Source organism: Miniopterus natalensis, chromosome 15 (genome assembly GCF_054644295.1).
Source record: "Miniopterus natalensis isolate mMinNat1 chromosome 15, mMinNat1.hap1, whole genome shotgun sequence".
Taxonomy (NCBI): domain Eukaryota; kingdom Metazoa; phylum Chordata; class Mammalia; order Chiroptera; family Miniopteridae; genus Miniopterus; species Miniopterus natalensis.
The window spans coordinates 9,619,837-9,764,015 of record NC_142095.1 but is presented as its reverse complement, the minus strand read 5'-3'; the positions used below and the strand labels follow the sequence as shown (position 1 = coordinate 9,764,015).

At 43.7% G+C, this 144,179-nt stretch overlaps 1 protein-coding gene across 1 annotated transcript; it reads left to right on the top strand.

The window, feature by feature from the left end:
• Positions 1 to 39,235: 39,235 nt before the first annotated feature.
• ARPP21 (cAMP regulated phosphoprotein 21) lies at positions 39,236 to 131,387 on the top strand. Its single transcript, XM_087824877.1, has 20 exons — positions 39,236 to 39,504; positions 41,219 to 41,385; positions 42,236 to 42,277; positions 43,035 to 43,124; positions 47,053 to 47,197; positions 48,678 to 48,756; positions 49,412 to 49,471; positions 50,189 to 50,329; positions 61,926 to 62,034; positions 63,888 to 63,989; positions 68,600 to 68,637; positions 70,733 to 70,792; positions 75,018 to 75,250; positions 79,432 to 79,674; positions 87,003 to 87,157; positions 87,694 to 87,798; positions 88,717 to 88,977; positions 91,160 to 91,286; positions 129,360 to 129,508; positions 130,605 to 131,387. Exons 2-20 carry the CDS (start codon positions 41,257 to 41,259, stop codon positions 130,860 to 130,862), a joined length of 2,526 nt encoding a protein of 841 aa, XP_087681003.1. The 5' UTR covers positions 39,236 to 39,504; positions 41,219 to 41,256; the 3' UTR covers positions 130,863 to 131,387.
• Positions 131,388 to 144,179: the final 12,792 nt, after the last annotated feature.

Sequence of the window (144,179 nt, the reverse complement as noted above, 5' to 3'; positions counted from 1 at the left end):
ATTCTCAGAATAAAATCTGATTTGTTTTAGGGAGACACTGTTAAGAGCAAGCTGTTAAGTTTTCCTGTTAGTAGGTTACCCATCCATCCATTCAAGAGATGCTGATGTCTAGTCCCATCCAGAAGGAAAATCAAATACGCTGGCCCTCTTCCCATGCAGTCCCTATTGTGTGAATTTATGACACAGCACAACTTGGCACAACACTTTTCCCCAAAAAAGTAGGATTTTTCATGACTTGAGATACAGGAAAGGTAAGAGAACTAGAAATACTTTTTATTAATTTTCTCTTGAATTTCATATGGCTGGAAGGAGGGGGGAAATGCCTGTTAAAATGCTTTTGGAGAGGACTGAGTAGAAATAGATTGACATAAGGGTCTTGAATTCCTTAGGCTTCTTTTGCTAAAACCTCACACAGCAGATTCCTTCTTATTCCAGCAATAGCTGATCCCCAGGGAGACAATTTCTAATATTTGGAAAATATAGTAATTATCTATTCGTCAAGGACCAGTATATCTTTCTCTTTGTTTTTTCACCACCTTTTCTAGAACTACACATATTATCTCTTTGATATTTATAGTCAATATCTTAATGTATATGAACGTGGCCACAAGCGGTTGAAATTTTCATTTCTATAAAAGCTGGAAAGCACGTCCTTAATAAATCCGTTTATAATGTCTGTCGCTGGAAATGGATGTCAATAAATGAAACTAAAAGGACGTGGACTTTTTCATGATGTGGTTTACGCCAGTTATTTATTTGTTGTCTGTTCATGGGGTTACTAATTGCAGCTGGTAAAAGCTGAAGTTCCCCTCTTCAATTTATCGGGGAGTGAGTGGAGGGCTCACTGCACCAGATCCATAGTTTTTCAGCGTGTACATTTCGGAAGCCGGATTGCTGGAGACTGTCAGAATGAGCTTTGGCAATTCCATCCAGGCCTGTACAACTATAATTTGGCTTCACATTAATAACAACCTAGCAAAGAAGCCCAGAATCAAATGTCTTGCTCTCAGCTGGGGGCAGAAAGCCAGAGTGATATATCTTGGCTGGTGACTTATAATGTTGGGAAAGTAGGCGCTACAAGCACTCAGGATGGGTGGGTGGTATTCCGGAAATGTGTTCCCATTCCTGCACGATTCTTTTTTTTTTTTTTTTTCCTATGGTGTGTGCCTTGAGACAATGAAGGAAAAAAAAGAATTACAGATAATAAAAGTAGCACATCTCCGGAACAAATGGGAAACGCAGCGCTTTTGTTTCCTCGGATGTCAGCTCTGTCCCGGCCCCGCGCCCTGCCCGCCGCGCCCGCAGCGCCTCTGGTTCTAGACCAGCGCCCGGTGGGCAGCGGCGGGCGAGGCCCCGCGGGGAGTGCGCCCGGCGCCCGCACCGGACTTTCGGTCTCGCTCCAAGCCGCGCATCCCTGAGAGCTCCGAGGCCGCGGATTCCCGGGTGCAGTGAGGTGTCATCGTGGGATATTCTGCAGAGTTCGCCTGGAAAGTGAGCGCCGAGCGAGGGAGCCGGCGAGGCTTTGCCAAGTGTCCGGCCCGCGGTAGGCTGTGGGCGCGGGCGCGGGGCGGGGAGGCGCGCGGGGGCAGCGGGCAGCGTGCCAGCTTTCTCTCTGATTAATGACGCTCACGCCGCCGCGCGGCTCCTACGCTTTGTCTCCAGCCTTGGGGCTGGCGGAAAGCGGCCCGGGGAGCGGATGGCACCGCGCGCGCGCCAGGCGCGCCAGGCAGGTGCCCGCGCTGCGACTCGGCCAACTCTGGCCGCGCCCGGTGGCAGAGAGGCCGGGGCATCCGCAGGCGCCCAGCCGCGGCCATGTCCCGGGCGTGGCGGGTCAGGGGACTTAGAGGCTACAGCTCCAGCAGCTGCGGGGCCACATGGCGCGCGCGCTGCCTCCAGCCGGGCGGGGACCGGACGCGGCCGGGCTGCAGAGAGGAGCCGGGCACCGCCCCCCGCGGCGGTGCCAGCCGCGGGGGAGGGCAGAGTCGGGCCGGGCGCACGGGCAGACGACGGAGGCGGGGAGGCAGGGGACGCGGGACCGAGGGACGGACGGAGGCTGGCTGCTTGGAGTGGGACTGACAGTGACAGAGCCACGGACAGGTGCGGCAGTTAGACAGCTTGAGGCAGAGAGAGGGGAGAGAGAGAGGGAGAGAGAGAGAGAGGGGAGAGGGAGGGAGAGAGAGAGGGGAGAGGAGGGGAGGGAGGCAGGGAGGCGGGGAGGCAGGGAGCGCGCACTCGGCATCCGCGGGCTCCTTCCCTGCAGACGCCGCCTCTGTCCGGGGGAAGCGGCCGGCGCGGAGTCGGAGAGCGAGAGGCGGGCGCGGAAGACGGCCAGAGCGACCCTGCCTTGCTAGCGGGACGACAGACGCGCGGGGACGGGCGGACGGACGGACAGCGGGCGCGGCAGCTCCGAGCGCCGAGCGCAGGCGAGCCGGGATCCCGCGCGGCGCTGCCAGCGGAGCGACAGACAGCCGTGCGGAGGGACAGACTGCCGGCCGGAGGTGGGGGCGCGCTCATTCCCGGCAGCCTCCCCGGCGGAGAAGGCGGCGCGCCCCCCGAGCGCGTCCGGAGCGGCCGCCAGCCGCAGGGGCGGCGGGTCCCCGGCTGCGGCCGCCGGAGCGCATCCCAGCCCGGGCTGTAAAAACCTCCTTTTACTAGCAGTTCAATAAATCGACCAAAAAAAATTTTAAAAAAATAGCCAAGCCAAATCAAACGAATCCAGCCAAATCAATCATTGAGAAACAATATTATTAGTAAAAGCCAAAGCCTTAAATCAATCAAGGCACCAGGACGCTGGGGGGATATCCACTGTGCGGTCAAGGTAATAACCAAGGTCTTCCCGTGAACATTGCACGCCCTTTGTGACCCCCCCTTCTGCCATGTGTGTGCTCTTCTTCCTGATTGTCTGTGGTCTGTGTTTCTCGCTGTGTGTAGAAGGCTGTTGTTATGCATGGACAGGGTTGTGGTTGTCAGAGGAGGGGTAGCCCCCTCCCCGAAGGGGGCAGGCATGGGAAGCTGGGGGGCACCCGCAATGGAAAGGCCGTTCTTTCATCCGAGAAGCCTAAGGCGACTTTCGCAGGTATCAAGGTAGAAAGTTTGCAAGGCTCTGATTGCGTTTAGAAGAGCGCCCTACGGGGGGCCAAAGTTGTCCTCTGTGTGCTGTACTCAGGGGACTTGGGGTCTTGGCTCCCAGGGGGCTCATAGGGGAAAATAGACGTTCGGTTTTCTTTTTACATGTTTTAAACCGGTGTTTGACGGCCAACTCCAAACTAGATGTCTTCTGTGGCAGGCTGTAGGTGTAGTGGTAGAGCTGAGTTGAATTTAGACAGCTGTTTAGAAAGTTTCTTCCGAAGAGAGATTGACTCAGTGTCGATGCACGGAGCCGGGGAGAGTGGCGGCTGCCAGCTGCTCAGGTTCAGTGCTTGGTCACCTCCTCAAGACGCAGGGTAAGGTCAGCGTCCAAGCCTCCGAGGGAAAGCAGAGGGAATGGCAAGTTAAGGGATGGGGCGAGGGCACCCTGCAGGGCTGGGCGATAGCCGCTCTCACGGGAAGGGGCGCAGGGCGCAGGTGCCCACCGGATGTATGGTTTTTCAAGTCTCTGGGCATGGCACTTGCGCCTCTCGAAACAAGCCAGGCGTTCCCCCACGTCGAAGTGAATCTGTACCAGGTTTCGTTCAGGCGGTGACTAAATCCGAAGGATTCCTGCCTCCTCCTCACCCGCTTTGGAGATCACAATTGCTGTGATTGTTTTAAGAAAACAGAGAAATGGAGATGACAGGAAATCATTTTTCAGACGGTAAAAGTTAGAAAACCTTTGACACACACTTTGAAATAAATGCACCTGCTCCTTTGATCTTCTGTATTTGTGTCAGCACGGGGCTTGCGTGTCTTAATAGGATTGTAGCTAATGTCATTTTTCACAAAAGGCAGTCATTTGGAAGCCAAGAGCTCCAGCTATGTTTTGTTCAAATAGCCAAGTAATGTGCCACCTCGCCAATAATTGCTCCTGCTGCATTCCTAATGTGGGTCGCGTGTGAGAAACGATGGGTGCACTCTGTGCAGGTTTATATGGATGTTTAAGGTATGTATTTGTGTTCGAACCTATGTTTCCTTTTGTGTCGCTTTTTTTTTCTTTAACATCCTTTTATCACTTCAGCTACCAGAATATTTTTTAATTTTCTGGAGAGTTTAGTATATTCTTTAAGGAGTACACCTCCTCATCACAAAAGATACTAAAGACTAACCTATGACTGTCCTTGCTCATCAATGCAATTAATTGTTTTGAAATAATTTGGTTTAAGTGCAATTTTCAAGACATTGTAGACTGCTCTGCATACCTGTCTTAATTTACCCTGTCTGGACATGATCTTTGGTATTTCATAAATCATATAAAGTTGCTGTAGATAAACGCCTATTTAACAGGATATGTTGTTTAGGTGAGTCATCTTTAAAGACACTTCCACAAATTGACTTGCAGCTTCTCAGTGACTTAATTCCACTACACGCTGATGTATTTGGCAGGGCTCAGCTCAGACGGAGACAGGTTTGTGTGTGCTGTTAGATTTGCAAATTGCTGATCTCCCAGTGCCTTTCCCTCCCAGATCCCAGCTGAGCTGAGTTACCTTGAGCACTGTGGCATTAGCCCTGTTAGAGTAGGCTCCAGTGGGGAGTTCTGTGCAGTCTATTTTTAATGCTATTTAATGAAGGAGCAAGCGCCTCACTCAGCAATAAGAGAAGCAGGATGGAAGATAGCAGTGCGTGGTTATGGATACTGGAGACGGATATCTGGAAAGGTACAGACTGGCTGCTGGATATGGTAATTTTAATTAGTCCTAATATATTGCGCTAACAGGAATCAACTGATGTGCGTGAGAAATTTACCCATGAGTAGCTTGATATGTCTTCATAAACCTCTTCAGCGATTCTTAGAAAGAAGACCCAATAATTGGAGTGCCTTAAAACTTAAGGGAGATACCAACCAGGGAGTTCCTGCATGCATACTATTTTTAAGACGAGCTGTCAGGCTCTTGGGTGCTAAGAAGTGCAGAAATAATTTCAGATGCCTATAACATTGTTCTGGTGAAGGGTTTGGAGCTTGTAGAATATTTTGAGCATAAAGTAGCTAACATCCTTATAAGATATTATGATGACCTGAAGTTCTGCCTTGTGAATATTTTTTATTTTTTATTATTTTCTTTTGAAAACTTGGAGGCTAGGTCCAGAATTGTGGCAGCTAAGTGAGGCAGGAAGTTTTGATTGAACTTGATAGCATATTTGGGTTGTTTTCTCTCTTTACTTTGAAATAAGCACAACAGATTATCTTACTGAAGGTTAACTGCTTTAAAAATGTAGATTGCGGAGACAGCACTGATGGTTTTTTGGAATGTAATAACGAGGGGGGAGTAGCTTAATATTATGGTGCGTAAAACCTGAGAAGCCATCTGTCTGCAATGTTTGCATATTTGCAGAGCACTTGTCTTCAGATAGAACATGAGAATGTTCACTCAGAAGGGTCTCTGTTCCTTTTCAAATTAACCACATACCATAATCAGCTTATTTCTTTGTTCAGAGTGAAGCTGGTGACACAAATGCCTCAGTGGTTTGAAACTTAATAAACAGAAGAGAAAATGATGTTTTATTAAGTGGGAAAGTGAGCCACAATATTATTCAATCAAGCTGTTAGAGCGATGCACAGAGTTGTTCTGGATTTTGCCAATGTTTTTATGAAAAACCAAACCACTGAGGGAAATACATTGCAAGGAGTTACTGTAACTTGTCGTTGTTATTGTTTGTGCTCTGCACTTTGGCCTCCCGGAGGGGAAGGTCATCCACACTGGCCCTGGTATCTTCCTTCGTGGTCAGGCTGCTGGGACCGCAGCGCCGCTGTCTTTAAGATTCTCAAATCAGTGGACATTGTCGTCTGAACCCGGTGTGTGTGTTGTCTGTGAAGGAGATCCTGGTAAGCTGCATGAGTAGAGCGTGGATCGAGTCAGCCACCGAAGACACAATGCACGACGTAGCCAGAAGTCCAGGTGATTGAGAAGGCGCAGCCGTGTGGGCAGACGGTGTGAGGTCCTAAGGTTGGAAACTGCAAATGATCCGTTCGTGTAAGTTAGTTCAGGTCAGCCCTGCTTTGTGACAAGGTTGGTTAGGCAACCTTCAAAATGATGTCGACGCTGCAAGCCATTTCTTCCCGTGGTAAGTACTGGCATCGTTCTAACTGGCACCACACGGTGGTGGCGTGCTTGGGATTGCGTGACTCTCTAATCGGAAGGAACTGGCTGCCTCGAAAATGCGTATGTCGCCTGGAAAGTTCTGAACATATTTCAAGTCAGTGGTGATGAACTTATAATGCATATGCTTCCTCTCTTTAGACAAAGGATCTTCATTTTTTTAGGAAATCTGTGCTTCCAGAGGCTCTTCGTTTCTGCTGACTTTGCTTTCTTTTATTTTTCATTCTCTCATTTAAAGTTAAATATGATCAGTGATTTCCGGCTGTGATTTAAGTAAATACTGAAGGACTGTTGAAGGCAGAAAAGAATATTAGTGAGATGTACCTGTGACTAGATTTGTTTTTCTCAGGCTGTCTTTGCTTCTGAGTGTCAGTTTCCTTTAAGGTGGGTTTATGCCAAGTTCTAATAAACTGATATTTTTCACTGACTTGGAGTCTTATAATTTAAATTGATTTTGCTTATTTTGGATTAAACTGCTCGTGGATGTTCAAAGTATTTATTACTTGAATTTACATCATAACCATTTCATTTCTGTAAGGACTAGCTATGAACAGTTATAAAGTGTTAAATTGTATACATTAATATAATATGCTTGGTAAAGAATAAAGTGCTTAATTTAGGACAGAGTATATCATTCATTCAGCAAATTTTAGTGTTTAGTGACGTTGTTATCTGTGGTCTCAAAATCCTCTGAAGTCTGGTGATATTTTCTTGAGGCATAAAATGCCCATGTAACATTTTGAATGTACCTTTCTCTAAAATTACTGGGGCATATCTGTGCCCCAGGAAATAGCTATACAGGTAAACCAAAAAGTGAATTGAAATAATTATTTGGGACAGTCGAAAGGAAATGGAAAAACAAAAGGTTTGACTAGAATACACAAAATTGACTCTCTACTTTGAAATTGAATTCTTGGCCTTATGTCATGCTCTCCTTTTCTGGCTGCCAGCATAGATCTTAGTATTGCCAGGTAAAACGAATGTTAATCACTGTCTCTGGCCACAGAAAATCAATATTTTAAATTCCTCTCCATACTTTTCCCAAGGAATTTCTTCTGGCAATTTTTTATAAGCCCCGCTTAATAGACATGTCAATACCACAGGTTACATAAGATTTTTTATCAGGTGATAGCTATTAGCATAAAATAACAATTGTGACTTCCTAAAATGCCAAAAATTCAGTCCAAAATTATCTCATTCAAGGTACACACTCATAATTATTTTTCAGTCATAAATTTATGCAACATTTTTAACGGAATTTACTCTACAGCTGTTCCCTTTAACTAGCCACAGAAAATAATTTAATTTTCTCCAGGTAGAGGGGAGAGGGAGTCCACTAATAATCATCCTTTTGAAAGTCGGGCCTCTTGCCACATTCTCATGTTTCATGCAACTTCAAAATGCTACAGCAGTTCTTACATTGGGAATCCGTTGTGATTAACGCACAAAATATTAAGATTTTGTTAACAACGTCACTTCCTTATAAATAACATTGGCTTTAAGGTAAATAAAAATAAAACATGGTTTCCATTGAAAGGAAGGATTCAAGATTTTTAACAGAAAAACAATGACGTCACTTTTTATTTCAAATCTTTGGGCAAATTTTGTAGAGATTTATTTGGCATGCCATGGTTAATGTTTCTACGCAGAATTACATAACATGATGTACAGTCTTTTTTCTACAGGTTTTTTCATTGAGATGTATTCAGAAGGCTGATCTTCCTAGATCAACCCAGTAATCAATCCCTGATACCCACACAAGCTAAGAAATAAGTTCTTGTGATAGGAGCACGGACAAGAAGAGCACAGGGATTCTCAAGCAGGTTGAGTGCTGGCGTTCTTGTAGTGGACACGCATTCTCTCACATTCGCTGGGTGCTTCTTTATTACACACTGAAAATTTGAGATAACAAGGCCCATCTATAGGGAAAATGGAAACCAGGGAATGGTGCTCAGATATTTAGCGGGTTTTCTTCTAATTGCCAAGATACAATACTCACTTTAGAACATTCTAGTCCATAGAATCATACCTTAAAGGGGAAAAAAAAAAATGCATGTTAACATACTTTGATCTAGTCGAAATTGAGAATCAACACCACTAATTGAGGCAAAATATTTTAATATCTTCGGAGAACAAAACGGAACATTGATTTCTCAAAGTTTGATGGTCCTACAAGTCCAAGCATAATATCCCTTGGCAAGTAAATCAGAAGGCCCAGCTCTTATCTAATTGTTTAGTCATTTGAGCTGCTTTCGGATGATCTCATCACTGCTACAGAGATCTAGAAAAGTCAAGCCCTGGGTCAGCAGACAGCCAAGGAAGGGCATGGAAACTCACCAAAACCAGGGACCAAACATAATTGTGTAACTTTCATTTGCTCATGAACTCAAAACGAAAATAGAAAGCCGTTAAATTGTTTTTGCAACTTTTATCAAAAGTCATATACAGATGTTCCTAAAACCACGAGCTAAAATCCTCCCATAAAGTTCCCAATATTTATTGATGAGGAAATACCTATACTCTGCATTGACATGTTTTTCTTAGCACTTTGCTGATTAATATGTATGTGACTTTGGTAGAAATCCCAGCATTGCTGGCATTTGACTTAATTTAATCATCAAAAAGCTGTTGGACAGAAAATAAGTAGATCCCATCTGAGGATGTGACAGAACCAGGATTTCTGCAGCATTTACAACATTCGAATATGCATTGCTTTTTTAAAACACTATCTTTTAAAAAGTGAGAGTGTTAAAAACAAACCTCGTGATTGGAAATAGCGTACTTTATTTTCTCATTTTGGAGAAAGAAGATTAAGGTTCATATCTAATGATGACTCTTTAAGCCAGTGTAGCACATAGTTGTATTAAAATTGCTATGACTTCTGCCAAATTAATTCATTGTCAGGACTTCGCAGTCGTTTCTATGATCCTATTTATTTTTTCTGGCTCATGAGAATGATTGAGCTAACACTTATAAATTACATAATGTTATATTTGTTTATTTGAGATTTAATCAGATATGCTGGTATCGTAAGAATTTTAGGAAATTATCGAACATCTGGCACAGCATTAAAGATGAATTCGAAGATCCCACTGCACAACTAGCTGGCATTAATGAGTCTTCATCTTTTTTTCCACTCTGGTGCTGATTTAACTTTGGTCACAGCACATATTTCCTTTGTGAAGATTAAAATCTTACTCCGACCCTGAGATTTCCACATAATCACTAACAGAATTCTGGAAAAATTATATAATAGAGCATGCGGTCATGTGGCGTGTACATGCTGTTGCTATGAGCTTAAAGCACAATTAACCACATTAACAACTGGACTCTTTAATCTTTAATTATTATTACAATTACTGTCTTCATGGATGGCAGCTTTCAGTGTTTATTTTTTTTCCAGCATCAAGAGGTGAGAGAGCATACATAGTAAAACGTGACAAAATAGATATAGTTAAAAATGTATATATACTTTTTAGGGCAAGGATGTAAATATCCCATCAAGAGGGATATTATTTTATCACGCAAGCGATCGTAACGTCTGCACTGTTTGTCGGCTGGGGACAGATCTGCGGGCTGAGCGGAGCCCCGGCGGAGGTCGGGGTTGGAACTAAGGGCCCGGGCCCGCGGGCGTGGCGCGGCCTGAGGAGCAGGGCGCTCCGCCTGATGAAGGAGCACTTTCCGCCGGGTCACGTGGGCCTCCGTGGGATTTTTTGCAGGTTATAAAAATGTGCCAAATTTGGATTGAAAGAAAAGGTCTGGGGACACAAGGCCTATATAAGGTGGTGTATCCAAATCTCGCTTCCCCAAAACTTTCCTTCATAACTATGCAATGGGCCACCTGGCCCACCAGTCCCAGTGTTTGGCTTCTGGGCCTGAATAAATAACTAATAGTGTGACCATGGCCAGGACTCTAAACCTCTCTGCTTCACGGGTTCAGCAGGTTAAATTGTGGAGAAACACGAGTCCAGAATACTAGTTACATGACTTCAGCAATTTCGTTAACTCCTTAGTGCTTCAATGTCCTCACGACATAAACTAACCTTGTAGCGTGAAGCAGAGACCAAGTCCCTGGTGCATAGGTGTTATTCTTTATTATAAACAAACCATCACCTTTTCATTTGCAAACTTTAGAGAGGGACTGAACCTCATTGCGTAAATGAGACAAACCTCCCTTTAAGGATTTGTTTTAATTTTGAGCCTGCAACCAAGGTATGTGCCCTTAGCCTGAATCGAACCCAGAACCTTTCAGTCTGCGGGCCAAGGCTCTAACCACTTAGCAAACCGTCCAGGACTAATTAAAATGTTTAAAAAATAATTTAGTGTCCTTCTGTTTCCACCCCATAAAAATGTGGATGGTTAGAATTGGAGAGTAGCTTTTCTCTTTCTGTGCCTATGAAATTCCAAAGGCCAAGCCATGGCAGTAACTAATCTAGGAGGCGTGCACTGTGTAAGAATCACAGTGTTTAGTAAGGCCATCAACTCCTGTCAGTCTCTCGGGGAAGGGGTGGCCCCCTCCAGATTCGTCTAAATAATGAACAGATAGGTATTATTTCCCCCAAACATTTTAATTGTGTAATTTCTACCATTTAAAACGGGTGGCTGAAGAACCCACTAGAAGAGAGTTGGCATGGATCCATGGAGGAATGATGCTAAATCCTGCCCTTCTGGGTGAGAGCCAGTAAGCAGCAGATTTGGAGGGGATGGGAGATGGGAACAGTTTTCAACTCCCTCCCGGGCCTGAAAGCAAGGGGAGTTTTGGGCTTGCTGGCAGGCTCCCTGGGACCCCCACCGAAGGCTCTCATTTCCTGCCTCTGAGCACTGAGTGAGCTGTTCGGATGGGCAGCGGATCTGGCCTCTTATCCTGAAGTATCTGCACTTAGTTTTGCTGAAATGAACCATTTCTACGCCTGTGTGAACATGGCCAGAGGATGGGGAAATGTCCCTCATAATTGGGGTTTAATCAGCTGGTTCCCCCATCAGGAAATGGAGAACCACAACTAGTGTTCAGCGCAGCGGAAGGCGAGCCATGCAAAGCAGTAAACTCATTAGCTCATCTCACTTCATTTTTTAATTATTACTCGAGTATCAGCCATTCTTAGGGATAACACAATCAGAAAGTCATCCAACAAAACTTCCCTGAAGGGACCTGAACATAAATTTATAAATGTATAACCTTTGGCATTCTAATATTGGCTTAAAAACAAACAAAAAGATAAACAAGGAAAGAGCAGAAAAATTATAAATATAATTATATATACTATAGTATATAATATATATGTTCAGCATAAGACATGCTAAAGTACAAAAGTCACTTAAATAACTCACATTAAGCAAAAGAGTGATTTAGCCCCAAAGCACATTTCCCATACATTTTTCTTTATTGTCCTTAGCAGTTCTTGCTTACATGGGGCAGATATTTAATCAGAGTTTCCTGAATTAAAATTTGACCTTTATATTGTTGGTGGCATTTAATATTCAGGATTCAAAATCAACTCTAAGTAAAATTTTCATTGTATTTTTTCCTTAAAATTTCAGCTAAAGTGGGTTTGACATTCAACTTTCTGAAAAAGAAGACGAAGAGATGCCCTCATATTTAAATTGCAGCTGACCTGGGAAATATGTCGGCTCTTACAAAGGAGCTCCTGCCTCAGGTCTCAGGCAGTGAATACACAGGGCTTCTGCAGGCCGCTTCAGATGCATTCATGGGTGACTTGTCCATCTCCGTGGAGAGAACTGGGGCCAAGGCAGCTTCACAGACAATTCCCAGGCCACTGGTGCACAGAACTAGAGACAGTCTGTTCACTAGATGGCCTTTGGGGAGATGAACCATGGGGAAGGTGACCCAGGACGTGGGGAAAGAACTCCCTCCTCTGAAGGCCTGGGCAAGGAGGCAGCCTTGGATTAGAAGGCAGGGGTGAGGGAAGGAGGGGAGGAAAATACCCGCTAATTGGGGGACCCCAGGCCCCTCTTCCTGTCCTAAGCAGAACAGCTCTAACCAAGCTATGGGAGAGGGTCCCGGGAACAGCAATCGGGCTAACCACGGTTAAATGGCAAACCATTTAATCCACTCAGGATCTTGACAACTGGGTTCATGGTTCACCCCTTTCTATAAAAACAGCCTAGTCCAAAAGGAAGGGATCCCCTGATTCGGGGTGGAATGAGTTTGCTCTCTTTGTTTACCTCTTACATTTTAAGGTAAGAACCACATTAAGTGTGGTTCTTATCAAATGAACTTCTATTCATCCATCCACCTCCCAAAGAAAACCAAAACCCGGCACCTTAACTTAGATGAGAAGCACACTCCTTTTCTTCTCCGTGACTGTGGCAGGATTTGGGAATAAGTAGAAAGCGGTAGATGCGGGCACAGCTGGTCTTCCCATGGGGAAATCAGAAAACGTATCCTGGGCCACACTGTGTCAGAGTGGGGGCATGTCCACGCAAGCTGAACTGAGAACTGGGTTCTTGCGTGATGGTCTGCAAGACTTGTCTTTGCATCAGATATCATGGTTATTTATCCATTTGTTCACCCTTGGTTTTCGAATATTTATTGAGAATTTTCTGTGTGTCAGGTCTCATGCTAAATATTTGGGAAATTGGCTGTATAGGATTTTATAGGCATTGGAGAAAGAGAAATGCATTTTAACAGTTTGAACAATGAATTGAATGATTGAGAATGTGAGGGAAATCCAAAATGATAGATGGACAATATCTTGGATGGTAAAGCAATGTACATTTTGACAAATTAGAAAAAAACATTACTGGGAAAGTTAATTAGGAAAGTTCATAAGAGTTGTCTCAAGGGTAGAAACCACATTTTTTTCCAGAAAACAGACAAGGGAGAATGAGTGCTACTGGTGAGTTGCTGGGGAAAAGCTCTATTGATGGTTAGGCCGGAAACTGAAACTGCATTTGGAAAGCTCTCTACCAAGAGAAAGGAATCAGCTGGTCAAGAGGATGCGTATGGAGCTGGGATCAGGCACTGTATTCTTTTTTGATCTCATGAAATGGTGCATTAACAATATTGCTTACTAGAGTTGCAAGCAAAGGACTCACGTTGAATTGGGACTCTGAACTACAAAGTTCAAGTTCATATCAGATCATACCAACATATCTGTTTAGAATTAAAAAGGTTTTTCTAAAGGCCAATTATTCTTTGAATTTGTTTTGAGGTTCCACCTTTGAGAAAGGAAACTAAAATATGTTCCGAATATTATAAAAGTTCCTAGTAGATTAAAAATAGTGCCTGTAATGAGGAGATGGGATTACATATAGTGTCCTACGAAAACTTCAGCGGAGTAAAAGATTTGATTTATTGGATATCTAAAGGGTGATTTGTTGTTGTTGTTGTTTTAAAGGAGACAGTTCTTTTCATTGGCAGAGATAAATATTTAGGTTTTTGGAAGCAGAGAGAGATCTGGATACTTTGCCCCAGACATGGTTCATGTGCCAGTATCTTGCCCTGAAACCTTGAGAAAGAACCTGGCTTTAGAAGCAACTCATGAGGCACCAGGATTACCCCAGATGATGGCTGACATCTCTTCCAGTTTAATTTCTATGATTCAGTGGCTCTTTTTGTATAATACTCATGGGCCAGTTTTGTACTGCATTGTCTATAAATTTTGGTAATGCCTTTTGCTTTAGCCTCGAAAATAAGGACAAATACTACAAATTAAGAGTGAAATGATGGCGAAGGAAATCTTACGAAGAGCAGTTGGTTAAGGAAAGGGGACTTGGGGTCCCAGACCAGGGTTCAGAGCCTTCTGCAACTTCGTAAATGTCTAAAGCTTTCTAAACTTCCGCTTCCTCATTTCTAAAATGGGCTGGTTTTAAGAATTAAGACTGAAATGTTTAGTCCAGTGCTTAATATCATTTATTTATTTTTACCTGGTGCCCACATTTTTTTATTTGCTTGTGCTTTGTTTTGCCTTTATCACAACCTTTGCTTGATGCCATTGGTCTCACTTAAATAAAACATCCCCATAAGATCCCTCCCAACCCTGAGAATGTTTCCATGAGTGGCTGTCATCGTGAGTATTTTGTTCAGTCACAATTGGGGTCCATTTTCAACACAGACATACTGTACATGATAAGCGATTGATTCCAAGCCAAGGGTTCAGTGAGGACAGGCCACCTGTGCACACCTGAGGTCCAGACGACTTTCTAGAAGGTGCTGGTCTGCAGAGTAGGGTTCGACATTTTATAAGCTTGGATGGGCAGTAGGAGCCTTGGAAAAGAGAGTTGAGCGTGATGATTTGTTATTCCAAGTATGCACCAGATTCCACTTACTATTTTATCTACTAATGGTGTCTCACTGGGGTAAGGTGGTAGCTCCGATGCTTGTTTACAAAGAAAGTTAACTAGGCCTCTTAGATTTGTCTAGAAAAAGTGTAGTAAGTTTAATCTTAGCACCGTTCCAGGAACAATTTGGGACTTTAAGACCTAGAAATTATTTCAAATAAAGTTACTGCGGACTTGTGATTTGTACACTTTGCAGATAAAAGTGATAGCTAAGAAGGCCATTTGTATAATCAGAGATTCCAGAACCTATCTAGCAAGAATAGAAGGCTGTAAAATCAATTTTTCTAAAATCACCAGAAAACATCACCTCATTGTTTTGACCTGGCTGTAAAAAAATAGATTGGTTTTGATGTTTTAAGAAAGGATGAGCTGATCCCACGTGTGTCATCGTCTATAGATTAGATCCTCGGGTTAGGCAGTGACCAAATAATTTGCACTGTTAGTTAATAAATTGGTGACAGCGAAATAGACCCAGACCTGCAAATTTGAGGGGACTGATATGTTTTACTATGAGTCTTGGTGAACTTGCCTAATGTTTTGAATTGATAGACGGTCAACTTTGGGGTATTTCTGCTGAGGCACACAGATAAACGGTAACAAAAATCTAAATGAAAGGAATGTGATGCTTTTCTGAACTTTTTAAGGAAGCTACTGAGTGGCATGTGTGCAGGAAATCTGCATTTATTTCTGTATTGATTAGGTCATTAGTGTCATTTGTTGTGCTCTGCGGGAATTCTTTTACTTGGCAGGCTCCTTCTGCCCTCTGAATTACCTTGTCTCCCCAGGCGCAAATTCTTATCAGCAGGGAGAGCCAAGATTTGTGTGGCTCTACCTGTATCATTTGCTGAAGCCACAGGGACGGTGGTAAGGAAAAATCAGTATTCCTCTACTATTCTGAATTTACCTCTGGGTCATTTTAGATCATTGTTATTTTATCAGTTTTTGGGTTATTGTTATTTTGGAAAAATAATTTGTATTATTTTGCAGTGTAGATGTGAACTGATATTTATGAACTGCCTCTTTCTTGGTGTGGCCATGTGATGCCTTCATTGATCTGTTCTTGGTTGTGGTCACAGCCATGGCAAAATTTCTGTTGTAGCATACCTGGGGATTGCTGTCTAAGGAAAAGGGAAGGTGTGTGTTTCATCCTTTATTCTTTCTCAGTAACATGATTTGCACTGTAATATGTGAAAGCCATAGGAAACCCAGAGAACAAGTCTAATCTGGAGCTCAGGACCAGGAATTGAGAATCGGGACAGCAGAAGGGTATGTGGCGGGGCCATAGCAAAAAGGACATGGAAATTAACTGAAACTGGTTGAGAGTGGGCAGAAATGTGTCTGCATGCGTCTCAAATCTGTACTTGGGGCTCCCATTTGGGGCAAGGATAGGTTCTTAGCTCCTGACGTCACCTATCCTTGGGACACTCTTTCTCCTAGTGTCCTAGAAAGGCAGTAGGCTTGAGGTCAAGGTGACTTAAGTTCCAATTCCATTTCTGCCTCTCAGTGCCTTGGGCAAGTTCATTGTGAGCTTCAATTTCCTTCTTAGAATATGTGGGCAACAATACTCCCTTCCTGATATTGTATGTCAAACATTTGCCACATGTAGAAACGCTATCTCCTTCCTGCTTTCTCCTACAGGTCTCCTTATCTATTAAAACATTGACACCTACAAGGAAATGTGTAATGAAATCACTCGTATATCAATACTTGTTTTGAAAATGCTATGAAGTTATCATTTGAGTCACAAGTATTTTTATCGGTCCATGGATTAATGGAAAAAAAGAAGATAAAATGATATTGGGGGCCAGGATTCTTTCACATTGGCTTTTATAAAGTGTTAACAACACATATCGCATAGTTAAGGAAAGGAACAAAGGGGGAAAAACAAACTACAGCCCATCTGAACTGTATCTTTCCTCAGCGCCCAGCTTAGAGGCGGCGTTCCTGCCTTAGCAGCCCAGTAGTTCACGTAAGGGCAAACAGATAGCCAGGGATACGTGACTAAGGGGAAAATACTGATTAAAAGTTTTTTGAGTAAATTAATGAAAAAATGGCTTTGGAGATACCTCTCAAGCGATGAGTGGCTTTTAAAGAAAAATTGCCTTGCCTTTTTTCCTCCCTAATGAATTCATGGAGCTTGGGCTCAGTCATTTTGATGGGCCTCCCTTGTTTCTAGTTAAAGCATAGTGGCTTGCTCTTCACACGTGTGTCCTATTTCTTTAATTCCATTGTTGAGAGTCTTCCAGGTGCCCCCCCCTTCCGTCGTCCCCCAGGCTTTGGCCCAGGCTGTCCCCGAGGGGACCGCTCCCTAGTCCCTCGCGCTCTGCCTCTGCCCCGCGAGGAGGAGCTAAGCCGGGTAGGTAGAGCCAGCCGCCCACCTGCCACCGTGTTTATGCTGACGCGGGGACGAAGCTACCACTTTTCGAATGTTTCTCCCGGCGTGTTTTCCACGGAGCCTTAACTAGAGGCAGCCCACGTGGCGCCCTCCGCGGGCCGCTGGGCCTCGGCCTGTTTTCCACCCGCAGCCGGGCCACCTGGGGCCCAAGCCACCCCCTGCCTGTGCTCCCGGGGGTTTGGCACCCGACGGTTGCCTTGGGCAGATGTACAGGATCAAAGCGGCCTTTTGTCCTTGTACCCTCGGGGAGTCAGTTTCTCCAGTGGAGGAAGTGGCGGAGTTAACCGAAGTTTCACCTGCCCTGAAACGAAAGTTAAGTGCTGTGTGAAAATAAGCCTATTTATTAATTATTTGTCCAAGGGGGTGGCTTTGTTAAGATATTTGGACAAGAGTTTTAGGGACTGTGCTAATGAAATGTTATTTGTTAATTCCATTTTGTGACCTGAAGCAAACTAAAAAACCAAAATAATATTTCTTGTTTCTCCATTTAGCTAATCTGAAGAAATGGAAAATCTTAGAAATACTGTTTATTGGTAAACAGGAAGATTTATTTCATAGAACATATTGCTCTAAATTTCTTAACCTCTCTAATTCATTATATGAATTAACTAGGCAGGTTTACTTGGATAAATGGGATTAGCTATGATTTTATTGTTGGGAATATATATGCCAACTCTTTGATAAATATATGTGTGTATATATTCATATGTACATTTAGATACTCATACACATACAAACATATATATTATAGGCATTATACATATAGATTCACAATCTGGTCATATTATAAAAAGAGTAACCCCTGTAAGTATGAGATCAGTGACGGGGTGACCTAAGTTAGGTGCTTTACTACTTCACTTTCCCTCTGAATTCACTTCTTTCACTGCTAATGAACAATAGCTTACGACAGGGTTACAGAACAGAGTCAGTGAAGGGAGGAAACTTGTGTTTACCCCTGTCCTCTGCCCATCGTCACTGATAAAGTGGCAAGACGGAAACAGAGGGCAGGAAGATGAATTTGCTTCAGACGAGGAGTTAGGGATTTCTGTGTATTGCAGGTTTTGATTCCATAGCTCTGCTCCAGTGGCCAAAACGAACTAGACTGTCTGTCTTACAAATGTCAGTTGGTGACCTAGGCTCATTTTTAACACAGATGAGCCATCCTGTTCTTTAAGCGAATCCCACTGCAGAAGGAAGGAAGTGTGAGAGGGTGCGTCACCTCAGCGGGGAAGTTTCCGACTGTGACTTTCCAGCCTCTGTCCCACACAGGAGGGCCCATGCCTAAAGCAGCGGCTCATCACAAACCACCTGCAGGGGCTGCTGGACCCTCTGACTCAGAGTTTCTGATTCAGTGCAAATGGAGTGAGGCCAGGTATTTGCATTTCTAAGATTCCCAGGTGATGTCAATGCTGCTGATCCAGGGGACGCAATCTGAGAACCACGGGCCTAAAACATAAAACTCCTTGTCGGAATGTAGCATTTGCTTGAGTGATGTCTCCTCGTCTGAAACATTAAAGGAATGCTGTAAAATGGCAAAACAAACAAACCTCAGAATAAATTTTAATTTACTTTGATTTAAAAAATATTTTTAAAACATAACATCTTAGAAGAAGAGGTAAGGGTTGCAAATTCCACTAGATAGAAAGAAATTGAACAGGTCTGCCTGGCATAGTCCTTACCCCTGGCTCCTCTAGCTCCTCTCTCCTAGTTTCCCATTTGCCCTTTTTTTTTTAGAAGCCTTTTCTGTAAGTTGTGTCGCTTTCAAAATGAATTTTGGGGACAGGTGTGTTTTTCTCATTTCTACTAGCTGGAAAAGACAGACCACTCTGGGACTATCATCCAGATACCTTCCACACTGATGCATTAGCCTTCAGAAATGGCTCCATTCCTCAAAGAAACCTCCAAGCCTGAATCCCAGCATGGTGGTCAAGGTGAGACCTCATGAACCACACAAGCAGTCCTTCCTCCAAACGGGGTAACACTAGCCTGGACCAAAGGTCAAGCGCCCACCCGCTAGTAAACAGGGTCTCCTGCAGCTCCTTCACAGCTCAGTCTTAGGATTACTACAGAATCAAGTTTCGAATGTGGGTTTTTTGTTTGTTGGTTTTTTTGTATTTTAGTGGGACAGCCAAGGCAACTTTACTGATAAGAAATAATTGCATGTTTCTGGCTAGGGATTGCAGAAATGACACTCTCTTATGATTAGAAGATGTAGTTATTATGTGGTTTGGCATCTTTCTTGAATAAGTAGCCATGCTTGTAAATGCGGGTGTTGACTTCTCTGTGAACACCTGCCGAATGCATACACTGAACAACGTTACTGGAGGCAGTGGACAGAGCGTGGGCTTTTCAGACCAACATTTGAATAATATTAGGGCCATTTGACCTTTTGCAGGGGACCTGTCCTTTCTGGACCTCAGGTTTCTTTATACTACCTGTAAGGTGTTCTTTGTAGCATTTGTTGCATAATATGGTCTATGAAAACATGGTAGCTATTGTTTTTTTATAGTTTGGGTTTATGGAACTGTGTTTAAGTTGAATTAAACATGAGTGACTATGGGAATTTGTGATTATCGTTATCTGATTACCAATTTTGTGATTTACTTAAAAAAACTGATATGAAATATCAGTTTCCTTTGGCTACAATGGGTGCTCTCAAGGTTTTCTCTGGTGACATATCAATCAGTAAGTTTGGTGAGGAAATAGAGCAATTTAAATAGGAGTTTAATTCCAGCACAACTTAGAGGCAAATATGTGTCTATAAAATGCAGACCCGATGCCTTCAAGCAGCTGCCTGTTAGACAGGTTCTTTCTGAACCGACCCCACTCTGGCCCCCAGGCTCTGGTGTGTACGACTTGGCTTGCGCTGGGCTGAATTGCAAGAGCAAGTGTACAAATGTTGCACACAGTCAGCATGGGGAGAGACGGGGTGCAGACCAACCTCCTGCAGCTGGGAAGAGCAATTAGCTGCTTCATGAATGAGGGTCTTGTTTACACTGTTGTCCAAGATAATCATTTGTTTGCTTTAACTAAGATGCTCTGTCTTCATCAGAGACATCAATCCTCATGTTTAAATGATAAGGTCTTTGAATCTCATGAATAATGTTTGCATTTCACAGCAGGAACCCTGTCACCACCCTTATTTTCCCTCTTGCTGACTTTGGTAATCAGGACATGAGTTACATATATCTCTCAAATTATCCTTTGATCATTTATGAAAAAATTTTGTGATCTATTCCAGCAACTATTTTGACACAGACCCATTTTTAAAAGTACCTTTAATATACAGACATGTGCACAGACACATCCCACAAACGCTTGCACACACATATGTGAAGTAAAATTTTGCAAAATAAGGCGTAGCTGTACCAAGGGTAATATACTCTAATTTTTATCTAACTTTTACCTACTCTACCCTAGTCCATTTTATTCCACTCTATTTTGTGTTCTGTTTATTTCATTTTAAAAATCTAATTTATAGCCCATGATTTGCCTTCCTGACTTACTAACAGGTCGCAACCTAAAGTTTGAAAAACATGGGTCTACAAAGAAATTTACTTTGATTCTATCTTTTCCCCAGGATTTGTAGAAAGGGGTACATCTGGCATCACTGTGTCTTTCTGATCCTCAGCTATGTGTGATCTTAAAACGATGATCGAAATATATCAGTCTTCCCACTGGGTAAATGCCAGTTAGTGGTACCCTTTCAAGACAGTATGGCATTCAGTCGCTCAGTTAGCACTTATTGATGAGTCAGATTCAACTAGATCCAGTTTTCCCAGAAGAGGGACTTCTTGAAGAAGGCGGTCAGTGGGTTCCTGGGTACTGTTTGCTGATCTGAATTTTGTTCTTTATATCAACACAACACCCAAGGCCAGCGGTTTTTTTTACGGCGTAAGCCTTTTAAACACGTTCCAAAATAAGATAGCACTAAGAGAATATAAACAGTTGATATTTTAAATAATTGAAAAATTAGTACGCTTTTCCTGGGTAAGATGACTGGAAGACATTTGCCTGTTTAGAATCATTTGTTAACTTCCTGTTATTAGCCACCGCTATTCCTGGTGGTTCCTAGAGACCCAGAGGTAAGCAAGGCGCCGTCCCTGCCGTCGGGAACGTGGGGCCTGACCCTCAGGTAGCTGCAGGACCCTGTGGGGAGCGCTGGCAGGGACGCGTGAGCCCCTGCAGAGGTCAGCGTGGGCGCGGAGGAAGAAAGGACACGGCGTGGGGCGAGAGCCAGGGGCCTGTTGGGGAAGATGTGACTTTGACTCTCCCCTCCTTGGTTCAGAGCCGTGATCCCTCCCGTGCTGTGAAGCGCGCTTGCCCGGGAGAATGCTCTGGAGAGGGCGGTGGCCGGGGTGTGGGCTTTACCCCGAAGGCACCGCGCTGTCGGGGGCAGCCCAGCCAGGACACCATGCCGCCCGGGCGCGGGAAGGCTCGTGTCAGTCCTTGTGATAAACACATCAGAGAGCTGCTCTGTGACAAGTGTCACAGGTGTGCACTGCACCATCTGCTGGCGCAGGGAGAGCATGAGACACGGTGCCAAGGCCCGGATCAGTGTTCTAGCCCCGACTCGCCTTTCTGGCGTCCTTCGCAGGGGCTTTCAGGTTACGGACTTGGACTTTTCTTTCCCCTTTGGACCGGGTTCAGTGAAAGAGGTGGTTTAATAATCCTAAGCTGTCACTTCTAAATTACTGAAGATTCTTTGAAATGTTTACAATGAAGAAGTTCTTTTTCATTCCTCCGGGGGGACACGGGGACAGGTGTGTTCACACGCTGAGCAGTGAGCAGGACGGCATCTGTAAATAAGCGGTCCCAGCCCTGCTTGTCCCATCCCTGGAGAAAGGTCTGGAAAGAGAGAGCCATCCTTGGGCGCTCAGGCAGGGCGAGAGGAAGCTTTCCCCCAGCTTCAGCGTGTGTGACAACAGGCTAAGATAGTGAAAAACTTCATTTCTGACGTTCCCTTCTTGATGGGTAACTGTCAGGCACAGACGGAGGATTATTAGCTCTCAACTGAGGACTTTGAGTCAATATTTTCTTTCTTATTTGAATGGTACCACTCACTCTCTTCATCTTATTGGATGAGAGGGAATTTTCTTTGAATTATGAATTATCGAGTCTCACTTTTCCCCCTGGAAATGAGTGAACTACCCTATGAGGATGCATTTGGAAGTCACTGTGTAGCATACTTTCTGAGAAACAGAGAGGATGAGTTGTGGAAAGCTGAGCAACTCCTCATTTTTGGCAGATTGTAAGTGTCTGGAAGGCAAGTGCTGGACCACACCTGCCTGTGTCCCTCCCAGTTCCTAACAGAAGGCCTTGTCCCAGTCAGGCCTGAGGGACCCACTGTTCGTCGGCTCCACTGGCCTTCACAGGCCTGATTACACTTATGGCCGCACACACACGGGCTGTCTGGACAATGAAAGCCCAGCCCTCTAAGAGACCAGCTATTTTACTTTGACCACTTTAAATACGAATCTTCTCAGCCTTGTAAAACATCAAATGCCGAATGCAATTTCATATTCTCTCACTGATTCATTGTCATAGTAGGAAAATCAGTAGTTGAGCTCTGCCCATTAGAATAATTAATGATCCGTGCTGTTAAAACTTCAGGCTTGTCCACAAAGACAAAGGGTGAGCAATGACACATACAGAAGGAAGGAAAAAGGGACTCTTGAGTCCTTGCTGGGAAAGTTCATGGAATACTGCTCGGCATGTAGGAGCGCAATGTGTTAGTTGCTATGAAAATTGTTTAGGCTGCTCCTTGCTTAGAATATCTGACGTACTAATGCATGTGCTCTGCATGGAGTAGCACAGAAAATCAGAACACTGACAGATTTCTTCTGGCCAGCTATAAAATTTTAAAAATGGCATTCAATTCTAATTAACCTTATTATTTCCTGCCTATTCCTCAGGGGAGTAGTTTAGATAAACAACAATAATACATATTTCCTGGGGGGAAAGTGAGGTGTGATATGTGCCTTTTAACTTGCGTGATCTTTGGCTAGTTGCTTGGTCCCACTGAGCCTCAGTTATCCCATCTGTATAATGGAACCAGTGACCTCGAACTATTAGTCATTGCGAGGGAGTGAGATAATTTGTATAAACTGCTTAACATTTTATAGGCATTAACTGATACGTTATCGTGATATCTTGAATGCCTCCTGTGTCCTAGGCATGGTGTGAGCTACTGATGGTTTTGATGTTTCATTGAGGATATAACTTTCAGAGGAACCTATAAGTAGACATACATTAGGTTTGAATTCGAGGATTTTGTAGCCTAATCGTGGCCTCTGAGAGTAGGAGGTAAATGGTAGGATCAGGTTTCATGTAGAGGTGAGAGTTCAAAATTTTGGGAAGAAATCATGGATTTTTTTTTAATTGACCAGATTGAATATGTGATCCCATAAGAACCAGTACCTCAGAAAGGTGGAATGGCATACAAGTGCATATTGAATGCACAAGTTTGAACACCTTTATAAATATTGCAAGATGTGAATCAGTAATGAGGTGTCAGGTGATTTCACGGAGCTAGTAAGGGTCTTAAGGCAAGCAGTAATTTTTAGCCTGGGTTTTATTACCAGCACAATGTCATTTCTGCCTTCCAAAGGGATGTCCTTAGATGTCCCAGGTAGGGTTCTGGAAAGCAGATTCTAAAATAGGGTTGAGTGTGTGGGATGTTTACTAAGGAGCATTTTTAGCATCAATACCATGATGGGAGGGAAGGGAGCAGGAGTGGGCAGAGGGAGAAGGCCAGATACAGTTCAGGCCAAAGGACGAGAAGAGCCTTGGCCAACTCTGCAGGGGGCTCTGCAGCTAGAATGGCCTTCAGAGAGTCTTGCTAAGGTCCAAATGGCCAGGCCTCATGCTCCCACCTCCACCATTTAGACCTTCGGAAAGAGTGCCGCCCTGGGGACTCAGCCCTCTGCAGCTGAAAGAATTCCTCAAGAGACAACAGTCCTTCCTTGAAGAGGGATCTATGCCTACCAGAGAGGTAAAAACTTACTCCAAGATGTGCCCATGCCTATGTTGAATAAAAATTGCCGTGCGTCACTCTCGGGGAGAAAAGCCTTAAGTAGACACAGGTCAGTTTCTTTCAAAGACGCTGTGGCCTATAAGAGGTTTTCAAGCCTCCCCCATTTTCCCTGGAAACAGCAGCCCATCACCTACAAATCCCTGTGTCTCCCCTCTGGACTGCGGCCCAGTTTGGCTGCGTAGTCTTAGTAGCTGAAGATTATTTAATCCCAGAGAAAAGGTTATACAGTCATCTTATTATTGTGGAAATCTTCATAACACGCACAAATAGAGATGATTGCGGAGCAACCCCAGGGAAGCATCACGGAGTGTCTACACTGTGCCGATCTCTTTCCAGGGGACTGTTTACTGGCATAAGACACAGCGTCCCGTGTTGACTGAGGCAGGTCCGGCGGGGTGTGTCCTCAGAGCAGGGTGAGACTTCACAAGGTCTGAAGTCGGGACTGGCTCTTAATGGTGCTGACGTGAAGGCAGGAGAAGCTGGCAGAGCCGTGCTCCCGGCAATGGGCGTGCCTACCCCACGCACCCGCGGAACGTTGGATTTGAACCCGGACCATGTGCTGATGCCCAAGGCTCTCTCCTTGATCGATGGCAGCCAAGAAGGCCACGCCGTGAGCCACAGGCAAAGAGAGGTCAGGACACATACTTCGTTTTTGTAATGATGTCTTATCGAGGGGCCTCTTGGAAACTGGTGAACGTGGAATTGACCTGCCCTCTGCGCTCTCGGCAGTTTTTCAGCCCGGTGTAAAACCCAAATCAACATTTCTGTTTAGGCCTGGAGTATCTGAGGGACCTTCTGCAAAGACCATCTGAAGCGGTGGTGGGGATCTTAGTAGAACCCTCCCCGTCACTTGAACATATAAACCGTTTCTGAGCCCTTTGCAAGCCTGAGTGCCCACATGGGTCTGCCAAAGCGGCCAGGATGACATCCCAGCTCTGTCAGGCTCCGCCAGGCTCTGTCCTGAGCAAATCAGTCACGGCACGCCTGGGGGTGAATCAGCATCCACGCCACCCCCACCGCTCGGCTGGAGCAGGAATTTGTTGGTTGTTTGGCCTCAGAGCAGGTGGCGGTGGGGGTTGTGGCGGTTGCGCTTCCTCTTTGAGGTGGGGGCTCAGCTGTTTCCTTGGTCACACGCCCCTGGTAAGTGCCTGGAGGAGGCAGGAGGCCAAGAATACAGCTGAGACTTGAGCTGCAGCCAACTCCCAGCAGCTGCTGCTCTGTTCTCAGAGCTGGAACCAAGTCCAGGCTGCAGTGTGGCCTGATCTGGCGTTTGGGGAGGGGCCTGCGAGGAGTGTCACCTGCACATTCGGAGTGACTTAGCCCACCTGCTCTTTATGTGTGTGTTTGCGTGTATGTGGCCTAATTTAAGTGACACTTCTTGACATTCAAATTATGTGAAAATTTTCAGGTCAGTGAAAATAGTATTAGACTTTCACTCTTTAGGGATCAATAGATTTGAAGATCTTAACTGAATTAGTTTAAAAGATAAAGGTGAGGATACCATCCTAAATCACAATACATCTGTCTTTCTACATATGTAGAAAGTAGCTGGGAAAGGATATTGGATTAGGAGCAAGAAGGACTGAGTCCTTGTTGCCCTGTGGCCTTTACAAACATAGATGTGTGGTTGATTTTGGACATTACCATTGCCCTTGACCTAAGTTTTTTGGTTGTTTTTTTTTAATATGCCAACTGTAGATCCTACATTTGTCAGGTCAGATTATGGGAGCTTGTTTTTTGGAGAAATAAAGAAGTTAAAGCAAGTGGAAAGTTCTGGGCAAAATGCTATATTTGGACACTGTAAAAAAATCTACACAATCAAAATGTGTACTTAGATACACATCTATGCATCTGTTTCTACATAGCACTAGTTAATAGGTCCTTTAAAATGGCTTACCGAACAGTTGTTTTATGTAATGTAAACATATCCATTGGGAGGTAAGAGATCATTTTAAACATTCAGGATTCTATTAGGCCCTGTATTTGAGAAACAAACAAAAAATTCTCTGGGTGAACATTACATGAGTTCATGAAACTATCCTCTAATGTAAAAGCGCTGCTGTTGGTGATGAGCCATTTGATGAACTCCACTCAGTTCTTAGACTATACGACTTTCCCCTCAAGCCTGGGTCTTCCTAGAGAGAGGCACTGTATTTTGATTCTTTGTACCCCTGTTCCTACCAAGGAACTTAGTGAAAAGAACAAGTGAAAAGGCATTCATTGAATCCTGTTATTGATTGTGCTGTGTTTTTAAAAACACCCAGGTCATCACATCTGGTGGAGCAGCTCAGCTGGCCCTTGCCATCCTCTCAGACCCCTACCTCCAACCTTGCCCCCCAAAGCACAGTGGCTGCAGGCAGGAGCTATTTAAAAGCCACACACCTATAGGGGGCCTCTCAATAAAAGGGATTAGTAGGTAGTACATTTGAAGAATGCTATAAATGATTACAGATTTCACACAGCCACCCTTCCCTGAATCCCAACCTACTACGCAGAAGGGAATCACATTTCTTGTCATGAGGTTATAGGGTCTCCCCGCAAACTTAATTTTCCCTGAAACTTCAGTTGATTCGTTACAGAGAGAAGCAAGCTTAGAACACAATATTCAAGTCAGTGGCTCCATTAGAAAATACCCTTACATTCTTAAGACATTTTAGCCCAGTCTGATTGTTCTTGCCTTTGTTTTTAATATATTTGAGTTGTTTTGTTTTGACATTTATTCCAAGCATGAAACAAGCATATTGTATGATAATTTAAATATTTATGTAACTAGTCTTGCAACTGCTTTGGCATTACAAAATAGTTATTTTTTATTTTTATTAAATCATTTGGCTTGTACGCGGGGTGTTTTACTTTTGCTTCATCTTTGGCATTTATTTAAAATGTGCCTTTTCACAGACTTAATTCCTTTTATTGCACATTTGATTAGATGTACTTATTGTTTACTCTTGGTTTATTAACAGTTCTTGGCCTTGTCTTTACTTTCATGTTTTCTGATTAAGTGGGTAATTACATTGGAATCACAAATGTGTTTCACAGGGCAATTAACACTGCAAATAGCCAATTTGAATTCATTTATTATTTTTTGGTCTCGTCTCTGCGTTTACCTTTCCTGATTATGAAAGTAAAATCGGTTCATTTGGGAAGATTTAGGTACACTGGAGTAGCATGTACCCTCAGATGGCCCCCGTGGCCCCATGCCATGAATCGCCACTGGCATCAAGTTGGCATGCCTTTGTTATTTATGGCCGGGCGTGTGGTGACTCTTGTCCTGGCGCATGTCAAAGTGTTGTGGTTGAAGTTCAAGTCCTGGGACCAGGCTGTCAGAATCTGAACTCTGGCCCCACTCTTTTCTAGAGTGAAATGTTGGCTCTGCTACTTCATGCCCCTGTGACTCAGTTTCCTCCACTCTAAAAGAGGACATTGAAAGCCTGTGTGGCTCGGTTGGTTGAGCGTTGTCACATGCCCCAAGAGGTCACAGGTTGAATTCCCGGTCAGGGCACATGCCCGGGTTGCGGGCTCCATCCCCAGTAGGGGGCGTGCAGGAGGCAGCTGATCCGTGATGTTTCTTTCTCATCAGTGTTTCTCTCTCTCCCTCTCCCTTCCTCTCTCTTTAAAATCAATTTAAAAATATTAAAGATATATTTAAAATAGGGCATTTAAGGGTTAATCCTTCTAGCCTGTATTTTTTTTTAATCAACATAAAGTCAGGCACAGAGTGACTAGCCTCTAAATGTATTGGGATTGTTTTAAACTGGCCCCGTTTACATTAGCATTTAACTTTATTTTGTGTAACATCTCAGAGTGTATTATAGTAAAAGCAGTTTTATTTGCCAGCGTGATTGGTGGCGGTGATCATGATAATGAAGAAGTAATCGCCGGTTTGGAAGTGAGACCTCGGCGGTCTTGCCTATGAGTAGGCGCCATCATCTCATGACTTGCTAAATTTATATATTAATTCATTAAATGACCGCTTCCTCAAACCATTACTGAACACCATGTGTTTCATAAAATAAAAATGAGGCTAGCCCCTGTTTTTAAAGAACTTACAGGAGGAAGAGATAAGCAGTTTACAGACTCTCCCTGAAGAAGGGACAGTCTGTTTGCAAGGGCCGCCTCAAGCTGGGCTTCATCTGGGGCTCCGCTTCCTTCTAATGCGCTTTGGAGGGGCGCTGGACTGAAAGGGGACAGACACAATGGGAGGGTCTTTGCAGCTAATTAGGGGAAAATGTAATTTAGTCTGAAGGGGGACGTCACAATGCACGAAAACTTAATTCATAATGAAATTTTGAATGGTACGGATACAGCCACACTCCACAGTCACACACCCTGGGAGCTAGCAACGAAGCAGGCGTTTGGACAGCATCTCGCTTCTGGAACAGACCCTGGCTTTAAAGAGACAGACCTTGATATGCTGGGATTCTAGCAGTTGGGGACTACTAATGGTGACTGAAGCATCTCTGTATCATTTCTGATTTTGTTTTTACATTTTAGGCAAGGAGTAGGCCTAAATAGTGTTCATTTTTGCAGGAGCATCATCTCTACTAAAAAAAAAAATCTTTAAAGGGGAGGCCTAAAATCCTTTTGGGGGGAAAGCTCTGTATATCACTTCTAATAAATATTGTATTAATTGTGTCTTTGATATATATTCAGAGAGAGAGAGAGAATATGTATCTATAGAGAGGTTATATTAAGATGATTAGAGACTACACTTTATATAACTCTTGGGAATATAATAACATCAATAGCTTATTATTGTCTTTCAGAAAACAAATTTTTGCTCCAGTCTTTATTTCAAGGAAAGGTTGCAATTATCTTTCAAAATGATCTGCCCCCAAAATTCAGTTGTAATGTTTTAAGGAGAAAAGAAAATCAACAAACAGAATAAATTGACTGCTTATTTGCATATATAACTTGAAAAAAATAAAATATGGGAAAATGCTGCATCATCATACCCTTTAAGAGAAAGCTTCCTAAAGTTTCTAACCAGTTTTTGATAAAGTTACCAAGACACAAAATCTGTAATGAAGCCCAGACCCTTCAACCAGGTGGGCGGTGCCTAGAGAAAGGCAGGTCACAAGGAAGGTTTAGCTTATGACCAGAGCAGCTTTTTAAATAAAAATCTTCCATAATGGGCTGACTGAATTCATGCATGAGTGATATGGCACGCAGAGAGAATTTATATAGACAGTATTTTTTTAATTTTTTTTCGAGTCACCTTAAGTTTGGCATGTTGGTGAGCCCAGTGGATCCCCAGCTGAGGGAGGAAATAGCCTTGTTTTCTGCTCCTGTGTTAATCTCCCCACGCTCCTGCTGGAGTCTCCGAAGTTTAGAAAAACTGTGGGCTGACCTGAAATTGGCACCTGTGGGTATGCCAAGGCCCCCCCATAGGGATGGTCAGGCCACGGAGCTTTCCAATGCCCAGGATTGAACACCACCTGCCAGATGATAAGGTTAGTTTTAGACCACAGAGGATTTCAAAGACCTGGGATTGCACAAGTTATGCACATGTTTTTCTCTCTGCAGATAGATAGATAGGTATGTATATCTATATCTATCTTAATTCTTAATATTTAAATTACAATACTAACAATGCTTTGTGAGGCTAAAAGTAGCCATCCATGCTAACATGCTTAGAATTCTTTGGTACTTAGAGATTCAGACTACTTTTCTTACACATGACTTTTGAGAGACAATAGATCCCATCATGCTCTTTACTTTCCTTATATCTTCTTTTTTTCAGTGACTGTTTTTCCCTCCCTTCCTTCCTTTCTTCCTAAATGATCATTATGGGTATGAATTTTTCTCACTGTATGATTTCCCCCCATGTTTATGCCTTGGACTTTTCTATTAAGGAGACCATATTCAACAAAAGATTCCACTTCTGAGCGTGTCTTGCTGTATGTTATGAATGTAACTACTGACTTCTCCTTTCTTATCTATGTTTAAAATTTGAAAGTATCACAAATAAGCCAGCAGCTCAAAAGCTGACTATTGCATATTACATGAGATTGACAGATATTTCATTTCCGTGATCTGTCAAATCATAAATTTGATTCTTTCCCAGATAATTTCAGTCTGGCCATTTCCATATCTGTAGCCTAGGTTACACTCTTGCCAACTTTAATAACTGCATTTACCTATGTTCCCATCCTTTGACACACTACCAGACTCCCAGCCCCCACCCAGAGGTCAGGTTGTCCTACTTTGTTGCAGGGTTACTACATCCCATTTGATTTTTAAGTGCAACGTCACATATTTGACACATCAAAGTAGGTGTGCGTTAGCTTCATGTCTTTCTTCTTCTGACAATGTCAGTTTGCACTGGCTCCACCTGTACTTTTCTTTTCTTTTTGAAGTCTCTGAAAAGCAAGTGTGCTTCAAGACTGTTTTGTTCTAATCACACCACACATGTGCAAAGCTAGTATCAATTCCAGGCCCTCAATTTAAGATTATAGAATCCACGAATAAAATGACACCATCTCTTCAACTTCACCATCAGGAACCCCAGGAATTCTTACAATGTGGTAACCCCTTTCCTTCAACAGCAATGGCACCATTCAGCCCTGGAATCACAGGCCAACATTTCCCATCACCTAAGTAGAGACTGCCCATGTGTCTCCCGAATTTCATCAACAGTTTCTTTCAATTCCTTCATATAGAATGGTTTGAGAGCCTGTTTTTTACCTTTCTTCAGCACCTGGTATCTAGTAGGTTCTAAGAGCTCACAGATCTTACACCAGCTCATACTATTAAAAGATTATTTAAATGGATTTGATATTCAGAAATATAGAGAATTACAAAGCACAAACACCCATTTTCCTTGACTCGGGTTTCTCAGGATTAAAGGGTCTTGTTGGAAGCTTGGAACAGGGAACACCCAAGCAGGAAAGTCCATCAGAGCGAAGGCATTCACTTGCAAAATGCTTGTAGTCTTTTTTTTTTTCTTTTTTTTCTTTTTTTTAATAGCTAAATCTGGTTTTTATTTTATCCATTCAGAAATTCTATGGGTTTTTTATTGGAAAGTTTAATCCATTTACATTTAAAGCAATTATGAACAGCTAAGGACTTACGATTGCCACCTTGGGTTTTTCCCCCTTTAAATTTATTTATTTATTTATTTAATTTATTTTTATAATTTATTGAATTGCTTGTAGCCTTGAATGAAACTAACTCTTTAACTGTTCCTTCAAGCAAGAATGTTGTTTGTTTGCCTTCATGGAACTTTACATGAGGTCAGGGGCGTGGGGTGGATATCATTGTGCCTGGCCAGCCTTTTGAGGTAGAGAACAGTCATGTGATTCCAATTCTGACATTGAAGGCAGCAGGCCAGCCAACTTTAAACTGCAGCCTCTCTCTTTCAAATGACCAACCACATGCTCATTTTAGGTTACTTTCCAAGCAGGGCATCTGGGGTCCATTCAGCACTGCCACAGATGGCCCAGAGCTGAAGTAGTGCCCAACACAACCAGGCACACACCAAATTCATATGTCTTAAATTACCTTCTGGTTGAGCCCTGGACACTGCAAAGCACAGATTCCACTCCCCCAATGTGTTATAAGGCTCCTAAAAATGTTTTCCTCCCAAGAATGTACCCATTTCTCCTTTTAGCAAACCTGTTTGGATTTGTTCCTGCTGTGCAATGAGCACTATCAGTAGTCTGAGATAGACTGGCCCTCTGTCTAGAGAATTTAGAGACTAGTGCCCACCTTGGTCATCAGGAACATTTCCTTAGAACATTAATATTTAAAGCAGGATCCCAACACAAGCCTGAAGAAACTCACCTACATGTGTATTTTCAGCTCAAGGGTTCAGCAATCTCCTTTTGTCTTCAGTGAAAATGTCTTTCCCATTGTTCATTTTCTCTTGGTTACATCTACTAGTTCCCTTAAGGTGACTTTCAAAGTGAGCCTTTGAGAACACAAGACTTTAAGAAAACCCAAGTTGAAGGTGAGCAGGGATGTGTATTGTTTGTACACATGCTTTAGTCCTCTGATTGCTTTGTCCTCAAATCCCTTTGTTGAATTCTCTAGATTGGTTGCTCCTTCAGGGCAGGCACCATCTCTTTCTCTAGCATCCTACCCAGAAGGCCACACAATGGTCCACATAGTAGGTGCCCTTCGGTTCCTTGGCTTCCCTGGAAAACCTTTTGTTCTTGGGCTGTTGGGAGGTAGGGGGTGGGAAGCAGACCTCAGGTCATGGGTGGGTACTTTAAACTTCCACGTTGATTCCTTTTGGTTAGGTTTAGTAACAATGGCTAATAATAGTTCTGAGAAGGTAATATTAAGGCATGAAATATTCGTATGCTGTGGCACCAAATCCTAAACCCTGACATAAGAGTAAACAAAGACATCGTAGCAATGGAAACCTCTTATTTCCCTAGTTTATATACGGGGGGAAAAACTAAATTTTATCACCATTTCAAAAATCTGACAGAATAATAATTTATCAATTTATCTCCACTTTTATTCACTTCGTCTAGATGTCTCTTCCTTCCCTCTTTTCTGCAAGAAAGATCTGAATAACTCAGACATTTCTCTCCCACTCTCGAACCTATAACAGCAACGCGTTTGCTAAGTTTCATTGTTTTTGAAATGACAGATGCCTTTTTCAGTCCTTGCAGGAAGAAAGGAGAAAAGAGTTCATGTCAGATCTGCTGAATAAAATTAGTATCCCCCCCCTTTTCTGAAGTGCCTTTTCTCTTCGTGATGATTCTTTTACAATTTTTAATCCTTTAAGCAAGAGTTGAAAATGCACGTTTTGTGATAAGTAATAACAGAAAATAAATAATGGGTTCAAGTTTTGGTGTCTGCGCCAAGAGGAAAATTTAAAATATTGCTTGAACAGAACTGAATTGAATTTAAAATGTCTTAATTAGGGAGATTCATAATTGGGCTCAAGCAAAAGTATCATTTCAGTTGATCACCCCACCCATGCCTAAAATAGTCACAGAAGGCCACGTGCGGGGATGCTGAGGGCATGTTTACAATAAGCATGTAACTAGACATCTAACTATTTAGGAACGTTTTTGTTTCAACAAAATCCTATGGAATTATTTCCAACAAGATACCTGCAGTGTTATTGAAGTTCCTGGAAAACCTATTTTAGTTACAGCTGGAATGCCGGGGCAGCTCGGCATGTCTGAGATCCTGGCGTTTTGCTTGAAGATGAAGAGGGAACGTACATATCTACACGGTCCGTGTATTCGGGCACCGGCATAGACGCTAATCGTTCCACATGAACAGATGATAACGCCTTTCTGCACCCCCAGGGCCCTTGATCTGGGGCTCACGCGGAACTGAGTTCCCGGGGGCCCCTGGAAAGGGGCCCGTGAGTCCTGGAAGGGGAAGGAGGGAGTCCTCCTGTTGTTCCAGCTCATGGGCTTTCAGGGTTTGTCACGGGGGAGACCCAGCACAGTGCCTAGTAACCCAGATGCGCCCGTGTGATTTTAAAGATAAAACCAGAGAAGAAACACGCATCAGAAGGTGTGTGTGCGGTTTCTGCGCAGTGTTTGCTGGCTCGTGGCGGGGAAGGAAGGGAGTGGCCCAGTGAAAACCAACGTGTGGGGCTCTCTTGCAATATCCCGGGAACCAATTGCTTAGCTCAGGCGAACCTGGTCACATTTCTAATGGAGGACTTCATTGTATTAAAAAGAGCTCTGACACCCCCGCCGCCACCCCCATCAAAATGAAAGGCTTTGGCCCAGCTCTGTCCCTATATGGTTGTGGATCTTGTCCAACTGGCTGGATTTCATGTCAGCCACACTAGCTGATTTCAAGGTTCTTTGCAAAGCTGTGGTTCTCTGTGTACCTGCACTTTTGTGTGTGTGTGTTTTTTAAGTTTGCACAGGTCTTGAGATTAATGACACTACCCTGTGCATGGACAAATCATGCCTAGACTCTCAATAGAATGAGGGAGGAAATAGGAGGTGGTGATCAGCCTGCGTGGGTTATGAAAGTTGGGGCTATTTGAAAATCCTGGGGCTAGTCCCAGTGGTTACACAGTCGAACCAAAACCATCCTCAATGCTTTCTCAGATTATTTGACTTATTTTCTAACATGGCAGCAGGGCCACTGGCCTCGTGTTCTGTGGCATGGATTTTATTGCAGATTTTCCTCACCTGCAATAAAATAACATGCAAAAAAATGGGCCAGTGATGGGACGAAGCTGCTGATCGGCTGCTCTGTCACATCCAGTTCTCTCACCCAGATTATTGGCATCCTGATGTTTGTCGTGCAGCAAGACTGTACCCAGAGTAAGCTTTGGGCGTCGAAATTAGTAGCGTTGTCTTTTTCAGTCAGAAATGTGTCTGCTGCCTTTTGTTGATGAGAACACGGTGGCCGTACACACATTGAGTCTGGTAGAGGTGCAGTGGAAGGGTCTCTGGGCATCGCATGCTAACCTTTTTCTTCTTTCAGTGTCCACGTCGGATGATTCAATGTACAATTCAGTGACATTAAGTATATTCACAATGTTGTGTAACTATCACCACATCTATATCCATAACTTCTCTTAAATCATCCCCAACAAGAACTTTGTACCAGTTCAACAATAACTCTTTTCTCCCCTACTCCAGCCTCTGGTAACCTCTTTTGCTTTCTGTCCTTATGAATTTGCCTGTTCTAGGTACCTCCTCTGAGTGGACTCATATAACATTTGTTGTTCTGCTTCTGGATTCTTTTACTAAGCATACTGTTTTCAAAGTCCATCCATATTGTAGCATGTATCAGACTCCCATCCCTTTTTCATGGTTGAGTAATATTCCACTGTGCATGTATGCCATATTTTGTTTATCCATTCATCTGTTGATGGACAAATGGGTTGTTTTTCACCTTTTGGTCATTATGAATAATGCTGCTATAGACATTAGTACACAAACATCTGTTCCAGAGCTTTCAGTTATTTTGGATATGTATTTAAGGGTGGAATTCTGGGTCATATGGTAGTTTTATGTTTTAAAAAGTAGGTTCTTCCCCACCCCTAGTTTTAACTTTTGTAGCGACACCAAGCAAAGCCAACTTCTCTTTATCTGAATATGCTTTAAGCATTTGAAAACAGCTATTTTTGTCCTTCCTATCTTTTCTTTTGTCTAAGCTAAAAGTGATACAACTTTTTTGGGGAGGGAACCCAAAATTTAAGATCTTATATCAACCTGTTACACTTCACTTTATTACTTTCATCAGTTAGTTAATTCTATAGAGCTATACAAATATTTTTTCTGGGATCTAGTTCATTAGACACCTCTCCCAAGTTTGTCTTCCTCCCTTTGAAATGCACTGAGTAAACACTTAAGAGTTATAAAAGCAGAAGCCACCTTTATTTTCCAGTTCATGAATAATCCAAGAAAAAGGATGGTGAAGATAAAATTATTCAACCTATTTTCTCATGTGGACCCATTAGAAGTATTTAAATTTCATGTTGTTATTTTTTAGAAAAAAGAAGTATTTTTGAGATTGTTAGTTGACCCGAATATCCTGTCATACTGTAGAACATCCTTGCACAAAGTAGAGGTTCAGTAAAGACTTGTTATAAGAATGGAAACACTAGCCTTTCTCCTTCAGATGTTTGTTTTGGGATCAGATCTCTCGATTTTAGACACTAGTGATTATTGTAGGACGTTCTTATGCGCAAAGCTTTGGTATCAGTTGTTTCCATTACTGGGATTCTGCTGAAAGTAAATGTAGGTTATGTTTGTATCCAGTTTACTTTAATAGTTAATGAAGAAAAGGTGATATCCTAGGTATGTTTATAAATTGCTTAGCCATTCAAGCTCAGATAAGAATATTCACATAAAATATTTATATGCCCCTAAACCCTAAAATGAAAAATCCTTTTCTTAAATATCCTGCTAGGCCCTTCCTTCAAAGCAGTTGTCTGATAATTTTGGCATTTGCCTGGGTGACTCAATAACCTTACAGAATGCCTAGGCACTGGGGCGAGAGTTTAATTAAAGGGTAGAGCTCCTGGCTGATGCTTCCTGTACAGGTATTGAAGAGGAACATTTTCTTTGGGAAATTAAATTTATGGGAAAATTTCTTATTGATTTTTTTTTTTTTTTTTTTGTCACCTGGGGAAATTTTCAAACTTGCTGAAGATACTAGCTTGTACACTCTGTTCATAGTACAACTGCTCTCATTTCTGAAAGAATCGTATTCCAATTTTTTTCCCCTTTAACTTAAGCTTACACATTGATAATATTTAATTGAATAACTGTTTTGAGAACAGGATATGTCTTTGGTTTATAAGGTGTTGCAGCTCTTAGATATCATATGTAGCAAATTGACAAATCACTATTATCACCACAATTTGCAAGTGGTTTACATTTGCAGAACTGTGACCAGCTTAAAAAAAAGACTGAACAGTGCATAAGGGGGAAACATTTCAGTCATTCAAATAAGTAAGTCTTGGTTGTGTTGTTTCATCACAAAGTACCTCTACTGATTTGGAATAAGGTTAGTCATCCTGTGTTAATATTTAGTAAAAAGATTGTGAGGAAAATGACTAATAAAAGTGACCCTCCTAACATGCTAATAGAATTCAACTTTAATTTCCCATGTCAGCCATCCCCAGAGAACTAGGTTGCTGTTGGAACCTGAATCAAGTTTCATCTTTCTCTCCACATGACAGCCCCATGATTAATACATGCAATACACACACACGCACATGCACACACACACACATGCATGCACCCCCCCACACACACAGTTAGGACACATCTGTTTTGTTGGTGGGGATAAAAGACAGAATATTTGGCATTTGGCATTGTACTTTTCCCCTCTCTCCCTCTCTTTCCCATCCTCACAATCCCATAATTGCTATTTTCAGCTCTAAAGAAAGCTAAAGAAATAAGAAACAATAAAAATATAAGGTGAAGTGGTAATTATTTTACTTAGTTTCCTCACTGTAAAAAGCTGTGAGTATATTTGATCAATTGTTTTTGCAAGAAATTAGCCCCCTTTACTAAGAACTATCCTTTGAATCAGTGATTTTCAACCAGTGAGCCGCAAGAATGTTTAAAACACGCAATTCCTGACTAGTTAGTCAGGGGCACTGACCTCTTTTCCCTAAGACTGTCAAATAAAAAACTGACAACACCTAACACAACAGTAGCCATCTGGTATGAATGAATCAAAATTACACCTTTTTGGGGGGGGGGGGTCAGATTGGCAAAAAATAATGTATTTTTGGTGTGCCGCAGAATTTTAGTAATTAGTTTGTGTGTGCCATGAGATGAAGAGGGTTGAAAATCGCTGTTCTAAATTATGGTTTCAATATCTCCATTGAAAGAACTACAGTAACTTTTATTTTGTGCCTTTGTAGAGTCTCGCCTTTCTTCCTCCACCCCTCTAACTATAACACTTGAAACCTGGCCAGGACATCTATTAGCTAAATGTTGGATTAAAGGTATTTGTTAAAAATCACTTTGCTTCTTAGTAAAAATGGGAGGAATTGGAGCAGATTAAGATGAAATGGCACTGGAAGAGTTGGGTGAGTTTGGCGAACGGAGAGCTGGAGTAGTCGATTTCCTGGCACTGCCTTCTTAGCAAAGAGAACAATTTTAAGCAGCTACAAAAATATTTGTGATCCATATGCTCGCCGCTCCCGCCCACACGCCCGCACCCTCCGTCTGCGTGGATGTGACTGACTCAGGCCGCGGGCCGCTCCTGCTATTTCGGAGCGCGCCCCGGTGGCTGCGCCCAGCCGGCTGCGGGCTGTCCGCTCCCCGCTCCTCCGTCTCGGGGGCAGTAAATCTTGCACCCACCTACTGGCACCGGAACAACGCCGCCGGTTTAGATCAGAGAGCGGCGCTGCCGTTCACCTGTCGGGTTGCAGGCCGCCGGCCAAATGCGAGGGTCAGAGAAAGGAGGCAGAAGGGTCGCGGTGACCGGCGACGCCTCATTTCCCTTGGGAGAGGAAACCATTCAGAAGGCATTTGGTAATTCCAGCCATCGCTGGTGCCTATTCTAAGACATATTAGATAATGCCTGGTTACTTAAATAGATTCTCATTTTAAGCCGTGTCGACTTCTGTTTAATTTGAGTGTGAGTCATAGGAGCTGTGGGAAACTGGTCAAAATTGAAGGATTGGAATTACTGTTGATGCACGACTCATTTTTGTCGTAAACGCGTGTTTGCTTATCTCTCAATAGGCTATATAATTTCTAACAACCAAAGAAACATATTTCAAAGCCGAATTATCCGTTTTAATAAAACATGAATAAAGCTAGAAATGACTGAGTGCATAAGCGAAAGCACTTTCAAAAGTTGTTTTTCCCCCCGCACAGCACATGGCGCTGTAACCCAATATGCCGCTAACGTAGCCGTGGCCGTGGCAAAAGCCGGCGAGGAACCAGCTGTGCTCTTTTAAACCTGGGGGGGGGCGCGGGGGAGGGAGGCAGAGAGGGTTTCTGAACTTCAGACGACATGACTGAGATGCCCTGACTGTCCTCAAAGATGGCTATGGGCTGGGAGAGGGGTGCGCGCCCGGGGCTTAGCCGGCCAGCAGGAGTGGGGCTGCAGCTTGGGTTGGGCGAGTGTCCTTAGGGACCCGTCCCTCGTTTGCTTTCAGGCCTCTTTGCCTCTGCTGCTGTAGGAGTGGTGAGAAAAGGAAAGTGCACGTTAGAGCGGGGATTGTTTTCAGCAGGCTCAAAGTTTGCAAATCTGTCGGATCCCTCTGACAGCAGCAGGTCTTTGCTGTCAAACAGAAGGCCCCGCCGGCGGGGCAATCCTGCTGGGGAGGGAGGGGTCCGGGGAGGCTGTGCTCACGGTGCACTGAGCGTTAGGGCTCCAGGGAGAGGAAAGGGCTCTCTCAGCCAGGCCACCGTGAGCTCGCCTCTACCTTCGCCCGGGAGCCAATGGCTCATTAAATTGGAATCTTCACGTCCGCTTTGTTAGGGTAACTCTTATAAAGCAAGAGCCCCCGAAACGACATTAAGGTGTATCACGCGAATATGCAATTAAGACAAAGGCCTTGGTTTAAAAACGAGGCGAGACTTTTGCTCACCAGGTGATCTGGGTTCTCATTGAGGCAAACACACAAGCTTGTTGGTTTTTTTGTGGTGTTTTTTTTAACTATAAAGTGAGAGATTTCACTAAAAAAGGTTAAAATTGAAGTGAGTAATCTTCAGTGCATAATGCAATTGTTAATTTTAGCTCCTTGCGTGGGTGCCGTTCTGACTTGAACAGCCGGCTGCAGCCTTCATTAGAGAGAAGCCGGCAGCTTGGGACAGGTGGGGCTGGAGCAGGCCGTGAGCGGGCTCTCGCTGCAAGCTGGTCATTAGTGTTAGAAGCCCAGTCTTCTGTCTTTTGTCCTTCACTCTGCCATGGTTGGTGCAGTTCTTCTCATTGATTTTTCATCTTTTTTCAGGCTGACAATGTGTCAAACTGTGTAAGGGAACCGCATGGACATGGGCATTCCGAACTGTTAATGGGGACATGGGACTCCAGTTGCCTCTGATCTCCTGTGTGGATTTTCCCGGTGAAGGACGACAGAAGCCGCTAGTTAAGTCGCCGAGACCCACAACAGGAATTCTGCACAAAAGGTAAAAAGTCTCGCCTGGCTGTCATCTCATCTGTATTTTTTTTATTGTTACATAAGCGTGCCTGTTTGCATAGAGCAGTTCATCAAATGTAAACAGCACAGACAGGATCTGTATGAGGGTCTCAGCTGGCTTCTCAATTGTAAAATCAAACTCCATGTGCTCATTCCACTTTCCTTTTTAAATCTGGTCACAATCTGTGTTGGGTTTTTTGGTTTTTTTTATTGAAATGCTCTGGGGGAAAAAAGTTAGGGCCACAGAAGTCCCATCTCCTCCTCCTACCCAGTACATTGAGAGACAAGCTGTTTGCCACTGGGAAACAGAACTTTTTATTTTGTTAATTACATACATACCCAATTTCCCGGCAAGAAGAGAAATCTGTCACAATACACTGAAAACAGCTAAAAACCTCCCCATCCTAAAAGCACTGCTCACGAGTCACCCACAGACCCAAACCACCATTCTTTAGGAAAACTTTCCCCTTTCACTCCCACAGTCCTCTGCCAAACGAGCCTGCGTTTTTATAGATACCATTACATACCATCCGGCCGGTCATGGTGGATCTTAGCAAATTTGCAACAGAAATTGCTGCTGTGTTTTAGCTTTTTCTCATATTTCCTATATCCTGCTGGAAACCAAGATACTGAATTAGCAAATGGTAATTAAACACTCCCAAGGAAACATATCAAAACACTGATTTGTCCAATAATAATTACATCTGTAACAACTGGGAACAGAGCAGTCATTGCTTGGGAATGTTTGTGGGGGAAAAACACCAAAAAACTGACTTCCTAGGCTATGATGTCTTTTTCTCTCTTTCCTTCCTTCTTTTTTTCTCACATCTTAAAAAAAAAAAAAAGAAAGAAAGAAAGAAAGCGAGGAGAAAGTAAATGCTAAAGTATTCAGGAGCCTCCTTTGACCGCTGGCAGAAGGGGAAGTGTCAGGGGTCAGGGAGAAAAGTAAATAAACAAACGGGCTTGAACTTTGAAAAGCCACCTCTAGAGGCTGTGCAGTAGCCCACCGTGAGCCCGGGGCGGCGGCTTTCAGTGCCATAGCTTCCTTGGAGCTGCTGCCGGAGCCCCCTTTCCCGGGATCTGTGCAGCACCAGCTGGGGAGGGGGCTCATGCTTCCAGTCAAGTCGCTGTCAGTTTGCAGCCTGAATGTGTTGGCCCTTAAAGGTCTATTGCCCAATTTAGATCCTACATTTATACTGAATTTTACCTCTTCAATTGATTTTTGCCCCTAGAGTGCACTGTGTTCCTTATACCTAGAAAAGTATGTCTATGGTTAAAACTTGCAAATAATTTTTGAGTCATCCTGAAGGCGCTGCAGAACACCAGTACCACCTCCTGACTCAGAAGCGCAGGGTCCTATCTGTGCAAGAGGTGGAGAAATACTCTCTTGTTCCTTTGCTTCTACTTTGTAGTTGGGCACGGGAAGGTTAGACGTGTGCAAGTACGTGTGTCTGTTTATTTGTTTACCCGTTGTAATGGCCAGGTGTGTTCACAGGCGTATGTGTTCGTAGGGGTATGGATGGGGCAACCAAATCTGCCTCTTCTCTTTGCCGTGGGTACTTGGTGTGATTTTGTGGGCAGGGATGCCTGAGCTGCTCATTTGAATCTGCATATAAAAGGAGAAATTAAATATCTGGAAAATAATGGTAAATACTTTACCCGGCTCGGCTCTAACTTTGTTTTCTGACATTGTGACCTTGCAGGGCACCAAACCTTGCTATTTTAATTTGCGTCTGAGAGGATGTCTGAGCCAGGGGACCTGAATCAGGCCATAGTGGAGGAAGGCGGGACCGAGCAGGACAGGACCACTCCTGAGAATGGCATTGTCAAGTCGGAGAGTCTGGATGAAGAGGAGAAGCTGGAACTGCAGGTAAGCCTGGGGGACCCGTGTCTCCCACCATTGTGTGCATTTCCTCTTTTCATTTTTAGACTACTCTGAAGCTTTGTGTTCCTCTTTTTTTAAAAAAGAGTTTGACTAGTAGAATGACCAGGGAATCCATAAAGCTAATCCTCTCCTTTCCCAACTATTAGTCACTTTTTTCCCCCTGACTAAATCATGCTGGACAATGCCCTTTGAAATGGCTTTGCTATTCTGTGGAAAGAGGAAGACTCAGCTCCTGATAAACTAGGAAAAATCAAAGACATGCGCTCTGCCGACCTTCATGGGCAAGCTGAGGTTCGATTCTTATTAGCAAACAAACCCCAGCCCTGGAATTCCCAGCCAGAGACAGAGAGAGAGAGAAAGAGAGAGAAATACAAGGGGCGCACTGGCAGTGATTGAGGGTGATTGACAATACTAAAGAAGTGGCATAGTTAAATGCATCATGAGTTATGAGAAAAGAAGATTTAGTAGAGGAAAAACAACTGTACTTGCAAATAGCTTGTATGGATTTTCTTTGAACGGAACTACAAAAGTGTTAACTTTTTATTTACAGTGAGCAAAGGCAGATAACCACACAATGGCCCAAAGCCTTCAAGGTCGGCTTTTCTTCTCTAATAGCTGCTGAAGGAGAGAGAGCTGCAAGTTCAGTGGCCAAAAGTTTGGGGAACCAGGGGAGGAGAAGTCCTCCGGGCACTTAGAATACCTTTGTGGCTGTTACTGTTGATTTCTCCACTATAGTGACACATATTCTCTCCCCCTACCCCGCCCCCCCCCCCCCCCGATTGTTCATTTACTGTTTGTTCGTTTTATTTTGCTTTATTTCATTTCTAACATACAGAGGCGGCTGGCAGCTCAGAACCAAGAGAGAAGAAAGTCAAAGGTAGGGTTTGGAGATTCTCTGTAGACCTGATATCAGGATATCAGTTGCATCTTTTACATCTGAGTTAAAGGATTTGCCAGCAACTCAGATGGCTGTGTGGAGATACTGTGGCCGATTTTGGCTGTCCTGGTGCTGTCGGCTTTTCATGGGCTCATGTCCTCGTCTACCTGCCTTTGTCGCTCTGGCTCTGGATGCTTTTTCATGAGAGCACTTAGGGCTCCCAAAGCTGCGAATGTGCGCACTCGATCCCATGTTCACGCGTGCAGATTCCACTGTGCTTTACAAAGCAAGCAGCTGCTTGTTTTGTTTTCACTGTCAGTAAAATTTGGGGTGAATGGTGTCGTCTCCCAGTGGGCCCCTGCCTGGAAGTAAATAGGGGCTGGGATGTAGGACACATTCATCATCTTTTTCAACCATCCTCAGTTAAGTTGCTTCCAAACATTATTTTCTGTCGCCTTTTCCTTGTGGCATCTTCATGAAATGGCAGCAACTCATCCCTCGTGCGTTTCCAATGCGGCGGGCACGATCGGTCGCTGGAAGTGTTCCTTAAACCCGTCCATGCCACCCCCTCACTCTGTCCCTGTCGGCGCAGGGCTCTGATGCTTTGAGCCAACACAGACGGCGCTGAGCGCTGGCCTGAAGCTCAGTAGAAAGGCCTGGCTTGGGGTTGTCACGTGCAGGTGGACCTGATTTGACTGCCCCAGAATGTTTTCTGTTTGTTTTTTATTCTCTCCTCCCCTCTTCTTTCCCCTCCCAGTCAGGAGCAGGTAAAGGCAAACTGACTCGCAGTCTTGCCGTCTGTGAAGAATCCGCAGCCAGGCCCGGAGGGGAGAGTCTCCAGGATCAGGTATACCCCCTGTTACTATGGTTACTTGCACGCATGGGACCCACCTCTGTGTGCATGGGCATTAGTTTGGCATTAGACAGTGTTTTGGGGCAGAAGAAACATAATTGAAGAAAGAAATCGTTTTCTGGCTTCAGCCCCTGCTTATGAGATGTTTTAAACTAGTGTCACGGTTTGTCACAGAGTGTTACGTTTGTTTTTTTTCCAGACCCTCTGAAAACTGGAAATGGAAAGGAATTCAAAAGAATTTAGATTAAAACTTAAACAAGTAAGCCCAGTAGTGCTGAATTTCCTCAAAGGCTCTCTCTTGATAAGACTGAACCAAATATAGACCTAAGTGTCCCATCTCCTTCCTCATGGGAGGGTCTTACCTCTCACCTCCCCCAAATGCATTTGCCTATAAGAAACATAACCCCTGGCTACCATCAAACTCTAGACATAGTGAAAAGGGTGCACTGTGCTTTGGAGGAACACTTTTATGGCCTTTAGTGGAGATGTCTCAATACCGGAAAAATTATTCAGAAATGATTCTGAGCTGATGGTGAATTTAAGTTAATATTATTCATATATCGCTGCACATCCTTATAATTATTGTTGCTAACTTATACCAAGACTATTAGGCTCTAAACATTCAAACTCCAACAAAACCCTTTTGTGACAAAAATGGGAAACTTCACATCGTATTTATTTTTCTTTGCCTTGTAGGCATCATATTAGCTTTTATTAAAATGGTCTTGCTGCTGCTATTTCCCTTATTTTATCAGAGGCTGAGAGCAGTCAAGACAAAAGTAAAATGATTTATCTGAGCCCAGGAGAGGGAAAATTGATTTGAGATATCATTATTTTTGTTTGGTCTTGTTTTGCTTTTCTCTTTGTACTTTAATTGAAATACTCTAAATTCTCCTCATGGTTCCAGAGAGCACTGAGAGCACTCACTTTAAAAGGACCAAAAATAAATCCCTTAGAGATTTTGTCCTGAGAGTTTGGGTTTTTCCCCTGGCCGCATTTTCTCAACATGCCACTCCTGTCGTCGGGCATGGACAGGCTGCCTCTCAGTAGCCATCACTCTATTTCACCCACAAGCTTTCTTTTCCTTGGGTTCTGAGAAATGTGTGGCTTTTCTTCAGCATTTTCTTTGTGCTTCTATTTTTAATGGAGATTGAAAAGGGGGATCATGTGACTATCACGGCTTGTATTATTCAATGTCGATCGATGGCTTGCAATGTTCTGCACATGCTACGTGTTAACTCCGCAGAATGACAGACTCTGGGGGGAAGGAAGGCCCCAGTTGTCCCCTACCCCAAGGCAGGGCATTGGAGGACAGCCTTTAGAGACATAATCTGATTTTTTTTATCCCATTTGGCAAGGTACCAGGAGGACATTTTTTAAGAGATCACCTGTATCATAGTGCCCGGCCTGGACCTAAGTCCAAGCTTCTCCATACAATAAGATGTAAACGGTGCTTTGTTCCTGCTGGTTGTAAGCTCAGTGACCAAGACCAGCTTCCTAGGAGAGAGTTAGAGCTTGCGAGCTTCCCTTTGGACTGGCTGAGGGGCGGTGGGAGCAGGGGCTGCTAGACAAGACCCAGACACACATGGAAGCAAGTGGCCGAGCTAGCCCTTTAGACGAGAAAGAAGCAGACCTTTGAGCTTATTGCAATGCCTTCAGTAGCTACCACTGGCACTTACAAAGGGTGGGATCTGAATCCCAGAGAACGCTGGCAGATGTACACAGCGTATGGATTGTATCGCTTCCCCAATGTTTGTATATTCACAGTATTTGGAAAACTGCCTTCATTTTCCTGTGTGGAAAAAACTCTTGCTACCTGTATTACTTGATCTCAGACCCATAGTGGATGGTTCAGTCTGTCCTTAAAGGAGTTTTGCTTTTCTAATGTTTTACTCTTTATCAGTGTATTACTGCAACTTGAATTCATTCTTTTACTGTTGTTGGACATAAACTTTTCCTGTACCAATGTATTTATTAACACTTGTATTTTATTATGGAGCATATCAATAAAAATATTAAAAAATAACAGATTGTTTTTTACCAACTCTATAGCACTTTTGTGAGTTCTTTCAACACCATAATGTATATTTCTGTATAGAACAGATAGGTATTTTTCTGAGTATAGTCTTGTTCCACACATGGCATGAGTTTGTCCATTTTGGGTAAATAATGCCCATTAGCCTCTGCTCTTACATTTATATTGCCAAGCCTCTTTAATTTTTAGATTCAAACTTACGGAGGCTGGATGGTTCAGTTGGTTTTGAAGAAGCAATGAGACCACTTTCATGGCCTGGTACCCTTAGTTTCCCCACCTGATCAACTGTCAAATTGATTCTTTCCCACCCCTGCCCTGTCTTCTGAACTCAAAATGTTCCAGCTGCTTTCTTAGCAAGTAGAAACAAATCATAACCCTAAAATCTGCCTGAAGCTTTGCAGATTGACATTTCTATCCCAAATCAAGTGATAAAAGACCCTATCATCAAATTACACTCTGTTTTACATATTTCATATATGTTCATCTCCAGGATAAATATGTGACTGTCAGAAAATCAGCTAAGATAAATATGTATCATGAGAATGTATTTTAGTTTATCTTCTATTTCACACATCTTTCCAACCATGGGTGACTTTTTATTCCAGCCACGAATTCACAGTGGAGCCCCTCCCACTAAAGAAACTTGGCTTTGGAGGACTTTGATTTTATGCTTGTTAGATTAGACGAGTTAACCAAGAATCATTAAGAATCCCAGATTAGCTGCAATTTGAGAATATACAGCATCAATTTAGTCACATGTAGATGAGCATTAGTTTAGTTTTCAGTGAAAAACACGATTAGTCACTAGGAATATTTTTTTCCCTACATCATAAATTTTAATGTCACTGGTAAAAGAAAGCTTTCCCATCAAATGATCTCTTACATAAGAACACGTGGGCTTAATGTTGGCTAATTTGTCATAGTTTTAATCATAGCATGGGATTTTCATAAAACTGAAAAACCTAATTCGGTTCATTCTTCTTCAAAACAGTGAACATACTATCAACCAAATGGCTGATATACAAATTAATACAAAATGCTTCATTTTCAGTGCTAAATAAATAAATATAAAAGTGGGTTCAGCCCAAGTACTGTAAATGCTCAATCTTCTACCAAGCAACAATCCAAGAGAATCTTACATTTTTGGAAAGGAGTTAACTGATACTAAAATTAAAATAATATTAGGTATTTATATATAATTGATGGAAAATATGATTCTATTTTCTACTCTTTCTAAAAGGCAATGCTTATTGTAACTATATATTGTGATGATTTATTAACGGCATTTGTAAGCAGTGTATGTGTGACAATAATGCACACCTAAGATTCCTGCAATTATATAGCTTGGTTTTTTTAGTAGTAAAACATCATTGTTGATATAGTTGTAAAGTGGCCATTAGGGCCTTTATTTATGTCTGTTCTATCTGTAATTATGATTCGTAACATCTGTCTGTCTGTATTTGTGCCAGTTTCTCCTTACAGGGACTTATAGCAAAGAACTGTAGAGGCCTCTCCTTGTTTGAGACATCGCAGCGGCTGTGATGCAAGCTTACCGAGAAATAATTGTTCTAGGGGTTTAAAAATAAGCCTGTAGAGAAAATAAGAGTTGTGATCTACAGGAAAGTAACTCGCTTAAGCTTAATAATCGTGAGGCAAAGTTTTAGTACTAGATATTTTCCCCTGACCTCCCACTGACTTCTGAACTTTAATTCACCTACAAGGGCAATTATTTCTCTGACAGGTTTAATTTTTTTTACCATTTAAGAGAAAAAAAAAAAATCTGCACCTGGCTTTCATTTGCTTGTACTTGATAAGCTCTATGCAAAATGGAAACCAGACAGAAATTATTAAATCTGGCCCTAAATTATTATATTTTTTCCCCAACAGGAATCAATTCATTTACAGCTTTCCAGTTTTCCCAGCCTGCAAGAGGATGATAAATCTAGGAAAGATGACTCTGAAAGAGAAAAAGAACAGGATAAAAACAAAGATAAATCCTCTGAAAAACCCAAGATCAGAATGTTGTCAAAAGGTGAATGTGAAAATGTTTCCTTAACTTACTCAATTTGGAAAAGTGACGAGCTGCAGAATACATTCTAGGTTTTACTTGTATATTCACCTCCCACCAAACTCTGCATTTAAGTGTGTGTGTGTGTGTGTGTGTGTGTGTGTGTGTGTGTGTGTGTGTAAAATACGTGAACTTGATATTTTTTTTCTGTTCATGGTGTCATTATTTGTGTAGCCAGAAAGGTTATTTTTAGGATCACATTTTTTTGGGATCTTCTGTTTTCAAAGGTAAGTTTGTACGAGCAGTGAATAGAAATCTGCTCTTGTTTCAGTTTATTAGTCCCATTAGTTTGGATTGATGAACAGCAATGATTCCCAGTTTTATACCTTAACTTTCATGTCTATCCTAAAGGACAGGTAGTGGATTAGCAGTTCTTAGCACGTAAGCAATGCCCTCCCCAAAGCGCAGACGTGTGTGTCAGTGTCAGTGAAATGCACACTTAACATTTTGCCTGGCACGGATGAACTTGGTCTGTGCAGCCCATATACTGCCCCATAATATCTCAGTTAAAATATACACACTTCTACTTCAATAAAGTTTTCCACGAAAAAGTCATTCCTTCTAAACCTGCAAACCTACAATGCAGACTTTTCAAATTGTTGCCATATATGGAATTGTACAAAACTACAAGCAAACAAAAGACAAAACTAAGTTGAAGCGAACAGTGCCACGAATAAATAGCTTTGCAGTAGACTATTTTTTTAGTAACTGAGAAAGAGTAGGGCATCCGATCAGCCAAGGAATGACGACTGCTTCTAATATTATGCTCTGTAACCACTTATCTGCTTATAATAATTGTCTTCCCTGCTGAATATCTAAAACCCGAGGTGTATACAAGAGTAAAGAAGTCCAGGTTCCTAAAACAGTTTTAGAAATTAAGCTTTAGCTAGCATCAGAAGATTTAAAAGACTTAGAAATATTTAGTATCCTCCTGTATCTTGTACTGATTAATATTTAGATGGTCTTAGGGCTCGCTTTTATGCCTTCTCTTTTTAAGAGTTAAGAGGATTCCATGGGGTCTCGAACTCAGGGAGCTCTCTGTGGGTCGAGAGCACCTGTCGGGGGGAGGCCGTGCCCTTGCCGATTTAAAGCACAGAAGGAACACGTGATATCTGACTCCACCCCCCACTCACCCCCACCCCCTACCCCCCACCCCCCAGACTGCGCCTGCTTCCCCTCGGGTGATGGTTGGGCCTTTGCACACTCAGGGTCTAGTGGGTGCCCTCCATTCCTGAATCTAACTTTTACTCATGTTATGCCGCCAGATTGGTCATTTGGAAATACGTGTCTCTCATACCCTTAGCTTCACCTAGAATATGCCTGAGCAGGAGGGAGATGGGAAGGGCTGGGAGAGCCTTTTGGACCCCATCCCCCCACCCTCCCCCCCACCCCCACCCCCACCCCCACCCCACCCCTGACAACGCCGCCCTGCTGTCTGTTTCAGATTGCAGCCAAGAATACACGGATTCTACAGGCATAGACTTACATGAGTTTCTGATTAACACATTAAAGAATAATTCCAGGTAAATTCTTAAACAAACCTCTTATTGTTAGAAGGGTCAAGTGGACTATTACAATCAAAGTCATGAATCCAGATACTTCTAAGAGGGGACTTGTGAAGTGCAGGCGCCTTCTCTGATGTCTTCAACTATCTCTCGTATTTTCACTTTTCGGTGAATGGTTTGTATGCTTACTGTTGATAGGGAGTCTTAATTCCTGGGTGAATAAGTTATAGTTTACAAGTTCTGCTCTCCTTGTCACAGAGAGATATTGGATAAGGGGGAAAATAGAAGGAAAAAATCAATATCAGATAAACCAATTATGCTTCAATGCAGTTATAAAACCATCTACTTGGGCTTTGGTATGTTCTAGTTTCCAATTAATTTAAAATATACAATTTATTTATGTGTTTTATGGGCCTAATACCTTGCATATCCTAATTAATATTAAAACTGCACAAGTTTCAATATTACAAAATAGTTAACCAAGGAGATGGGAAATAATCGTGACTAGAATGAAATCCTATATATTGGACTGCGTAGTCCCGAGAAGGGTTAGACACAGGTCTGTAGCCACATACATTAAAACAATATTTTCCATACATCCAAAATGAACTTTTTAGGTCTTTAGCAATGGGAAATACATAAAACCCTTTTCATTTTCACATTTATTTTGCAGGGACAGGATGATACTCTTGAAAATGGAGCAGGAAATTATTGATTTCATTGGTGACAACAAGTATGTTAAATGGCAATGCTGGTTAATTTGTCTGATGTATCTTAATTTGATATTTGGCTTTAATTATTCATTCTGGAAAGAGTTAGGGATGGATAAAACGTTTAATACGCTTGCTGATTTGTTAAATGGAGATTCTATTGGAGCTATATGCTAATGGGAATTGTTGCTTGGACCATGTGTGCTCCTGCTTGTTAAATTCCTGACAAAATAGCTATGAACAGGGGGGCCACTGATTAGCATAGAGTAGCTGTAGCAAGAAGCGACCCTTTTCATTTTTATGATAGTTTTTTAATGGGCTCCAGCTGGCTGCAGTCAGTTATGCCTGGAAATAATTGTGCCGCTCGCTGTCACTGTAAACCGTGTAATGACACATCTCCAGATAGGCATCTGCACTCGTGTATTATGTCATATCATTTGTCCTGTGCCTGGCTCCATCGATAAGGTATCGTGGACCAAAACAGAGTACTTTCCAACAGACTTTATGATCTCTTTGGCCAGAGAAATGTGCAACTATGAAACAAAGATATTTATTGTAGCGTCATCGATAAATCTATAGTAAGTGGACAATTTGTCAAAATGGGGACGTGAAGTGATGCCAGAGATGGAGTGGTCTGGCGGAAAGAGATACGGTTGGGGATTTTGTGTGGGTACCTGTAAAACGTACTTCAGGCCAGAGGCAAAAATGCTGATTCCGCTCTTGTTGGAACTCTTTTGCAGTAATCATTATAAAAAGTTCCCTCAGATGTCATCCTACCAGAGGATGCTCGTCCATCGTGTGGCCGCTTACTTCGGGCTGGATCACAATGTGGATCAGACTGGAAAATCTGTCATCATCAACAAGACCAGCAGCACGAGAATGTAAGCCCCAGCCCTGCATTTATTTAGCACGGTCTTTTTCTCTCGTGGATTCATTTAAAGGAGCACGGTATAAAATTCGAAGCATGTGACATTTAAAATGTGCAGTGTTACTTATCTCTTGTTCTTATCAGCAATAGGGTGGTATTTGTCTGTAGAAGATTATCTGAGGACCAGGAAACTTTATAAAATTCAGGCAATGAAGTGAATTTATTCCCTGATCTTTAACAGAGCTCCTGAAATGTAATTTTTTTTCTTGCATCGGTACTGCCTGTGATTATAAACAAAACTGGGAAACATTTTATGTCAAAACGTAACTCCAGTTAAAAATAACAGACATTTTAAAACAACAACGACATGCGCGGGATAATTGTACTTTTCTTTCATTTTTCTCGCTTGTAGACTTCTATCTTATTGTGGCTTCTAAAATAACGAAAAGCAGCAACCCTGGAGGCAGAAATCCTGCCTCTAAGACCTAGCTCCTTACATACTGGCTGTGTGGCCTGAGCCAAGTCATTTTAAATCGGCCGTCTCAGTTTTTGTCACTTGTAAAAGGAGGGTGTTGGGCTAGATGGTATCTAAGTTCTAGCTAAAAGGGGGATGGTTGTTTTTTGATCCTTAAAAAATTGGTTTGCTTCTATTTTAATATGGTCCCAAGGTCCCACTGAGTCACCAAAAGCGTAAGATGAGTAGTTTTTTGCTTTGGAAACTTGGAGCTGTGTCTCTCGAACCCAGGTCTCCTTTGAGTACAGAGCAAGCCACTTTTATAAGCCAAATACAGATTAAAAGGAAACTCTGTCCTAAGTAAAGCATTCCCTGGAAACGCTGGCGTGCTATAATTCCGGGGTCTTTTCCAGGGTGCTTGGTAAACTGTGTGCCTGGCACGGTTTTTAGGAATGCTGTCACTGAAGTCACCTTTTGGGTCAAGCGAAGCAGCGCGGTTAAAGCCCTTTGCTCCCTGCCCGCCAGGCGCCGGGACAGGCAGGGGTGGGGGTGAGGCTCTTTCTCTGCAAGGCCCAGCCCGTGTCCCGCAGAACTAGGGTGCCGGTCATGGTGAGAAACAAACGGGAGGCCTGGGACTGAGCTCGGCCGTTACCTCAGGGACACTCAGCACTTCACTTCTCTGGGCTTCAAATTACTTACTTATCTGCAGCAGCGACTGAAGTAGCTAATGTTTGAGGGCCCCTGACGCCTCAGAATCACCGGGTCTCGCGGTTGTGTCCTACGTGGCTGGCAAAACACATCTTAGCGCTGACCAGCGTCCCGCGGGATTGTTGGCACAGGCGCCTCCTGTTGGTCTGAGCGGAGTGGGAATGGAAAGGTCACTGTCCTTTAACCCTTTACCTCTTCCCTCGCCATCCATCGGATACTCTGAGCGATTGCTGTCGTTGTTTTTCATGCTCCATTCTGGTTTTTCTGTGACTTGCAGATTCCACGGGGCGGGGAGGGACACACTGATTGCAAAACGGGCGAGTGAGCAACTGCTCCCGTGTCCTTTGTTTTCCCCTGTCTCCCTGTAAGCCCCAACAGAAAGGCCCACGGGCCAAGCAGACTGTCCCATGCTGTTTCAACTAGTACAGGGAGCGCATTTATTTTTTTTTATATGCACTGATTTTGCAATCACACAGCCATGAGTGCCCATGCTCGAGACCTGTTTTCTTATAGAACTTACTGCTTTCTGGTTGACCATGAACCGAGCTTTTGAGTTGACTTTCGCCATATTGTGTTTTTCAACTGTTAGTTCTAGCTCTCTTTCCCCAGTCTATTGCCAAAAGTATATTGGTTTCCCTCTCTGGCACGTTTAAGTGTTTTCTGTGGGAATTCTTTGTTAACCATCAGATTAGGTGTCGACACCAAATGAGCCTCTTGGAAACCTGGGTGGGAGGAATTAGGCTCTGTGCTGTTTTGGTACCACAAATGGTGTTTCTAATGCATGCACTCTCTGTAATGTTCCTTTTTTGATATTCAAGATTGAGGCTAAAAATGTGAACAGCGGTTTTATCAATAATATTTAGATGCTACAGTTAGAAGAGTCTGTTTTCAGATGAGAAGCTTCGCTCTTCTCTTTGCCTGTCTCTCTGATCTACACTTTCTCTTGCTTACTTTCTATGATTCTAGCCCTGAGCAGCTCATTGCTCTTTCACTAGATAATTTTTTCCTTCCCCCTCTTCTTTTCTTCATTCTAGGGAAAGGATTCATGTTCAGGGCATATCATTTGGAGACTAGAAACCATCTACTTGTGCTAGTGTTTTCCAAAGGACCCACATCAGCTAAGGGCAAAACCCCATATGCATGTGAATGTTTTTGCATATGTCAGAGTAACTATTCAACTAGTCCCAGATAATCCTCATGTTAAAAGGTTGTCATCTCTTGAATATTTTTTTCTTTTGTCTTTCACATCCACCCACTGTCATGGCCTTAAATCCCCTACTCTAAAAGTACACAGCAAAGAAGGAAAATGGAAAATCCACTAAAAGAGAGTGGTGACAGATCCCAGACATGGTGAAACAAGAATAGTGGCCCAAAGGCTGAGGTTGGGGGGGGGGAGCTGAGCTGCCCATTAGGTGAATCACAAGAGCCATAAAACCTGCTCTAGGACTAGATAAAGCTTCTCTCTCAGTAAAGCAGTTGAGCCCAGTTAGAAATCTTGAAGCGATGGATATTTATTGCACTCCGAGGTAGGATGGTAGGACCTTCCACCTTCTCAGTGGGCAGACCCAGCAAGGAGTGGACAGAAGTACATCAGAATCAGCGGACATCTGTTCCGCCTAGTGTCCTGAAGAGGCTGAGGTTTCGAATGGGAACCTTTGTTTTTGGACCCGTAGGCATTTCACGCCCTGCGGGTGATTAATTGCATTTATACCAAGACAAACAGAAAAAGCACCATACTTTCCTCTCACATTTGTTATATGTCTTTACCTTTGGCTGGGAATGTGAGTAGCACCATAAATAAACTGAGCAGCATCCTGATATGGATGCCCGCTTGACAGTCTTGGACATCCATGAGTGGCCGGTTGGCGTCCTGTCGTTTCTAAACTTGGGAAATTTACTCTGCACTTCTTTTCAGAAGAGCATTGAAAATCATCAGACTGGAAGTCAAAGATCAGAAACCTAAGAACTGGATTGCTCACAGGAAAGCCAATGAAGTTTCATGTACTGAAAACCCAGTACTTTAATCAATACTCAGGCTCTAAGTAAGACTTATATGATAACATTGGTCCAACTCCATATCATTCCTCTCAAATATTATACTTCCTAATATTATTATTCTCAAATGCTTCAGAGACCATCAGGCTGTAAAGATGAGATAGGTGAATCCTAGAGATATATCGTGAGGAGGGAAAACAAGTTTGTTGTACTCCTTTCCCCACATGAACTTATTTATGAGCCTCTGAGTGTCAGATGTGTAATTTACCACTTAATTTTGGAAATGAAATATGCACATGCCTTCTATAATGTTAGTATTCTCAATATAACTTTTTTAAAAAAGTCTTTCCATGGAGTAATGATACTTTTTAATTTTTTATTTATTTATTTATTTTATCTTATAATGTTTCAGGGTTGGAGAACCTTATTTCTTCCAAGGGCCACTTGGATATTTATAACATCATTCACAGGCCATTCAAAATTATCAACTTAAAAATTAGCTTTGGGAAAAACTCTTAGATGTATTGAATCCCGCCTGCAGTTGCCTTGGCAGGGCCAGACCAAATGATTTTGAGGCCCGTGTATAGCCCATGAGCTGGATGTTCCCCACCCCTGTCTGGGTAAATAAAGCTGAACTATTTTACAGGAGCAAAAACTGAGGTTCACGTCCTGATCTTTCTCACCTACTCAATTCACAGAAAACCAAGACTGGAACCCACTGCTCCTGGCCCTCAGCGGCGACTCTTCTCTAAGATTTAGGAAAATAAGAACTAATCTTAATAGAATCAATACTCTGAAATGATGATAAAAGCAAGAGGAATCCTAAACACTATTCTTTCACAAGTACCCACTGATTTACTTACAACTTCCTAATTTGCATTTAATTACTTTAAAATCTGAGCAGACAACTCAATTCAACATTGTTTACACTAAGATGAATGTTAAAACTATGACACCAACAAAACTCCAGGACCTCACAACCCACAGGATTAGAAATGGTTCCTGCACACTTGGAAGGGAGACGAAACCACGTTCTTAAACCCTGTCGGGCAGAAAGCGCTTCCCAGGTGCTCCGCCCGGGGCTGCCAACCCAAGAAATGCAGAGCACTGCACATGCCCGCCTCCTGTGGGCAGCCCATCTGAAGGGGCGGCATGACTTCGGGCAGTGCTGCGTGCCCAGTGCGTAAATACACTGCGTGTGCTACACACTCCGGACCGTTTAGAGAAAGGTCCGCGCGTGTGCGCGCTGCACGTAGCCGTGCCCGAAACGCGAACACTCAGGGAGGGAGAGGGGCCGCTGGCCTGGCTGCTCCCGCCCGCGCCCGCGCCTGTGCCGAGCGGAGCGAGGCCGAGGGCTTCCTGCGCGGCCTCTAGGTGTCGGCGGCCGGCAGTTCCTGCGGCCCTGGGACCCTGGGGAGAGTTCTAGGGCACGCTTGCGGGAATGAATAGCTGGGCTTCTGGTGTCTTATTAGTCTTCAGATTTCTGTTAGTGGAGAAGCCACTGGCATATCACCATGTCTTTAGGGAAGAGAGAATTGAGGCATAGAATAGACAAAAAGTTGTAGTTTATTGGTCAAAGGTGTTCGGTTTTCACTTCATTGTATACTTAAATGCTAGACTGTGATTATTGATACAGATCTTCAAACAATAAATTGGAATCTACCAAGAGAAGTGGATTCCTACCTAATATGTATTATCCCGCAACCAGACTCCTCCCAAGTTCTCAGCCTTTCTAGATTCAGCAACATTCCCAGGAGAACATAACCTCCAAGTTCCTAATCTCTACCTTGCAACCTCCTGGCCTTCAAACCAGAAATATGGAAAAATAGCATTTCTTTACATGTGCAAAAATTATCTGTTAATTCTATATCAACTAACGTACACTGATCATTCTGGACCTTCTCAGCAAGTAAAAATCTATATTTGCATGTAAGCTTAAATGGAATACTTTTATACACACCGTTATTTTATATATATATAAGCAAAAAGCCTTGAATGCCAAGAAACAACAATTATATTCATCAGTTTTCAAAGAATGTGTTACTTTAAGAAAATGGTTACTAGTTTATTTGGGCTGATGAATCAAACCATTATTTGATTATTATAGATTGGATTTCTCCTGATTAAGGTTCACACTAATGTAACTGTTGGTTCAATACCCCTTGGTGTACCTTTTAGATCTGGGCTACTCAGAAAAAAAGTGGAAAGTGCTAATAGCTTGTAAAGCACCCATTTACTCGGTGCCTGGCATTGAGCTTTACATGCCTTCCCTGTATCTCATTTATTCCTCCCAAGCCTTTTAAAGTAAGTATTATTAATTCCCCTTTTATTTTTACAACAAAACAAACAACCCATCTGTCATGGGGGTGTTGAGAAACTTGCGGGAAGCCGCAGGGTTAGTAAGCTGCAGAGCGGAGAAGACACGATGTGTGATTTGAGGAGCTGCATTCTGTTAGGCTTGCTGATCAGCATTTGTGTGTGAACCGTTTAAACCTTTGCTTAATTATTAAAACTGCTGCTATGTGACACTGCGTATGCTAGCTCACGTCCATTTTATGTAAAGTTGCTGGGTTGTGTGCTAAAATGCACGATGTTTTGTGGGGAGTAGAGCTTTGAGTCATTGGATATATTAATGCTCAATATTTTTATTATTATGTTCCTATAATATTGCAATGAAAGACTAGAGAGCTTAAAGAAAAGAAAGTATCAGTACTAGCCCTCTTCTTTTTAAACGCTTCGTTTGTGGAAATGCTCAGTTCGTGGCAAACTGCAGAAATACGCCTGTTTTGTTTGGCTGAGTAGGTCCAGCTGGTGTGCAGGCCTCTTCTCATTGTTGCTGACACTGGGCTCAGTGCAGTTCAGAAATGGCCAAACTCACAAACAGATAATATAATATCCCCAGGTCTTATTTGCATGTGATTGATTTCTCTTTTTCAAATTACATATTTTCTCCTTTATTCTTTATCCATCTTATCTTTTTCTATATCATTATAATTTAGATTTCCCCTTTAGAGAGGAAGAAAAAGGTTGAGATTGGACACTACCCCTCAGTTATTATCATAATGTTATCATTAGTAAATGCATGTCTCTATGCATATCGATCAACAAACAGCAATAAAGAGGGTGCTTTTTGTGTGTTCATATATTGGATTATATATATTGGAAGGTCTTAATGTGATAAGCCACCACCAGAAGTGGGACCAGTAATTAATCCTGATTATTTTTTAAAGTAGCAGTGCAGCAGAAAGAATTGGTTTGACAAAATAAAAAAGCAAGATGTGCATCTTAGCTGATTATAAAATAATATAGGCCATGAAAGAAAATTTAGAAACTATTCAGAATGTAGAATATTTTAATTGTCCATAATCCAGTGATTAAATACAAACTACTTTTAAATTACTGAATTTGTTTTCTATCTTTTTAAATGAATAGTTTTTGTTAGTTTGTTGTTATAAAATACATGTTTATTATAATACTCAGAAGTATATCAAAGTTTAGCTGTAAAAATTGCCCATTAGCTCACCATCCAGAGACAACTACTATTATCAGTGTTATTATTATTATATGTTATAGTTTCAACAAATCTGACCATAGTACATCTACTTTTTTATAACTTGCTCTTCTATGTTAGTAAATAGTATTGGATATCATTTTATAGAGCTACATATTACATATGGAGATATTTTAAGTTACTTAATCCACCATGGATTTCCACTGTTTTGGTGTCTTGGTCAATAGAACTGTGTATTAATTGATTACCATTGCCCCTGGTTTCATTCTTAGAAATAGAATCACTGTGTCAAGGCAGATTGACACTTTCAAGGCTCTTAATGCCCACAGCCGGTGTACCCGAGCAGTGGTACCAATTTAAGAGGAGATGTCTTACCGACCCTTGTGGTCTTTGAATATTCTGCTTAATTTTGCTGTTGCTCATAAATAGCCTTATGTTAAAGGAGGGCCAAGGTGTTTCCTATGCTAGTTTGCATGTCTCTGTTTACATATATAAGTACACAGTCAAAATAGAGACAAATGAATTATTCAAAGATGTAGAGAATTGAGAGCCTATGTGTGAAAGATGCCAATAAAGGAGCACTGCCTATATTGGATTTATAAAGTATAGTCTCACTTAAAAGAGATTAAATGGTATAAAATGACAAAATAATAGTGGAAATTGTGAAATACTTGAAGAAGAATAGCTAGACTTTTTTTTTTCTAAGAAAAAAATCAGTTGCAAATATTTTAATTGAAAACAATTCAAGTATTAAGGGAACAAGTGCCACTTAGATCCCTCTAATATGTTTGGCTTTAAATATTTTTGATAGATGTCTTACCCCACCAAAATATTTTTTATCCCGTTGTGCACAGCAACCTTTTTTTTGTTAAGATGTTTATACATATTAAAAACCATCTTTCAGTTATTCAGTATGAAATTCAGACTTTGTGCACATCCATATTTAGTAGAACTGGATTCTCATTTGGGGGGGCAGGGAAGGACTTAAGCCATTTGGAAGAAAAGTCATACATTTGATCTCAAGGCACTGGCAGTGAGAGTCAACCGTTGAAAACACTTCTAGATCAAAAAGATTTTTAAAACAATTATAAGAATTGCTCAGCTATTTTAAGCTTGGAGAGGGAACAACTCCGACTCTAATTGGAATTACTGGCCTAGCAGGGTGCACTGGTCCCCACGGCGTCCGCGGCCACCCCGCCTCTGAGTCCCTGCGCTGCGGCGAGGCCCAGGCGGCTCCCGCCCGTGCGCAGGAGCTTCGAGGGGGCCCCGCCACCAATTGTGGCAAAACCTGTTCTACCTGAGAAGAGAAAACCATTTTTTTTTTCATATTTAATATTTACTATTTCTATATTAAATCCCGTTTCTCTGCTTTGTCACGATGATATAGAGAAAGCTAGAAGCAGTGATAGCTCATGGGCTAAAATCCACCAGAAAAAGGAATTCAGGCACCTGTCGCACACGGGGTGAGATAAGTGGTAAACTCTAGTATCGGTAACTTGATAGGGACCGTGACATTTTGCAGCCTTGAGGAGTCTTTTTTAGAGGTACATCCTTATATTGATACACTAAAAATAATTTATTCCAATATTTTTTAAAAATGTTCCTAACATATTACTTTGGTTCCATTCCTTTTATGGCTAAGAAATAATATTGCTATGATGTTAAGCTAGTGATAAAAAGGATTTTTAAAAGGTATAATATAATGGGACACTATCAGTAATTTTTAGTTTAATCACATGCAATACTTCAGCTGTATATGAAATTTTTCATGACTTTTAACTGCAAACTGCTCTCTAGCTTTAGAGTCATGATAATCCTCCATAAAACCAACCTGGAAAAATCTTACTAGGTTTATTTTATTCCTTTTATGTATGCTTGAAATAGTTACCTCATAATCACCGAAAATATTTTTGGGAAATCGTGAAGGGGATTAATAATTTGGACCATTAGGTTCTAATGTTTGAAAAAATGTAAACAGGATCATTGAAAAGCAGTTATGGGGAATGCACTTTGCATAATTTATATCAGAGTAAGAAATATTCTTGCTCTAAATATTATTTACATGATTGATTAGAGCAAGCTCCTTTGACTACCCTTTGCTTATGCGATGGAGTATTTTAGCTAAATATGCCCTGCTATGGAAAACAAATAAACCAGCATTATAAAGAAATGCAAATGAAATTCAAAATAGTGTTAGAATAGCTCTCTCATGGTTCTGACACTTTAAACTGAGAAATTCCAAAACTAGAAAAGCTGAGATTCTTATTGCCACCTCTCTTCCTAAAATACCCTCAAATTTTAAAAACTTTAATAACACGATTATTTTAGGTCCACCTAAAGTGAATCATGGATTTGATTTTTAAAGATCTTCCTAATGTTATAAATTTGAACTTACACTCCTACTAACCAGACTCTCTTCTGTTTCATTTTATAATTTCAAAATGTATGACTGCTCATCTTACTCAGTGGCCCTTTGATCATTCCTTTAATTACATTGGTTTATATACAACTGTACTAAATTTTTATTCATTCATGCATTGATTCATTTATTTATTTAACCAAATGCCTCCCATATGCCGGGCCCGGGTCTAGGCACTAAGGATTGAGCATGTAAAAAAGGTTTGGCCCTGGCCGGGTAGCTCAGCTGGTGAGAGGGACGACCTGATTTGCCAAGGTTCTGGGTTCAATTCTGGGCCAAGGCACATCCAGGAATTTAAGTGGAACAGTAGTAAGTCAATGTACTTTCTCCCTCCTTCATCTCTCTTTAAAATCAATAAGGAAAATTTAGAAAAACAACACACAAATAAAACCGGGAGGCATTTTCCTATGAGGGAGTTAAAAACGAAGAGCCTTACCAAAACGGAACTTCCATTCCAGCTGTGGTTAGTGTGCTGAAGTCTCACTCCATATGCTTTCCTTCTTAAAAAAGAATTCTTGTGACTTCTCATACCATTTTACTTCTAAAAAAAAACCCCCAAAAAACAGTTACAGACTGTTAGCAACAAATACAAGAAACATATATCTGTAAATGTAGCAGGGAGTAAATCCTTTTATTTGCTAGAGTTTATCAGACTACAGAGCTTGGGGATTTTAGGAGAGACTTAATTAGCAATCAGCATTTGTATTTAAGTTAAAATCCTAGTTGCACTCGCTACATAAAAAACAACAACGATGTAACATCTAAGTATTGGTTAAAAATGTTGGGATGCTTAAAAAATTCCAGGAGAATTGTTACGGTTTACAGTGATCTTTGGCTGTTCATGCTAATATCGGAAGACCTTATGGTCTGAGTAATTGAAGTGGACTGTGACTTTGCTACACCAAAATACGTTTAATTTCTAAAGGCCACTGTGAGTGGCCTTTTTGCCATAAAGTACAACTTTCCTTGGCTCCCTTAGTGTTCTGGTTTTAAAATGTCGTATTTGCCCTGCCAGATTGTTTGTTATATTATACTACATTTTAATGGTATTGGAAAGCGTTTATATTGATCTTTAAGATGATGCGATGCAAGGTTTTTGTTTTTATGGTGAGGTTTGAGGGCCCCTGGCCCACTGTGTGCTACATAACCAGAGACACAAAATCACGGCTCTACAAGGAGGTGAACAGACTGATGCCCATAGCTCAGTGGACGAATCTATAAACTTGGGGCCAGATGGTTTATCTGTAAAAGAGGCAGAATATATTTGCTCCTCTTACGTCAAAGTTTTATCATAAGGATTGGAAAAGATGATGATATCATTTTGCAAATATGATACAAAGTTCTAGAAACTATAACTGGTATCATTCCAGTTTTCTGTTAGTGTCTTTCACCGCTGTATAATCTATGTATATGTGTTTAAGGAAAGGATGAGTCCTGCCAATAACTGAATTATACACTTAAATTAATCCATTGTTTTCCAAGTGCTGTTTACTTATTTTGGATCCATAAGGAAACGATGGCATTCCCTTCATCACTGGGCACTCATATTAAACAGGAGATACATCAGAGTGGCTTCCCAGTGACTAAACGCATAATGAACCCAGTAGGGACAGAAAACCCACTAAGCTTCGGAAGTAATCCATCAGAAATGACAGGGACACTTTAATGAGAGTCATAAATAACAACTGTTTCCCAGCCCACGACAAATATTTTAGCGCTTCCTCTGGGGATGAACCCAAGCCCAAGTCAGGCCCTGAGCTGTGCAAAGTGCAGCGCCGAGTGTAGGAAATCAGCAAGGAAGCGGAGCCCTTTCCTGTAATAATACAAAGTGATTAAGGGGCCCTAAAAAAGTCGATCGACTGGTCAATAGTGTGTAAGTGCTGCGAGCACTTTCCCCTTGCTAATCAGTCATTAAGTTGTTTAAACTAAATATTTCCAGTTTCTCCAATTACTGAACTGATTTACAAGACTTGGTCAAGGATGTCAGGGCCTCCTGGAGCCAGATCCCAGAGCAGCTGTCATTGGGAAAAGACGGCAATAATCTATAAATGGTCCTCTCACTGTGGATTAAGAAGGTTCTGAAAAGGGAGGGCATGCCGGGAGGCGCTCTCTCCAGTGTCTGGATGCTGGTGAATGACTGTGTCACTCCCGAGTGACATGGGCGGGACCGTGATGAAATTCAGGAGTAGCGTTGGTCCAGGTTGCTATGGAAACGCCTATCCGCTCTACAGTGCAGGCCTTTCGGGCGTCTTACACTTCAGGCTGCGGCAAGCGAGACTCCGAATTCGAACCAGCCAGAGGTGTCCCAACACCGCCTGTCAAGTGACATGTTCAGTGACATATTGTTACCTGCCTGCATATTACCAGTGATTCTAGTATCAATACCACGTGTAAACTTTTTTTTTAAAAAAAAAGTTGAATGCCACTGCGGGGGAAAGAAAAAAAAAAAAAAAACAGCACTAAGAAATAACTTTAAACGGGAGGAAAAACTTTTTTATTGATATGTTTTACTTTGCTGGCAGACCAGAGCAAAGGTTTTGTGAACATTTAAAAGATGAAAAAGGTGAAGAATCCCAGAAGCGGTTTATCTTGAAGCGAGATAACTCTAGTATTGATAAAGAAGACAATCAGGTTGGTTCTCAAGTTTGAGAGTGGCTGACGTTGTTTTGGAAGGTGGGCTGATGATGTTCTTGTCCTTCCCCTGTTGCTCCTGCCTGCCCCTCCCTGCTGTCCCCTGCCTCTGACACCTCCGTGCGCCCTCCCGCCTCCTCGCCCCCCCCGCCCCCCCTCGGCGCTCGGTGGGAGCCAGAAGCCTCGTCCGCGCTTAGCCATGGCTCTGTGTTGCGCTGCATGGGTGGTGCTTGGCGCAGTCCCTGCTGCATGCGATGGGGGTTGGGGCGCCACCGGCTCCGAGCTGTTGGGAAAAGCTTCGTCAGTCGCATTTCCAGATGTCTGTGTAACTCTGGCAGTCGTTCCACTCCCTACAGCTTTGCCCTTCAGTTGTGCACAAATTGAGCTGGATTATCAAAACGGACCGATGATCACCCGGTGTAGCTGTAAAGAACAAACCTTGTTATGGTGAGGACAGGTGGATTTTGCAACTATCCTACAATAAGGCTTCACAGAAAAGAACCGAGTTCATGTCTTAGTCTCCCAGCCCTTCTCCTTCCCATGTTTTATTGTCCGTGTAAATTGTCTGCTTGTTTTTGCATGAACTGTACAGCACAACTCTCTCTTTACATGTATTCCGCTTGCGATACAGACAGTGCGTTGTTGTAGAGTAGCCTCGATAAGGGTAGAGGTGCTTTATTAAATCTCTTCTCCAGATGGGGGGGTGGGATCCGGGGCCATTAGGAAGGAAGAAAAGGGAGTGGCAAAGAAAACAAGTTTTACGTGAGACTGAGAACAGTGGAAAGTCATATAAATGCCATTGTACTTTGTAGGCCTGACAATCAAAATAGGCTTTTTGAAAATGACTTTGCTTTAAAATTCTTAAGGGCAAGACAACAAGCGTCTCACTCAAGTTATTATTTTAATTACTCTCAGTGAGTCATCGTAAGGCAGGATGTGCATCTCCAAGCACTTAAAAAAAACACACCCCAAAACCAAACCCCGTTTATTATTTGTATCTCATTTCCTCCCACCACCACCTCCGAGCTCCACCGCGGCTCGCGTGGGCTCCGAAACACGTGCCTGCGTCCTGTGCTCAGCGGGTGCTTGCTGGATGGATGGATGGCGTGGTTAGAGCAGAGGGCCCGCGGGGGACGGCAGGGAGGAGACCGAGGGCAGGCGAGGTGCCGGGCGTGACTCAGGCGAGGGAGGGCAGCCCTCATGCTGGGTTCTTTGAATTGTTACCTTAGATGTCTTGATATTGACCCTGATCAACAAACACATTTCAAATGGATTTCCTGCTTTCTATACCAGATGCAATTCCCTGGAGCAGTCATTGAGTGAATTCAAAAAATTAGGGTACAGAGAGAGAGGGTGCGTCCATCTTCCTCTCCACCCATTATTTCTTGACTCCCTTGCTGGGTTTCTCCAGTCCCCAAGTTTTCAAAGCCACCATGATGTGGCCATCACTTCCTCTTTTAACCAACATTCTGCCTCCTCCTGAGTAGTCACGATCCCACAGGTGAGCGAAGGAGACAGAGTCCATCACTGGTGAACTGTCACATAGCCGAACTGGCTGAACACCTGAGGCACATCTGGGCACCTCGGTTCCAGAAACACCTGTGCTACTTGCATCCAGCAAAGAGGCCACCAGGAGCAGCAGACATGTCCTGGCATTGCTTGTCATGCACACACAGCACACATGTCCCCAGCCCCCCACACACACACGCCTTCCTCAGGGACCAGAGGGACTGAGACTTTTCATGCTCCATTTGTTGAAGTGAACATTTATTATCCCCAGCCCACAGTTGCTTAACCACAGACTTCTAACAGCTCAACTTGGATAACCCTCCTGATTTCTTTTTTCTGTTCAGCAGAACAGAATGCATCCATTTAGAGATGACAGACGAAGTAAATCAATGGAGGAGAGAGAAGAGGAGTATCAGAGAGTGAGGGACAGGATATTTGCACACGATGTGAGTAGTTGTTTTCATTGCCTCTTTAGTGCCGCCCTTCCACAAGCAGTGAGGCAGCCCGATGCCCCAGGCAGCCAGCTGGCAGGGACGGAGGGAGCCGGAGCCAGGGGCCAAGCCGACCTGCGGCCAACGCGAGGTGTTTCTGGAAGAGGCCCCGCTTCGGGGAAGTGGTGGAAGAGTAGCCAGGGACTCGCAGTGTCCTGCGACGTGGCCTGTGCGGGAGCCGGGGTCTGATTCGGTGGGTTCGGTGGACCTGAGCACAGAGCCAGGTTGCCCGGTTTGAAGAGATGCCGCCAGGCCCACGCTGGCCGGGGACCCCCCGCCCCACGCCTTTTCCCTGCGGACACTGCAGCGGATCGCAGAAAGGAGGGGCGCCTGCTGATCACGCACGCACGCCCGCACACGGAGTCCTCACTTTCTTAGCCGTTTGGGCCTTTTGCTGTATCACAGTGAAATAACAACACTCATTTTCCCCCTCGATTGCAGATCAAATTAGTTTTGTAGTTTTCAAGGAAATAATGATAAAACAACTTCTTTTGTTCAAATTTCCACAAATAAGGTGGTGGGGATTTTTTTTTTTTACCCACTCTGGTCAAAATAAAATGCAATTAAGTTATATAAAGTTACTAGGTAATAAAAAGCTGGATTTTTTCAAATGCAAACAAATGAAAAGGGCAAGCGGTGGCCGTGGCTGCTGCACTCCGGGGGCCCCCCCGGCAGCCTCCTGGGATGCTGGGCTCTTCCCTCCGCAGGGCTAGAGGCGGACCCGCTGAGTCGGGTGCGGCCCCTCGCCTCCCCCTGCCACGTGGTCCTGGAGGCCGCTGCAAAGGCAGCCAGTGACCCAGGCCTCGGGCCCGCGTGGAGGACCCGTCGGGCTTCGCGCACGCCAGCTGCCCGGTCCCCGGCGGGTGCGGTGCGGTGCTCCGCATCTCCCCCACCGGCGTCTCTTCCAGACCCTCCCTGCCTTTCCTGGATATATTAAAGTCAAGTTTTGATGATGGAATAATCTGGCTCAGAACTCTGGAACTAGGAGAGTGGGACAGGGAGATGTAGCCATAGCTGGCTCATGTTGGGGTCCAATTCTAGAAGATTCTGTACATGTATGGAGTACTTAGATTTTGATCATGGCCAGGGTTATCGATGGTACAGCCCGACGCGTGGAAGGCCTTCAGCTGTGTCTGCTGGGTACCAGAATTCAGTAACGAGAGGCCCTGTGCCAGTCGTGGTGGCATAGATGCCTCCCGTGGACCGGGGGTGGCATGTTCTGGTCTGGTGACCGTCATGGAGGGAAACTGCGGGAGGTCTCAGGGTTTACTATGCGGGCCTCCCCGTGGGCTGCTGAGTCTGTCAGACATGGCAACTAGCCACCCCCAGGGCGAGTGATCCGAGGGAGAGAGAGAGAGGGAGGGAGAGGGAGAGAGAGAGGAGGGGGAGACGCCTGAGATGGAAGGCGGCCTTTCGTCACCTAATCCTGGAAGCGAACCCTTCCCTTCTGTTGTGTTCTGTGGGACACACGCCCCAGCCCGGCCCAGCGTAGAGGCACACGACACAAGGTAGTGAGTACCGGGGGGCGGTCACTGGGGGTCACCCTGTGAAAACAGGATTTTACTGGGTCCTCTGTTAACAGAAACTCAAGGACATAACAGCAATAGGAACTTTCTTGAATACATATAGTAACAAATATTTCTATCACTTACCCAAGGACAAGACACTTTAGGGAACCTTCATCAATGCAATTCCAGGTGCCCAAAGAATCATCCCTGCTGCCCAGATTGCTGAGGTCCACAAGATAGTAATTAAACTATGAAGTCAATTATAAAACAAATGCAAAGAATCCAGCATAAGGAAACCAACTTATAGACGTCAAATCTTTTTCTTAGCTGGTCTTTAATGTGGTGTTTTCATCATTTAAAAACAGGTAATAGAACCAGTTTTCCTCGCTAATAATTAAGTAGTGGAGTCATTCAAACAGGTTGAAATATTTATATACTTAAGCAGCATTTTTTTTTCTACTTGAAGTTGTAATAGAGAGTTATAGAGAAATACTTCCTGGTATTTACAGTTCAGCAAAGTTCAAATTGACTTTAAAACTCGATGTGTTCTTGGTAGTTTACAGATGAAACGCGTCGTGATGTCCGAGGGGTGTGTGTATGTGTGTGTGTGTCTGTGAGCACTTTTGCACGTAGGTGCACAATCAGAATATGGAGTTTACTCTGGGATTTTCTAGAAAACAATTTTCAAATTTAGTTTGAGAATTTTGGTATCTTGAGATGAGACAAACTTATTCATTATCTGAGAACAAAATTGTTGTAAATCAGAGCACACAACAATTTAGTTCTCAAATAATAAATAAATGTATTTTGCTAGTCAGAAATATTTGAAATGCAACTTGTATTTCCTTGAGTTTGTTTTGTGATTAGTCCCATGCAATGTTGCTAGTTTGGCTTGATAATATATTTGAAAAAGACATGTTTTGCCTGGAGAGTAATTTCTGAGGGATATTTATGTATAAGCAGGGACTCGGGGAGGAGCTCATCCTGGCCTTTTTTTCCCATGGACTGGGATTCCTCCTTGGTGAGGATCGATCAGGGCACATGGTGCCACCTGGATTGGGGGTGGGACGTGGGAGAGAATTCTGCAACCCATTAGGCAAAATCGTTTTCTCCTTAAAAAAAAAAATGAGCCCTTTATATCTGAGAGTACGTGACAGCTTTGAATGCTGCATTAATTCCTGTGACAATTTTATCTTTCCCTGCTATTAAAATGTGCAAGTTATTAATACTACTTATTTTTTAAAGTTTATATTCATCAGCTACTGAATCACGGCCCATAACCATCTCTATTATTTATGAAAACGTGGTGGAGGGATGAGGAGATGATGTTTTATGACCTTTCCACAAAAATCAGAAAAATACTCTTGAACTGTGTTTTAAGGAAAGTTATCATTGACTTGCAAGTGCTTTAATTTTTAATTCAAAGAGTTCAGGCTGCTGAGCTCTTCCCCAAACACCATTAGACTCAAGAGCCCAAAGAGGTCAGAATGTCTGGGATCACCTCCTTCCTAGCAGTGGAAGTCGGTACTCCCGAAAGCAGCCAGAACGTGATGAACGTAACTGACCCCTTCCCAACAGTGAGAGCTGGCAAGTAGTCGAGTCAAATTCGTCATGTATCTGAGACAGTGTCACTTACCATGACTTGACTCAGGCCAGTAGCAAAAGCAGGTAAAGACAGTAAGATATTCCGTGTCCTGTAAGCAGACTCAGGAATAATGTGAGTGGCCCATCATTTGTATTTATTTCCCTTTATAAAATCAAATGTCAGATATAAAACAGAACTTTTCCAGAAAGCTTTTCTTTTCTTCGTAATTGACTAAAGCTTTTGCTTTTTGTTAAGTAGGGTTCGGGGACACTGGAGCCTGAGGATGCTGGTTAAAAGCCCAGAGGTTAGGACAGGAATGGTTCTAGAGGTGCCCTCGCTAGGATGCTCAGGCCACTGAGGACAACATCATGCCCAGATTTAGCCCCTTGGTTTAGTGGGAGGAAATGGTTTCTCCAATAACAGGAACCAATATCCTGCTCGCCTCTCTGAGCAGTGGCTACATTAACAGCATCTTTCAATTCAAATATGTGATCCTGAAAAGCCATTATTATTTTTTTAGTTTTATTAATCCTAAAACAGACCTGTGAAGTCTCTATTTATTCCTTTAGCAGGTCATTTATTCATCATTCAGAAAATCGACACTATGATATAGTGGATATATTTAAGGCTACAAGCTCAGTACTCCGAGAATGGTTTTATGCTCATTCCTAAGCACATATTACAGGACCCATATTATAGGGCCGTTGCACCATATTTTGTTTGGACTTCCGTTTTTTTGTTTGCTAAAATTTAATTTGGCCTGCCCTTCCCCCGCTTGTAATGATAATGCAGTTTTATCTTCCCGACATTGTGTATAAACACAAGATAGTAGAGAAAGGACTACTAGGGGCATAGAAACTAAGAAGAAAGTCGTTTGGTTTCCCGTGTGAAAAAGGAGGACGTCTTACATGGGGTGTGACATTCTGTTTACTTTGCTTCATTTCATGTTCTCATGTCTCCTGCCCCCTCCCCGTAGACGGCTTGATGGCATCTCGTCAGCGCTGAGAGTCTGGCCCTCGGCCCGGTTATTTCGGGGAGTCGATCGCGGCTTTGGCCCTCGCACCTCGGGCGGGTCGTGCCAAGTCCGCGCGCCGCCTGGGCTGCACCCTGGCCCCTGGGCCCTCCTGGCCGCTGCCTCTCTGCGCCCCCCCCCGGCCCGGCCCCAGGGGGAGCCGCTAGCTCAGGACCCCAGGTCCCCCGGTTCCCCGCAGCTCAGCTGACGCCTCTCCTCCAGCCCGGGTGCTGAAAGGGCAGATCCCTGCGGCCGGAGGTGCCCTGAGCGAAAGGCCTGCGCGCTGCTAACTCTAACCTGGTTTTTCCCTCTTTCGTTTCCGTTTTTTTCCTAAAAATGGTACCTAGTTTTCTTAATTTCTTCCCCTTGGAGGGGAAGAGTAGCTTTAAAATCAGGCAAGGACTCGGGACCCCTCAGCATACCCAGAACGTCTGATACGATGCCTCTCTTTATTTTTCAGTCAGTTTGCTCCCAGGAAAGCCTTTTTGTGGAAAACAGGTAAAATGAAATTTGCTTTTTCGTGTGTCGTTAGAGGAACAAAGTGTGTCATGTGTGTCCTGTATATTCATAGATAAATACCATATATAAGTGCGTGCTTGAATATATGTATAAAGAAATACATATATCTATGCGTACACACCTATATATGCACACGTATGTGTTATTTAGCATGTCCAAAAGTTATTTCACTGAGGGAAAAACTCCTCTCAGTTACTTCCAAACATGAGTTTCAATGTCTCCGATATTTAAAGTCTCAGCTTCTGGTCCTTCCAACAGTTGTAATTTGCTATTATTTCCTCCAGGCATTGAAGAGTTTAAGTGTTGAGACCCCACAGGAACTTGCAGTTTCATTGGCTTATTGACTAGGCCGCTAAAAGCACTTGTATATTTGGTACTGTTAACCACTTCCTGTGCCCTGTGATTATCTATAGCTATACAAATAATAACTAGAATAATGTTGCTTTAAGTTTCTCATTCTGAATAATGCACCAGTTTCTATAAAAGGCCTAACTTGGAAATCTTATCTAACTGGTCTGGATTTAGCAGTACACCTGACTTGGGAGTTAGGAGGAGGAGGTGCTTGCTGTGAAATGAATGAGTTATAAAATTCATACAAAGTCTTGAGCATAAGAGCAGAAATTTTTCAAGTTTAGCATGTATCTTTTTAATTTTTATTCTTTTTAATTTATCTTTATTGTTGAAAGTATGACAGATGTCCCCTCTTTTCCCCCATTCATCCCCTCCCCCTGCATCCGCCTCACCCCCGGCCTTCCCCACACTATCGTCTGTGCCCCTGGGTTGTGCATATAAGCATGCAAGGTCTTTGATTAACCCCTCCCCACCCACGCCCCCTCCCCACCTTCCCTCTGAGATCCCTCAGTCTGCTCCATGCTTCTGTCTCTGGATCTATTTTTAAATAGCTCTAAACTGACATAGGTATTAAAATGCTCCATTGATTTAATTGCAGATTTTTTTAAGGGGAATTAAGGAATTCCACATTTGCTGTACTAATGGGTAACTTGGAATGGAAATACAGTATCCATTTTAAAAGCAGTGTTTAGTTTTATTTTGGGTGTCAGCTTAATGGGTGGCCCCTATAAAATTGATTAAAATGTAGGCTGTTTGATTCAATTCTAGTACTTAGAGAAAGTTTAAACTGGGCACTAGAAATGATTGGTAGGGGAAAAAATGCCATCATTCATATTAGCAATTATAAATATTCAAGTAACTAAGTCCCTCAATTGAATACACTTGTTTTGGAAGAAGAGATGAAATGAGAACACAGGTCTACATGAGGCATTCAAAAACAGCCTTAGAAATTCACGCAGAGTCAGACAGGTATCCCTTATTTACAGTCAAGTTAAGAATCCACAAGCATTAGCATCTTAGGGATGATTCTGAACAATTCCAAAATTGTATACCCTCACCAAAAAGGTTAAGTGGGCATTTATAAGTTAGTCTAGTGGGAAATCTTATCCCCTAGTCTTCTAGCCAATCATTTCCCCACCTTACTCTCTAATTATACTCGTTTATTTGGGTTTTGTACAAAAATACTGCTAACATAACTTGTGTTCCTTACATTCAGATTTGATGGTGTTCATCAATACGATAATTGGTCACATACACGCACTGCATGCATGAACAAGTCTTGATGTTCCCATAAAGCAAAATTTTAATTGAGTGAATTCCTTACAAAAATAAGTATATTTCTTGGATCCCTGCCTTTCGAATGCCAATATTTCACTATGCTCAAGAAATAAGGAATAACTTTATTATAACCCAAAGAAAAGTAATCACAACTAATATATTTACTTAAATATATATTCTCTCTGTATCAATTACTTTTCTTCTCCCCTCCTCTCCCAGTCCCCTCTATTTCCTCGGCTCTTCTTTCTCCCTTACCCAGCATCAGTGTTTGAATCCTGGGGTAGGGAAAAATCATCCCGCCATTCATTTATTATGGCAAAATTCAGTGTCATGCAAATAAAACAGTATATGGGGTTGATCTGCAAGACAAGTGTGTTATAGTAGAGTCACATCCATTTATTCCCCTTAGGTTTTATATCATAAAAATCATGTTTTTCATTTCCAGTCGGCTCTTGGAAGACAGTAACATATGCAATGAGACCTATAAGAAAAGACAGCTCTTTCGGTTGGTATGGTTTCCTTTTCTAAAACTGTGTTTTCAGATTATGTGGCAGAATCAATGTTAAATATAAGTATATTTGTATAAAATATCTCTGTTCATGAAACAAAAGATGTTGGGTTATCTCTTTGTAAAGCTTGTTACAGAGCTGGTTGAAGCCATATTGGATAACGTGAGATACTGGACCAGGAGACATTACTTTGGATACAATCCTTTAGGCTTCTTCCTCTGATTTTCTGGTTGTTTTTATTTTCTCAAGGGCTAGCACAGATTTAGCATTCCCAAATCAACTTTGGTGAATTACAGAGTTAGAATTTCTCTGACAGGTTGCAATTGTGTATGCATTCCCAGCACTGGAAACAAATCAATGATAACTCTATTTGAGTGCTTGATTTTTAGCTATTACCCATCGTACTATTTCAAACAGGATTTTTTTTCAAGCATATATTTTATTTCTAAAGGGAAATATGAGATTGCTTCCAATTAGAGTGAACTACTTAAATCAAGATCTTTGTGGGATATGGGTAACAGATGATATGTGTGTGTGTATATATACATATACACACACACATATACATGATTATCTATAATATATAATATTAAATTATACAATATAATTATTATAATTTAGTAACTATATATAATATTATATACTTTTAAGCTATAAACTTGTCTGGAAGCTCCATGAAAACAGAGGGATCACACCCATGTTCTCACTACTCTATTAAATGTATCTCTAGCATTCATTATGAAACAAAGAATATACACAATCCTCTTTGTATACTCAATTCCTAACACATATATTAATACGTTAGTGCTTTTGTGAATATTAGGACTCATCTCTGTTGTAGGACAGGCAAAACAAACAAACAAATAAGTAAAACTCTTGCCCACTTAGAACAAAAAAGGACACCAAGAAAAACAGATGGATTGTGCGCTTAGAAAGTATCTTTTTGCAGTAGATCTGAAGTTAGGACCTCATCATTGGAAAAGGGAGAGTCATTTGTTCCCTTTACACTGTGGCTGAAACCAAAACCAGGATCTTTTTTTTCACTTCCTTCATATTTCTAGGTTGACCTGCACAGTCTAATGCCCTCCGCTTGCCTAAGTAGGTGCTTCTCACTCGAAGGTTAAGACAGTAGCCTGCCTCTTGCCCCGAAAGCCCGAGGAGGCTGGCATTGACCCGCGCTCCTGCACGCACACGCCACGCCTGCTTGGCTTCGGCAGTCTGGCTACAATGTGGGCTCTTGCCCCTTACCGACCAGTCAGTCTCACACAGCCCCCGCCTGGTCCCTAGCCAGGGCTGCCACCCCCTCAGGTCAGCCACCCCAACACGGACACCGTGCCCCCCAAACCCCGCGCGCAGGAACTCGGAAGACGACCTCGCACAGAGCCACCCGCGCATGGTAAAGCGATTCAGACTGTGCATCAGACCGAGCGTGAGTCCAAAAAGGTCCTGCGCAGACACTAAGGAAAAGAAATGGTATCAGTTACGTTCATCAGCATAGAAACAGAACTTCGAGTCGGTGCTTGATAACTGCTCTAGGGTCGAATTCTAGCTCTGCCCAAAGGGCCAGCTCCTCCTGATGACCAGACCGCTCATTCCTACTGTCTCCCTGGTTTCCAGCAGCAGGGGACCAGGACTGCACTTAGGAGGGACGGAAAGGCTCTGGAGGGTATTTTTTTTATGATGCCACGCCCCAGTAGATACGAAATTCAGTTCTGGACCTCACCTTGCCAGTGCTGAGAAGAATCACTAGATAGAACATTATAAAATACAACTTCAATGTGTAAATATCTAGATATCATACATTAGAGTTAGACACATTTTGAACTTCATTAATGCTAGGTCTCTAAAGCAGAATTCAAATTCTCTCTTTTAAAAATATATATATTTTTTATTGATTCTTAGAAAAAGAGGAAGGGAGAGGGAGAGAGAGAAACAGCCATGTGATAGCAAAACATCGATCCGCTGCCTCCTGCACACCCCCTAGCAGGGATGGAGCCCACAACCCCAGGCATGTGTCCGACCAGGAATCGAACTGGTGACCTTTTGGTGCATGAGACGAATCTCAACCAACTGAGCCACACCTGCCAGGGCTTAAATTCCCTCTTTCAACATGCACAGATCTTCACTTAGGAAAGATGATTTGTGCTGGTGGAGTTAAGGAAATCTTAGGTTGCCTTATTGGCCAGGGGATACGGCAGAAGTCTATAGGAGCTACCCAATATTCTAGAAACAGCTCTGCCAAAGGGAAGGGTGTAAACTACCGCACCCCAGCTTGCACCCAGGAATAGTGGTGGACACCTCCTTTGCAGAGAAAGGCCCAGCCACACTGGCATTTAGAGGAAGTCTGGATTCCTCCCAGGGAGGTGCAGAGTTCATGGGAAGAGGGGTCACTGGTGCAGAATTAGTCAGGATCACCCCACATCTCCTTCTGACACATACAGGATGCCAAGGTAAGAACCAACTCAAATCTTTTCCTATAATAAACATTCCGAATTAGCTGTAGCTGAGGTTATTGTCACATCCTTTGTACACTTGCAGTTGCTAAGTCATATTTAGGCAGGCTTTGTCAAAGGCGGGTCAAACTCATCCGAATTAAATGGAAAAAGAATGAAGTTGAATTTGGAGGTTGAAGGGGAGACAATCAGGAAGAGAAAAACTGCTCACCTTTCTAGCAGAAAAGGGTACTTTTTTCCTCCAGGTTACCTCCTCTGGCTTTCTTAAATTTCAAAGGAGTTTAAGAACTAAAGTCACCTGGCCATTGGTGAGTGTTTGATCCTTCCTGCTGGCAACGTTGTCTTCTTTTAGGTGGTCCTTGTTTCTAAGACCAGTCTTCCTAAGGTCCTGAGGACAGAGAGAATGTTTGTAAGAAAACACTGACCTAGGACAGCAGTGCTTTTTGTTTTGTGAGTCTCTGTTCCACTTCCTTCCCCCCCTTTAGCTCCTATCACAGATGAGCTGCGTCATTTTTGTTATCTTTGGGTCCGGTACCTCCTTCCATTTTCAGGGACTAGAGAGTTTAGTAGATAAAGTTGAAGCCAAACCTAAAATTTTCTGTGTACCTTCCGCACAACTTGGCTGGTGTGTGTTTCAATCAGGTGTGCGTACCTCTAGCCCCCAATGGCCCATTACTGCCTTTAGGAGAATATTTATCAGCAAAGCTCCTAATCCCATCTGTGAGATCTGGATCAGGATCGAGTATGTCGCATCGTGCAGTGATATGAAAATAGGGGTTATATCTACTGCCCTTGATTTATGTCCCCTTATTTATAATCCATGGGAATCTAAGAATATTTTATGAGCCATTATTTCCAACTGCGGTAAAAGCTTTGAAAATACTAAGTTACTCTTTAAGCAGATTGGAAACCAATGAAAATGCAAATTTCACCCACTTTCTCTGGAAAAGACATGCAATTTGGTCCACAGCTTAGAGATTCTCTGGAGTCTTCAAAATTCACTTCTGGCTATTGGCTCTCTTCCAACACATTCCCTCCTTTTCTGTTTGAATTTTGAACAAATGTGTTGTTTCACCGGTGGAGCTTTCGTCTGTCTGTCTGTTGCTTTCACCGGTCCCCTTGGCGTGTTTCCTGTGAGCCCGGCGCTTACACTGTTGTGGTCACGAGCGGTTCCTGGGAAGGGCTGAGAGGCTGAACTTGGGGGGCAGCATCCTCACCAGGGTGGCAGGGTCATCCCCCATTCCCGGGCCGGCTGTCACAGCCTCAGGAAGTCAGAGGGGCCTCGCAGAGCCAGGGGAGTTAGTGGCTTTTCTGGAACTGTCAGCATTCCCCACAGCCCAGCCACAGTGCTGGGGGGACAACAGCCGTCCTCCGGGGCGTTGCTTTGAGGATCACGCAAGGCCACAGGCGGTTCCAAAGGTCGCTTCACTGCTGACTCGGCGGGGAGACTGCACCTTCCCTCGGCTCGCACACACAAGCTTCCGATTACACGGCACACCCTGGTTTTCTAGCTGTTTCTCCTTCACCGGCAGAGGGGCCCCGTGACATTGCCAGGGGGACTTTTCCTGTGTGTAACACGTTATGTGAGATGTGTCGCCTGCCTGCCCGGTGGGGTGTCTGTGGCTGTTCGGGAGGCAGCAGGCTCGATGGAAAGGGTTGACTAGAAGGGTCTCGTGGAGACGACTCTCCCGGGAAGGTCCCCTCTGTCCCCCGCTGCTCACGGAGCGTAACGCTGTCCCTGTGCGTTTTTCCGACGGCCGCGCTCCAGGGGCAACAGAGACGGCTCGGCGAGGACGTGCGGGAGCCGGCAGAGCAGCTCGGAGACCGAACTCAAGTGGCCCGAGCAGCAGCGGGCCTGGAGCAGCACCGACTCCGACAGCTCGGGCCGCGGCCTGCGGCCCGCCGTGACCCGGACGGCCAGCCTGGGCGGCGTGGCGGTGCTGGCCCGGGGCGACAGCTCGGCCAGCACCAGGAGCACCGGCCGGCTGTCCAAAGCAGGTAGCTCGGGCGAAGGGGCTCAGCCCTGCGTTTCCCCAACCCTCCCCAGGCTGCAGAGCCGCCCCGCCCTCTGACTTGGCGTTGGTGGCGATGACATTAATCACTGCGGCGGACGGACGTCAGAAGGCGCAGCTTAGCAGCGCTGCTCTTGCTAGCGGGGTGCCTGAGTCCAGTTACTAACCTCTCCCATCGCCGGTCTCCTCATCTGTAAAACGTAGGTTACAATAGAATATTACGCTAACCAGCCCCCTCAGGAGACTGTTTTAAGTTTAATTTCAATCATTTCTATAAATATGGTTACCAAATACCTGCACAGGGCAACTATTTGACAAAGGTTAGCTTTTTAAAATTTTAATACTCGGAGTTATTCCTTAAAACCACATTGTAAGGTAATTCTGATAGTAGTAGTTTCCGTTCCTGCTTTGGCATACTGTTAGCACGACCCTGGGCAAGTTAGTTAACCTCTTTGTGCCTCAGTTTTCTCACCTGAGAAATGGGAATAATAATAGCACCCATATTTCAAAGTTCTTGTTAAAACCAAGAGTTAATATGCTCAAAGCAATACCTGGCAAGTTATTAGTCCTCAGTAAACACCAGGTTTTGTTTGTTTTTATTATTTCCATTAAATGTTTTCCATCCTTGCTTTGCAGATAAGGGGAGTGAGCCTCAAAACGTTTAGAGTTTCCAAGTAGCCAGGTTCATGCATCTGTTTTCTTCTTGTTTTCTTCCTTCAGTGAATAGTGATCTTTTGAGTTTGGTAGTTCAAGTTCATGCGGACAGTTTTTGGGAGTTCATGATGATGAGAGATTAGAACCATTAACCTGAAACAACTTTAAACTGATGGAAGTGTCAACACCAAGGGGTTGAGTCTGCAAAATACCCCACATGGCCTACCGTTATTAGCTCTTCTGTCTCCCAAAATCTCTCAGCATTTTTTACAAATTACTTTCAAATGTTTACAATTAAAATACCTCATAATATCCCAGGAAGGTAACAGGCGACACTTCAGTAGTCCTCCATGAACTGAAGGTTTTATTTATTTATGTATTCATTCCTTTATGTATTATTTTCATTGAATTTATTGGGGTGACCTTGGTGAATAAAATTAGATAGGTTTCAGGTGTACAGTTGTCTAATATAGCATCTGTATACTGTATTGTGTGTTCACCACCCCAGGTCTCCGTCCACCACCATCTCAGTTTAGCAGGAACTGGCACTGTTTGTTTGGTTTGGGTATTGCTTCAGAAGTTTGGAGGCCCTGACTCAGCTAGGGTGGGGTGAGGGTTGTGATTCTGTGACGGGCCCTGGGGGTGCAGCCATGATCTGGGGTTGAAAGTAAGTGGCAGGCCGGGGCCGGGGGGGAGTGGTAAGTGGACACCACCAGCCAGAGGTGGGACATGGGCTGCCCTAGACTGCGAATCCTTTCTCAGCCAAGCGCCACTCACACGAGGAGGGATTCTATGAAACCGAGGCTCATTATGCTAATGGTTTAGCATCATTATGCTGTTGACAAATGCCTCCTGAGAAATTATCTTGTGTTTTCCTACATAGGCAGGAAATTAATAGCATTTAGTTACAGTCACTCCTTTATATATATAAATCTTGCTTCTTGGAAAGGTTCAGGTGGGCTCTGTCATTTTTATTCACCAATTGGAGAATTCTTGATTTCTAGCTCTAATTAATTGCTCTTATATCCCACTATTGCAGCAACTGAAGTCAAGGAAATCCACTGTGGTGCACTTAAGCTCTTGTAAACTAAGAAAGGTTCAATAGTTTTAAATCTTCTTAAAAGGCAGGAACCAAGTACCTTAAATGGCGCACTTGAAAATTCCAGTACACCAAAAGAGCTCTTATGATTTTTAAATTAATCGTCATTCTCGTGCACCAGCCCCCAATCGCTTCCAAAGCAAAGATTTTTGGAAACATTTAAAACACCTCAAGAATGCTCAAATGCCATGTTCTTTGAAGAATGGTTAGAAATTGCAAGTGCTTCAGACATATTTTTTTTAAATCTAAGTGTCTCCATTTGAAAGCTTGTCAAGGTGCAGGAATGGAAAGCAAAAAATAATAATAATAATAAAGGAGATCAAGATAGGATGTCAAAATAAACCCACAATTTCCCAGGATGGTTTTTATGAAGCAGAGCTGTCAGTTCTGCTGTCATGAAACGTCAGAACAGCACAAGTTGTCCGTTGTTTACCTCATTGCGCACAGCAGACTTGAAAACTTTTTACCTTTCAGAAAGCAGGTCTGGAGTGGTGACATTTACGCTACTCTCCTCCTCCGATTACATAGGCTGGCGCTTTACAGAGATAATAATGATGCTTTTTCCAAGTGGGAAACATGTTTTCCTACATTTTGGAAAAGGCACATTACTGAAGTCTGCACGTACAAGCGCTTTCTCTGGCGCCGAGGCTGCCTTCCCCCTGTTGCAAACCCCACACTGAGCAGATGGTCACCTAACAAATGTCCAGCACACACCTGTGGCAGCAGATGATGTCATTATGTCACTACTTCTCCTTGTGATGAGGATTCAACTGGTGCTGGTGCTCCAGCCTTAGCAGCTTCTTGGTAGAGGCGGTATGGTGAAAAATAAGAGTATGGCACCTCTTTCTTTCACACTGGCCAGACTCCCTGTTTCTCTATCATCCCTCCCTCTTGGCACAGTAGGAGTTCTCACCTTTAGCTGTGTCAGCATCACATGAAGAATTTCTTAAAGCACAGATTACTTGTTCAGAAACCATCCCTGAAGAAGAACCCATCTAGAGAAATGAGATAGCCTTCTGTTTTGTTTTAGTAATTTTGCATGGCCTGGTATTTTGTTTTCTGGATGCAAGGCCATTCTTGCTGTCACCCTCCTAATCTGCACCGTAGAGTATTTTTGAAGCCAATACAAGACACCTCATCTTGCTCCCGCTTCCTCTTCTGCATGTTTATTTGCGTCACTACACTAATGCATCCTAGATATTTTCTTCTGCCTTGTAATTTCAGAAGCTTTAGGTTATTCTACTGAACTCTGACCCTGGATCTGGAAACATTTTCTTGAATTCAGAAAAAGAATACTTATGTTTCAGGGTCCTTAAAAAAAGAAAACTTGCATTAGACGAGTTGAAAAGGCAAGGAAGACTTTATTTATAACTAATTGCAACAGGAGTCAAGACTATTACAATAGGGGAGGGAGCTTAAACTCAACCTTGCTGAAGCAAAAGGCAGGGGAGTTTCAGTGAGCTGGTGGAAAAGTGCTGGAGGAGTTTAGAGAGGTGACTGGTCAGTTTGATTAAGCCATCTGTGTTTGCTAATTGGTATTTATAAAAGTCAGGCTCTTACCCTCCCACAGAAACTGACAGACAAGGGAACTATTTTCTTGATGATGGCATTTCAGAGGATGGCTCTCAAGTTCACTCTAGCTCACACCCCAAATCAGAGTTATGACAGGCCTCATTGTCTCCAACTCTTTCTGTCTAACCCCTCAGTCCAGACAGGGGCATGATCATGTCTGTATGACCTTACATGTCGGGGGGCAGGAAGTTTTGTTGTATTATTACTGTTGTTGTTGTTGAGTCTGTGCTAGTGTCAAACTTGAACTGTAACATCAGATCATATATAGCAAGTCCTCAAAGAAACGCTACGGTTTGCACTGGGGCTGGGACTTCAGGGTTATAATATCAGTGATGTGGTCTCAAGATACTCCTAGTATTTTCAAAATTCCTTTTAGATCCTTTCTTTTCCTCCCCATATGTTATTCAGAACCCTCAGTATTTTAAACCAGCTGGTTAGATGGAGCATCCAGAATTAACCTGAAACTTTATCACTATTGATAATCAAGTCATGGAAAAAAAGAAAATTCCCAACTGTGAACACTTGTGGCAGCCCACGGTATACGCGTATGCAGAGCTTTAGGGCGCCATTTACCAATGAACCACCCTAGTGGCATTTGAGAAGGCTAAAAGAGAGTGTCCATTCCTAATCTCTCTTATTTTTAGGAAACTAGCGCATCAGAAAAACATGCAGCAGATATTTGAATAAAATGGGAGTCACATGCGGGAGGGGCGTTGCTTATTCTGGCCCTGGCAGCGCCCGCCTCAAACCCTTTAGCGATGGATGAAAGCAGCGTTTAGGCCCAGGGCCGTGCCCTCTGTCGCCTTCTGTGTGCTCACTGACCTGTTGGTTTGTCTCCCTGGCAGGCTCCGAGTCTTCCAGCAGCGCAGGCTCTTCAGGATCGCTGTCCCGCAGCCACCCGCCCCTCCAGAGCGCAGCCCTGGCCTCGGGCGTGGCCGCGGCTCCCGCCCCAGGCTGTGCGCCCTGCGCGGGGCACGGGCACGGCGGGGGCGCCCAGGCGGGCGCGGGTGGCACCAGCTACATCCTCTGCCCGCTGGAGGCCGCGGCGGGCATCCCGCCCGGGAGCATCCTTCTGAACCCGCACACAGGTGAGCGCGCCGCCTCCGCCCTGGCGGGCTCGGGGCCAGCGGGCGCCCTCGTGCTCGGCCTCAGGGTTCTAGCAGCGAGTCTTTTTGAAAATCGTTGGGCAGGAGAACGGGCGCGTGGACCTGCGCGAAGGATCTTGGTTTAGGACGAGCGGGTCTGCTGCCGTCACCTCCATCCGTATTGATCCCAGTATTGAGACAGGCATATAGACAGATTCTTCCCCGAAATGCCCACTGTTCTCTCCTCATTGACCACAGTGTTTCTCGTGTATTCCCAGGAACTAAGCCCCGAGATCAGGGAGCCATGAACTGGGACGTGCTAATGAAACTTTGTGTTTCTCAGACCAAATCCGTGCATAGCCTATTATGGCGTTAGTGGTGTTTCTGCATCCAGAATATTTCAGGAACTTGAGCTATTAATTGGGACACGTGGGGGACTCTTCACTATAGAAGATGCTTCTGACCTTGCCACATCCCCCATTCCTCCTAGACAATGAGGAATAGCAATGGTGAAGAGGAGACGGGCAGCGAATTTCTATGGATTTTAGAGATTTTTAGGCCTACACTGGTTTTGGTGGGGGTTGGAAAACTGGTAACTTCATGATTATAGTTTCTTCAAAGGTGAATGGCTATTGGTTCTTAAATGTTCAGTTTCTCTAGTGTCCAGTTAACTTCCACACTGGTTCCAAAGGACCCAGAGCATTGAGCCAACAGACTAAGGAACATCTGCTCCACGGGGGAGACCTCCCAGGCTGGGCAATGTCGCCTGTGCCTCCAAGGCCAGTTGGCAATATCTGCAGACATTTTGATTATCATGACCCAGGGAGGAGGGGACCGCTGCTGGCATCTAAGAAGGTAGAGGCCAGAGATGCTACTAAAACATCCTACAGTGCACAGGTCAGCTCCTTACAGACACAGGATTATGCAGCCCAAAATGTCAGCAGTGCAGTGGTTGAGAAACCCTGGGTTGGAAGGTTTGACATTGACTGGCCATCTCCTTAGAAGCCTTTATAATGCTTGAATTGTCTCAACATATATCCAAAGTTTGGTTTGGGTTACTGCAGAGTATTTCTTTGATGAGCTAAACTTGAAAATGCAAAACCGGATGTGAACCTCGTAAAAATGATCCAACTCCATCTTCTCACATATATAGTGCTACTAGTAATTAGGAAATTCAGAGAAACATGAGAATGATAGTAAAATAGTTACTTGAATAATTGCCACATTTTCATGAAAACATATGGCACATTCTCAAGGCATGGCGTTTGATTGAGACATTTTGAAAATGCCATCAGCTTCAGGGAAAAGAAGGCATAATCATTTTATTGAAAACCATCTGAAAGCTTTCTGATTAAGACACTTCTAAGGAGAATATTACATGGCTTTTCTTATATTTGGATCATTGTAAGCACTATCAACGAAATTAAAAGAAAAACCAGAATCATACTAATTACTCTGGGCGCTGATCGGAGGACGGTCTGACTCTGTCGGCTTAAGTTCTTTCATTTTCCATTGCGAGGGGGGCTTGCAGACAGGGGCACAGAACTAAGCGTTAGTTTTCAGTGCTTTGTTTTCAGCGAAATTGCAGAGTGTTTCCAAAAAAGCACAACAGAGTCTTTTCTGGGTATAATGCAAGAATATTATTTGTAATGACAGTGTGGCTGTGCATGTGTATGTGTCTATTATCATCTGTAATCTTGTTTACAGAAGAGGAAAGAAAGCGCTTTCTGGTGCCAAGGCCCAATTCTTATTCATTGGACAGAGTCATTTAGAGCTGTTGTCAAAATATCTGCTTTCAGAAGGGATCCTAAGGAAGGGACAGGATCTGATAACGCTGCTGAACAGCGTTGTCATACACAATTCTCTGATCTGACAAATGCTGGACATTCACATATCCCTAGACCAGAAGGAGAGTGTATTAATAAATTGTGTGCTGTGGTTGAGTGGTGAGATACAAGGGGAACTATGATGTTTCTTCTTTTACAGAATGTGTTTATTTTTATGAGTTGAAACTATGCACATACATGTACGTATATGTGTGCGTTGGGGTATGTATATGTGCATGTCTGTCTGTCTATCTAATCTCGATCGGGACTCTACTATTGAAACTGGAAATCTGCCTGCTTCGGGCTGGAGCTCCTCTTTCTCTGTCATTGCTGTCAGCTGAAGTCCGCATGTCTCTTCATCTGCCAGACACATGGTGGAAGCGAAGTGCTGTTAGGAACCAAGAGCATAGGACTGCTTTGCTTCTTGTGACAATTTTTCTTGGGTTCATTTTCTTGTGACCAGCGCATTTATAAGCTCCTATGAGACGGGATCATACTTGGCTATGTTTTTACTTCCCTAGAATGGATAATTATCAACTACCCATATATTTATATATATATATATATGTAAATATATATGGATAGGGAGTTTTTCACCTAGTGTCTTATATTTGAAAATGTGGCTCATGTATAAAATTAGGGTGGATAAATATCTGTCTTAAGCAGGGATAAGACAAGCAATGATTTGAAAATAGGAAGGCGCCTGCCTGTCATGTCTACTAAGTGAAACAAAAATGAAACGTCCTTCGTCAATACAACTGGCATGGCTCTCGCTAAATACTAAATATTTGGACAAATATTCTTGCAGTTCCCCAAATCCAGCCACCACTTTTTATTTTGTCTGGCCCTAGACCCAGCGCTCAGCTGGCCTCTCCCTGGCTCAGGACCTTTGCCCTGCTCTTCCTTTGCTTTCCGGGCATCGGGGTGAGGGGGTTGCTGTGGAGGCTCTTTTTCCAAAAGTTCCCGTGTTACGTCTTTCACCTTTGCAAGGCGAGCCTGGCCTGAGTCTTGACACTGATCTTTCTCCAACTGTCTTGGACTCAGCCTCCTTTTGGAAATTTCTAGCAGAAGCTCATCTTTGCTTGGCTATTTTCTTTCAACTTGGTGCTATCCAGAGATGCCAACAGCCTTTGGCATCCCCCAAGTCCTCGTTAATGCCCCTGTATGTCGTCCTTCCATTTTGCTTTGCCTTCGTCGGCTGCAAATTCATGAGTGTGGGATGAGGGCAGCCTTCAGGGACTGCACTGCGAGCGGCCCTGCAGTCCTGGCCTCTTTGAAATGCTCCTGATGGGCTTCCGTGACCCTACACTTCTTTATAAGTCACAAGACTTCTAGCATCTGTTTATCCAGACTGCTTCTACCTTTGTCTCAAATGCCCTAGGAAGTTTCTGTGTGCTATCTTTAAACATATCTTTGCAAGATCTGAATTAATCCTTGCCTATGCCTAAGCGCCAGCTCCCTTATAGCTTGATGGATTGCCTTCTAAATCCTAGGAAAGGACAATCTCTTTCTCCCACCCCCTTCCTATCTTTTAAAATAAATAAACTTCTGCCAAGTACATGACAGTCATGCCTCAGTGTTAGGAGCCAAAAGCATGTGACTACTTTGCTTCCTGTGTCCATTGCCCCTGGGTTCATTTCCTTGATACCAACACATTTATAAGCTCTTTCTGGGGAGGGGTCATACTTGGTTGCGTTTTTGTTTTTGTTTTGCATCCTGGAATGGATAACAAAGTTTTAGTCACTGTGCAGGTGATCAATAATTATATATTAGTAAATGAATATCTATTACACATTATACATGTTGCTGTGGAGAGGGGAGAAACTTCTCACCTAATGGCATGTATCGGAGAGGAATGAGCACTCTGCATTGAGTCCTTTCCCCGGTCCTGGCTCAGCACTGGCTCACCCCTGCGATTGCACTCTGTACCTGTGCCAGCACACGTGCCAGGGCCTGCTGGGCACGCCAGTGTAGGTCCTGACATGAAAACCTCTTCTAGGCTGAAAGTCCCAGGGCCAGCTAGTTTTCCTGTCCCCTTTGGTCTTCAGCAGCTGTCATTCAAACAAATTGCTTATATTCAGCAGTCATTGCATCTGGATGGGTGGAAATGGTAGAATGCAGAGAGGTGATCATTGCCCGACTTGAAAACCGTAGTCGCCCATCCTTGATCTCTAAGGAAATGTTTGTTCTCTTTCCACCTTACCTCTTCCATGTTCCTCTGTCATTTTTACTTCTCCTTGGCGAGCATTAAGTCAGTCTTCTATGCTTTCTTCTCCTTCCAGAAGAACCTGCCACCGCTCTCTACCCAAGCGAATTCTTAGTACTTTTCCTATGTAATTACTTAGGACCATTTCTTTCTTCTGGTCCACGGCATATTGATGATATTTCAAACGGGATCTAAAATTTGTCAAAAAGAACATCTGACTATTTCACAGTTGTTTTTCACCCTAATTATGGTCAGCATTTCACTTCTCCCTGGGCTGTTGAAAGTCATATAAACTAGAATAGATTCTTTCTTTTACTTTGCCATCTTTGTGTATATGTTTGTGTGTCTGTGTATTTGTGTGAGCACATAGTGAGACTAATTTTAAAATGATTTCATATAAAGTTGCTGTGAAGATTTTTTTAAATGTTAGGTACCCAAATTTCCCCTCTTTTAAAGATATGAACAAATAGGGGTTGCTAAGGATTAGAACACTAAATGGGATGATAGATTTTTGAAAATTGACCTATTTTTTCATCTTTTCCCAAATTGCTGAGGGGTTTTGGAGGGAAAAGGGTTGCAGATGTAAAATCCAGAAGAAAGCTATTTTTTGAAAGAGGGGAAAAAATGCAAAACAATGAAATGTAGATAAAATTAAATGCTAATGACAGGGAAACAAATGTCCATGAGGAACATTAGGAACAAGTGCCATTCAACTTAGTCACTGTTCTGTGGCTGTAACTCCGGCACGTTGGCTTCCACCGCAGCATTTGTAATTGGTTGTGGGGCTGTTCCCAGAACTTCCTGAGTTCTGGCAGGTGTGTTCATGGAAACGCAGCCTTTAAGGCTCTTGGGCTGACGTTTTCTGGTAATAACGGGGAGTGCTAAGCTCCCATTATGGTTCCTGACTGAGCTGAGTGAGGTCAAGTCCATTGCCCTTTACCTGTGAGAAATTTGTTTGGCTTCCCCACGATACCAGCATTTGCCTCCCCGACCCATCCCAGTTCACTTTCTTAATGTCCTTTGTAAAGGGCATAGGTGACGTGCATGATCCGCACACGTCCGACATGTAGCCTTGGGAAATATTTGCATACGTGAGCAGCTGTGTAAGCATCACCCAGAGTAAGACACGGAGTGTGTCTAGTCTCCCGGGAGCTTCCCTCACGTCCCCTTAGAGGCACCACTATTCGGAGTCCTGTTGCGTTGGCAAGTGTTGCCTGGTGTTGAATGCGGTGGAATTGGAATTCTACAGTCGCTGCCGTTTTGGGACGGGTTTCTTTCACTTAGCAAACATCGGCTAATTAGCCTAGCTCCCATTTGAGAACAGTTTGTTCTTTGTTGTTAAATAGCATACAACTTTTTTTCACTGGAGTAACGTTTCCTTTGGGTGAGTTTTTATATCTTCCCTCTCCTGTTTCGTTGCTGCTGCTGTTGTTAATTTTCCTCACGTTGCTGGTGATCTTTGGTTGTACATTATGAAAGCACAAGGCAGATTTCCTCGGCCATCACGTGTCCCCTACCTGGATGAGACGCTCACGGGAGCCCCGCCCACCGAGCAGTGCAGGGAGAGGCTTTAGAATAGTGCTCAGGAGGAACTCAGCAAGCTGCCTCTGCCTCTCCTGTGAGACACCAGCCTCGTTTGGGGGAGTTCCTCTCCTCCTCACGGGCATTTAGCTCAGATTCCCAGAGAATATTTTTGTGCCTTCAGTTTAGGGACAGACATACCTCCTGCTCCCTTTCCCGTAGGGATGTGGGGGGTATAGAAAAGGGAAGAAAGGACTCACACACAGTTTGCCAATCCAGTGCCCCAGATTCTGATCCTGCTCTCTCTGTATCTACCAATCCTGGGCGTGAGTCCACCTTGAATCATGCCCCCACCTCTCGTGCATTGATTAAGACTTTCCAGTGATGGTTGGATTTTTTCAGGGTACCAGGTGCTCATTCTGTAGACTTTGGTGGCTTACTTCAGTTCTTGGGTATAATGGGAAATGAATAGGCCTCAGAGTCCTACTGACCAGGGTCACTTCCCGGTTCTCTCACTATTTTTTGTCTTTCTGAATAAGTTGCTTGCTCCCTCTGAGGCCTCATTTTCTCGTCTCCAAAGTTGGGTGAGATTGCACATCTGTGGGTTGTTGGAAGAGCTAAGATCATGCATGTCAGGTGCCTGTCACTGTACCTGCCACACTGGAAACCTGTTGGTTCTCTCCTTTAGCTTCCTTTCCTCCCCCTTGTCTCTCTCATTTGCTGCCCCAGACTCTCTTCCCTTCAGCTGCTTATACCTGTAACTTTTCTGGTGGGCTTTCATTTCCTCTCCTGAGACATCGGGAGGTGACACTTTCCTTCCTCACAGAGCCATGACAAGGCTCCAATAATACTATTTTGTAAACTCTAAAACACTGCCCAAAGAAATAGTAATAAAAACCTGAACCATGCCATTATTTCACAAGGCAAATGACCACATTTCCTTGACCATTATAAGATGGTCCCATGATCAGTTTATTATGCATGACCTTCAAAATCTAACCCCCATGTACCCCAGCGTGTGTCCAGGCAGAGGAGCAAGTGGATGGATGTGGTATGTTTTGTTGTGTGTGTCTATAGGTATTTGTGAAAGTGACAATGATACTGAATTGGTGACAAGGCTAAGGGAAGCTAAGCAAATGTATTGGTAAATATCGTACAGCCAAACGTAGCTGGAATTGTGCGCAAGGAAAGCAGCCCCTCCCAGTGTGCCTGGTCCCGCCGACGGGAGGCACAGGGCCGCAAACACAGGGCTTCGTGAAGATTGCTTCTCCGCGGGGCGCCGCCACACAGGGGCGCCGGGCTTTGGCAAGCCTCCCTGGAGGCGGGGGGTTTATTGCTGCTCCTGAAATTGCTCTGGCCTTACATCATTACCTGGGCTAACTGGGTGGCTCAGAAGCAGCCACGTCTTCACGTGGTGAAGGCTCGTGTCCCGGGTTCCCACTGCCCTGCCTCTTTACCTGAGGTTGCTTTTTAAAAATATATCTTTTTTTATTGATTTCAGAGAGGGGAAAGGAGGGAGAGAGAAACAGAAACATCAATGATGAGAGAGGAAACATCGACCGGCTGCCTCCTGCCCGCCCCCTCCTGGGGATCAAACGCACAACCGGGCCATGCGCCCTGGCCAGGAGTCGAACCGGTGGCCTCTCGGTGCATGAGACGACACTCAACAACTGAGCCACGCCGGCCAGGCTAGGTGGCCTTTGAAGTATCCAGAGTGGTTCTTGCTGGCGAAGGAGAGCTGGGAGGCCCACCTGGACCGAGCTCCAATTCCGTTGCAGGCCAGCCCTTTGTGAATCCCGACGGAAGCCCCGCCATATACAACCCCCCCGCCAGTCAGCAGCCCCTGCGCGGCGCCGTCGTGGGGCCGGCCCAGCAGCAGCCCCGGCAGCAGCCCTCTCCGCAGCCGCCGCTGGCGGGCCCGCTGGTCGCTCAGGTAAGCAGCTGGCGGAAGGCAGGGAGCAGTGCTCCAAGCCGGAGGCTGCAGCGTCGTCGGAGCAGGGCGCGCCAAGGAAAGCCCGCAGCCTGGAGTCCCCAGTCGCAGGTCCGGAGGATTCCGTCTGGATCCTTAAGCTTAGGCAGAGCTGATGCCATCCGCCGGCTTGCCTGGGGGGGCGCGGCTCTAGGGAGAATGAATCACACGAGTTTATCTCAGGGCTAGATGCGCCTTGTGTGTATCAAGGAGCCTTTCTTGGGACTTGAACTTGGATTCCTGCCCAGGCCTTTGCATCACCTCGCTCACCCATTCCCAGCACAGACCACGCTGAGCGGACGAGCCTCGCTCAGGGCTGGCTGGCTCCGGCTGCGTGGACTCCACTTTCCCTTGGGGCCGGTCCCCCTCTCTGCAGTGCGCTGAGCCGAGGGGACCCGTAAGGGGCGGTGGGTGACATGCTTCAGATATGACGGCCTTCCGGCGGGATTTCAAGCCCCCAGTGCTTCCCTGTTACCTGATCAGCTTTTTCTTCCCTCCAGTCTGTCCAGGGGCTGCAGGCTTCCTCCCAGTCTGTGCAATATCCAGCTGTCTCTTTTCCTCCCCAGCACCTCCTGCCTATGTCTCCAACGCAACAGTTCCCCATGGTATGGATTACGTGTGTCTGACTTTTCCCCGGGGAGGGCATACTCGCTGGTTTGACCACTTTCCTGTGCAGGGCTGGCTCATGCTGAGTGGGTGCCCTGGGCTGACTATGATGGGGTGTGTGTGTGTGAATGGCTCATTCCAGAACATTGCACCCAGCTTCAAAATCATGGTCTTTCTATCATCTGTCCCATGTTGAGTGCTTCTGTAATCTGGTACTTTTTAAAGAGTTTACCAGCTAATCAGGAATTGAATGCCTTCAGAATTAGAAGTCAGAAGCACAGAGACACATGAACTTGGTGTGAGGGTCTGAGATATACCTTAAAGTCAGTGTTGAGATGGTGACCACCCTCACCCTACGCTCCTGATATAGTTGTTCTCACATTCCAACCCCCCCAATTTCCGCTCCACTTTCCCACCATGTACTAGGTCCTTCTGGACAATAAGAGTGGACAATGACCCCTAATAAGCAAATGGGCTCCCACCCAGCATGTTGGTGACGCCCGTCCTGGCTCCATCTTTGCAGTAGCCGTGGGTGATGGTGACGGCAAGTCCTTCTTCCTCTCCCCAGTGACAGATCCTGTGGTTACCGCTGGGAAGACCAGCTGGCCCTTCAGGACAGAACACCAAGCCCTCCTTGTCTCAGCACCATCCTGAGGAGCCCAAGCCCTTAATCAAAATAATAATAATTTATTTCCATTGCAAAAGGGAGATGTGGGTCAAATTGTTTACCATCTTGTTCCTCAGGATGATTAAATCTGTTTTCTCTTATGTTTTCTTGTTCTGGATGCAGAATTCCTTTATTTTTTTCAACTTGTACTCCCTGCCTCTCCCACAGTGACAAGCACGTGGCCTGTATGTGCCTCTCCCTTCACTAAGTGGATCTTGCTGATTTCCTCCTTTATTTCTGTGTCCTGCAGAGAGAAGACGTGGCAACACAGTTCGGCCAGATGAACCTGAGCAGGCAGTCCTCCGGAGAGACTCCTGAGCCCCCGCCCGGCCCTGTCTACCCGCCATCCCTCATGCCACAGCCAAGCCAGCAGCCCAGCTATGTCATCGCCTCCACCGGCCAGCAGCTCCCCACAGGGGGCTTCTCGGGCTCTGGACCGTCCCTCTCTCAGCAAGTCCTCCAGGCCCCTCCCTCACCACAGGGGTTTGTGCAACAGCCTCCGCCCGCACAGGTAAGCATGCCTTTCTCACACCCGTGACCCGGAGACGATCTGTGGTGCACTTGGGCCTATATATTTCCATGCAGAGTATCACCAGTTCAATATGTCTTGCCCCTCTAGTCCAGGCTTATATTCCCCACCTGCAGGACCTGGGCTGTCCTTGTGCAAAGCCTTGGGGCCTAAAAAGTAAGCTAAGTGAAACTGACCCAACTGTCCCTGATACAGTGGGGAAACGTCCCATTTTCCAGACTGCTGGTGCAGAGGCCACATGAAAGCAGCCCCTTCCCTGCAGTGTCCCGCTCACTGGCTTGCCCAGGAAGGGAAAGAAGCAAGCCTGACCCTGGGGGATGTTCAGTGCTCTCTTTTTGCTGCTCTGGAAATTTGTTCCTTCCTTTCTTATCGATTATAGCATTTTCTGGAGCTGATCTGGTGCTCCAGGCAGGAGCTCCTCTGTAGTATAAAGGAGGAAGCTAAGCTGATATCCACTGTCCTTTCCTTTCCCCCCAGGGGGAGGGTGTGTATCAAGCTCACTGGTGCTCTCACAAGTAGCCATTAATCATATTTAATTGACTCCAGCATGTACGACACCACAGATCACTGATTTTTACTGTCTTCTCAAAGACTGATTATATGTTGCTGTTCACCACCAAACCTCCCTGGTGCTCTCCTGGGTGGCCCTCACAGAATAGTGCAAGTGATTACTGTCAAGATGTAAAATGCAGGGAGGCATTTTCTGATTCATTTTCAAGACACACATATCCCAAGCAAATTCCATCCTAATTATGAAATATTATATTGGATGAGCTACTTAAAGTACAGTGTCACCTTCTTATGATTTGTTTCACCACCTTAACATCTTGAATAAATTATTTTTTTTCAAGCCATGCAAAAACCCTCCACCATGAAATAATTTCCACTCAGTTGTTCATTTTATTTTGAATGATTAATAGTTCATCTTTGGTCGCCTTCTCGGTGATGTCTTTTTCACTAATAGGACTTCAGGAGATGTGAAAAATAATTTTAAGTTATAGGAGAAAGGGCCTCATTGATATATTATTTTGCTAATAAATTGAATACTTTAAGTGTAATTATTGGGGAAATTATTTGGCATATAATATTTTACTATAAAATCGCATATAAGTGTTCTTACCCATCTCTGCTGTCAAAGAGAAGAGGTGGCAGAATATTTAATTGAAGCCTTTTTTTAAAAGTCCTTCATTAATGAAGGAATTTCAGTATCAGTGGACTGCCAGGGCAGACAGCTCAGAGCCCCTGGTTTTTCTGCAGCAGAAATGCTATCATTGCCCCTCCAACAGATTTAAAAATAGAAAGAGGGAGGGAAAACAAAGCGAAACAGGTGTCCATTATTCATGACCAGTTTGGACATCCATGAGCTTCTTTTTTAGAAGAAACAAAGATTCAAGTATAGGATATAGCCCCGAGTGATTTTAAATGATTTTAGTAAACATTTTTAAAACTTGATTACTCAACTAGGGAACAATAAAAACTCTCGAGACAGTCCATGGGCAGACATGGAAACACGTTAAACTCACACAGAAAATGAACTATTCAATACCCGTGAAGGTCAGTTTTTCCAACTTGTCATGCACGCTTGTTTCATTTTTAAAAAACACAAAATTCAGTGTTTTAAAATAAGAACCAATTGTATTGCTCATGACTAGGTTGGCAGTTTGAACAGGGCTCAGCAGGAATGGCTCTTCTCTGCTCCACATGGTATATAGTGGCTGGACGACTTGACTGGGGCTGGACACCCAAGCTGGCCTCACAGGCCTATCGCCTGGGGTGCCTCTAGTCTCCACATGGTCTTTTGCTCCAGCTGGACAGCTTGGACTTCTTGTCCTGGTGGCTGGGCTCTCCTCCCACAACAGCGGAAGGGGCAAGTCTTCTTAAGGACCAAGCTTGCAAGTCTCCGAAGTCATCATTTCTGCCTCGTGGCACTGGTCAGAGCCAGCCACAGAGCCAGCTCACATTCAAGGGCCTGGGAAATCGGTCTCCCCTCTTCCTGGGAGGAGCAGCATGTACACCCACAGAGGCCTGGGGGAAGATTCGGGCGTCTACGTGTACAACCTACTACAATTATATTGTGTCATAAAATGGCAGTATATTTTAGGTTGAAAAAACATTACTTAATGCACAGTTGTCATTCCCTGCTCTTCTCCCCTTCCTTCCACAGATGCCCATATATTATTACCCATCTGGTCAGTACCCTACCTCAGCCACGCAGCAGTACCGGTCCATAGCCTCCGTTCAGTACAGTGCCCAGAGGGGTCAGCAGGTGCCGCAGACAGCCCAGCAAGCAGGTACTTGGAATCCGTCTCCCACTTCCTCCACTGACCAGGTTTTTTTGCACATAAATCTCTCAGCTGCTCTCTCGGGATGAGCATTCAAGCGTGGCAGTTTAAATCAGCTCGTTGCCCTTACCCAGGGGACATAATGGGGCCTTTGATTAACTCTGTGCGGAACCGTAACAGGTACCAGAAGGTGAAGCGGGTCACTCCAGCATCCAAGGCGTGCATGCTAAGCGCCGTCTCCGTGGATTACTTTAGGATCCTCTTAGCTTGTTTTGAAGCAGAGAGCCAGCCACACCCCTATCTTCATAGTTCATATCTTTTTTTTTTTTTTTTCCTATTTCAACTTCAAGAGAAGTCTTCCCCCGTTCCTACGGCTAGGGGACCCCAGTAGGTTGTTTCTATCCCATCCTACAAAGCCCTGTCTTTAGAAGAAGGCCACTGACACTGCAGCCTGTGTCCCGGTGGAACTCTGACTCCATGGCTCACTTTCTCGAGGGCCACCCGCCTCGGCCCGGAGCTCGGCAGCCGCTGTGCAGTGGGAAGGGGGGCCGATGCACTGTACGAGAGTGAATAGCAGGTCTCACAGTGAACCGGTCTCTTTCCCTACTGTGTCACACTCCTAATGGGATGCCGCTACCCAGAGAGCAGCAGCAGCCCAGCAGGGCTCAGTGACCTGTGCTAGGGGGAGGTTTCTGTCCTTCCTGCTGACCACACTGCAGGGGAAACCGCTAATTGTCTCGCCGAAGACTGCCAGACGGGGGACCCCGCCTTCCTTCCGTAAGTAGGTCCTGCTAGGGCCCGTGCCCCCCGGCTGCTCATCCGCGCCTGCTCCCTCCTCCATCACCCGACTTCCGCACCGAATACGTGTGTATGTGTTTATAATACCTACAAATGTATGTGTGTAAGAGAAACAAAGATGTACTGTTTTTATGAGCTGTGACAAAAAGCAGAGTCCTTGCCAAGGACCAATACCAATAACTGCCACCCTAAGGATACTAACGCTGACACTGGCAGCATTTTGTCAGATGGGAGCGATAATTGAATTCCTCTGTAGCTTGGAGAGCTGTCATGTTCTCTAGTTTACCTCATGGCTGTTTAACGTCTGTGGGAGAATTAGGCAAATGTCTAGCATCCAACCAGACCTTATCTCATTTCAACACTGTGTTAGTTTGGGAAAGATTACATTTTGACCTCTGAATTGACCTTGCGCTTTTTCATTAATAAGAACACAAAAAGGTTTCAAATTATTAGCTATTCTAAAAAGAGCATGTGGTGATGTTTTCTCTGATTGTTGGAAAAAGTTATCGTCTCTATCATGTGGTGGTAACTGCGCTATCTGTTTAGATCTATACTGTAGTAATGTGTTCTTTGCATTGTGCACCATCTTATTTTGTTTGGCTAATATGCATCAAAGAATTAACTTATTTATAATCTTATAGCTTTTGGTCCAAAGGCTACAGGGAAGTTTTCCTTTTGGTTCCCAGTGCCTTTAGGAGAAGAAAGATGCGTATAGCTAATTATATAAATACTTTGAATTTAGTTTAGTGCCATCGTGTAACAAACAGTTCTCTGAACAGGTATTTCGGTCTTGTGTTAGAGTATAGTTGACATATAGCAATGTGATTACACACGACCTGGAACCCACTAAACCTGCGCACTCTGCGTCCACGTGAGGGGCTGGGAACGTTGGATGAATGTGTTAACCAGGCAACAGACTTAGATTAGGAACAAGCCTCAGGTTTCCACGGACTTCACGTCTGTGTGTCCACACAAGGGAGAATACATGACATTTTTTGCATGTTTTTTCAAAGAGTGGGAGTATTTACGGATGCAGAAACCACCCTCCCCATCTCAGAGAGCTCTAACTGGCCTCAACCACGCTCGGTGGCAGCCCGGTGCCTTTGACTGATCCCATGCTCCCACCTCCCCACGGAAGTGCCACCCCCAAGGCGAGATAATGACACTGCAATTAGAAGAATGCATTCTGAAGCAGTCTCATGCTCGAAATAGAAGCAAGAGCTCAGGTGTGCAGGAAGCGAGTGGCAGCGAATGTGTTCTTGTGGGGGCTTGGGAAGGTGAGGAAAAAAAAAAGGATACATGAACAGTATTTTATCCAGACGTGAAACATCAATATACACACTTGGACTGAGACTTCTGAGCTCCTAGTTCTTGTGACCATCGCAGGTGACAGCAGACCTAAAACCCAATGCAGTGTTGAATTTACTGACTGTTTGAATCACCTGTGCTAAAAAATCCAGGTAACCCAGCTCATGCAGTGCCTTGTGACAATGCATGGAGGCTCCTGGTCCTGTTAGCGGGCGGGCCTTCTGCTGAGTTCAGTGACACTATTGGAGACTTTCCCCAGGGACATGGCAGAGTTATTTGGGGGAGCAACTCTGTCAGTGGACTATCTCGTAGAGGAAAGAGCCTGTCTGGATAACTATAACGCCGTATTTCCCGAAGGAGCTTGAAGAGGGCCCCCTCTATCTTTAAGTTGCCCTGGGGCCTGTGTGGGCATGGCACGCCCCGCAGCGCTGCCCACCCCCTGCCGTCCTGCGCCCTGGATCCCACCCTCTCCCACCTTCCGCCGGTGCTGACGCCAGACTGCATCCTAGCGATTGCAGCTGTCATGTGATTTAGCATTAGAATGGGATGCGATTTGGTGAGCTGAAGCCAACTGAGATTTTAATCCCAATTTGCTTCTCGGCCCTGTTCTTAATCTTTATTTAATTACGATGGAAAAGTGTTTCTTCAGAATTGGAATTGCTGTAAGTTACTGCATCTTTCTGAAGCCTTAGCGAATTGGATATTCCAGAGTTGATAAATAGGACACTTGAGGTACACCGAGTGAGGGGTCATAAGGTCCTCCTCTGGGTGGCTTTGCACCCTTTCCCCTACCAGTGGGTGATCAAGGTGCTATGTACGTGGCAGAAGAAACTTATACTGGTGGTAATTATAAAGAAAGGCCATGAATGTTAAGAAATTTTGGAGAAACTAAATGGTAGACTTGCACAGTAGTATTTGAATTTTGTAGCTACCTATGTGAGGAAAATTAAAACCTTTAATATAGAAATGTCTCTAGTGGAAAAATTGAGTATTGTCAATTTGGCATTAGCAGGTACCCCTAACAGTGAAGGGGTGAGAGTTTTCCTTATGAGGTAACTGTTGATTTATCGATAACCCAAGACTCCATAGAAAGACAGGTTATAGCTAAAACACACACAATGGTTTTCAAATCATTCTGGCTTTGAAAGACTTAGACGTGAGAGTGTCTTACTTGAGAACAGATTTTGCTCAGTGGTCAACTGTTGAAATGAAGTGCTGAGAAACAAACCTTTCATTCCTTTGTGTTTAGATTTATTTTAGTAGTCAATTATCATACCACACCTATGGCGCTATGGTTTTACTCTGTTTTTAATTTTTAGAGGACATTTATTACAGCTGGAGACAGTGAACAAGGAAGGGCCTCGGGTAGAAGGAGCAAAGGAGAGGGAGTGGGTGGGGAAATGCACCTAGGCTGGGCTGCTTTGGCTCACTAAGGAGTCAGAGAAAAGGGGGCCTTGGGGGCAGGGTCAGGGGCTTAGCCCAGGACAAGCTGCCCATTGTTTTTACTCTTGATCCATAACATCTTTAAGACCACAGAAATGTTAACAATAAATATATCCACCAAGAGATCAGGATCTCTCACGGGCCAGTTGCTAGGCTAAGTATTTACTGACACTGCAATGTTTAATCCCCACCACAGACTTACAAGGGAAACATTAGCTATCAGCGCTCCTGATCTACAGACAGGTAAACAGTTGCTCAGAGAGGTGAGAGAAGTTACTCTGCGTCGGGCACCCAGGTGTCAGGGGTTTTAAGCCTGAGCGTTAACCACTTCATGCTAACAGCATAAGCACAGTTACTGGTTTTGTCTTTATCGGCTGGCAGGGATGATCACATAGAAATTTGCATGTTGGAACTAAATAAGCATGCCCATGTTGCAGAAGCAGATGACATTTAATTAATTATTCAAATGCACAAGTGGACTTGACAGCAGAACACATCAGGAACCCTGGACTTTTGCTTTCCGACCTACCATAGGCTTCCATCTGCCTTTCCAGAGCTGGACGACAGCAAATGGCAGAGAGCGGCTGAGACCCTGATGCACAAATTATACATTGGAAAGAGGCAGGGGAAGAATTCATCTTAGACAGTGTCTCCAACTCCAAATTCCCTTCTCAGTTTGACTTAAAAGGAAATACATGTTGCTTCATTCTTGTCTCTCCAAAATCTTGGACATGTCCTAAAAAGCAGCAAAAATGTGCTTGTAAAATCCTATACGCATTTATAAATGGGCATTTGGGGATGAATAAATCATGGTTTGGTATCAGAATAATACTGGCCTCATAAAATGCACTGGGAAGTGTTTCTTTCCCTTCTGTTTTTTGAAAGAAATTGTGTAAAATTGGTGATGATTTTTTTTTAAATGTTTGATAGATGATTCCAGTGAAACCATCTGGGTATGGAGATTTTTAGAAGCATTGTTGTTTACTTTTTATTTGAAGATGATTTCCAGAGCTTTTTAATTACGAATTCAATTAATTGTGGCTCTAGGACGACTCAGATTATCTGTTTCATCTTTGCTGACTTTTGGTGGTTTGTGGTCATTGAAGAACTGCCCACTTCATCTAAGTTGTTGAATTCATGAATGTAAAGTTGTTAGTAGTGTTTCTTTATTACCCTTTTAATGGCTGCAGGATATGCTGTGATATCATGTTTCAGTCTTGCGACGGATGATTTTTAAATTCTCTCATTTTATTTTTGTCATTCTTGCTGCCTTCATCACTTTCATGAATCTTTTCAAAGGACCAGCTGTCCGTTTCCATGGTGGTTTCTATTGTTTCCATGTTTGTTGGCTTTTGCATTTACCTTTACTATATTCTTCCTTCCACTCACTTTAGGTTTATTTGGCCCTACTTTTTGTGGCTTCTTGAGGTGGCTAGAGTATTGATTTGAAACCTCTCTTTCCTCATGTAAGCATTTAGTGCTATGTGTTTCCTTCTCAGCTCTGCTTTAGCTGTGTCCGCACATTTCGATACGCTACATTTTCATTTTCATTCATTTTAAGTTTTTGAGATTCCTTTTTAAACTATGGATTATTTAGAGATGTATTGTTGAATGCCGAAGTATTTAGAGATTTTCCTGTTATATTTCCTTTATTGATTCTAGACCGATTCCATGACAGTCAGAGAACATAGTCTGCATGGTTTCATTTCTCATAAAATTGTTGAGGTTGGTTTTATGGCCTAGGATTTTGTCTCTCTTGGTGAATATTTCATGAGCATTTGAAAATCAGGGTATCCCACCCTCGTTGCGTGGCACATTCTATACATGTTAATTAAAACCTGAGCAGTGGTTTTGTTGTTCAGAACTTCTATACTTTTGCCAATTTTTTACTTACTAGTTTTATCAGCTGCTGGGAGGTACCTATTCACGAATCCAGCTGTAAGACTTCCTAACGTCCTAAACCAAATCTAAGGCAAAGGTTGTCCCCAGGATCCCCGAGGACCCAGGATGGAGGGGAAACTTTGGAGTGCTTCAGAGTATGGTATTATTTGGTTCCCTTCCCAAATAAATAAGATGTGTTTCATTGCCTAAAAGAAGTTAGAAACATTCCATAGACATAGCCTAGGAGGGAAGGCCCTCTGACCCTGTGTAGCTGATATATAGCTGCTCCTATAAGCTGCTGCTTATATTGATATTACTTTAGGTGTCAGTAGAATAATACTGTAGATAACTGTTTAAACAGAAGATCCAACAGCTCTGCTTTCCTAATGGACCAGAAGGTTCTGTCTTTCTTAAATATCATGAAAATAGAAAAATAAGAAAAGATGGCTGGAGAGCAGGAAGGGCCAAAAAACACAGAACTTAAGTGAATCTTAAATTAGATTCACTTATAACTGTAGTAAATCATTTGGATTCTGAAAACTGTGCAGATGCCTCTCACCTCTGCCTTTTAAAAATCGCCCCCACTCCCACCCACCTGCTGAATGATCCATTTCGGTAAAAGCCAGTTTTATAGAACATTTTTTTCATGAAAATGTTTGACTTTTCAAATTGTAATTCGGAAGGAAACCATGAAAAGGAAACCTTAAGAATGTATCATATTGCAAAACCTCCTGCGGCCTCCTTAAGCCCATGCACTCGACCCTGACTCTGTTCCCCTCCGGTCTCTGGGTTGAGTACGTGAGGCTCGGAGCTGCCTTGCAGCAGCAGGGCTGGGCTCTCCCGCAGGGACAGCGGTGAGGTCCCTAGGCTTTCGGAGCCTCTTTTCGGTCTCTTTTCACTTATATTCAACAGAAACCTCACTTGGACTTGCTCTTACGCTCCGCCCAGCAGCTGTCATGAGCTCTGAATAGCAGAAATAGAAATGGAGTTTAACGACTCAGTTTTGCAAAATAAGGAAAATAAAGGTCTACAGAGCTAATGAAAGAGTTTGGAACAGCAGTGCGACCGATAAGATCCGCTCACCTATAGGTAGTGGGGCTTCCTCCTTGTATCTTAAATTGCCATTCCCAAATTTGATGATTTTAATGAAGACTTATTTGTGTAATTATTCTACACGTAATTTTCTTACATTTTAATATTCAAAAGCCTATTAATACATATTTTTTAACTTGAGAAAAAAATGCATTACCAATAGTCAACTCAGGGAAGCTTGACAGCCCCGAGGAAGTGGCTTATGCTCTGGGCGTCCGCATTATGATGTTACTAAAAGCAGAGGGGGGAATTAGCTAAGAGTTACATGAGGATTTAATTGTCTCATTTCTGTTAACATCAGTGGGAGTCACATGGATAAATCCTCGTGGAACACGCTGTTCTGAAAATATTAGTCTAGAAAAGGTTTCTATGGAAATGTTCAGACGTTTCTTTCATTAATTGGTCTAATTATTCCATTTACAGAAATGGGAAGGAAAAGTATTAAACTGAGATTATGGGAAAGGTTGAAATTATTAGGAGCAATAATAGGAATCCTGCTATTTTTAGGCCGGAGAATTGTACAGGTTCCCAAACCCAATATAGACGGCAAGGCTCCCTCTGTCCCCAGGAAGTTATAGTAAAAGCGGTTTATGCAACACATTTGTGATAGCTGCTCCTGCACTTCGCGTTTGCTGTAACTCCCGGTGTTTATGTTTTCATGTGTTACGTGACTGAGCACTGCTGGTGTGGTTAGGATTTCTGCTTTTCTGTAAAGATACGAAATGAGACAGATCATAGCATTAGCTGCTTGCATTGTATCATGCAGTAGAAAAGTAGAAAGCAGTAGCTTAAAAAAGGAGTTGGATTAGAGATGGTAAGGAAAGAAAGGTGGCAAGATACTCATAAAAATTCTGGCTTTTGAAAACTCTAACATGAATGTTTTCCCAAGAAGGCATCTGAATGCTTTAGAAAACTCGAAAGAACCCACACAACTTATCCCAAGTGTTAGGTTTACCCGATGAGTTAGTGCAACTAAAATAAGGAAAGTTAAGAATGTTTTTACTTTGTTTTCTCTCTTTTTTTATCTTCCATTTATTTCCTGTTGATTTGTGTCCAACAATTTCTGCTGTCAATTGTCACCTAGATCTAGGGGTTACCCAATTCTTCAGTCTCTTTGGAAGCACCTCTTTTAATTCCTCACGGTCTCCATTCCCATCCCATCCTCAAATCTGTTTTCTGTCTTTAATTACTGACTCTACACAGTTCTCTAAAGCTCTCCTTTTCCTTTATCTTTCTTCTTATATTGAACAGGCTTTCACCTCAGACTCTGGGTGCTTTTTGTATCATGTTTGAGTTGTCCCCATTTCCCCCTTATCAGTCTCATTTTTTTCCATTCAATACCCTCCTCTGCATTACGGGACAGGACGCTTCATTCTTCCAGAGACGCTCAAAATCTAACACTCGAGAGCTTACAAAGAATGAACTGGATTTCCCCACCACCTGGACACAGAGCTCAAGAGCGCTCGCTGGCTCTCGCTCCCCTGGCTGTCCCCAGGCCCAGCGAAACGTTAGCCCCCAGGGTTTGGGACTTCACTGAGAGAGTTGTAGTGATAAGAAAGTGAGGAGCATGCTGAATGAAGTTACTTTTATCTTGCTTCCCAAGTTCAAAGATGCAGTGGTATCCACATCAAAATGGTTAGGCTTTTGGCCGGCATTTAACGTGGTCATTTCCCAGGGCTTTGCTATTGCTTAAAAATATCGGTGTTCCAACTCTGAATGGAAAGCAATTTGCAGATCAGTAAATATAAGACACTACCCCTGAAGGGAGTAGCCCTGAAAAAGGCTCCTCTTTAAAATTCTTTCATCTTCCCACTGTCTTCAAACGTGCCTGCTTTCCACAGGGACGCAATTTAAACTCAGCCAGACCTCCATCTTCCCTTGCCCCTCTGCCAAACCATCAGCGTAAGAACAAAATTTGAGTCAGCCCCACCGGCTCTAAAATGCCACGGGCCCTCTGTCCAAATGAGTGGCACATGAACGTCCCAGTTCTGGAGCCAAGCGACAAGGACTGTAACCCGGGAAGTCTACTGGAATTTGTGTGCCTAGTAGAGTTAGTCTAATTCCTTTGTCGCGCAGTGACTCACAGCCCCTCTTTAGAGCTGATGGGGTCGCATGTCGGGTCACCAATTGACCCAGTTGTTATGCTGGATTCCACGGCAGAGGCATTTCTGCACATGCGTTCACTGGAAGAGCGTGTTAGCAACGTGCAAAAGCCGTCCCACTTACGCTCTTGTCCGAACCCCTAAAGCTGCGCCAGGCCTCCCGCCGTGATCTCATCCAGGTGCCGTCCACCGCTGTCAGCCGAGCCTCCCTGGCTGCAGTGAGGGTTTTGATGCCCTTCAAGGCCTCCCACCAACCCCCAAAGGCCTGCTAACGTCTCCCTGATTCCCACACCATTTCCTGGAAGGCGCCTAGAGATTCATTAAAATTGCATTTTTAACGTTCCCTCAGATGTTCTTACTCTCTTGTTTTTTGCAGTAGGTCTAGCACCATTGCCCTTTTTATGAGCTCTTGTGGGTTGTAACTGTTTCGAGGGGGAAAAAAATGGCAGAAAGAGGGGCCAGAATAGAGCCAAAAAATGCAGGATACTGTAGTGGATACACACGTCAAAGTATTGTAAGACTATGCAGGAGAATCTTTCAAGCTTAGCTCCAAGTGGGTTTGCGTGCATTTTTTCTCAAAGAAAACAATTTATAAACAAATGTCACTCCAGTGCTCCCCTGTGCATGGACGGCGCTACCCGAGTGCGCGGTATTATATTACAGGGGTCGGAGGGCTCTTTGGTGAATCTTGAGGAGACCTTGCCGTCCCCAGCTGAGACCACCCACGGCTCTCTGGTAGGAAAGGCGCCGCTTTTACCGCGGAGGTGAGCCAACGAGAACAGTCCAAGGGCAAGAGCTAGGTCAGAGCAAAGCTCCCGCCGTAGCTGAAAATCATGCGCCCGTTAGGGCAAGAGAAGCCGGTCCTCACGCTACCTTTTGTTGTTTCATTTACTGCGTGTAACTTTGTACGAACTGTGAAAACAACACAGTACTTGCTGTATTTTTTTTCTTAAAAAGACACAAAAACTCCCCACTACCACAGCAGTGAATTTTGTTTTTACCTTTTTTTCCTGCCTATGCATGTTAGACACACACCTGTATTGAAATCATAGCTCATGCCACTTTCTTATTAATGCGGCATTTTATTTCTTCAAAAGTCCTCATTATTTCATACTTGCATGTAAACTGATTCTTCCAACGTTTGACGCTATTTTTAAGAAGTAAAACTGTATTTGCAGATGGCATGCATGTTCACCTAACAGTTTCAAAACAGTTCCACAAAACTACTAGAGCTAGTAAGTGAATTCCACAGTGTCGCAGAGTATATCCTACAGGAGTTGTATTTTTATAGACTGGCAGCAAATAAAGGGAAAATTTTAAATGTCAATTTGTAATCGTATGGGACGTGACTTTAATAGCAATAATTAATCACCCCACTCCCAACCTCGTAGGTCCAGGGAGGACTAGGGGATGGCCTCTGTCACGGGGGACCCCCAGAGCCTTGGAGAGTAACAATTACAGCAGGAGACGCTTCCCCACGTACTCTGCGCCCCTGGTTTCCTCTCCGGGAAGAAGCGCGTATTGTGGGGCAACGGAGGCTTTCCAATCTCTCGCTTACCTATAGTTCAGAATAAACTGTCCCTATTGGCTCTGCGGCTTCTTTCCCAAAACAGGGACAACTCCACAGAAGTTTCAGGGTGTCTTTCCTCCTTCTGTCAAGCATTTTTGTCTCTTTCATTTCCCATCATTAAAAATGACAAAATGCAAGGAGCGTGCACGCTTTTGAGTTAAACTCTACCTCCAGTGCCTCTGTGAAGGCGCCACACAAGGGAGGTGGTTTCCTTGGCAACAGGCATGTTGGAAAAACTCCCAGGGGAACATTTGCTCCCTGCTCCCTTCCCCGGTGCCCCTCGCAGTGCTGACTGCCAGGCGTGGGAACTACGCTTGAGACGGGAGCTGGTGCTCTTGGTCGGTTTAGCCACTGGCTGCAAGTCCCCGTGGCCAGCCGGCCACGTGCTCTGCTCCCCATTAATGAAAACAGTTCAGCTATGAAATGGGCATTTTCCATTATTGCCTTGAGCTGGTCTTTTCTAGACACTTAAATAAAAGGGAAATTGGGTTTTAAGAAGTGTGTGTGATTGTCCAGATGAACTGAATTTAAATGACTGGTAGCACTTAGTTTTACATTTATTTTTAGTCTCTGAAATTTACATAGAAAGTATTTTTTTAAACTCTGGCAGGGCGCAACGTCATGTTGAGTGACTACTGCAAAAATTAACGTATTAGTTTGGCAGAAGTTATGGCACACTTATTAAGTACGCTTCTCAATAAGTCCCTATAGCTCGAAAACTTAAAAATAGATGTGCATTTATAGATAGGTGAGTCTAAGAAGTCTAATTTCAGGGACTTCACTCAGCGAGTATGAGGATCAGCTGATGTGATTTTAAGCCTTAAGTGCTCACTGTGCCCCGGGAAATCAATAAACCCTATCAGTGGACCCAAAGCTCTACCTCTTCACAGGCCCCTCTCTCTCGCCCGCGCTTTCCCTCCCTCGGAGCAATGGTGGAGGGCACGCACACACAGTTGCCGATTTCTAAAGCACTCTGCGGCCCAGCTTTTCAGTTGCTGGAGGCTGTTTAGTGGACGGAGGCTTCATCTTCTTTTCCCTGGTCATCAAACCACTTGTTCATTTCAGAACATCAGAAACTTAAGAGTTTGCCAATAGACTAGTCTCTTATTCAGGAACAGGTAAGAGAATGTAAAAATGATATTTGTGATGCTGCTAGGGAAGGGCCGATATTGTTTGTCCGATTTTACTTCATTGCTCTTCTACATAAAATCAGTAACATTGGCAGCTGGCGGTGCACATGGACACAGGTGTGATACTATTCAGGTTATTAGTATACTGGACCCTCATCTGAAACTTTCAGGTCCTCACATAGTTTTCTGTTATTTTAATGTGTCCTTATTTCTAATAAATACTGGATTACAAAGGCAAAAAAAGCTAGGGAAAGAAAATACCCTTGACTACTTACTAACGTCCTTGATACTGATAGTGCCCATGTAAACCTCACACAGTAGGTACAGAGTCAACATGTCTGGAATGAACAGATGGCACAGCTTCATAAGATAATAAGACTAAATGTTGGAGAGGATCATTCTAAGTGTATAATTTAACCTTAAAGACTTTTATATGTTGAGGTTTTATTAAGTCTTAATTTAGCATTGTATTGATGGTCAGAAATTTAAAACCAGGTTTGGCCTACAAAGCCAAGTCTCTTTCCATCGTTCCTCAACATTCCTCAGTTCTGGTGGAAGGGTCCCTTTCCCACTGTCTCTCTACTAAATGCACGGATTCTAACACTCAGATAGACACGGTTTTCTGAGTCTTAAGTACTCTAGATTTTTGAAATAAATACTGGAGAACTGAACTATAGGCCTCAGTAGAGGACACAAATATAGGATCAGACAATTCGACATGATGGAGGAAGGCCCCTGGACATCAGTCTAAGATTGGTGGTTCTGTGTGTCTTTTCAGGAATATGATTACACGGCTAGGATTGAGGAAAAGTGTAAAAATTCTCTAATATAATACTTTGAGTGCATTAATCCCCAGTGATTCTGATTAATAATTCTCCCACTTGAACCATCTGGCCCCTCTTGGGCATTTCCATTTCAACTGAGCTCTTGGTAGAAAGTGGGTTCTTACATAGCGTTAGGACAGCCACTAAGAGAGTCCACAGCAGGTTGTGACTTAAAATCCTGTCCAAGACTGTTTTAACTTTTGTCAGTAAGCTAAAAAAATATAAGGGTGCTAAACTATAATAGCATTAGCCCATGTGAAATCTTCAATATATATTTGTCAAGAGAAATTATAACTATATAAGGTGCATACTTTTGCATGATAAATAATAACACTTTAGAAATGTTTACTTTTTATATTATGGCTTTGATCTTAAAAGCTGATGGCTTGCATTTTATATAGAAATATCCGCTGTGAATGACATAAAGTGGTATGGCAACAGAATTTAGCACAGTTGGGTGTTTTTTCATGTATTCTTTTTTTTCTCTCTAAGGCTGATGTAGGCCCCTGGCCTTCAAAGTTAAATTCGGATGCTTATGTGCTTTCCTCCCTGCATCCCTGAGGGGAGATAACCTCTCAGCACACAGTGAGTGATGTCAGGAGTTGACCTCAGAAAGGGGCACACATACATCCCTAACTCCAGGTTACCCTCTCAAACATAGTTTTTTATCGTCGCAAAAGAGGTCAGTAAGAACACAGAATTACTGAGCAAAAAAGGGGAGCTGGGGTAATGTTTTTTGGAGTAAATAGTTTTAGTTTTCCATTTGCATATATACATGCAAATCTATGGTTGTAGAGAGATAAATGCAACTCTACCACTTTTGCTAAAATTATAGCTCTCGTGTTTGTATATGAAATATAGAAATCCACAGATAGATATAGGTGTAGATACAGATATAGATACATGGATATACAGATGAGTCTATAAAGGGTTTGAAAATACTTGAATTATGGCAAAGAGTTTCCAAAACCTCTTGACTTCTCGGGATCTGAAATAATTCTCTATGTTCTCTTGATGAAATACAAAGTCACATCACAGAGTTAAAATCATGAGAAATACATTATTGTCTCATGTACGCATTATTGCTGAAGAATTAAAAATTGCTTAGGTGAATTTATTTTAAAAAAGAAAATTATCCTTTTAAGTAATTAAACTTAAATTCTGCATAGAAATGGTGCAGAGTGATTTCACTTTCCCACCTTACCAGAGTATATGCACTGAGCATATTATCTCTTCTCACCCTAAACACCCCTCAAGACTGCAGACCGCAGTTCATTTTCTCAGTTTACATCTGTCAGCATGTCAGATTCTAAGCAGGATTGCCTTGGCCCTATTTTTTTTTCCTTCAGCTCTGATTTGCATGGAAAGGGTGATAACATAGCTTGTTAGAAACATGTCTGACATTGATTCTGAGTGATAGCTGAGCAGCTTAGCTAAGAATGGAAAGCACAGGGTTTAGCACAGAAAGGCTGTAATGTGTAGCTCACTGGGTCCTCTCTCTAGCCCTGGGTCCTTCAGTTTATTACCTAAGTGAAAAAGCCTCAGTGTCCTGAGCATCAGTCACCAATTCTTCTTGTCAGTGGGGCAGAGCAGGGATAGTTTCCCTTCTCGCCAAGGAACAAAGCTCAGCCACTCCAAGAAACAAAGAGGTGACATGAAAATGTGAATGCAAGTCAAATGCTTTTCAGTGCTTATTAAATTAATTGAATGTAAGTAGTTTCCTCCTACTGAGATACAAAATGAGAGAGAAAAGATAAAAATTTGTTCTTTTAAATAGATCGGCCTCAATAATGATTATATATAAATAACGTATCCTATATAATGGAATGGTTAAGAATTACAAGGAGCTCGATTACCGGGCTTCAAACCTCCCCCTTTTATAGCTGTGTGACCTTGAGGATATGACCACTCCATCTTGGTGTTCTCATCTGGGAAATGCAGATAATCCTAGGACGAGCTCATTGATGATTCAGGGCAATAGTGAGAGCGGATTACTTAGCTATAGTGTTGTCACTGAGTAAGGGCTCGATACCCAGATAGCAATGCATGCTGAGTAACTGTAGCTCTGGGTACCTCATGGGGCCTGCAGAAGAAATGGACGGGACTCTGAAGACTTTGTACTCTTTCCTCCTTATGGGGAGCTTCTAACATCCAAGGAAGTAAAATGTTCCATTCAATCATCTTTCACTAGACATTTGACTTTCCTGGTTTCTAACTCTTGTCACAGACCTAGAGTCATGTTTTAATTCTTGAAAGAGAAAACTGGGCATTTTGGATTTTTGGGTAAAACACAGGCACATGGTTCTGCCAAGTGCCATTCTGCAGCCAATTTGTAAATCTCCAGCAGTTGTAGTTTTAATAGCACACATGCTTAAGGTGATGTTGAATGCCTATGGAGGTGCCAACCCCTTTATTAATGAAAACAAGACAAGCTTTGTTATTTTTTTTTTTTTAAAAAGCCCTATCACAATATAAAACAATGAGGTACTAATTTGTTTCCTTGCCTACCCTAGAGGCCACTGCGTGTGAGGGATTATCATGGAAAACACATTCTTGCTGTAATTTGGAGCCTGTAGGCATTGGATGTGCCAATTGCCTTCACTTGGATCTGGTCTGTAATTTATCATTGGAGTGTCCTACCCTGCTCAAACGCGCCCTTTGTGGGCAGAGGCAAAGCTAATATACTTTCCAAGTGTGTTTGAATTGCTTCCATAAATCACAGCTGCCACTGTAAGCAGTTTTATCATTTGCCAGAACAATAAGTTATCTTCATGCTGTATAGATCCTATGCTCTCCAAGACTTTTATTTGTGTAAATCATAATGCATCATAACGCATTTCCTAAAATGAAATTAGGAAGCTCATTATATACATATATTTAAGATGCAAGGGCGTATTCCGAGGAAATAGTGTAAGCTCACCAAAAAAATGGGGCAATTTTTATCTTGTGTATTTTATAGCAGCAATTTATTATTTACTTATCACTTTAATGATGTGGGCGTTAAATACTTGCAGTTGGGGTTAAACTTCATTTCTCTCTCCATTGCTCCAGTGTCTGGGTGAAACCAGCTCGCAAAGATATAGGACTAAGCATACATGGGTCCTGTTGGGCCTGCCAGGTATGAGATGGAGAAACCTGATATTTGACCAACACCCATCTCTTCTTGACAACTCTATGGACAGCCATCCCAATAAATCAGGCTGCAGAATCAGATTTGAGCCCACAGTGATATCTGGGACTGACTTCAAATTTCCTGTTTATTTCACCACGATGAAACCCAAATTCAAACCTGATTTGAATCCTCAGACACCTGAGAGGAAAAATGTATTACATAACAGTTTTGTGTCTGAAGTTCCCAATGAGAAAAACAATCTAATTTTAATACTATTCCGGGACTCTGTTCAGCATGATGGACAGTAAACTGTGTTCTTTTTTACTGGCTCGACTGAAAAACTGCTAAAAATTTATAAACTAATTTGCTACCCCTTCTTACATGGCAAGAAAATACTTCTGTTTGTAATTGCCTCGGTAGCTCACTCCAAGCTGAGAGAGCGGTGTCTATAAAGAAGCCAGGTTTTATAATTAGAAGCGAATTTATTTGTTTCAAAGCCAAGTGTTTCCCCGTGCATATCCTAATATTTGAATTCGCTTTCATTCCTTCTGTCTTTATTATCAGTAAGGGACTTGTATGAGCTTTAGATTTTTCCACCCATCTCTTGAAGTTTGCGATGCTGCTCATTTTTATATCAAACTACCCACTCGCTATTCTTAAGAACTTGATACACCCCTTCCGTATGCCCAGTTACAGGGTGTCTAAGCCATTGTTTTCCAACTTCTAGGTAGTGGTCCCATCCTACCCCTTAAACAACCTTAAACATCAGTGTTCAAGTCAGCAACTCTCCCATCATTATCTTGTTAAATCAGGGCGGGCCCCATAATATTCACCTTCCTGTTACCCCCATTTTTCATTTTTATACTGTTTCTAGCTCCACCAGCCACCTCCTTGCTTCCCTGGTAGCTAACCTGGCAAACCCACCCCACTCCAGGTTCATATCCTGCTCAGCATTTGTGTGTGGGGGGGGGGGGGGAGGATGCCGCTGGAGAAGGAACTCAGATTCTCCACGGTTTTAAGTAGGTGGACTTTGCCTCTCCCCTTCCAACGACCCCCCTTCCCCAGTCTCCCACCCCCATTCCCTTCCCTCTGAGTCCATTGAAGGGAGCTCGTTTCCTGTTCCCCATAATGGATTCAGTGGGCAAATTCTGCTTCGCGCAGTTTAAGTAGAAGGCAAACTATCACTTTTTGAAAGATTTACTCATTTCCCCAAAATATGAGACATTGCCTAAGACTGAGATATTTCTGATTACAGTTATTTATGGAACTGCCACTGTTTTATAAATACCCAAAAAAGGAAGATGACTGATATTGGATTTATGGAAATATCAGTAATTTAAAGCAGTGCGTCTTTGAGGAAAAGAGCTGCACAATAAAGCACAGCGTGCCCTCATGGACGATTGCTTGGAAACTTCACCGACAATGCTTCTGTAGAGAATCCCATTCACAAATTTGCTTTTGACTAAAAATTCCCCTTTAGCACGTTGAGTTCTGCATGTTTCCCCAAAGGCTTAAATGAGTGTGACTCACTCTCATTTGATAGTCTTTTCGCTGAAAGGCCACCTGCATCCTTTACTAAATTATTACAATATGACAGTATTAGAACTATAATTATTTTATCATTAAATGCTTGCAATTTTGTTCTTTAAACCCAGGCAGTACCTGGTGACGTTATCAGTATCCTGAGTTCTTTTTAAGGGCATGGTTTACTAAAGAATTGGGAACGTTATAGAAATGAGAAAGGGCTAGAATAAAGGGATTTCTCCTTCCGGGTGTCAGCCTGTGTTAAGCCTAGATGAGAGGCAGAAGGAAACAATCATCGATCGCCCTCGAAGGCATTACACTCTGTCTTTCTCTCCATCTAGGCCTCTCTGCTTCTCTATGATTCTGTATCTGTATTGTGAGATAGTAAAAATTAGCTCGCACTGAGCAAGGGATCTGCCCCACCATTCATCAGGCTGGAGTAACACACAGAGACCAGCAGGAGCAACATTCCGGGAAACATGTACCCGAAGGCCCCATTGGAGCTCTACAGAGTTACAGTAACCCCCTTATTCTCAGAGAAATCTTGTCCCCTAAAATCATGAACGATCACATCTTTCTGTCTGAATTTATATCAGTGAAGAATTAAACTTCTCACTCCTGCCTAGAAGACCTATGTCACTGTAACACAGAGGAGCAGCCTCGCCTTACATCCCAGGGGCAGAGTTTCACATAGGTGTTTGTGGTTCCAAAAGAAATAGGCCCCTGGGCCCCCTACGCAGTCCAGACAGGACGTGGACTCCCTGACACGGCCCTGCTCTGTTTTAAGCCTATGAAAACTCTGCTGCACTTAAATGCCGTCTAACCTCCCTGTGATATTTTCTTCTGTCCTTTGTTGGCGAGACACCCCATACTTCTGTGCCGGATGGCCTCCCTCACTGCAACGAGCAACCATTTGTCAGACTACAGTTTTATTCTTGGTAGTCTCAGGATGATGGGGCTAGCACGATCTTCGTCCATCCGTCCATCCATCCATCCATCCATCCATCCATCCATCCATCCAGGCCACCTTGGTGATAACCTGGGGCAAACTTTCATTGCTCCCGGCCTAGACTGGTATACATCCTTAGAGCCAAAGCCGTACCACCTCCCAAGAGACAGAAAAGGCAACTTGATGTGGAAACTGTGTGGGAGTAGAGGCACCGCTTAGAAGAGCATATGGTGACTTGGCTTGGAAATTTACAAAAGTGTTCCCCTAACTACAAAAATAAAAAGTGCACAAGTCTATGGGAGTGTGGGGGGGAGTATGTAGCCCACCCAGCGGAGGTTTCACAGTCCAGGTGGCTCACGGTTTATAGAACCCATTGCACGGGGCAAATGTAAAAGCAGCTAGACGGCTTCTCACTCCCAGCCTCTGTTGCCTGCAAAATATCATCCGAATACATTTCTTTTCGTTGTTGTCTCTGGGATTGAAACCAAACGTATTTTATAGGATGCTCGTCTTTCCAGCAGGAGCAACAGTATTGGGCTTCTAAATTCCCCTAAAAGTGGAATAACTTGAGTCTTTTAAATAAAATTATTTTCCTTATTTCTTTTCACCTTGGCCTAGGAAAGAGTAGCTTGGTTTTACCAACAGCAGTCTCTTTAAGGATATTACTAATATTAGCGAGATTAGTAAATGGCTCAGCATTCTTAGCCTTGGGAACTCTTTGATGCTTTTATAGTCGAAGCTGCTACAGCCCTTGGAATGGCAGCCTTTAATCTCCACGACCGAGGGACAGAGCATCTGATAGCATGTGGTTCTTTTCCCCACAAACAGCCTTGACCGTCGGTGGTGAAACAGCCGCTGCTACGTTTTGAGGAGACTGGAAGAATGGGCTGGACAGCGCCCAATCTTCAGAAGTGAGAACATAGTTAAGAGTTTTCCTGGTGGGCAGTGACTTTGCCGACTTTGGCCGTTGCCACAATTGCTGAGCAACATTTCTGAGCCTGGTAGAAAGCCTGCAGAAGACTTAAACACCCTGATATGTTAAAATCAAAAATAGGAGCCTGCTGACTCTATTCTCATGACACAATTCTTCATGCCTCATAGACGGTTTGTCATTTATGTGACTTACGTGACAATGGGGAGAATATGCTGTTATATATAACTTTGGTCAGTGGATGGCTGTTCAGTGTGACAAATAGAATTAGTCAATCGTCGACAAAGACCCAAGATTTTCAAAGTAGGGCAGGGAATGCCTGTCGATATTGGCAAGACATTGAGGTCATGAGCTGTTGGAGCTGGAGGGATCACCCAGTACTCTCATTTGTCACCTAAGAAACTGAGGTCCCGTGAGTTACACATTGTGCCCAAAGCTAAAGTGTTCATTGTCTGTGTGACCCTCTGAGGCTCCAGCGGAGAGAATTTCCTTTCTCTCACTCGTGGTAGAAATAGCCTCTCCCTCGGAGGTAGAGTCACCCTTCGCCGAAAGGGACGTCAGAAGAGTTGAAGACCACAGTTCTTCCCTGCTGGGCTTTAAATCCGTTTCCCTGGCCCCGTGCACATGGGTGTCCGTTGCCTGTTTTACTTATTGACCTCTGGGTGCCACTCTTTAGAAACCAAACGTCTCGGTGAAATTTTACGTAACATCAGGAGGTAATGCTGTTTTTCCTCTCAGCATGCCTTCGACAGTACCAATACATTTATTGAGCATCTGCTGTGTGCAGGCATTGTACCAGCATGGAGAGTATGGGGTAAGCAAAGCAAGAACAAAGATATATAACCCGGGCGCAGTCTCTTAAAGGGGCTGTTGTCGAGAAGGAGCAGAAAGGTGACCTCTTAAATCATGGCATATACATTAACAGAATAGTTTAAAGGCTTTTGGGACTACACTCCGTTCAGATCAAGAGGATTTTTTGGGGTTGGTTGGTTTGTTTTCTCCCAAAAGATACTGATATAGACTGATGTTAATAGATTTCGGAGAAATCCAATTCACATCAGGCAGGGTTCTTTTGTTTTTTAATTTAATACCGGATTCGCTTCAGGTTTAATATTATCTTCTTAGGTAGCAACTGTAGCTGTTCTCTGAAGTCCTGAAGGTTCTAATTTTGGTTGCAGCTGATTATTGCGCCCAGTCAAAAATGAACCAGTAATAAATTTGACAAATCTTTTTGAAACGTTGGGGGCATCTGTTGAAGGATCTGGTATCAGTACCAGCTATTCTTGGGAGGGAGATAAAAAGGAGAGAGATTTAAATGGAAAACATCTCCCAGAGCTTAAAAAGTTTGTGTCAGAATAATTACCCGCTTCATTATCCTCAATAAAGCAATTCTGTTTCAATTTTAGCATGTTAGACTCAGCAGGGGGTCTTAAATGGATCCGATTCGGCTCAGGACACTAGCTTTATAGTCACATCGATAGTCAGGAAACTGAGGCCCAGGGTAGTCAAGTCACTTGTTCAGGGTGATCGTTTACAACCGAGTGAAAGTCATGAGCTGACCTTCAGGCTGTCAGGCAACTGGCCAGTGACCGTGAGCACAGGGATCCTTGTGGCAGAGCTCCGGCGTGTGCACCGCATTCAGAGGGGAGGCCGCACCCTCCCGGTGGTCCCCACCGCCTCGCTTCTCTATTGCCACCTCTATTATGCCTTTGTTCAAAGCCGACCTGTTTTCCTTCCAGGCCGGCGAATTCGCCTCTACCAGATACAATCCTCCTCGCTTTCCATTCCACTTTATTTTGGGCAATCATCTGTGCGGTGATCACAGATTTCTGAGTTGCAGGAAAGTGAAAGGCTTTGGACGTCTGAGGACAGCTGCTCCAGCTTTGCTGGGGCTGGTGCGTGGACGTCGGCCTCCCAGTGCAGGGGGCGAGCCGGGGCCGCGTCAGCTGCTCTCCAGGGATCTCGCTGCCGTAACCGAGCCTGCCATTATTAGACTGTAATTATTTTTGCCTACAGCCGTCTGTAGCTCATAGATATTTTACTTTTTATTGATGTGAGATAAAAAGGATTTTGTACTCTATAAAACGGCTTTCGGAGCCATATCTTCAGCCTAAGTAAGCCCTGGTTTTCTCCTTACTCGTCGGACTCAGCACGATGTCTTCAAAAATAAGTACATCATCTCAAGGATAAAGACTATTATTAGAGCACGAGGCCTTTTGGGGGAACCATGAGAATAAGGCACTTTTAGAAGCAAGTGCATTTCTAACTTCAGATCATTTTTTTTTATAAGTTATAAATAAAAGCATTTGAGTGTTTTCCATATGCCAGGCAGCGTGCCTACAGGTTTATGCCACTTAACCCTCCCCCAATCCTAGGAGACTAATGTCACCCATTGTATCACCGTCCCTGTTTCACAGGTGATGGAAACAGAGGGTTGGCAAGGGCAGGTGACTGCTCCAGGGTCCACAGGGAGTCTTGCTCCCAAGGCTGGGTCTTGACAATTCTACACTGCCTCTTACGACCTGACAATTTGTGCCTACAAAATAAAACAGTAATTGCCTCTGCTTCCTCGCAAAGAAATGCTTTTAAGATGAGATATTTGCATTCACTGAGACATCAATAGGTGTATCGTAATGGGCGCTAGATATCAAGCGGCAGCTCTTTTGCACGTAGGTAAAGCAGTCGTAATCATCTATTTTTAAACTGCTCCACTATGTCCGCCATCACGGTCTTGTTAATAATGCCAGGCCGCTTAGGAATTACTGGTCATGAAATCTCATCATAGAAGCTTTCCTAGGGGCCTCACCTCCTGCAATACTAACTTTCCTTAATTAAAATTTTATTCTCCAAAGAAACAGCTCTATATGTTTTTAGTCAGTTAATAATGAAACTAATTACTGTGCTAAGGCTGCGTGTTTGGCTACATGTGTTTCCATCTGGGCTTCTGTGGCCGTGTGTTCCCGGGCAGCATTAGGCTCCGTGTCAGCTGAGCTGGTGTTTTGGGGGGAGGCTCCGCCTTCTCCATTTTAATCGAGCGCTTTTGTAAGGTGGTGTCTGCGTCCTGCCTGGGCTGCTAGACAGTTATTCTGATGGCCGGTACAAAGCCCCACAGCTCAGTATCAGTTGTGACTGTAGTTGGGGTAAAACAGACAACAGTCCACCCAAAATGTGCTGACCAACTTAATAACAGATTAAAAAGGATTTCCCATACGAAGAACAATTTTAAAAAATCATGGCTGAAAATATTACTAAATGGGAAACATTTTAAATGATGCGCTTCATACGGGGTGGGGCAAAAGCAGGTTTACAGTCATTTGTATGGAAAATAATACAATAATTAATAAATAACAATATAAGAATAAACTGTTTTGCATACCCACAGCTCTAGACCTACTTTTGCCCCACCCTGTATTTTGGGATGTCTATAGCAGGCTTCCTTTCAATATCCATTCACAGACCTCTCAAAGGAACATCTTACTTCTGTCGGTAGTTTCCCTTGCATCAGTCAGAGATGCCTGAACTTGTCTAAGTGACATTAATTTGCTCTCTGTCAATGCAAATGTATTCCTGTGAACTCCTCAATCCTTAACCCCCCCATCAGCACCACTCCTTTTTAATACTTAGCATCTTGATGGAGGAGTGTATTGAGAAGTGAACTTCATTCGAAATGTCTGACATTTGAATGAGAAAGAATGAGAATTATTCATCTTTCCCGGTACATGGGGACTTTTAAATTCTGACTTTTGTGACTACATATCTGGAGTTCCAAAAAGCAGAAAAAAATTATGCAGAATGGGTTTTTTTGTGTATCTGGATACAATGGATTAGAAAAAGGGTCCAAGACTGTCATCGTATTTTCAGCGTGATCCATAGTCCCCTCTGACTGTGAAATGTCAGTTGCCCTTGATCGATACACTTCCCAGGGGCCCCTATTGTTTCATCGCCCTGTTCTCCCCCTTTCAAAGGTTAGTGAGGAAATTAAGCAGCAATTCCCAAACAGTGCATTTAAGGGTTTCTAGAAGTTCCTGCTGTTACAAACAGCAAATATGTCAATTTAAAGAAGATGGATGCTTCACATTATTATAACCACCCCGTCCCTCCTCCCTCCCAAGAAAATGAAGTCTGAAGACGCTCTCCGAGTGGGAGACTGCCAGGAGAGGTTAGAAGAGAAAGCACGCGGGACTCAGTCGCTCATCTCCGTTGCACTGTTTTGAACCCAATTATCTGGCAAACTGATCTAAATACTTAGAATTCTAAGCCATACATTGTCTAACACATACGCATAATGCGCCCTTGGTTAGAGTTAGGAAGACAGAGAAGAGCAAATGTTGCAATGCATTTTATGAGGGGCACAGAAAGAGTAACCTTTCTCTAAATTCATTCAGTAAAATCTTCACTAGTTTCATAAAAAAGTATATTTCTGTATATGCATATATGCGTATGCCTACACAAGCAAACACGTGTATATATGCATAAATGTACACACATGTATGTGTGTATACATACATATATATAGTTATTGTACAGTTATCATCTGAGCTCATACACATTTGAGAGTAAAGAGGAAGGATATTAATAATTACACTAAGGAGACAGGCATTAACAGACACATACAGTCACCCTATATATAATTGCATTATTTAGCTCCATTATTTAAAAAAAAAACTGTTAGAATTGAGGGAAGTAGATTTTAATCTTCATGTTGTGCCATCTTGGGCAATGTATAGTAAATAAAAACTAATCATTAAAAGTAAACAAACATATTCAGAAGTTTAAAAGAGGACAGTGGTGACATTTGTATCTAACCTGGCTTTTTACTGGGGAGGACTCAGGCTGTCTCTAACCTACAATGTGTCTCTCTGGGGATAAGTACTTGCAGCGAGCAGCCTCAATCCTTTTTTTTATCTCACAAATTAGAAACAAAATAAAATCGTCCAAACCAGCCAGTTAATTTTTAATGCTTAAAGTGTAACATTTCCAAACATCAAGTTTAAAAAAATTTTTAAAATCTATTATGGTACTTTAACGTCTTTAAATTAGCTGTCCATTTCATTATTCATTTGGTCCCCAAAACCAACATTTCAAAAGATATTTGTTCACAAAATCGTGATTTTTTCTAACATAGTTAAATAAAAAGTACATGAAACATGTCATTTGTTAAAATGGAAAAAGGAAAATTGGTCCATATACATCATGAATATTATTAAATGCTGCAGTTGAAAGAATACTATAATATAATCAATAATGTTAATTGAAAATATACCTTTTCTTGAAAATCACTTGCTTTATGGCCTAGCACAAAAAATAGTACAGAATAGATTAGAAACATCCGTAAAGGATCTGGGGTTCTAGGTGCTGGGAAGCATTGTAATAACCTCACGAGTAGAAAATGGGCCCTGGAGTGAGCAGCTGGCCTGGGGAAGTTTTGCATCTTATCTTTGATGGGATGACAGGGGCCTCTATTTAATAAGTCACCACAAAAGATTGAAAGGTGCCTGCTTGGACCCAGGATGCACTCAGCACCCTTTTCTGAAACAGCTTTTGGTGAAGGGGAGGGAGCTCTCCTTTTCCTGAGCACTCTAACAGGGGGAGCAAATGGAGCCTATGGGAGGTGCAAGCATAGCTTTGATTAGGAGACAAGAGACAGAGGGGTGGGTTTGTTTCTCGTATGGGAACAAAAGGAGGCCTCACAGTTCACTCGGTTTTGGGGATTAAACGTGGAGTAGAGCCTCTTAACTGAAGAATACAGGGCCCTGGCTTCCTAAAGCTACAGCCTAGAAGCCTGAGATCCACCAGCGCCTGGAGTCAGGCGCACGTGCTCTCCTCATGATTCCCGTCTGGCTCCAAATACTTGCTCCCGGGGCACGACCAGCTTGCCTTTTGCACTCGCTGCTGTACTGGTGCACTGCCTGCCTTCACAGTCAGAGCTGCTTCCCTGCTTCTAGAGATGACGCTGTCCACATAGCCCAGGGGCAGGACACAATCATTGCATCACGGTCACGTCCACATGGGCTGCACTTGACCGGGCCTTGGCTCGTAGGAATTTTGAGGCACTGAAGCCTGAATATGGTCACTAGAAGGAGAAGTTCCAGGATTGAGGGGGGCGGGGGGGGTGCCGGAGGCAAGTGGAGTCCATCTAGCTACTGTTATCAACACCTAGTTTGTTTTTCATTGAGGGTGAAATTCTGCAGGGAGTGAAAATACTGTCATTTGTGTAGCACCAATTGATGGAAGCAAATGCCAACTGCCACGCAGGAAATGCCAGGTGCTAAAGAATGTGTGAGTCACATTACCCGATATCTACTTGACCTTCACAAAAGCCCTGGGAACTGGGAATTATTAGCCCGCAGTTAATAGGCAAGCAAAACAAGCTCAAAGATTTGAGAGATAACTTCTCCCCGTCACAGAACCGGTGGGTGGGAGAGACATTCAGCCCCTTGTCTGTCTGATTACAGAGCCTGTGATTTTTCCATTAAGAAGCAGAAACTCAGATTTAACATTTCAAGTCTCATTTAAATATCCCTTCGCACTATTTCATCTTGAGGATCGCTGCTTTAAATATTTGAAAAATTATGGCTACAAAACTTGAGACTAATTTATGGCGGAGCAATTTCTAAACCAAATATGCTTGGGGAATGCAAGCACCGCTGTAGAAATAAACTAGACCCCCCTTTTATCTTTCTCATTTCTCCTGAAATATGCTCTGCCCATTGTTATCAGTCTGATCTCAGCCATCTAGAGGTGCAGCCAGCACAGGAAAATGTCAAGCTCAACAAAATGAGTAGCACTGCTGGAGGTGAATCATAACGCAACTTTTTATTCTTTGCCCTACAGGATATTTAAACAGTAACATTACTTAATAGTACTTCCTAAGTTATTATCAGTTCCCTACAAACATTGCCATTTCCTCAAAATGGAAAGGCAAGCTCGAGGCCAGAGAGTCAAATATCCTGCCCCGATATCCAGTGACATAAAAATTTGAGCGTTAACATTTACTTAATTGCCGAAGCAGCCATGCTAAGTGCGCAGTCTGACACATTATCAGGTGTTAAAAAGGATCATTTCTGAGGGGAGAAAAGATCTATAAAACCAAGAGACAGCGAGCGCTCTGCTAAAATCATTATCCGACCCTCTTTAAAATCTTCCTTGGAGCAGGTTGGCCCAGTAGCTGGAGGAGTGTAACCCTTGAAGGGAAGGGTGTGCTGGTCCCTGTCTGCCCTGCGCCCCACCGCGTGGCCATTCTCTGCCTCTCCCCAGCCCACACGCTGCGCTCCCAGGCTCCCCGCCCTGCGCTCCCAGGTGGGTTTTGCTAAAGGAAGAGGTCGGAGGGCGGAAGGAGAGAGATCAGCCTCTTCAGCCTGGGCCTCAGCTGCTTCCCTTTCCCCCGATGGCCCCTTCAGCTCTTACTGGAGGCCTGTGTGGCGCTGGTTCCTCCCCTGAGACCTTCAGGCCACCGGGAGGAGACCCTTCCCGCCGTTGTTAGGCTCCAGATGCCTCCCTTGCCTGTTGGCCCCTTAACTTGCCCCCCATTGCGCAGTGCTCTGCATATAACATCTCCCCTGCACCCGTCCAGTGGAATTCCCTCTCCTGCCAGGGCCAGGGGGTGGCGAAGAATCAGCAGACACTAGTGTCTTAATTCTGGCACGTCTGGGCCGCGTGGCCCCAAGCAGTCTCCTCGGGGCCCCTGCTTCATTCTGGTCTCTGTGAAAGGAGAGCAGTCGCTCCCGCACCTGAAGGGCCTCGCCCAGGGAGCACGGCAAGGCGCCCGCGGTATGTTACTGCGCGCTTGGACGCTTGCTTTTCCGGGCTGCAGTTAGTGCAGATGGGGTCTCCACGAACCCGCTGCATGACCTCCCTCGCAGAATGTTGCCTGTTGGTAAATAACCGCTACTATCTACATCCAAACATTGGGATACAGTGGGCTGATAGTTTTGAGAGAGATGGTTTGATTTTGGGTTTTTTGCACCTCAGAAGTTTCTTTGAACCTTCAGAACTCTTTATTTTCTTTCCCCCTAATACCCTGCTGTGTGTTACCTTAGAAAAGTCTATTGATAGCTACTGGAAACCAGCTAGGTGAGCTCTAGTTCAGGTACGCAAGGCGTATTCTCCAAGTTCACATTAATGACATAACAGCTGACAGATGCGTGGCTAGGAAATAAAAATATTCCCAGCGGTCCAGTCTGTCGTATTTGGCGAAGTACTCTGTAGCATGGATGCTGGCAAGGTGACTAGCAGGAAAATGGAATTTCCACCCTGATTTATGCGAAATTCTGTGCGCGATCCTCCGCAAGCGCCTTCTTAGCCCCGGCGTCATCACCAGAGCTTGCTGGACCAGGAGATCTTCAGGGGCGCTGTGCACGGTCCATTTGAGTGGCTGTAGCTTAGTGGGGACCAAGCAGAGACTGGGAGAAACAATGAACGCCGGACGTCAGCTGTATCAGAGAAGGTAGGTGGGGTCCAGGTCTCTTGGTATTTGCTTTTCTTTTAGGCCAAACGAAGGTTGAGGCTCAGTCACAAGAGAGCATAACCATTGGCTAGCAAACTCACAGTTATGTCCTAAGAAACACGAGGCGACAAGTCTGGTTGGTTTTCCCAGATGCGTCACCGAGTGCTAACGCGGACCTGCGCATGCCAAGCACAGTGTTCCAGGCGCAGTTTTTCTCCCCTTTCCACTCCGTCTTCAGCTCCTTCCCATGTTCCTTCCTCCTCGCCTTTCTTGGGCCTATGCCTGCCCCCATCTCAACAGCAAGAGGTGGGTTAGAAAGCTCCGCTGTGCCCTCCTGATTTCCTGTTAGAAGGAACGCTTTTTTTTTCCAGAAGGCAAGAGGGTAAGAGAAAGCAGCTGACCTCTGGTCGGCTTTTTCTGGGTTCCGCTGCGACGGCGATAAATGGTTTCCTTCCGCCACCCCCACGCCTGGGAGGGCTGCGGGCTCTCTGCTCTGAGCACACTGCTTCCTCCTTCCTTCCCTTCGGGTTTTTGTTTGTTGGCTTATTTTCTGTTATGTGACATTGCAGGGTTCCTCTGGGTGAGGGCAGTAAGGGACGTTTCTTTATCAACAGCATCAATAAATGTCCTTGAGGCACTGAAGGTAGAATACAGGACTAGGCAGAAATGTATGAGACATGCTTCCTTTTCCAGAGGGTTGTAACCTACCTGGGGAGCAGACCTAAATAAGGAATAAGATAGAATTTAAGTTTCCACAGGGCGGAAAGTGTAAAGTGCAAGGGAAGGTCATTGCCTGGTGCTGGACCACCGGGATGTGTCTCACGAGGGGATCCTAATGGCCCTTGAGGGAAAGATTGTCCCCATTTTACAGATTATGTAAATGAAGTCAGAGAGGAGAGGTGGCCTCCCCCAGAGCGCTTGTCAGATCCCATCACCCTCTCTATGGGGGGGAGGGAGAAGGGATGAAACAACAGGAATTCAAGGCAGAAGTATTGATTGAGCGCCAGGGCCCAGCAGTGATTCTCAGTGTGGTCCCCACCAGACCTGTGGCATCCAGGGTCACCTGGGAGCTTATCAGAAAGGCAGATTCTCAGGCCCCACCCCCAGCCTGCTGACTCAGGACCTGTCGGGGTTGGAGCCCAGCCATCGGTGTTTCAACTGGCCCTCCAAGTTCTTCAGAAACAGGCCAATGCTAAGAACCATGGATCCAGGGAAAAGAGCTCCATATTGGGGGGTGAGGGGGAAGCAAGTGATCCGAGGTGGAGGCAAGGCGATGAGGCAGGATTAAATGGCTCACAGAATCCAAAGCTCTGATGGAAGCAGGCAGACCTCGCTGGGTGAGGATGGGCCTGGTGTAGGACTCTCTCCAGGTACATCTAAGAGTAGCCTGGTGTCCAGCCAGGGATAGAACTCACGGCATCTGAGGGTCCTCTTAGGCCCAGTGTGTTTCCATCATCATTACACTGAAGGCGTCCGTGGCATATCCAGCCCAGGGGGCTCCCTCTGCCTAAAAGGTTCAGAGAACTGGCCGTGCCAGGCAAGGCAGTGCCCCCGAGGCCTGGCAGGGAACCTCAGGCACAAAGGTTGTGACTATCTTAAAACACGCGTGCTCTGCTTGGGTGCTTATAAAGCTTTTAAGCATGATGAAGTGTGGGTATTACCCTTAAATGCTGTGGGTTGAAGGGAACAGTTAACATGTGAAGGATCTGGACCATTGCTCTTCCTACCCTGGAGCAGGCTGTTAAAAAAAATAAAGCTGCTCTGTCGCCGTGGAGACGGCCAGCCCTAGAGGAATGATTGAAAGAGTCCTCAGGACGGAGCATTTGTCCTTCGGTTTTATTTTCACTTTAATTATTGTGAAATCGGATTTAAGTGTTGACCATAGCCTCCGATGCCAGCCAGCTGGAAAGATAAGCACATTTTTGTATTTGTCTGGACAAACTGGAAGACTTCTGATTGTTGTCTCCATCCAGATAAAAACCATACTTTTAAATAACAGTTTCCCACATGGCGAGATGAAAGACAGTTCTTATTGCTGTAACTAAGAATAAACATGAGTTGATTATGTAGATAAACAGAAAATATCTCTCCATTGCTGCTTTGGGGTTGTGACATCATCTGGTGCCCAGAAGGTTCTACTTTGGGGCCATTTGTCGAAATCTTGATGAACAGACAGAATAGTAGGGCATCAGAAGTCAGGTTCCCCAAACTCTAAATGGAAACGGTATCAATGTTCATTCCCAAATTTGCCTTAAAAAACATTGGTTATAGGTTATATATATAATATATAAATTCCTACCACGCTCAGGTGTGGGTTTCGGGAGGGACTTTTTTTTAAGGCTATATATATTATGTCATCTAGAACCAGTCCATTGCTCTTAGGTTGTAATGAAATACAAACAGGTTGACCTTCTAACTTTCCTGGCATTCTGAAATCCCTAAAATCATTAGTGCTTGGCCTTTTGCTCTATATGTCCAACGAATGTGCGTCTGAGATGAAACAGAAAGCATCTTACTGATGCCTGTTTCAGCTTCTTCACAGAAACGTCATTTGATTGTCTGCTTCAGTTTACAACGCACAGCATGTCATCGTATCACTGTGTCCTGTCGACGAACTCTGAGAGTTTGTGGGACCATGAACTGCTCCTTCCTCTCTCATCAAGGCTTCCTTCGGTTACTGCAATCCCATGGGGACACGGTCATAGTCATAAAATAAATAAGAGCCTCTTTCCTTTGGATTCTTCAAGTTATCTTGGGTAGCTTCTGGTGCCTTCCCCAAATTATAGCAATTTGTCATGTCTCCCCATAAGCTCCCTGAGCTGTCTTGTGTCTTCAACCAAGTTGGCAGAGAGGAAAGACCCGGGACACTTTACTGCTGGATCAAATGAGGTGACAGTGAGGAGGTGACACTGAAAGCGGTCAGGTGGTCCAGGGAGCAAGTGCAGACCCTCTGTCTCTCAGGTCCCGTCCCGTTGGCTTTACGCATCCCTTGATGTTTAATGGGCTTTGAATCATGACAGGTTCATAGCTCTTCACCTCTCTTCCATAGTTTTAAACTTTTCCTCTTTATTTTTTTCTAAAATATAAATCCCTTACATTTATCCCATGTTAAAACAGTAACAACGCCCCCCCCACCCCCGACAAAATCTTGCCCACGCCGCGGCCCCCTCTAGCTCTGCCCAGCACTTGGCCCCCCGGCGGCTTCTCAAGGAGCCCCTTCCCGCCCGCTTCCTTCTCGTCCGCTGCTTCCCCGTTGCCGCCTCTGCTTTTGTCAAGATCACGGCTGCGTTTCTGAGCCCGGGGTCTGCTTGCTCCTCTCTTCCTGGCAGTCCCGCGGCTCTAGTCTTTGTCACCTTTCTCTGTCTCCTCATTTCCCTATCCAGGTTTCGTTTTTTCCAGACCAGTATTCCAGTAATATAATACTCCGCTGTGACGATCGTCTCAGTCCGCACCCGCTCAGAAACGCGTTGGCTCCCAGGGCAGCTATGTCCTGGCCACTCCCACGTCTGTACCTCCGAGACCAGCTGCCTGCCTGAGCCCCAGCATCCGTTTTGCTCAGGGGTTTACTGGCCATCTCCATTCACTGCCCCTCTTGTATGTTCGGCCAAGGCACCACCGTCCGCTCCCTGCCCAAACGAGAGCTTGGGGTTTGTTCCTGGGCTTTTCCTTTCTGTCATGCCCTCCCTGTGGCTCATGGATGACGGTTTCTGACAGTTCATGAGCTAAGTGTCTCTATAATATGTCCCTTCTCTCCAACCCTACCACCCTGCCTTAGTTCATGTCTTCGTCGTCTCTGCCCTGGGTTACTGCCTTCCAGGAGACTCTATCATGAGACAGTATTATTGCTAAATCTACCACTAGAATCATATTTGGGTAAGAACCGGCTGGTCTGCAGTTGAAGAAGCTAAGATAGATATCTTTGACTAACTGGGAAATACCATGTACAGTTATTTATTCTATAAAGAGGGCACTGGCACTTTTGGTCCACTATTAGTTGCCCATGAAGTAATTTTTCCTGTGGTAGCGACAGAGAAATTTCTCCAGATTGAATCTGTGCCCATAGCAATTATTTTCAACAACAGTCAGCCAGGACTAGGTTACACCCTGTAGCTATTTGACAGTGACAGTAATCCGCTCACAATGGTGTTGACCCCATGACTTTTGACCTCATGGTTATTCTGTTTTATCCAGCTGATCAAAAGCAATTCATCAATGAAAATATCCAACTGGGGGGAGTGCTATTGAGGGGACAGTTATTAGAGCCACCTCCCCCTGACTTTGCCCCAAGCCTAGTCTGGGGAATCTGGGGAAAGAACTCCTGTTGCCTTGAGCAGCAGTTTGCCGCCACCCAGCCTGGTTTTCTGTCCATGATGAACCCTGGGAAAGGTGCAAGAATGCGATGTGAGGATGCCACGTTGGCTTCTAAGCCACATGGCCTCATTAAGAAAGTAAAACATTTGTGCGCCTCCATGCAGCTGTTCTCCCCCTTGGGTTGTTGAAGCTCGCTGGCTGTCAGCACAGCACTGTGGGCCTGAAAAGTTCAGAGAATTACTTCAATAATATGACAGCCTCTTCCATTTAAAATGGAATTCAATGCTGGCTCCCCTCAGAGGCATTCATTGAAATTCCGTGCATGATCCATTCCTCTAGTCATTTAACAATGTCTCTCATGTTTGCCCTGATTTTTTTTAAAAAAGAGGAGAAAACCAGCTTTGTAGCTGCGATAACATGGATCAGGATGGTATAATTGCAGTGAGGAGGCCCCCGAGCCTGCAGTAATAGGATGGTTCATCTGATGTGTGTTGCCATTAGAAAATGACCCATGCATGCGTGGAGGTTCTCGGGGGACAGTAAAGAGGCTTTTAAGAATTACACTCTGTGCAGTGTGAAAGCTAATGAGCAAAAGAGCACGTACGAAGAAAACTACTGCTCCAGGAAGCATGGTTCCACTTAGGGCCTGTCCCAGCTCTGCTCAAATTCATTAGGATGGACTGGTCATCACTGGGACGCGGCTGTGTTCCCCTGTTCCCCACGCAGCCTCCCTGCAGATCATTCTGCATCTATTCCTAAGGAACTAAACCGACTGAGTAATAAATGGTAAGCAAAAGAAAGGGGCTAGATGCTGAGAGCGTCTATAAATAAAGCAAAGGCCGACACTGACACAAGATAAAATAAGTCATAATAGGTCTTAAGAGAGAAAAAAGCAATTTCCTGTATTCCACTTTTTGAATTCTTGGGAGTGTTTCATGCTATTTTACTTCATGCCTAAGAACAATATAGCGTCTGATTATGATTTCCAGGCTAGGTATTTTTATCCAATATCTTAATTTTTTGACATGTTTGAAGATTAACAAAGGCTTCCAGTTAATCTATACTACCCCTCATTTTAAAAGTCCTGCTCAGAGCTTGAGGTCCCATACATTGGGAGGCTGGCATAGAGGAAAAAAAAATGCTTCAAAAGATTCACACCTGGTTTTTCAAAGCTGGCCCCCTTGGTGTCACACCTGGGGTTTATCACCTTGGGCTTGTATTGGAGCAGGACAGCTCTGTAAAGGTCTGTGAAATCAGGTGACTTCCTCAGTGCATGAGGACCCCGGGTTCAGGAAACCGTCAAGATACCATGATGATCATGCCACATCTCTCTTCTACCACCCAAGGCCACCTGGACCGCTAAAGTGCTACAGGTAGAGAGGACTTCCTGTCTTAGTGACAGTGCCCTAGTAACAAAGTCAACCTTGAGAACAAATCCATCGTGTTCGCAGAATTACAAAGCATAATCATAGCAGTCTATAAACTCCAAAAGTACAGCTTACGTGGCCCGGGGGATCTTGATTTCTCCCGGCCTTCACCTGACATTCTAGATTGTTCCGCAGAGTGCCTGTGTGTCTGTTTTCTCTTACTTATTTTTATCATTCCAAACTAGGAATATTATTTTTGTTTCCAAAAGTCAAGTGACTGTCCTAGGGGCAACCAGTTGCCTGGAACAGTCAAACAACCAAATTGATCTCACATTTAATGCGGAAATAAATCATTTTTAACTTATATTTTAACATCGCTGTGAGAAAACAATTCAGAGAAAATATACAGTATCCAGAGACTGTGCAGAGGGCCATTATTTGAAAAGGCCCTGGTCATTGAAAACTATAGCATCAGCTAATTAGAAACGAATGAGGTACATGAAAGGACTAGAGTCCGTCTGACTAACCCTCACCCCACTCCAGCCCAGCTGCGTGTCTGGTGCCCCGGTATCTGAGTTACAAACTTTGACACTGTTATTGAGTGGGATGAGTTGATTTCAGCAGGGCAGGGCAATTATGTTTTGCCTTTGATTTCCTTTCTTTAATACTAGCAAGATCTTGTTCAACGAAGTGTGGATCATAATTCTTGTCTGCTTTACTCAATTGTTTCAACTACTGAGAAAACAATTAATGCAGTAAATGGCCATTGAGTACCTGCCACACTAAAGGGATGATGTTAGGGTATGGAAGTTGGAAGAATGTACAAGAAATAGTCGACCATCTAGCGAGGAAAAGCAAGGGTGCCGAAGTCAGGAAACCACAACGTACATTCTGTTCCCTCCACTCCCTGTGCGACCCCAACTCCCCTCATGTCTCTAAATCACAATTGTCTTCTTTATAGAAGGAGTTTAGCCACAGTGACTGCCTCCCAGGCTTGTTGTGACAATAAGGGAAAAGCTCTTAATTCACTGTTTGGGTTAAAGTAAGTGATCAACAAGTAGAGCTCCTTAGCTAGTTTATAATGGAAAGGCTTCAAAGAAGATGAAAGTGTAGAGGAATTGATAGGAAATCAAGAAAAGAAAAACAACAAGCAGATATTGGAAAGTGGTGCAATGCATGAACTATAAAAATTCAGCAGAAGGAGAGGCCAGTCCTAGAAAAGCATTTTTCTTCATATTGCTCCCCAGCTATGCCCCAGCTGAGCTACTGTAATTCTGTCGCGCAATTATGTACAAAGAGCAGCGTTTGGATTCCTAATCAAACAGCCAGCTGATTCCTTAGGAACTTGGAGAAATATTTGTACTTTAACTCATCCAACATAAGTGATTTTACATTAAGGAGATTATAAATTTCAATCGTTTGCAAAGCCATTCTGCCATATTAAGAATACTTCACTTAACAAACATAGCATGAAAGTGACACTGCTTGGTGGGTTGGGGGAGGTGGTGAGAACTACCTGGCTTCTCAGTGAATTTGCTCTGTGGATATTTGGCCTCTTTAACTACGCCCTTCCCCATCTTCAGCCTCCAAAACCAACAACAGCCCGGGAAACAAAAACCTGAAAGCACAGGTTACTACTTTGTCATTTCATTCATTTCCAAAATGTTGCATCTGTACCATAGTATTCAAATACGAGTTTAAGTAATGTCAGCCGCAGTCATGCCAATTTATAATCCCCCATCAATTTACATTCCTGGGCAGAATATTAATGAATTATACTCAAACTACAAATAATATCCAACTGCTGTATTTTAGTAGAAACACTCTGACGCGTTCAGATTGATAAGACCCAGACGTTTTAAATCCTAAAACTCCTCAATCTTAGCAGAATGCATCCTTTTATTCGCTAGGAGGCATTTGTCCACTCCTAACCTTTTTACCTCCAGAAAATAAATGACGCATGTGACCTGAAAATTGAATTAATCTTGACTGAGAAAGAAATAATAAAAATCGCTAATGTCGTCATGATCGCCACAGCACGCCTACGGGGCAGACACTGCTGCTGTTGCTGTTTCCCAAGATGTATTATATCTTGCTAATCCCCAATAAATATGAAAAACCGATCATTTCGCAGCCGAGAATCGACAAACCGGAACACATTTCTCATTGGAATGGACGAGATAAGCAGGTTGCCACCACGCGGCGTCTGCCTCGGGCGGGCTGTGTCCCGGCGCCGCCGCGGTTCATTCTTAGGTCACTGCCCGCACGTGTCCGCTCGGCCGGCCCAGGACCAGAGTGGGCGTCACGGCGCACAGCCCCTGCCCCGGCTGGAAGGCCACCCTGCTGCCTACCTGCTGTGACAACTGGCAGCAACGGGTACCTCCGAGGAAACCTCATTCCGGCTGTAAATCTCTTGCCCCGGAGAGCGAGCTGAGGAACGAACGGGATTCATGAATATAAATTGGGCTCTCTTTAGACTTAAGTTTTCATCTTGAAACTGGAGCGCCATTCGCTCCCCACGTAAATCTTGATTTGCCTTAAGTGTGTTGACGGTGGGAAGCCCAGCGCCACGCGTAGCTGAGTATTAAAGTGCACAAATCACCCGGCCGAGGAGGCCCCTGCACCGGTCTCAGCAGGTGACTCACTCTCTGCCCTGCAGTGGGAGGCGGCCACACCACCTCCTCTCCGCTCTCTCCTCTCCTTGAATGTTACTTGAGGGCCCCCTCTGCCTTCCAAGACGTCCCGTTTATCGCATGTCTTAACATCTCAGTTACCACACGACTTACTTGCTCTTTACCCCAGCTTGGGTTTGGAGCTGGCGTAACCGTGAGTGTGGCCTAGGCGCCTCGGCTCATTTCCGAGCAGGCTGAGAGGGTGGGAGGGTGCAGCGAGCAGACACCGAATTACAGAGGCCCCCACCTCTCCCGCCCTCTGCCCTCTCCTCTTTCTGTCTGCCTGGGAGCTGTGTGTGTTCTGCCAAAAGCCCACTGAGGCCAGCTGGGCTTTCATCATATGACCAAATTCAAGTCAAAAAATGTAAGGCCTTTCTCTCCTTTCAACCTGTCCTTTGGCTCTTTGGCCAGAAGTAAGGCTTTATTATCTTTACCATCACAGGGACTCCGGGATGGGTTCACACTGCCTGCCCTTTGCCATGGCACTGAACAGTCAGGGAGACTGTTGGTCCTAAGTTTTCCACAACCACCCCAAGTTATTTCCTTACGTATTTGCACAGTTCTTGTTACAGTGAGTTTGATGTAGCTAGGAGTGATATAAAAATAGAATAGTAAAACAGCAACAGATATATAACTGTATGAATTAGAGGAAAAGACCTAGACAATGGGAAAAAAGAGAAAACTATTTTTTTGGTTGCAATTAATGTTAAAAGAAATTTCTCCCAAGTGCCTCTGCATATGAGGCATCTCGGGAGGGAGGGAGGACTGTGACATGGCCTTAGTCACATTTCTTGTCCCCAAGTCTGATGGTTTTCCCCTGTTGTGTAGGCTGTAAACATGTTTAGGGATGCGGGCCTCGAGCCGATGTTACTAGTCTTTGTAGACCAACAGAGCACGTTAAAGGAAGGCTCTAGCTGTGTACTGTGGGCACAAGGTAGCTGGTGGGGAGGTCGTCATTACTCTTAATTGTATACTTCATAGGTGGTGACTTTATAAAAATTCAAAATAACTCAATACATTAAAACTATGAAAATAAAGCAAGGTGGATATGAACGTAAAATAAGGGGACATGTAGAGAAAGTCAGGGGGTGACTTTATAAATGACATGCTTCTCCAGCCACTGATGGCGGGCACAGTTAGGCCCCCCACGCTCCCCACCTGGTGTTCCAGACTGACTACCCCTGTCTCGTTGCCTTTAATGAGTCAAGCTGATTTCCTAACTCAGTGGCTCTCTCAGGCTACATTTCCACAATATTTCTAAGGTGGACAAAGATACTTTACTGTACGGCCAAGGATAGTAAAACATTGACTTCCGTAAAGACTATAATGTAATCTGATCCTGCCTCACCTTCCCCAATATAAAGGTAAAACTCTCAGGTGCACTCAAACATAGGTTACTTATTAACAATGCATATCGATTAGGAATTTATTTTATTTTACCTTCTGTTCATTTGCTAAATCTAGTTGTGAGACTTAGTTTAGTGCTTGTGTTAAGAAAATCTAAGATGTTAAAGAGTCTCCTTCAGAGAATTATACTAAGACAGCAGCTGCACTTGCTCCCAGGTACTCGGTGTGTTAATAACATGGGCTCTGGAAGGACCTTGTTTTACGGCAGGAAGCAAATGTTTCATTTCTCTGCCATCATGACGCTTCACCTAAATCATTACTTCCTCCCCAACATTTATAAGAATGGTTCACAGTCTCTCTTTAAGAATACTTATGTGCATATATGCATTGCCCACGGACACAGACAATAGTAAGGTGAAGGCCTGGGGTGGGGTAGGAACTGGGTGGAGGGGGACAGTGGGGGGAAAAAGGGGAGGACATCTGTAATACTCTCAACAATAAATATTAAAAAAAAGAATACTTAAACTACTCGTGGTGATTAAAATAATTAGATAAATGTTGGCCTGCCAAAAGAAAAGGAACCCAACCAATGACCCACCCAGAAGGACACAAACAGATAAACCTTTTAAATGTTGCCTCTTGGATCATCTGTTACACGTGCGTGGTCACTTACTGGAGTGTTTTACCAGAATGTTCTCACAGAACGAAAGCATGGCATACCCTTCACTTGCTGTGACAGCCCTTTGTTTAAGGAAATGGACATTGAGTCAGTCAGCGCAGGGAATCATTTTGTTCATGATCATGGACACAAAAAGTAGATGAATGCATGTGAAGTCAATAGGCTGTTGGGTGGCCTCTGGGTGAAATGAGGTTGTGCAGAAAGGTGAGAGAGTAAGAGAATGAGTTGACTTAATTGGAAAAGAACTTGATAGGCAGTGAATTCTCTGAATATCATCAAAACCAAAGCCAAAGACATATAGGAAAGATATAATGTGTAGCTGTCAACTGATGTCCATAGAGGTTCCTGTGTTTGTGTCATGAAGAATTTATCATCGTCACAACATGCTCATTGAACTATTCTGCATCAATATGGAAATATCAGTCAATTTTAGGGGGGAGAATGCATTCTTATTAGATAAGCATTTGGATAACACATTCTTGATGTGGAGATTGAGAGGACTCAAGGTTGGCTTGTAAACAAATGCTCTCACCCCACCAAATACCACTTGTGATTTTCCTGCCACAACCAGTTCAAAAGGTGGTTTTTCTTTGCAGGTTACCAGCCGGTCTTGTCTGGTCAGCAGGGGTTCCAAGGCCTCATGGGAGTGCAGCAGCCGCCTCAGAATCAGAGCGTCATGAGCAACCAACCAGGAACTCCGGTGCAAAGTGTGATGGTCTCCTACCCAACCATGTCTTCTTATCAGGTGCGCATCGGCAGGGTTATAAAATAGCACTGGCCAAAGCAGAGGCTGTGGGTGCATTCTCCATGCCGGGTGGGTGCTAGGCACAGCCACTGTTGACGGTTGACTTTGAGTCAAGGTTCTAGGAGACAACTAGAACATGGGAAATGCATGCTTCTATATCTACTGTGGCTTACGCATGTCCCGCCAAGAAAGTTCTTTAGTCCAAACTTCTATTCATGAAGATCTTTGGGCATTCTATGGAAATTTTACTTATTGGGAAGAAGCCCTCATGACAAATTCCCATTCATTTTTGTACACACCCCAAAAAACTTTATTTATCACAATTATAAGAGATTTTAAAATGGCATCTCAGATTCATTCAAAGGGCATTTATGGAACCCAACAACTGCATTTTCCAGACTAAATCTATATTGGATGTTTAAAAAGTGTTATGCACCCTTTTGTGGTCTGCATCCTGAAGCTCACTGGAAGGGAAGTGAAGGGTAGTGAGACGTTTTCATAATTACATTTAGCCGCACCAGGCAACCAGGTCCTTCTGGCCGTAAAGAACCTATCCTCAGCCCTCCTACCCTGACAGTCCTTACTCGCACTGAATCAGTGTCTACCTCCAGCTTCATATTAAATGTTCTCTAAAGCTGCAGGCTGAGAGTGACTTAGGTCCCTGGGACAAAAGCCCTTCTTGCTACAGATGGCTCCAGGCCACTTTGTTTACATAAAACCAGAATAGGAGCATGGCTTTCCAAACAGAGAAATCCAGACTGGGAGGTCCAGAGTGCTATCCCAGGAGAGTAACAAGAGAGGGGACAGAAGCTCAGCACTAACACCTCTGCTCATTTACTGCATAGCAGATGTGTACCAAGCATTGTACATCATCCTTGCAGTCCTCTCGGGGATCATTTGAAGTAGGTGATATTACACAAATGGTCTAGGGAATCAGAGAGGTTAAGTGGATTGTCCAATGCGAAAGAGCTAAGAAAAGGCAGAGCTGAGATTGGTGAAACCAAAAGCTTGAATATTTTTCAGGACATCACAGTATTTCATTGGACACCCAATAACAACCTCTTCATGAACGGTTCTCTCTTGTGTCTTCCTACAGGTGCCAATGACCCAAGGTTCTCAAGGACTGCCCCAGCAGTCATACCAACAGCCAATCATGCTACCTAACCAGACAGGTCAGGGGTCCCTCCCAGCCACTGGAATGCCTGTTTACTGTAATGTCACACCGCCGACCCCTCAGAACAACCTTAGGCTGATTGGCCCACACTGTCCCTCCAGCACTGTCCCCATGATGTCGGCGAGCTGCAGGACAAACTGTGCGAGTATGAGCAGTGCCGGGTGGCAGGTCAAATTCTGAGCGCTCTGGCCGGGGTACATTTCCTCCCATATTCCTCATGGCCTTTAAAGGAAGGAGCAAAGTGGGGAGACTAGCTGAGGACTTAAGTATTCACTCAACACCCAAATGGTTGCTGCTGGCATTCTGTAAAAAACAAAGACTAATACACACATTAGCTGGTTAATGGTGCATATTTCCGTCATGTCTGCTAGGTATGCCTTTATAGCTTAGCTAGTGACATGAATTCATCAAGGTAAGATTTTCTCCTACCACTGAACACCACTGTGTAGACCATAATATCCCTAATTTGGATTATTAGTTTTGTACTTTGTGTTGAGTTTGTGATGATGAAAGTATTTAAAAAATTATATACTGAACTCATATTGTACCAAAGCTGTAATGGAAAAGCAAAGAATTGACGGCTGGAAGGAATAATTTATATACACTATAGAGTTTTCTTTTTTTAATGGACATATACTGTATTGTAGTGTTTAATCAAAATAAAACTATTTGACCTTATGGAGGAAGGTCATGTTTTTACCACCAGTTTGGCTCAGTCTGTCTTCCAATATGGATTTGATAATATGTCACTGGTGTCCCCTTCGAGCTCTATTTCATGAACAAGTCACAGAAAAGATGTTCCGGGGGGTTGTAAGTGAACTGGAATCACATGGGGAGGTGTCGTAGGCAAACACTTAGCCAACTGTAATTCCTTGTCCCGCTACAGCAGGGGTCCTGGAGGTTAGATGGCACTGAACTCATCCATTCATTGAATTCACATTTTTGAAATGTATACCTTGGTTTTAGTTTTAAGGCTATCGGATACATGTAGCTATATTTCCCCAGTTAGGAAAACCCAGGTGTCTTGGTAACAGCAGTCCTGTACCAAACCCTGTTTCACCTTCATTCAAGTCCCACCATTTACCTGGAAATCAAAATTTGCTTAAATGGAAATTAGAAGGGGCATGTTCTAATTCCACCGATCATATTGGGTCATACGATGTTAAGTGCCACTGGTATTGATTCAGAGGCACTCGTATTTAATGTTTGTCCAAGTAACTGAAAATAAGGTAAAATAGAGCAATAATTGAGTCACAAAGATTCAAAACATTGGCAAAAAATTTTAAAAAAGCCTTGTTCCAGGCCTTGGCCAGGTAGTTTAGTCGGTTAGAGCATTGTCCCGACATGCCAAGGTTGCAGGTTCAATCCCCAGTCAGGGCACATATAAGAATCAACCACTGAATGCATAAATAACTGGAACAGAAATGCATTGTTTCTCTCTCTCCCTCTCTCTCTCTCTTTCTCTCTAAAAATCAATTAATAAAATTTTTTTTAAATAAAATAAAAAAAGAGGCTTGTTTCTGTCTAATACCAAAGTGTTTAATCTCCTATAGATTCTGCAGTTAGGATTGATTTGACAAATAGTAACAGAACTCTGAATGTCAGCTTTGGCCCTCTGATAGATGTTTAATGGGGTAATAAAACCCCAGAGCTTTTGCTTTACTTTCATAGCACAATGACTAGTAGTTTTGTATTCTATACTCTCTGCCTAAAAACTATTGTTACCAGCAACAGGGCTAGACAAAGTATATATAGATAATTCCCATTGTTTTTCATATTATCACATTCTTTATATTAGATTTTTTCCATTTTCATGTTGTTTAGCTGGAGACAGAGTTAAGCAACTGGTTAAGAATGTTACCTAACAGATTATCATTTCTTAATTCTATACTATCATTTTATTTTTCCTTTAAAAGGGAACTTTTACAAATACTCTCCTTAGCTCCATTCCTTGTGAAGTCTGTCCCATTTTCCCAAATCTCAGTCTACTGATTTCTTCGTCCTAAATAATCCCAAGAAAAATGTTATAAAAAGAGGATGTTGTTTGGTTTTTTTAATTGCGCCATTAAACCAATAAGCTCAGTAACTGTTAAACTAATAGCTGCTCTGAGAAGGAGCAGTCTGTTTGCTAAATTAACACCTTTCCCTAATGGAAGGAGGGAGCTGACCAATACAGATTCACTTTTGAAATATATTCTCTCTAGCCCTGTGATCTTGGCAGTGGTCCCAAACTCAAGGATCCAAATATGAGTCTGAATGTTTATCTTCTTTTCATAGAATTCTGGGAAATGTTGATCTTTTCCTTAATGATTCCTAGAACTACTGAACCTTATTGCCCATGGATTTGAAACATGCATCATACTAGTGGTAAAGATGGGCCCTCTTTATCTTGGCCACTCTTCCCAATATGTCTACACTCTTTCAGATTTAGGCACTGACTTTAATTACATAAGTCCTTTTGGATACCATCTCAGGCTGAGCCTTCTCTGTTTGCACTAAATATTGATATCCAGCTCTATTCCAGATCTTAAGTTTTGTTTACTGTCTTTCACATTAGAATATTTGCGATGGGTATGTATTTGATTATTTCGAAATTATGTGGCTCCATTCAAAATAAGTACAAATAAATTAAAAGCCCTTAGATTTAGTGCTGTAAATGTTTTCATACATTTGGTTATTCTGTGATAGTTGGAACCAAATGTTCTAACTGAATTTCCACCATAATTATTTTATTGTTTTAATATAGTTCCGCAGGATGTGGGCTGGGGGTAGAAGAGTGTGTTGCATAACATTATGGGAATAGAACTACGTAATTAATTATAAGTATGGCTGGAGGGTTTAGAATCAAGTTATAAATCATCGTTAACAAAATAAGTGGGAAACATATGAGCCAGAGAAACTTTACGAGAGAGAGTTGAAGGGCAAAGCAAATACAACTGGGAAAGAAAGAATGCTGAGGCTAAAATGGCTTTGAGATCTAATAAATGCATATTTAGGCCCTGCTTCCACTGTTGCCAGCAGCTGCAGTGCGACGGGACGCTTTCCTACCCCCGTCCTCCTGTGGACCTGCATTCTGTGTGCACAGGTGCGTACCGCGGACAGAGATGCAGCCCGCGCCTCCCCTGTGCCCTGGCACGCACCATCACAGGCAGCTTCATCCCTCACAGGCCGAAAAGAAAGTAGGAAACACCTCACCCTAAGGTTGGAATTAAAATGTGTCGTTTGGGTTTTGCATCTAAGTAATATCTTAGAATAGTAGTTTCTCAATTATTTCCATGGAAGATTCCTTTCTCAGGATACTTGTAGTTATATGAAAAAGACTATGGACAGTTATAATTGGGAGACACGGTTAATGAAGAGTAGGCAATCTCTTTAAAAGCTTTCTGATTTCTGCAAGCCTATAATTTCCAATATCATGAATTTCCAAGAGGAAGGCGTAATGTGCACAGTTCCTCAAACTTAATTGAACACAATATCCATGTATCACAGAATGTATCCAAAGACTATTATTAAGAACATATATTTTTTAAAACTTCTATTAGCGAGCCCTAAGACAAGAATACAAATATATTTACTTTATTTCTGTAGAAACCATGTTATATATCAAAATGTAATATCACAACCCTGCTTCTGGCTAGGACAGGCTTGGTAACTGATTGTCTACTATTTCTTCCATGAATGTGTGAGCCTGGAAGGTAATGCCACATTGCCAATAGTTCTAGAACTTTCTATTTGCAAAATTCTTAATGTTGAAGGACTTGATATTTAAACTTACATCTAAAATTATAGTAATAGTCTCATAGATATATAGTTATAGGTATATCCAGTGATCCTGTACACCTCTATGTGAGCATGACAGGGACAAGAGTGACTTACGCAATCATTTATTGCACTTCCTAATTTCAAGACCTTAAGCCACAGTCTATGGAGCCCCTCCTCCTAGGAAGTTTATGAGTTTTCAGAATTAATTATGTCAGTCTATAAATGACTAAAAATATAGGAAATTAGCCACAGGTCTCGTGAAAATACATGTAAGATAGCTTTTTAGAGAAGGAGCAAATGGCTTTTGGCTGTGGTTTTGTAAGGCTTTCAACCTCACAGGTGAAATCTGGGCATGCAGACCTGAGCGGGGAGAAATGCCTGAACGAAAAGGAAAGAAACACAGGAAACATGAACATTATAATTCCGGTTGGAGTAGGAGGTGACTAGATAGAAGGAAGGGACACGATGAGTGCTTAGGAATTCACAGTGGGCCTGGTTGGCATGACCGTGAAAGCCAGAGTTAACAGGTGAACAGAAGCTTCTGAAGGTTTCTGAATGAAAGGTAATATGATCTCAGCCATGGTTTATAAAGAAGTGTGGGCCTCCAGAAGGAAGATGGATGAGAGTTGAAAAGGCTCTTCAGAAACTGGAGGCGAACACGATGGTAGTTAAGGTCTGGCACTGAGCTACAGCATCACTGGGATAAGTAAGAGCGAGCACTAGCTCTTAATTCCTGACACTTCGCAATTCTCTTGCATGCGCGGCCAAGCTTTAGCGGTGTATGTCTTGTCTTTACCTCTTGGCCAGAGACTTCTGCATGCAAGTGCCCTACCTTAAGCTGCATTATAAGGCACAGTCACTATAACTTGTCAGGGTAAAGCAAATGAAGACTGAGCTGAAATCGCAGACAGCATGGGAAGCCTGACAAGCCTCCATCACAATATAATTGGTATCAATACACAATATGCAGTGAAATCTGATATAGACCTCCTGTTCCCCCTTTAAAAAACATGGTGAGGCTCATCGGTTGAGCATCAACCTAGGATCCAGGAGACCTCCGTTCGATTCCCGGTCAGGACGCATGCCTGGGGTTGAGGGCTCGATCCCCAGCAGGGGGAGTGCAGGAGGCAGCCGATCAATGACTGTCTCATCATTGATGTTTCTCTCTCTCTCTCTCTCTGAAATCAACGAAGATTTTTTTTTTTAAAAAGCACGTGGTGAGAACACTTATCCTTTACGGCTCAGAGAAAAATTTTTGTTTTCTGTACCCTTAGGGATGCCCCTTCTACACGAGACCAGAGGTCTCTGCTCTTCCCACGCGATTCTGCCCCAAGCCCTCTTTCCTAAGTCGTCGTCGTCTTCAGAGCACTGAGACTCTTTTCCTATGGTTCTCAGCTTTGCTGTTTGTTTCCAGTTCAAATGTGCATCACGTGCTTTCTGTGGGGTTCCGCGACCTCCAGTCCTCTCTGCAAAAGGATCTGCCGCTATTTCATTGTCTGCTGCTCTCGGCGTTGTCTACACCCAGTGGGGTGAGGGGCATGTGATAACCGTCTGCAGGGGAAAATCACTCCTGACCGAAGTCCCACACACCCGACTCCTCCCCTGGGCAGGAGGCTGCTTTCTCTGAGACACTATTAACCAGCGCCCTGACCGCGGGGGCTCGGGCAGTGCTTTGATGCCCGTGTCTGCAATTTCATTTGTTTGGTTTTCCTGCTTTACTCCATTTCACTCTCAGTGTTGGCAGGGAGGAGAGGAGAGAGGTCAGAAACTGAGCAAACAGGAAGACAGGAATCTGAATGAGGGTGACCGGTCAGGAAACAAAGCCAGCAGGCGCTCAGGGGGAGGCACAGGCCAGGGCGAATCAGCAGGACAGCACCCGGTGGGAGGACAGCTGCTTTCTGAGCACTTAGGGCTCCACTCCTTAGCGCTGGAACATGCAGGGGACAGAGGCCATGCAGGAGAGGGAGGGAGGGAGGGAGGGAGGGAGGGAGGGAGGGAGGGAGGGAGGGAGGGAGGCATAGAGGTCCTGGGATTTAAAATAAGGCAGCTTATGGTAAAGTTTGGAATCATGTTTCTTGTTAAAAGATCCGGTGGTCCATTGAAATGGCCCTAGAAAATTCTTCTGGCTAATGGTGGGGGCAATTTAGGGTCATATTGCTTCCCGTTTCACCAAAGTTTTCAGTTTGTTTGTATCTTTGAAACCGTCATTGTCCGCATCGCAATAATGCAATCGTAAGACTCCCCAGCTTCCTGCAGTTTGATTTCTTTTATGTATGGAGTTTGCGGCTGCCTCTCCTAGGTTCTTGAGCAACTGAGTCAGGAGGCACCTCTGGCTGTACAAGTATGTTCTTCCCTTTGGTGCAAAAGACCTCGGCTAACACAGGGCTCACGTTTCCTTGAAGAAATATGAGTGTGCTTCCCTTTCCGTTACAGGGACACGGGAGGGAACACCAGGTACGTAGCACGGTCTGGGTTATTTGAGTCAAATAGTCCTATGAATTGTGTCATCCAGTCCCACGAATTGTTTCTAAGCTGATGAAAATCACCGACGCAGGAAAAGCACCGGTTTGTTGTAGGAAATAAGACGACCACCTGTCTTTTTCAAGTGTTTTACATTTCTCGACTATAAGAATGAGGCCACATTTTCCAATGAGATGCACAAGCCAATTTCATCCTTTGCAAAAGACAGAGGAGTTACTTAAGGTGCTTAATAGCAGTGTAATAGAGAGCAATGGCCTGAGACTGGAAAAGCGGCAATTTAAATTGGACATTAAGAAAATCTCACTCGAAGCAAGGGCAATTATGCTGTGAAATAATTTCCTCAGGGAGAAACAGGGAGATGCCATTAAAAGAGTTGTTTAGAAAAGAGTAGGTGAAGACGACTGCAGCAGAATCTGCCGAAGGATTGCTTTGTGACCTGCTGCTTAGCTAGGCCCGTGTGTCATCCTCGCTGGAGAGTCGCCGGGTGCAGGGAGGTTACTTTACAGCAGGGAGGGGTCCACACTGTACCAGAGGGCTCTGATGTCTATCCTGTTTCTCTTCATGCAAAAACGTGACGCTATAAGTGGAATATAGGCGACAGAGGCAAGGAGAACGTTGGGGCCTCTAATTACTCAAAATCTGCTCTGTGTCCTAGAATATTTTTAGATGCATAGGCATCCATATCTATTATCTATTTCTTTCTTTTCTTTCTTTCTTTCTATCTACCTACCTACCTACCTACCTACCTGACTATTATATATCTGTCTATATCTCTAATCTTACTCAAATCTTCAAGCAACTAATTGATTTGTTCAAATTGGTGGCTGTAATCAGCTGGAATTACTGGGCAGAGGGTGCTTGGCATAGCTTTTCCTTCTCACCAGCATGTTGCTCTACCTGCAATGTGGGGTACAAAAAGCATCCTGGACCTGAAGTCAGGAGCCTTGAGTTTGAATCCCAGGGAACCTCCCTCGACTCTGGTTGTGCAAGGCCCTAAACCTCTCACAGCTTCACATTCTACGTTTGCAAATGGAAAGCGGAAATGCCATATTGGTTGACCAGTGTTCACTAATGACAGACATGTCCATTCTTTAATGCATCCTTGTATGTGGCTCTAAATAAGTAAGAGGTTGCCACATGGGCCTGCTAACCTCCCTGAAACTCTCACTAGTAAGGTACATTCTGGCAACCTAAGCATTTTAGTGACCGTTTTATATTTTCTCTTATGCTATCTAAGAGGCATCCATCGCAGCAGTCTCCTTTTCTGATCTTGTTATCCCATAATCACTCAGGAAAGGGGGCCTATCACCCCTCACTCAGTCTCCATCAGTCTTCACTACACCTACTCTATTTACTGGTCCTTGTTTGTACTGGGTGCATCTGCCCGGGGACAGCTGGACAGTACAGTGTTTGTATCCAGCCTTATGAACACGTATGTGTGCAAGCACCACACTACAGCAGGGCGGACGCACCCTGGGACTCTGGCTGCCTGAACGTGGGCTCAGGGTCCTGTGGGTGATCAAGTCACAAAGGCAGAGGACTCAGGCCCCCAGGCATTCAGAACGTACACAGGTTTCCTTCCCTTGTCCTCAAATCCTGCCTTAGTTTCCAGTGTCTGCTACACTGAGGTAGCTGGACATCCTCAATAAGTCAGGTGATGGATGAGTTCAGTAACATGATGAGGGAAATCCATTTACAACGCATACCTGGGTCAAAGCACCATGGTGTACACTTTCATGTCTTACACTTTTGTCAATTATGCCTCAGTGAAGCCGAGGTAAAGAATCCTGAATATAAAACGCAGAGCCATAAAATGTTAGGAGAAATGTTATAAGAACACCTTCATGTCCTCACGTTATAAACTGATTTTTTTGGAGAAGACATGGAAATCACAAAAAAGAAAAATTATTAATAAATTGTGATTGCCATCATTTTACTCTCAATCACATGAGCAAAAATTAACAAATCTGGCAACAATGAGTATTAGGGGAGAATGCAAAGCGACCAGGACTTTCACTATTGCAGTCCCTCCCTCCATATGTGTCTGAGCCCCCCACTCCAGCCCATTAGGCTGCTGTAGTCCCTGGAGGAGTCCACATATGCCCACTCTTCACTGCCCCATGTCTTTAAGTTGCTTCTTGTATGTAGAATGGCCGTCCCCATTAAGTCAAGCTCTATCAATATCTTAAGACCCAACAAGAAAGTCTCTCATCAACTTGTCCCTAACGCTCCCCTCCAATCACCCCAAGTAGGAATAAAGGTCCTGGACTCACAATAAATCTAAGCATTTTTCACAGCATCCTTCGCTTGGCGTGACTTTTTATGTCACTTTTGTCCGTGTCTCGTCTGTCTCCGAAAAGTACAACCTTGACGGCAGGACCCAGGGCTGATTTACCATTATATCCTCTTACAGTCCCTGCACAGAGCAGAGGCTGCTCGCACGGCGGGTACTCAACACATCGCCTGCTCAGCTTCTGAAGGAAACAGGCACAGTTCAAGTCTATTCGATCGTACAGACATTGCCAGTTGTGTCTTAATTTCTAACCGTACAAGATAGATGGATGCTGTGAGATTAATTTTGCATGAGCGACGCGATTGATGTCCAAAGAGGGGGGCAGAATAGCAACCAGGGCTTCCCTTCTGATTTTGACACATGTATTTTCTCGGGCCTCTGGGCATCAAAGCCTCCCCTGCAAGCTCTGACGCATCCCTTCATCACTAATGAAGATCTCCTTCTGACTCTTCTTGTTAACACATCCAGCTTCCCCGAAAGATCCAAACAAATGGCAGTGGCTTCCTGTTCCAGTTCATCACTCAAGATGCCTGACAGCGTCCAATTTTAATGAATGCCGCCAGGGCACCGGGTCCCTGGAACACGGCTCTCTCCCCATCTTGGCTCACGGCCCGCAGTAACACTGCTTTGATGCTAGGGATACAACAGGGTCTGTTGAACAGATATAATCACAAGCTACCCTTCATTTAACAGTCAATCAATTTAGCTGACACGATGTCCTTTCGGCTAGGTGTTCACGTACTTAGAACCGTTCTCGACAGCCTGTAAAATTCTTCATCAGATTGATGTTTTTCTAAGCATGTGCAGTAGTTATGTTTCCTGTTCAACCATCCGAGGTTTAAAAAAATGCCTCATGATTTATCTAAATCAAATGCAGTTTAATTCAGAGCCTGCACTCCCCTAGGTGACAAAAAATTCAAACTCAGAGTTTAGTTTTAAAATAAAATTGTATTTTAGAATGGTTTTGTATTTGCAGAATTATTGCCAAAAAAAAAAAATACAGAGTTCTTGTACATATCACACCTCGTTTCCCCCATTGTTAATATCTTACATTAGTATCATCCATTGGTAACAATGAACGAAGTAGTATTAATACATTCTTATTAACTAAAGCCCAGGCTTTTTTTGGATTTCCTTAGCTTTATCTTTCCATTTTCTGTTCCAGGATCCCAGGAAGGATAGCACATTAAATTTTAGTAGTCTTATCTCCTGAGGCTCCCCTTGATTGTGACAATCTCTCAGACCGTCCTTACCTTTGATGACCTTAAGAGTTTTGACTATTAATGTTCAGGTATTTTGTACAATGTGCCTTGGAAGAAATTTAACTGATGTTTTCCTCATAATTAGACTGTGGTGTTTTGGGAGGAGACCACAAGGTAAGTGCCACTTTCACCATATCATATCAAGTGTACACACTACCAACATGACTTATCACTGTTGATGTTGACCTTGACCACCTGGCTGAGACAGTGTCAGGTTTATCCACAGTAACGTTATTTTCTGTTTCCATTTCCTTTGGAGGAAGTCATTTGTTCCACTCACACTTCAGGAGCGAGGAGCTAGGCTCTACCTACTTGAGGGCAGAGCATCGACAGCTCTGTTTGTGCGAGTCTATTTCCAGGCATAGCCTTCCGCCCCATTGGCCTATGTAGCTACTCTGTCAACAACGCCATCTGCTGTCCTGGTTACTGCAGTCTTATGCTAAGTCCTGGTATCAGTGGTGAGACTTCCATCTTTGCTCTTCTTCTGTGTTTTCATGCTTCATCAAGGCCTTTTGCCTTTTCAGGAAATTTTACACTCATTTCTCATTTTCTACAAAATAGATAATACACACGTAGACAAAAGAATAAATAAGATCGTTTAAAACAGTGGAGATAATTGATAGAGACGTGTGGTGGAGAGTGACTGGGGGCCTTTTTGCCAGTGCAAGTAGAGAAGACCTGCTTAGGAAATGTCATCTGAGATAACTGAATGAAGAGAAAGCAAGTCAGGTCAAGTTCAAGAAAACAGATCTCTAGTGTGGAAACCAGGGAGTAAAGGGACCTGAGTAAGGGTCAATTTGCTTTCTTTTAGCAGCTCCAAGGCGGCCAATGTGGTTGCTACTAAGCTAAGTGAGCCAGGGGAAAGCTACAAGAGACGAAGCTGGAGCACTAGGCAGGAATTAGAACTAGAACGTGTAGGTGCTGATGGGCAGTTCTACGGAGCTTTAGAGAGCAAGGGGGGCAGAGTGACCCTGGGCAATTGTTTGACAGAGTCTGGGCAGACATCCCAATGCTTGATTCAAATTTACATACAACAGATAATTTCTTGCATTGTGTTCAAAACTTTCCCCACATTTTTTTTACCTTTGTAGCAGTCATAAAGGTAGGTTAGAAAACGTGAAAGGAAACAATTCAGAGACTTTTGTAATTTCCAATATGAGCCAGTTTTCACGAAGCATAAATACCTGTCTCATTTGTAGAAGAGAAAGTGCAAAGCAATGGTGTCCATGTCGTCTGAGATGTTCTTCATGATCTTGGACTTATTTGTGTACAAATAAGTTTTAAATTTTAAAAAAACTTTCTTACTATTATCACATCTCTCCCCAACCCTCCATCACTTTTTCTGCCTCTCTCACTCATCCTCTTTCCCTCTCTCCTCTCTACTTCCCCCCCCTTTAAATCTATCTGTCTGTCTACTTATCTTTTATCTGTCTATCTATCTGTGATCTATCTATCTCTAATCTGATCTAATTCAAGGACCTCCCAAGGTAAATCTGTCAGCTTTGCAGCATTAGCTTGACTAGGGAGACTTTATGCTCCGACAACACAGAATTCTTTTCTATTCCCCCAACTCCTTCTACCCCATCTGTTAGTTCGTGCTGTTTCCCTGTCCCTGCACTATCTCCACCAGGTCCTTGCCCTATGGAAATCCTACCAATCCTATAGGAGCCAGTCTGAATGCAGTCTTCTCTACAAATCACTTCTCGAGAGTCAAAATGCTGGAGATGACTTTTGGCCTGAGTAGTGCTAGGTCTGAACTGTGCTTTGGGGGGATTTCTCTGACATTGGTGTACAGAATAACTGCAAGATAAAGAAGCACAAGGAAACAGTTCAGGTTGGTAAGACTCAGAAATCAATAGTTTTCAAAGCCTACGAGCCGTGTCCCCAGCTCTGCAGTTATAGCACCTTTTCCCCAGTTGTGTCAGTGGCACAGGTGGTCAGTAATTTTATTTCTCAATGAGAACAAATGAGTTCTGGATGCATGACAGAGGTTGGCTGAGTCCCCATGATGATGACAAAAATCACTAGCTTGGTTTCCAGAGTTGAAAGCATACTATGCAAACACGGCTGTGAGTCACATGTATTCAATTTAGGCAATTGCATTTGGACGTGTGATGATTCTATCTGAAAATGGGATCGGTCGGGGGAAAAATGGACTTTGTAAGGCTGAACAAACAAGTCACTCACCAAAAATTGAAATTTCCATTTTCTCCCTGAGTTCTTAGATGAAGCTGTCCATATCTCTGAAGCTCTGGAGAGTTCTTTATTTCCCTCGTGTCAGATAAGATGTAGTGTATGCTTGTGTGTGTGTGTGTGTGTTTACCATATCCCCGCAATGATCCTGCTGCATTTGGTACTGAGCAAGATGCATGGCCATGGAGCTGTTGCTGCATTTGTTATCTGCATCCTGCATGGTACAAGCTGCAGGACAGCTTTCCTGTCCCTCTCTCACTTTCCTTCCCCTTTCTCCCCCCTTTTCCCAATCTGCATCAAAATGAACAACCATAATGAAATCTGCTTTAGCAAGCTGATTGCATTTCCTGAGCCAAACAAGATAACACTAGGGCTCTCTGGGAACAGGAGTTAACTAACTTTATATCCTTATGTTTGTAAGAATATGATTTCTTCTTCCCCTGTCCATCAGTCAGAGCTAATGAGCAATGTGCATTGTCATGTCTGTTTCTAAGGGCATATAGCCCTTGTTTCTGAGCTAGACCACCCTCTAATGTACTTTCAGTTACTGAGGCAGCAATTTGGTGATATGAAATGAGGAATTTGACATTATGCGCAGCTGGCATGGCTCAGCGATTGAGCATCGGCCTAGGATCCAGGAGATCCAGATTCGATTCCTGGTCAGGGCACATGCCCGGGTTGTGGGTTCAATCCCCAGCAGGGTGAGTGCAGGAGGCAGCCGATTAATGACTCTCTCTCATCATTGATGCTTCTCTCTCTCTCTCCCTCTCCTTTCCTCTCTCTCTGAAATCAATAAAAATATATTTTTTTAAAAAAGAAAAAGAAATTTGACATTATAACTTGACTTCTGAGACTAAACTTACAGAAATGAGTTTACAGAGGGAGACACCTATGTGTGGTGTGGTCATGGTCCCCATTACCTTCTTGAAATAGTGGTAATCTAAAAAATACAAAATGTCTAAATATAGAATATAAATTTATGAAAATGATTTAACCACCGTTAACCTCAATTTCCCCCAATGTAACGAAAAGATAATCATTTTTAACCAATATTGTTGTTAAGACTATAATATAAGTGTCTGCAAAGTGCTTACTTGGTACCTTTTCAATGTTAACATTCATTCTCGCCCACACCCACCAAGATGCTATGAAAACAATACCATGATGTGCACCAACTATGGAGTAAAACTCAGGGATGTTGCGATATAACGTTAAGTGAAAAATGGTCAGTATTATAAGTACAGTATTCAGCAGCTGACAAATGGGTGTTATCACCCACTTCATGTTAGACACTATGTAAAGACTTCAGGAAACAGTGATTAATGAAACAGACATGGACTAATTTCTGATGGAACTTCCATTTTAGTTCAGGGGTGAGTGAACTTTTCCTGAAAGGACCATGTAGTAAATACTTACAGCTTTGCGGGATATTAATTTTTGTCACAACTACTCAACTCTGCCTTTTTAGCGTGAAAACAGACAGGGGCAGTACATAAACGGATGCTG

What these genes read in the sequence shown, in the direction of transcription:
- ARPP21 (XM_087824877.1), top strand. Translation starts at nt 41,257, where the DNA reads ATGTCTGAGCCAGGGGACCTGAATCAGGCCATAGTGGAGGAAGGCGGG. An exon ending in GATCAGAATGTTGTCAAAAG is followed by an intron (nt 47,198 to 48,677) that starts GTGAATGTGAAA and finishes TGTCTGTTTCAG; the next exon opens with ATTGCAGCCAAGAATACACG. An exon ending in CAACCATGTCTTCTTATCAG is followed by an intron (nt 129,509 to 130,604) that starts GTGCGCATCGGC and finishes GTCTTCCTACAG; the next exon opens with GTGCCAATGACCCAAGGTTC.